We start from the raw sequence: 144,179 nt of genomic DNA, 5'->3' as shown, positions 1-144,179 counted from the left end.
CAAAAGTAATAAGGCGATTATTTTGAACATTTCGTGTAAAAAACATACATATAATGGCGGTACGTTCTGTTTATGTGTTTTTCCCAGTATTAGTGTGACTTTTAAGGGAAGTAAAAAATAAGCTCTAACATGGAAATACTTTATTTCGGGACACAAATCCATGTAACGTGTTTTATTCCTCTACGTGTGAAGAATGTTTCCTGAAGGATTGGCCATACCTTTTTATTAAACCATGAATACTTTCGGGAACAATACGGTTTGATTCAAAAAGAAGGAAAAGATTTCAGTTGTTTACTACAAACAATGAAAGATAGAAACATTGCGCATGTCACTGGATAGAGGAAGATTCAAAGTTTTATGTTCTCGTAGACACTTTACCATGCACTCAACATAAGGACTACGCGTTGCTCCAGAGAAGTCGGTAGGCTATGTCAATTGACATTCATCGACAGATCCCTGCTTGTTAAATTATCAACTTCAGCAATTAAGATTTTCCTTTCATGAAGGCCGACGGCTATAGATGAAACTAAGAGTCTGCGTCATATGAATCCCCACAGAAGTAAATCGTAAGACCTGAAGGCTGGTGGGCTGGGATGCCAAAGACAATGTACCAAACCGTTGTCCCCCCCCCCCCCCCGCAACCAATCCCCGTGCGGGGCCCGGAGGGGGAGGGGGAATCGAGGAAACAACCAGCCCTGCAGCATGGCATTCCATGTGCAGGGGATTGAGAAACCAAAAGTATTGTAGCATATCTAAGCATGGAATTCCTTGTGCAGGGGATTGAGGAAACAAATAGTTTTGCAGCATGTCCAAACATGGCATTGCTTGTGCAGAGGCAGCTTCTTGCTGATTCGATGGTTATTTTTGCACGTTGAGCTTGAAAAATGGTTTGATTTTGCACAAATTCCAACACACAAAATCAGTTCTCTTTTGGTGTAGTCGCCACTTTGCTACAAACATAGTACAGGACATCTGTGCCAGCACCTTCAACCCTCCTGTGTCGCGTGACATTCCCAATATTTTTCTGTCATTTATAAATTGTCTGTAATAAAAAACTTGAAACCTTCTTCCTCAATCACCTGGTATTTAAATTCACAAAATGATGTTCCTCTAATTTCCTTACTACGAATTTTTGCATCCAAGAAAAGGCACAGGTCGTGTGTAGGAGTACAGACTTATGGATCTGGGGAGTAAGGTTAATTAATTTCACCTCCGAATCCCAACGTAGAATTAATCATTGTTAACCAACAAATTTAAGTTCACTTAGAGGAACGTAGTGAATTTATATCACCACTTCATTGCACAGCCATTCCGCTACTTAAATTCGGGTCAACGATCCTGTTGCGTCACAATACATTTTGATGGTCCTACCAAGCCAGCGTTAGTCCGTTGGTCTCAATTCAAAATGAGTGATATTTAAGTAAGAACTCTCCGTTTAAGGACTAATACTAAACAAAATATCAGTAGAAGAAAAAACTGTTGTTACATATTAAACTGAACGCGCTGCGGATTTAAATCTTCTCTTTCGATGTAGGCAGTCTGTGAAGAAACATTCTCACTGGACACAAAAAGAGTGCTGGTCACTATTAATTATAAAAAGAATGCGGGAAGGTATTAGGTGACCAACATATCAATATATCTACCATATTTTAATTGCAGGATCCTAGCGAATATTCTAAGCCATAACAATGTACTCTTCCTCGATGAAAAGCACTTCCAATAAAATAGTGCAGGTTCATACAAACGTAAGGTAATTACATTAATTATGGAGAAAGTTGTGTAATAGAATGTTACAATAGTTATGATACGTTTATGTACTCTGTAAAGTGTTTTAAACATCTAGTCGCGTTATGAAATAGGAGGAACACGCAAGATCAGTAGTATGGTAGCAATGCGACGCGTCTAATCAATGTATGATTTCCCACACTGGCACGCGATTTAATATATCCAGGATCTAGGCTGTCTTTAACACAACCCAGAATCGTTTGTGCTCGAGCTGAAGGGCGGAACACACTTTCTATTTGATGTTTCTTGAACAGCCTGCCGATCAAAAGGACATGTCACCAACGTAGGGTAGAAAAACTATCCTCCTGGAGTTCTCCGTTTATTCGGGCTGTTCTTGAGGTTTAGAGCGTGCAGGTTTAAACGAATTTTGAATTTGCTTACAAGAATATTCGTTCTGTACAACCACAGACTGAAAATAGTTAAGCTCTGCTGATAAGCTCCCTGAATCTGAGATAACTCTAGCCTTATGAACGAGAGTCCGTAATACACCACTGCATTGAGATGAGGGATAGCCGCGGTTTTCCCGCGTTATGCCTGCGAATTACGTGGCTGGATTCTCGGGCAGGAGACTATGGACATCTACGTCCTCTATAATTCATCTAAGATGACCTTATTGCCTGCTCTTTTCAAGCGAACCAGGACATATATTGGCGAGTCACTTTCAGCAACATATCAGTAAGCATCTGAATATGACAAGCAGCTGTCTCGTTGAAGTAGTGTGCAACTTGCACAACAGAACCCTAATCGATACCCGTGAACCACTGAAGCCGTTGTCACATCGTAAAAGTCTCAAAAAAGTACAATTTTTCCATTGTACAGCGCAGAAGACTGCATACTGGATAGTAAACATTACCAGATAATATTAAACTTGGCAAAGAAAGAAGGAAGTAAGATGTTGAAAAAGGAGGAAATGTTACGAGCTGTGGAAGAAGGCGGGCGACTACCCTGTGTAACTAAGACCAGAGATAATAGAGAGTTTGGCACATCTCGAAGAATAGAAAGAGAGGAAGAGACTGGCAGGAAGGCAACGGATTCAGCTCCTCGATAAAAATGCAGCTAGATGAAGAAGGAAGAACCTCATCGGCAGAAACTGATACTGCAGAGTAAGATAACCGTGAATCAATGAATTCGAAGGAAACTGAGTGACAGTTCTGTTTCCTCGATAGTACAGTATACTGCACGCCGGAAACATGATGACTGGGTTAATACCGAGGCATCTTGTAAGCAATATCTACCTTACTTCTCACGCGAATGGAACGGAAAAGGAAGTCAGTAATATTAGAACGATGCGCTGTGGATTTAAAAAAATAAAAAATAAAAAATAAAACACTGGATTTAACCCTCAAAAATCAATTTTAATCTAACTTGAGCTAATATCACTGACGGGGATGCTTCAATGAACGAGACATTTGAACAGATGTCGGGGTAAGAATCCCTACTCGCTTATGTGTTAAGTAGTTTCCGTTTATCAGTTAAAACGAACACGCAGATTAATCATTTTTAATGCAGCTACAAATTCGTTACTGCATCTTCGGTCTGTTATACTTAGCTCATGTCTCTGCCGACCAAGTCGTCAAAGGGATGTAAAAAGAGAATTTTTGCTGCGTATTTCACCTGTTGCCTTTCCTTCGCCCTCAGACGAGCACGGCTCCGAAAAATATCAAGTTAGATTTACTGTGTCATAATATGCATATGTACCATTAGGCTGGGTCCCTACAAACAACTTTCAGCAGAAGAAGTGTTTGATTACTGAGACTGAAGGCTTTGTCGGCCATTTCACTCATTAATTATTCTCCGGAAATCCGTTGAGTAATTCGCTTTGGAGCGATGTTTCGACAACATTATCTTCCATGTTCTGATAATGTTATAAGAAAGTTATGATACCGTGTTAGATACAAGATTCGTAAATACAGTCTTTTAATAAATAAAGGTCATGCTATCAGCTCCATCTTAGAAATATGATAGTTTTAAAGAAAATTGTATGTTGTAATCGGGTAACGTTACGTACGGGGTGAGCGTAATGTCTTTCATTCAAAGGGCCTGTGGTAGAGATCTGCCGTGTGTGAGTAGCATCAAAGAATTTTATGAAAAATTTAAAGAGACTGCATGGAGAAGTACACAGCGTTGATACCGTAATTACAGCATTTCAAGGTAGTCCAGGGAAATCGACAGGCGTTGTTTAATAAGAAGCAGGCATACCTCAGAGCACTAGGGTGCATATTTTACACAAACGGCTGCACTTTCACGCATACAAAGTGCAATTCGTGCAAGATTTGCAGCCAGATGACTGATTCGATCGTACTTTTTTCTAGAAATATACTGGAACAAGTCGATGCAGAGAATATTTAAATAAAGTTTGTTTTTCCGATAAAATTATCTTTCACATCTCCAGGAAAGTAAGCAGATCTCCGGATCGACATCGAAACAAGTGTCCAAGGAATAGAAAAGCAACTGGAATCACTCAACAGAGGAAAGTCCACTGGACCTGACGGGATACCAAATCGTTTCTACACAGAGTACGCGAAAGAACTTGCCCCCCTTCTAACAGCCGTGTACCGCAAGTCTCTAGAGGAACGGAAGGTTCTAAATGATTGGAAAAGAGCACAGGTAATCCCAGTCTTCAAGAAGGGTCATCGAGCAGATGCGCAAAACTATAGACCTATATCTCTGACGTCGGTCTGTTGTAGAATTTTAAAACATGTTTTTTGCTCGAGTATAATGTCGTTTTAGGAAACACAGAATCTACTCTGTAGGAATCATCATGGATTCCGAAAACAGCGATCGTGTGAGACCCAACTCGCTTTATTTGTTCATGAGACCCAGAAAATATTAGATAAAGGCTCCCAGGTAGATGCTGTTTTCCTTGACTTCCGGAAGGCGTTCGATACAGTTCCGCACTGTCGCCTGATAAACAAAGTAAGAGCCTACGGAATATCAGACCAGCTGTGTGGCTGGATTGGAGTTTTTAGCAAACAGAACACAGCATGTTGTTATCAATGGAGAGACGTCTACAGACGTTAAAGTAACCTCTGGCGTGCCACAGGGGAGTGTTATGGGACCATTGCTTTTCACAATATATATAAATGACCTAGTAGATAGTGTCGGAAGTTCCATGCGGCTTTTCGCGGATGATGCTGTCGTATACAGAGAAGTTGCAGCATTAGAAAATTGTAGTGAAATGCAGGAAGATCTGCAGCGGATAGGCACTTGGTGCAGGGAGTGGCAACTGATCCTTAACGTAGACAAATGTAATGTATTGCGAATACATAGAAAGAAGGATCCTATATTGTATGATTATATGATAGCGGAACAAACACTGGTAGCAGTTACTTCTGTAAAATATCTGGGAATATGCGTGCGGAACGATTTGAAGTGGAATGATCATATAAAATTAATTGTTGGTAAGGCGGGTACCAGGTTGAGATTCATTGGGAGAGTCCTTAGAAAATGTAGTCCATCAACAAAGGAGGTGGCTTACGAAACACACGTTCGACCTATACTTGAGTATTGCTCATCAGTGTGGGATCCGTACCAGATCGGGTTGACGGAGGAGACAGAGAAGATCCAAAGAAGAGCGGCGCATTTCGTCTCAGGGTTTTTGGTAACCGTGATAGCGTTACGGAGATGTTTAGCAAACTCAAGTGGCAGACTCTGCAAGAGAGGCGCTCTGCATCGCGGTGTAGCTTGCTGTCCAGGTTTCGAGAGGGTGCGTTTCTGGATGAGGTATCGAATATATTGCTTCCCCCTACTTATACCTCCCGAGGAGGTCACGAATGTAAAATTAGAGAGATTCGAGCGCACACGGAGGCTTTCAGACAGTCGTTCTTCCCGCGAACCATACGCGACTGGAACAGGAAAGGGAGGTAATGACAGTGGCACGTAAAGTGCCCTCCGCCACACGCTGTTGGGTGGCTTGCGGAGTATAAATGTAGATGTAGATGTAGATCTCGGGATCGAAGAACCCACATATCGTGATACAGCAGATAAGGGACAATCAGAGAAAGAATGTGTTATATGGTTCAATCATTGGTTGTGTTTCAACAAGTTGTTGCCCCTTCACATTGGAATTTATTTGCAAGACAATTCGTGGCTGACATATTTACGGACACGTGGATAGGAGACCAACACCATGGCCACGATGTTCTCGATATGTAATTCCTCTTGATATTTTTTTAGGCGGTAATATGGACCAAAACAAAAAAACGTCGTGCTAACTTGTGGTCTAAAATACATGTGTTGAGAGATATGAGCACTCGTTCATCTTCCTTGCTGTGAGACGTATCTCTTCCTCTGACGAAGTGCTCACAGGTGTTAAAATATGCATTTTAGAGCCCATTTGTATTTGACATTCTTATTGCTTTGGGGTGAGGAACCTGTCCCCAAGATTTGCAGTAGTATTTTTGGAACACACTGCATAGACGAGGACTGGAACTTAAATAGCGGCAACTACTTATTCACAACCGATACAAAAGAATTACATATTTGTACCTGTTACTGTCCTTCAAAGTAGTCAGCAGCGTTGTGTAGAGCCCGTTGTCAGCGATGTGGAAGGCGTAGTAGACCGTTAGCACAGCCTGTTCTGCGAATGGAGCGATCTACTGCCTGTCAAATCTTTCAAACAGTTCTGAAACGAATGCCACGAAGCCAAAACTGAAACGCCAGTCCAACGAATGGCGTCATTTTGGGTCGCCGCGAAAGTCGAAAGTGCGTCAGAGCCCCAATATGGTGACAGCTATGGTGATTCTCGTGTACGATTGTGATGGTATTATCCTAACGCATTACGCTCCCCCACGGCAGACCATCAGTGGACAGTATTACTGTTCGGTTTTGGAGCATCACCTACGACCAGCTTTGTGAAAGAAGCGGAAAGACTTTCTGCGAAACACACCCATCATTTTGGACGACAATGCGCGGGCGCATACCGCGCTAGCTGTGGCTGCTTTGTTCGGTCGATGGGAGTGGGAAGTACTGTAACGTCCACCATACTTCCCGGACTTAAGTCCTTCTGACTTTGATTTGATTCCGAAGATGAAGGAACCACTTCGTGACGTTCGCTTCAAAACTGTTCCAGAGATTCGACAGGCAGTAGACCACTCTATTCGCACCATTAACAGAACAGGCTTTGCTAACGGTATACTACGCCTTCCACATCGCTGGCAACGGGTTCTACAAAACGCTGGTGCCTACTTTGAAGGACAGTAACAGATGAAAACAGGTAACTCTTTTGTGTCGGTTGTAAATAAAGATTTGCCACTATTTAAGTTCCTACCCTCGTATACAAGATGTAACTAAATTCTCTTTGCGGACGCTGAGAACGTATGCTGGCGACCAAGAGTATTACGTTTAGCGTAGGAACTCAGATACGGATACCTACCATTTTCCCGCTACACACAAATTACCGCAATGCACTTTCAAGTCTCTCACCAGTGGATTGCTAAGGGTGGCTCGACTGCTTGGTCTGCACCTTCTTCCGACTAATACCCGTTACAATGTTATTTGTGGGATAACACTAAATCCTTATTTTACGAGACTCCTGCGGCATGTGAGGAAGATCTGTGGCACGGGCCGGCCGGTGTGGCCGAGAGGCTCTAGGTGCTTAAGTCTGGATCGCGCGACCGATACGGTCGCAGGTTCGAATCCTGCTTAGGGCATTGATGTGAGTGATGTCCATAGGTTAGTTAGGTTTAAGTAGATCTAAGTTCTAGGGGACTGTTGACCTCAGATGTTAAGTCTTATACTGCTCAGAGCCATTTGAACCACTTGCTGGCACGGATTATGGTTGTGGCGGATGATGAACGACTAGGGATTGGTGATCGTGTATACCGGCATATGGTACGCAGGCACGATATCGGTGTTCACTTCGGTGGTCGTCACATCGAGCCCTAATTGTAAGTCCACGTGGACGACAAGTAGCAGTAGTCCGTGAGCAACGCGTTTTGTTGTATTTTGCGTGCAGCGGGAACATGGTACATTTCCGGACTGAGTTCTTATGCTAAAATTAATTTTCCTGGTCCCAAATAAAAGTCCTCAGAGTTTGTAAAGGGAATTTAGTTACAACTTCAAAAAATGGATGTAAAGATTGGCTACAATTAAACTTCTGCTACTTGAGCCAGTATAGATAGAAAACTGTTTACCGTATGGGAATCTAGCTTCATGGGCCTGAAGTTCAGACTGTGCGCTCCGTGGTTTGTGTTGTTAGTAATGTTAACATTATGAATGGCCGTTAGGCGCCGGTATGTGCATGGCGGCGCAGAACTGAACCACAAGCGTCAGTGTGATTTACAGGTGCAGAAGGTCGACATGGGTCTAGACACGGTGACCAGGGCTTTACACGTAAAGCAATAGTGCTGCTGCTCTTGTGAACATGCATCAAAGGCATATGGATATTTACTCTTTCCACACCGCGGTTCAAGTACATGATTGGGAAGGTCGACTTAATTGGCGGTCTGGGAACTGCTCCTTGGAGACGCTGACGGCCAGCTGCACCATTAATTGTTGAAGAAGTTACTTTTCCCATTGCATAGAAAGCTGGATACAATATGCGAACTGCAAAGGTGCACGACCTGTGTCATGAGAATTGAACATTCCTTGGCCAACGTTCTTAGAGGGTTCCGAACAATTGTGAAATGGTAGACGTACAAACTTCCAGAAAAACATGGATGCAGATGGTCTTCACATTTAGCAACATTTGTAAACTGGACCGTAAACATGGTATACAGTTAGCAAACACTACCCTCTTACGTGGACATTACATTGTGTTTTTTTCAGTGGTTTATTCCTTAATTGTTTTCCGCATGTCCTTACAACTGTTTGCATAAATAATCGTTTTATGCTATGACCATTCGTTTTCCATGGGTACCCTCCAAAATAGCGAAAGTTTAATTACAACCACCTCGTATGTGTTTGTGTATGTACGTTCCACAACTCTTCCTACACGTATCGCTATTAACAGCACTAAAATTAAAACCCACTAATACACAAGGGCCGTCAAGAATGGAGGTATAAGCAACTCCTTTGAGTTTATTGTTTCCGACACCTAATCCAGTGATACTCTGTTTTTCCTTGTTTCTAACTGACTTGAAGACAGCAGCGAGATGACGCACTAGGGTGTAAAATTTGCGAATAGCTGCGGTAAAAGCTGTGTGTATCTTTTATACAGCTTGAGAACGCCTCTATTAACTCAAATGTCACTTCACGATAACTTATCTCTTCTTGATATACTGTTTTATTACTTCGTTCTGGTGGGCCGGATCCTCCCTGCAACCGCCGTGCTCGAACATCCATCTCTTCCGGACTTCTAGCCTGTAAATGCCACTTGTTCACCACCAACGTATCTCGCCCATTCCGTGGCATCTGTGACAAAATAAAGCGTCGTAGATAATCTCCAATTTCGCGATACACACTGATGCTACCCGTTTGCTCTATCGTGATCATATTTTACAGGAACCATTCTTTACAGTGGACCAGGATATTTGCTAAAACATCCTCTCTGTCTGGGAAGAAGTACCAGGGGGTTAAGGTATAACTCGCACTGAAGTGGTGGAATTTATGACTGGGATATGCTCGATGGTTCGGATCATGTCTTTGCAGGAGGTCCTATGGTCGCCAGGCAAATGCCACAATTGGTAACCATAGCCCATATGGGACCCTCTAAGATCCACTGGCAGCCTACTGGGTAATATTTGGCTGAGAAGAACACTATTTTGTTTTATAAGGTAACCTTTTGGTAGGAGTATGCATTATTAATGTTGAACTTGTCTTTAAGCAATTTTTGTTTAGATAGCTATCACTTGAGACTGATAATAAACGGAAATAGTGATCGTGAATTAATGCAGACGAAATGCACGGCCATTTTTAAAATCTTGCACGACATTGGAAGAAGTCAACAGAAAATAATGTAAACATGTGTGAGGCATTTCAGGAGCAACCAGAACACCTACAAATTTGTAATAGGAAATCTCTTCAGTTATTAATCGACTGTATGAATGGCGTACCGTGTAAACAGTTTAGCCGTACTGAAATTGCGATGGTCATCGACCTCGTCTGGATGGTCCATGAATGGCGTATCGTGTAAACAGTTTAGTCGAACTGAAATTGCGATGGTCATCGACCTCGTCTGGATGGTCCAGCAACAATGTACCGTACACGACGGGCCTGAAGCGACGTAGCCGAACATTAGTCAACTGTGTTGCAGGCTGTCTGAGAAGCTCCCGGAATTATGCGGAAAGTGACAACAATGGTTAAGACGGCTGACGTGAGGGGCGCCGGCAGACAGCTGCTACTGGGTTAGCGCGGGCAAGAACAATAGGCGCGGGTGACGGCGTGACGGGCCGTAATGCGGTTAGCGGCGAGGCGCGCCGCGGTGCGGCCGCCCCCAGAATGACGCGCCCGGATTAGGGGGCTCAGCCGCGGCGCGGATTTCAGCGCCGGACACCGAGGCGGGCGCGCCGCTGAAGGGGCGGCAGGTGCGGAGCCGCGGGGAGGAGATTACTGCGCGTCGCCCGGCGGCGGCGTGAGGAGACTCGCGGTGACGAGGTTTTGTACGTGCAACTCTGTACGCTGCTGGACTCCACGGTGTCTGGCGGAGCGTACTTCATGCAGCTGCGTCGTCTCTTCTACTACCCTTCCTCCTTTGGCGACTTGTCAGCGGGAAGAATGGTTGCAGTAAGCTTCTGCCTGAGATTACTTCCAATTCAGCGCCTGTTGTATCCACCAAACTTCGTGGCAGGAAGAGAACCCCTAAAGAAAAGTAGTTTCTTTTAGGAGATAGGATTCTTGTACGTATCAATTACACAGATTTCTACAATGACGAATAGGTTTGGGCAACAAGTACGGCCAAAAAAAGAAATATGTCACAGATTAGCATCAGTTTACAACGATTTACGAGGGTCACTCCAAAAGAAATGCACACTATTTTTTTAAAAATCCATCTTTTACTCTACATGTTTGAAAGTTTTACAGTGTGTAGATACATCTTTTACGAACAATATTTTCATTTCTCCACATAATTTCCATCGCTCTCAACTGCCTTATGCCATCTTGGAACCAGCGCCTGTATACCCGCACGGTAAAATTCTGGACTAACCTGTTGGAGCCACTGTTTGGCAGTGTGCACAAGGGAGTCATCATCTTCAGACCTTGTTCCACGAAGAGAGTCTTGCATTTTCCCAAAGAGATGATAGTGACATGGAGCCAGGTCACGACTGTAAGGCGGGTGTTTCAGTGTTGTCCGTCCGAGTTTTGTGACCGCCTCCATGGTTTTTTGACTGACACGTAGCCGTGCATTGTCGTGCAACTGCAAAACATCCTGCTTTTGCCGATGTCGTCGAACACGACTCAGTCGAGCTTGACGTTTTTTCAGTGTCGTCACATATGCATCAGAATTTATGGTGGTTCCACTTGGCATGATGTCCACAAGCAAGAGTCTTTCGGAATCGAAAAACACTGTAGTCATAACTTTTCCAGCAGAAGGTGTGGTTTTGAATTTTTTTTTTCTTGGGTGAATTTGCATGATGTCACTCCATTGATTGCCTCTTCGTCTCTGGTGAAAAATGATGGAGCCATGTTTCATCACCTGTCACAATTCTTCCAAGAAATTCATGTGCACCATTCTCGTACTGTTCCAAAAGTTCGCTGCATACCGTTTTTCTTGTTTCTTTGTGAGCCACTGTCAACATCCTGGGAACCCACCTGGCACAAACCCTTTTTTAACGACAACACTTTCAGTATTCTGCAAACACTTCTTTCCCCTATACCAACGTAGCGTGACAATTCGTTCACTATGATGCGTCTGTCAGCAGTCACCAATTCGTTAACTCTCTGCACATTGTATGGAGTGTGAGCAGTACGAGGCCTGCCGCTGCGACGACAATCCTCAATACTGCAGTGCCCGCTTTCATCACGTAACCTGTTTGCCCACCGACTAAATGTACTACCATCGACAGCAGCATCTCCATACACCTTTTTCAACCTCTTGTGGATGTTTTCCACGCTCTCGTTTTCACAGCACAGGAATTCTATGACAGCACGTTGCTTCTGACGAACGTCAAGTGTAGCACCCATCTTGAAGACGTGCTGTGATGGTGCCACTCACGGGACCAGGTTGAACTAAGACTGAAAACAACCGGGAAGGATGTATCTACACAAGGTAAAACTTTCACACATGCACAATGAAAACTGTATTTTTACAAAAATAGTGTGCATTTCTTTTGGAGTGACCCTCGTAATTATAGAAGTTGTACAACACTTGGCTAGAGTATGAAGACTGAGAGTGACTAAAAAGAAGCCAGTGTTCACTTACACTGGCCCATATAGATACAGAAAAGGATGAGTGACGGAACATTTTCACTTTTATCGCATTCACTTTCGCAACTATAGATTACTTATAGAGGCAATCAGCGCCAGACGATCACGCTGGCACTATTATGAGATACTCTTTTTTTTATGAGTCATCAGTCACCTGACTTGTTTGATGCGGCCCGCCACGAACTCTTCTAGTATGCCTGGTTCTTCATCTTAGAGTAACATTTGCAACCTACGATTGCAATTATTTGCTGAATGTATTCCAGTCTCTGTCTTCCTCTACAGCTTTCGTCCTCTACAGACCCCTCCAATACCATGGAAGTTATTCCCTGATACGTTGAGAGATTTCCTATTATCCTGTCCGTTCTTCTTGTCACTGTTTCTCATATATTCCTTTCCTAGCCGATTATTAGGAGAACCTTCTCATACCTTGCCTTATTAGTCCACATAGTTTTCAACGTTATGTTGTAGAACCACATCTCAAACATTACGATTACCTTCCTGTCCCACTGTCATGTTTCATTACCATACAATGCAGTGCACCAAACGTACATTCTCAGAATTTTTATTCCTCAAATTAAGGCCTATGTTTTGTATTAGCAGACTTCTCTTGGTCATGAATGGCCTTTTTTCCAGTGCTAGTCTGCTTTTGATGTCCTCCCTGCTCCGTGCCTCATGAGTTATTTTGCTGCCTAGGTAGCAGAATCCCGTAACTTCATTATTTTGCTGCCTAGGCAGCAGAATCCCGTAACTTCATTATTTTGCTGCCTAGGCAGCAGAATCCCGTAACTTCATCGACTTCGTTATCACCAATCATTATGTTAAGTTTCTCGCTGTTCTCATCACTGCTGATTCTCATTACATTCGTCTTTCTTCGATTTATTCTCAATCACCATTCTGTACTCATAAAACTTTTCATTCCATTTAACATATACTCCCATTTTCTTCACTTTCATAGAGGATAGCGCATCATTGATACCCTTTTACCTTGAAATTCAATTACACTCGTGATCTTTCATTTCCGTCATTGCTTCTTTGATGTACACATTGAACAGTAGGAGCAAAAGACTTCATCCCTGTCCAAAACACATTTTCTTATCCGCAAACGTTTTCTTGGTTTTCTAGTCTCATTGATCCTCTTGACTGTTGAACATTTTGTACAAGTGTTCGGCAGAAAGTAATGAAACGCATTTTTTTTCAACATTTCCTTATTGAACATAATGAGAATTACACACACGGAAAAATGGTGTTTTATCTACATACTCTACTTTTCCACGTAATCTCCATCCCGTTCTCTGACCTTCCTCCATTGCGAAACAAGGGCGTGTAAGCCCTGTCGGTACCAATACTTCTCCTGGTGGCGGAGCCAGTGGTTCACTGTGTGAATCGCCTCCTCATCGTTCTCAAAATGCTTTCCACGAATGGCATACTTTAATGGCCCAAGTAAGTGGAAGTCCGAGGGGGCTACGTCACGGTTGTAGGGTGGATGGGGGAACGCTGTCCAACTCTGCGATGTGTTCAGCAGTCCTTAGACTTGTGTAGGGACGAATGATATCGTGTTGCAGTAAAACACCTTCTGGGTTGTTGTGGCACTTAAGTCGCCGGAAGCGCGTCTTGAGTTTTGTTAATGTGTTAACATATGCTTCTGAATTAATGGTACCGCCGCTTGGCATTACATCAATGAGAATCACACCTTCACAGTCCCACAACACGGTGATCATGACCTTACTGACGGAAGCTGTTGCTTTGAATTTTTTCTTCTGTGAGGAGTGAGAATGACGCCATTCCATCGACTGTCGTTTTGTTTTGGGCTCAAAATGGTGAACCCAGGTTTCATCACCTGTCATAACTCGGTACGAGAATGCCACCCATCAGCTTCGAAACGTTGCTCTTTGCTCGGAACACACTTGAGTTACAGAAGCCATCTCGAAGGCAACGTATAGCGGTGCCTCCTATCAGAACTTAATGAAACTATGGGGGCTGAAGCGCGAATATTCCCCCTACAAATTCCGCATTTTTTCAACCGATGTTTCCCTAGAAAGAAAATGTGTTGGATTGATTATTGATGGCCGTCCTACAATACAACTGTTGTCATTCGACCCGGAGGAAGATAAGGGGAGCGTCATCACCCATAATGAATAAAACTGATAAACACACGTATGAAATATTTACCATGGCAAGCAGCAATAAGTGAATGTTCAGTGTCTGTTTCCCGGTGCGATTTGCAGAAACAATTTTAGCATAAAGCTTTCATCAAATAAATTTTATCTCTCTGGCCGTCCTGGAGTTACGATTACATAGCCTTCAATGTGTTGTGCCTAAAATTGATCGACTTACAAGGGGAGGCCGCCAATTGTGAAATTCAGATTCGATTCATACTGCGCATAATAAAAGCTCATGGCCAGAGGTGTGATGTGGCAAAGCACCAAGTTGCACTTCTCAGCCGTTGTCGAGAAAATCGAGTTAAAAGTAACCGTTGCGGGGAGAAATACTCTCTACGATGAGTGATTTACCTACAGCGTCGTGGCTCAGCGGTAAACGCGCGAGTTCGTAATCCGAAGGTCGCCGGATCGAATCCCGCGCCATGCAATTTTTTTTTATTATTAGTTTTTTGTAATTCAAACATTAATGAATTGCTTATGCATGTTGGTGAAGGCGGATCGCTCTCCAATTGTACAGCCTCCATTTTTCAGTTTAACAGGGGGTACCAAAGCTCTCACGTATGCACTGATTTTCGACGATGTTATAAGTTGCGCTAGGGACCGCATCTACATTCTTTCGAAGTTAGCAGGCAACTACTCGGCGGCTCGTTTCGGCCCACTCAACATCTGTCCTTCAAGTGTAACGAGCGAGTAACGGAGTTTATATTTCATACCTTCCACAGCAAATTTGTGTTCGTGGGGTCTCTATTCTAATTCGAACGTTTGACTTACGCTATACGTATTCGTTTCGAATTATCGTTTCTACAACTTTGTTTGCGGAAAACATAATGATGTTCGAAGTCGCCAGTTTTTTCACGACAAACGACTTTCAACAACTTATTATATGCATAATTGTTGCAACTGATTGCCGGGAATTATACAGGGTGATTCAAAAAGAATACCACAACTTTAAAAATGTGTATTTAATGACAGAAACATAATATAACCTTCTGTTATACATCATTACAAAGAGTATTTCAAAAATTTTTTTTCACTCAAAAACAAGTTCACAGATGTTCAATATGGCCCCCTCCGGACACACGAGCAATATCAACCCGATACTCCAACTCGTTCCACACTCTCTGTAGCATATCAGGCGTAACAGTTTGGATAGCTGCTGTTATTTCTCGTTTCAAATCATCAATGGTGGCTGGGAGAGGTGGCCGAAACACCATATCCTTAACATACCCCCATAAGAAAAAATCGCAGGGGGTAAGATCAGGGCTTCTTGGAGGCCAGTGATGAAGTGCTCTGTCACGGGCTGCCTGGCGGCCGATCCATCGCCTCGGGTAGTTGACGTTCAGGTTTTTACCAACGTTTAATACACCACCTATCAGGAGGTTTAACACCATACCTCGTTCGAAATGCACGCTGAACAACTGTCGTCGATTCACTTCTGCCGTACTCAATAACACAAAAAGCTTTCTGTTGAGCGGTCGCCATCTTAGCATCAACTGACGCTGACGCCTAGTCAACAGCTCCTCAAGCGAACAAATGTACAACTAAATGAAACTTTATAGCTCCCTTAATTCGCCGACACATAGTGCTTAGCTCTGCCTTTTGTCGTTGGTCGTTGCAGAGTTTTAAATTCCTAAAGTTGTGGTATTCTTTTTGAATCACCCTGTATATATATATATATATATATATATATATATATATATATATATATATATATATATATATATACAGCGACGTGGCGCAGCGGTAAGCACGCGGGTTCGTAAACCGAAGGTCGCCGGATATATATATATATATATATATATATATATATATATATATATATATATATAAAACTAATAATAAAGAATTGCATGGCGCGAGATTCGATCCGGCGACCTCCGGTTTACGAACCCGCGTGCTTACCGCTGCGCCACGTCGCTGTAGAAAGTTATTCATCGTTGAGAGAATTTCACCGCAACGGCTGAGAAGTGCATCTTGGTGCCTTGCCACATTACACCTCTGGCCATGAGCTTTTATTATGCGCAGTATGAATCGAATCTGAATTTCACAATTGGCGGCCTCCCCTTGTTAGACTGATGGCTCTTTTAGGAATGAACCGACTGGTCTCTACTGCAGGAGCGCTCTGGAAGTAAAAGCCGCCAGGCAGAACTTTCCCACTCGGCCAGAATATGGTGTTATGTGGTAGAGTAGCGCCTTTAGACCATGTGTAATGTCCGCACTAACTCCAGCAATGATGGAACTCGTGAACGTGACTGACCCACTTAATTCGGCGAGGTGCCGGCTTCGCGGTAGGTTAACACGTTCCGACGAATTAGGCAAAATAGTGTCAGAGACTATGGATCCCACGCCTTGCAAGGGTCAGTATTTACTCGTTAAGTTTTTACACATAACAAGTGCAACTGACGCAGCTGAGAAGTGTGTTATGTTTGGTACGCTAATATAAAATTATATGAAATTTTGTGAATTTCAGTACCTCTTTTCCTGATGGAAAGTGAAATCTTAAATGAAGAACGAGAAGTTGTGTATCTCAGTTCTTTCCACTCAATTTCTATCACTATCACATTTTTGTTGTAGATAGTAAAATACAATTGCCATAAGGTTTCTTCTTTCACTTAAAGCTTTTATAGAACTCAGGAACTACCTTAAATAGACGTGAGCTGCTTTTTCTTTTGGCACGTGGTGTTGGGAGCAGGTGAAACTACTTTCGTCTGGCAGCAAGTGGGGGTTTGTATTAAACTGGAATACATTAAATAGTAGCTCAGTTTATTACATAAATGAATAAAAGATTTACTTAACGTCGACATACTTCTTTGCCATGGGAGTGATTGGGGAGGGGGGGGGGGGGTTGTTTTGGGGAAGGAGACCAGACAGCGAAGTCGTCGGTCTCATAGGATTATGGAAGGACGGGGAATGGAAGTCGGCCGTGGCCTCTCAAAGGAACCATCCCGGCGTTTCCATGGATCGATGTAGGGAAATCATAGGAAACCTAAATCAGGATGGCCGGACGCGGGATTGAACCGTCACCCTCCCGAATGCGAGTCCAGTATGTTAGCCACTGTGCCACCTCGCTCAGTTTTATGGATAATTTACAACTATCATGGACTAGCAAAGCATCACTAATGCTCTAATTAACAACTGTTGTCTTCAGGTACAATGTTCAACATTATGAAGCACATTTCATCGGATTCTTTAAGTGTCCTTGTCCTATTTGATGATGTCTGTTGTGTATGAATTCACACACAACGGTAAAGACAAGACGGCTACAGAGTGGTGTTGAAACTGTCATCATAGGAAAGCTAGACAGAAGCAGAAACAATTAGCGAGAAAGTTAACACAAGCAAACAGGATATTCACTTAACTTTTAATTCTGTAAGGGTATGTAGACTCATTACAAGTAATGCAACAAGAAATACAGTCCAGTTATAACAAAGTCAAAAGGGATGAGAATCTCCAAACTAATATGTGAACAATGGAGATGGGTGGACCTGCAACTAGGCAGCATCTGCTAAGAACCACATAGTGAATTGGCTCCAAGTGTGAGTGGGGCGAGGCAGCAGAGGGCGGGCGTGTCTAAGGCCAATGGAGGTGTGGCACAGTGGGTGTGCACCGTTGGATCCGGCGGATCCTGTGCGACCGCTTTCGGCGTCAGACGGAAAATTGCAATAATTATCGAATTATTCCTTTGTAATTGTATGGCGCCTATTGGGTGCTATCGATACACGATCCACAGTGTTGACTGCTGTGACTGTGGTCTTGCACTGTGCAGAGCTCTTGCTACCTCGACGCTACCGGGTGATCAAAAAGTCAGTATAAATTTGAAAACTTAATAAACCACGGAATAATGTAGATAGAGAGGTAAAAATTGACACACATGCTTGGAATGACATGGGGTTTTATTAGAACAAAAAAAAACAAAGTTCACAAAATGACCGACAGATGGCGCTGGACAGCAGAATGTCAGTGACTGCGCATGACAATCCTGTATAAATGGTTCAAATGGCTCTGAGCACTGTGGGACTTAACAGGTATGGTCATCAGTCCCCTAGAACTTAGAATTACTTAAACCTAACTAACCTAAGGGCAGCACACAACACCCAGTCATCACGAGGCAGAGAAAATCTCTGACCCCGCCGGGCATCGAACCCAGGAACCCGGGCGCGGGAAGCGAGAAAGCTACCGCACGACCACGAGCTGCGGACACAATCCCGTATCAAAGGAGCTGTAATGAGAGAGAGAATCAGATGCGCCAGCAGTCGCAGCATGTTGACGTTACCTGAAAAGGCGCTTTTAGTGAAACTGTATTACAAAATTGGGGAATGTGCTAGTTCAGCGTTCCGATCCTATAGCCATAGGAAGGGGATTTGAACGGGTACAGGTCCGTTGACAAATGCAGCTGTGGCGAGAACGATTTCGAAGTTCGAAGCCACGTCTTTTTGACGATAGACCCCATAATGGCCGACCGAGCACAAGGCGTAATGCTGCTGAGACAGTTCAAGAAGAAATGGAGACTGCAGCGGGTTCGTCTACGCACGGGGTAGTCAGCGCTCGTGCAGTCGCACGTCGCACCGGCATTCCATACACTACTGTTTGGTTGGCACTGAGGCGTATCCTCCGATGCTATCCGTACAAAATCCATCGGCAACATGAGCTGTTACCTGGCGATTTAGTGAAGCGGAGGGCATTGGCGGTGTGGGCGTTTCAAAAGATGGCGGGAGATGACGATTGGTTGAGTATCGTGTTGTGGACCGACGAAGCACATTTCACGCTACGAGGGTCTGTCAACGCCCACAACTGCAGAATTTGGGCTACCGAAAATCCTAGAACTGTCGTGGAAACTCCACTGCACGACGAGAAAGCCTCGGTATGAGTTGGATTTACCACATCTACCGTTATCGGGCCTTCTTTCTTCGAGGAAATGCGTGATTCTGGTTTTGTAACTGCTACCGTGACGGGTGAGAGGTACGCCGATATGTTACAGAATCGCATCATCCCTAGCCTGGCTGATAAACACCTGCTGGAACGTACGATGTTTATGCAGGATGGCGCTCCACCCCATATTGCTAGACGCGTGAAAGATCTCTTGCGCGCGTCGTTTGGTGATGATCGTGTGCTCAGCCGCCACTTTCGTCAAGCTTGGCGTCCCAGGTCCCCAGACCTCAGTCCGTGCGATTATTGGCTTTGGGGTTACCTGAAGTCGCAAGTGTATCGTGATCGACCGATATCTCTAGGGATGCTGAAAGACAACATCCGACGCCAATGCCTCACCATAATTCCGGGCGTGCTTTACAGTACTGTTCACAACATTATTCCTCGACTACAGTTATTGTTGAGGAATGATGGTGAACATATTGAGCATTTCCTGTAAAGAACATCTCTTTGCTTTGTCTTACTTTCTTATGCTTTCTTATGCTAATCAGATAAAGCGCCATCTGTTGGACATTTTTTGAACTTTCGTATTTCTTTGGTTTTAATAAAACCCCATGTCATTCCAAGCATGTGTGTGAATTTTTTACCTGACGTCAGTGGGAGGGTGCTGATATGCTGAGAGGTGTGGTTTTCAGGAGCGCTCCCCAAATAATGCTACCGACTGGAGTGAGCCCCCACTAATATCTGTGGTAATGCAGTCTCTGTATGACACCACAGGTAGAAATGGAATGCGATTCAGAATTTATTTATGTTACACAGGAATACGTATGTAGTACTTACTTAGGAGGAAAATACAACCCATTAAACAATCGCAGTACATAAATTTATTTTTATATACCTAGAGCCCATGGAAAGACAAGTAATCTTTGGGAGACAGTATACTGAAGTTGAAGCTGTTGTGTCAGTGTTTTCTTACAAATAGATATGCTTTTGGAGAGTGTCTGCCTTGAACAAAACACCACTTTTATCTTTTCTTTCATTTCGCAGACATGCTTTGCTGAAGTTTTCACATCATCAGTGGGCTTTTATTATCTTTCCATAGCACAGGAGGAACGCTTTTCACAACTAGTACGCATATGTATTTCAGTTTCTAAATTAAAATGGCTCTGAGAACTATGGGACTTAACTTCTGAGGTCATCAGTCCCGTAGAACTTAGAACTACCTAAACCTAACTAACCTAAGGACACCACACACATCCATGCCTGAGGCAGGAGTCGAACCTGCGACCGTGGCAATCGCGCGGTTCCAGACTGCACCGCCTAGAACCGCTCGGCTCAGTTTTTAAGACAGTATTTAAAAATATGAGGAACAGACGAAGTTTTGTATACGTAACTGGTTCCCACATTGTGTGGTTTTCCGGCATTCCTGTTTTTTATTGCATTTTTTTTTCTTTCACATTTTCATCAGCCACCATATAGAACATGACGTACAACAGTTACATACTTGGAAATTTTACGAGTGGGTATGATACGCTAATACCTAACATTAACTAATTGTATATGGAAGATTGCGCACATGCACACATTCGTGTGTGTGTGTGTGTGTGTATGTATGTATGTGTGCGCGCGTGTGCGTGCGTTTCCAATACGTTTCACTTTTGCTGGTTTCTTCATCATTTTCACTGAGAACACCTGCGCTAAGTAACTTTCACTCTCACTGTTTGGAAACTAAAAAAATCTAGATGCTTCACAGTGCTGAACAGTTGAATGTTTTCTGAGCGGAAGTTTTTAATCTTTGTAAGGTGTGCCTCTCACACAAAAACTAAAACATGCACACATTCAAATACTCAACAATCCGCCATCTTGTTTATGTTGTTCGTAAACAGTGACAGAGAAAGTTAACCAGTGTAGGTCTTCACAGTAAAGATAACGAGGAAACCAGAAAAAGTACGTGAAATATATTGCAAAAACACACACACAATCTTCCATATATAGTTAGTTACTGGTAGGCATACCCTCAGACTTCAACAATAATATAATAATTTCAATCCCAAAGAAAGCAGGTGCTAACAGATGTGAAAATTACCGAACAATCAGTTTAGTAAGTCACAGCTGCAAAATACTAACGCGAATTCTTTACAGACGAATGGAAAAACTGGTAGAGGCCGACCTCGGGGAAGATCAGTTTGGATTCCGCAGAAATATTGGAACACGTGAGGCAATACTGACCTTACGACTTATCTTAGAAGCTAGATTAAGGAAAGGCAAACCTACGTTTGTAGCATTGGTAGACTTAGAGAAAGCTTTTGACAATGTTGACTGGAATACCCTCTTTCAAATTCTGAAGGTGGCAGGGGTAAAATACAGGGAACTAAAGGCTATTTACAATTTGTTCAGAAACCAGATGGCAATTATAAGAGTCGAGGGGCATGAAAGGGAAGCGCTGGTTGGGAAGGGAGTGAGACAGGGTTGCAGCCTATGCTCGATGTTATTCAATCTGTATATTGAGCAAGCAGTGAAAGAAACAAAGGAAAAATTCGGAGTAGGTATTAAAATCCATGGAGAAGAAATAAAAACTTTGATGTTCGCCGATGACATTGTAATTCTGTCAGAGACAGCAAAGGACTCGGAAGAGCAGTTGAACGGAATGGACAGTGTCTTAAAAGGAGGTTATAAGACGAACATAAACAAAAGCAAAACGAGGATAATGGAATGTAGTCGAATTAAGTCGGGTGATGCTGAGGGAATTAGATTAGGAAATGAGGCGCTTAAAGTAGTAAAGGAGTTTTGCTATTTGGGGATCAAAGTAACTGATGATGGTCGAAGTAGAGAGGATATAAAATGTAGACTGGCAATGGCAAGGAAAGCGTTTCTGAAGAAGAGAAATTTGTTAATATCGAGTATAGATTTAAGTGTCAGGAAGTCGTTTCTGAAAGTGTTTGTATGGAGCGTAGGCATGTATGGAAGTGAAACATGAACGATAACCAGTTTGGAGAAGAGGAGAATAGAAGCTTTCGAAATGTGGTGCTACAGAAGAATGCTGAAGTTTCGATGGGTAGACCACATAACTAATGAGGAGGTACTCAATAGCATTGGGGAGAAGAGGAGTTTGTGGCACAACTTGACAAGAAGAAGGGATCGGTTGGTAGGACATGTTCTGAGGCATCAAGGGATCACCAATTTAGTATTGGAGGGCAGCGTGGAGGGCAAAAATGAAGAGGGAGACAAAGAGATGAATACACTAAACAGATTCAGAAGGCTGTAGGTTGCAGTAGGTACTGGGAGATGAAGAAGCTTGCACAGGATAGGGTAGCATGGAGAGCTGCATCAAACCAGTCCAAGGACTGAAGACCACAACAACAACAACAACAACAACAACACAACAATGGTAGGCATTACCATAACATCCCACTCGCAACATCTCGAAGTAAATAACTGCTCTACATTATTGTCTATATGGTAGCAGATGACGAAGTGAAAGAAAAAAATTACAATAAAAAACATAGGAATCGAGGAAAACCACAGCATGTGGCAACCAGGTATATATACAAAACTTCGTCTGTTTCTCAGATTTGTAAATACTGTATTAAAACTTAATTTTTGATGTGTAAAAGTAGTGAAGAGCATTTTTCGTGTTTTATGAAAAATTAATAAAAGCCCATAGACGATGCTGAAACTTGAGTGAAACATGTCTGGAAAATATAAGAATAGATGAAAATTGTGTTTTGTTCAAGGAGGACCCTCTACAAAAAAAGTAATCTTGGTGATTGGGGTAAGTGGATGGGTCGATTACGTTGAACAATATTCAGGCCAGCTCTGCCTGTGAGTAATCGCAGATGTTCATATGGACCTTCTAAAGTACGGTGTGTGGCTGAGCAGATCGGAAGTCAGTTACGATATCAACATAATTTGGTAACAGGTTACGTGGTTTAGTGTTTAGGAAATTCAACGACAGCTTTATCAGAATATATGAAACGTTGGGAATGTACACTTATGAAGGCACAATGACGTGGTACATTGAAATGAACTGAATTATGTAACTTATCTGCTTCTCATATTAATTCAAGTCGGATATTTGTAAAATGTATCTGTAAAGGAACGTTGTAGTACACCACAGTATACAAATAGTATTTTCGTCTGCCGTTGTCGTACTTTCTCCCACTTAATGCAATAATGTAAAAACTTTATATGTTGCAGGACATTTTGAGGCCGCCTCGAAATGAGTGGTATCGTAGTGCAAGCATCGGCCGCGTTAAGTGCGACATTTGGTGGTATGAGCGGGACCCTGGGGAAATTAGCGCGGCGTCAGGTGACTCACCTCTGCCCCTCCGTCCTATTTAGGGTTTCTCGCAGCGCTCTCGCCTTACAGTGTTTATGATTAGGTGTAGCGTCTCTAAGTACCGCACTTTACTTCCTCACTTGTCTCGCGTGAACGAATGGGCAAACGTTCCCAATGCGAAACAGCGTAGAAAGTAAGGTTTGTCCGACACATTCAGCTGCTTGTTAACCTATTGATATTCATATCGTTGGCCCATTTATCGGGAAGAAATGAGGTAGAGAAAACAGTTATGTCTGCAATACATATTTTCACAACCACGTTGAAACTGTAGCTAGCATCAATTACAAAAGTATTTACTTTTTCATTTATAAAACACTGAGCAGCTTTTCAGATTAGGAAACCGTTACATTACCGGAAAACAAGTTCCTGTAAATAGCCCACACTATTTATTAACTTTTTCTTTAGTACTTGCGTACTGATGCTGGCTACGTCAGGTTACACTGAGGTGACATTTCGGATGTTAGAAAATTTTTGTAACTCATACACTTAGTTTTGTGGCGTTACTTCCAAGAAGATTTTGAAAGCCTCCTATTATGAATACCTGTCAGACTTTAAGCTGAGCACATAGCAACTATATTATTGAACCTCTTAAATATTTTCTAGGTAAAATCTTTCTGTCTCCAAGATCTTATACAAATTTCTTTATTTACAGATAACCGGTTTCAATGGACTTTGTGTCATCTTCGGATCTTCAAACATATCTACATGAAGTATATTAATTTTGAGTCGAACCTCACAACAATGTGCTGCATTTTATCTAAATGACACTTGCCGATACGTCCAATTCAAAACGAACACATTTTATAGAAAGAAAGATGACAGCATTGCCTGTCGACCGATTTCTATAAACAAAAAAATGGTACAAACGGCTCTGAGCGCTATGGGACTTTACTTCTGAGGTCATCAGTCCCCTAGAACTACTTAAACCTAACTAAGGACATCACACACACCCATGCCCGAGGCAGGATTCGAACCTGCGACCGTAGCGGTCGCGCGGTTCCAGACTGTAGCGCCTAGAACCGCTCGGCCTCCGAAGCCGGCTCTTTATAAACAAAAAATTTTTATGCGACCTTGTCGTTAGAACGGCTTTACCAAGTAAAACAGATTGTTGCTTGGAAAATATGACCAGTGAATAAACAACAGCGCAGTAGGACTACTGTTAATCAAATATTAGGTATTAAGCACGGTTTTACAGGGCAACGCAATATCACAAGAAGCCTTTAACGTGAATGAAAGGAAACCGATCCACAACGTAGATTTTCAAGCGTTCCAAGGGCACCCAAAAGTACAGATCCATTTCTTTTTGTAAAATGAAAAAGTAATGCAAATGTCAGAGCACGTTGTATTCCGTAATACATAACGACAAGAAGTATAAATCAGAAAACAACTAAATCTCGATGTATTTAGGACTGCAACACGTTTCTTGAAGTTCTCTTCAAGAGAAACCATCCTTATTTGTGTACAAAATTTCATACAAAAAGGAAAATATCTTGTCTGCTGGAGGCTGTTTATAGTAGTTTTAATTCTGCTGAAGACAGAATATTTGAAATAATATGCTCGCTGGGGTTCTAAACGTGAACAAGAACTAATCAAGCACGTGTAGACTGAGCGTCAAAGTCATAAACCTGAAAGATGATTTTAGGAAGAAAATAAGTCATAAGAGATCTGAAATTAATTTCGTTCGTTATTTAACGAATAGGCATGAAAGTTAGCGTAAATTAAGTAAAAATGTCTTCCAATCGACCACTTGGATGTACAGTACCACATACAGAAAAACAGATAATTTACCCCACATACTTGCATGTCCTTGTAATTATTTATTTTTATTGTTAATTCCTTTAACTGCTTATGTGGAGCATATGGCTGCAACAAAAGATCGCCATCTTGTTCCGTCTTCTAATAGTATCTTCATTTCTTCTCATCCTATTCCTTGCTGGTGGCCTTCTGCTTCAACTGGCCGTCTCCATGTCATTTTGGGCCTGTCTCGTCTCCGTCGTCCTTGCTGGATCCAGTGAAGTGCTTCTCTCGCAATATGTCCATTTGGTCTTCTAAGAGTATGTCGTAACCATCTCCAATCCTTGCTTCTGATTTGCAGCTCAATTGGCGTCTGGTTTGTTCTTTCCCAAAGAGTTTCGTTAGAGGTGACATTTGGCCACCGTGTCCCCAGGCTGTTCCTTAGGCATCTGTTGTTGAATGTCTGCAGCTCATGGATTAACCGTTTTGTTACTTTCCATGTTTGACACCCATAAAGGAGCACAGATTTTACATTACTTTCAAATATCTGCAATTTGGTCCTCAGTGATAATTCCTTCGATCTCCAGATAGCTCCTCTTGCTTTGTTGATGCGGCTGCTAATGTCCTCCGTTGCACCGCCATCTGGCGTAATCATGCTTCCAAGGTAGCAAAACTTATCCACGTTTTCAATTATCCGGCTCCCAAGTTTAAACTCTGCGGTGCTGTTATCATTTCCTCGCATGTCTTTAGTTTTTTGGGCGTTAATTTTCAAGCCAACATCCTTCTCTGCAGATTTCAGATCTTCTAGCTTCTCTTTCATGTCATTGAGACAAAGGGCATCTGCAAAATCTAGGTCTTCTAGATGTGTCCCATTGCTCCATTTTATTCCTCTCAGTTTATCTATTGCTTGCACCATTACAAGATTAAGTACTACGTTAAAAAATATCGGTGAGAGCATGCAGCCTTGCTGAACTCCTGTTTTCACTGCTATTGGATCTGAAAGCAAACCTTGATGTTGAATCTGGCATGTGTAGTTTTCATACATGCACTTAATGAGAGCTATTATTTTCTTGGAGATTCCAAAAGTTTGCAGTGAACTCTAAATGTTTGATCTAGTTATATTGTCAAAGTGGTGACTGGTATTCATATGAATGTTCTGCTATTAATCTCAAGGTAACTATCTAGTCAATGCGAGAGTGACCTTCCGTGAATCCTGCTTGTTCCCTTCCTATTTTCTTGTCCACGTGTGCTTTTATTCTATTTAGGATTATTCGTGAAAGGATCTTACTTGGGATTGACAGCAGGGTGATGCCTCTCCAATGACCACAAACGGATAGGTCTCCTTTCTTGGGAAACTTGATGAGCTAGCCTCTGTTCCAGTCATTTAGTACTTGTTCAGGCCGCCCCCGGTAGCTGAGTGGTCAGCGCGACAGACTGTCAATCCAAAGGGCCCGGGTTCGATTCTCGGCTGGGTCGGAGATTTTCTCCGTTCAAGGACTGGGTGTTGTGTTGTCCTAATCATCATCATTTCATCCCCATCGACGCGCAAGTCGCCGAAGTGGCGTCAAATCGAAAGACTTGCACCAGGTGAACGGTCTACCCGACGGGAGGCACTCGTCACACGACATTTCATTTCATTTCAGTACTTGTTCATTCATTCATATGGCTGTCAGGAGTGGATGTAAAATTCCTGCTGTTATAGGGAGATCCGTTGTAAGTAATTCTGGGTTGATGTTGCCCAGGCCTGGAGCTTTTCCATTTTTGATTTGTAGGACAGCTTTGGCGATTTCTTCTCTGGATGGCGCCTTTCTCATCCACATTCAGCTGAGTTACACTGTCATCTGTAGTTTCGCGGTTCAGAACGTTCTCAAAATGTTCTCTCCATTCTGCACTTAGTCTTCTCGATTGGTGAGTAGTTTTCCTTGATTGGCATATCACCCCCGAATTGCTTATTTGACAGTTTCTTGTGATGTTGTATAGTGTCTTGTTATCGCCTCTGTTAGCTGTTGCCTCTGCCTTAGCTGCGAGATTATTGATAAAGGTTCTCTTATCTTTTCTGAAACTCCTTTTCACCATCCCATTTAATATTCCGAGTTTCTGTTGGATTTATTCTTTTGCTTCCCCTGTCTGTGCGCAGTTTAGCTGAAGTTTTGCCTTTCTCCTCTGCTGTATTGCATCCCAAGTACGGTCAGAGATCCTGTCATGTCTGCTGTGATCCTTTGTTCCAAGAATTTCTTCAGCAGTCTTTTCATAGGGCATTTTCACTGCATCCCATTGCCCCTCGATGTTATTCCCTCCTATTCCTCGGCTAAGCACTTCAAAACGATTTCTCAATTGGCTCAAGAACTCTTTTCGGGCCGCGCAGGATTAGCCGCGCGGTCTGGGCCGCTGCAGTCATGGACTGTGCGGCTGTTCCCTGCGGAGGTTCGAGTACTCCCTCGGGCATGGGTGTGTGGGTTTGTCCTTAGGATAATTTAGGTTAAGTAGTGTGTAAGCTTAGGCACTGATGAACTTAGCAGTTAAGTCCCATAAGATTTCACACACATTTGAACAACTCTTTTCGGACATTTGTATTGTCCAACTTTCTACAATTAAACTTATTCCTCTTTTGTCCACAACGTCCTTGTAATACAATGTAGTAACTGAGAAGGTAAAACGAAAATTTACTGATATACGAAAATCGCTCAAGCAAAACAAGATAATAATATTAAACCTGGTAAAGGCGCAAGCCGAAGAATGGGTCTACCTCGCTCTCGTTGATACACATCTGTAAAAAAAAAATTCCTGCAATAGTGAGCAACGTCAATCTACCGCCATTAAGCAACGCTCTTACCCCAAATCTTGAATATAGGGCTTTAGAAATGCCTAACTCAGTTACACACAGGGCAAAAATGCTTGAATTTAACAAATTTAAGGCAAGCAGAAAGATGTTAACTGCTCCAGACGGCGACCAAGGCAAAAATGCAAGTTTCCCCACATGGCCTTATTCGAACTTGAAACACGTTGCTCGGATACGGTTTTGTGGTGCTGTTATCTTATTACTATTCCATCGAGTTCCATATATGTTAAGTCGTTGAAGTCATCTTCGAAAGCTCTTTCCCATGCGACAGAAAAAAGTATGAAGTTCAATTTCAGAAAAACGAAGTATATATCATAACTCGGCAGCTATAAAAGTTAAAATTACAAAATTCTGAATTCTCCCTCCTTTAATTTACCGAAACAAGCATTTTGAAACCTTAACTCGTTCAGGATGTATTTTAGGGCTTTCTGTTTTAACTGTCTCATCTTGTATTGACGCTTATACCTCTTCATCCTGGTGAATATGACATAACTGGTATAGTTCTTCATTATAGACCTACACAGTGCTGCTATCATGATTACCGCTTTTACTTTTGTTTCATTAATATTTTCTTAGGTATAGCACTGACGGTATACTTATCTGTAAGGCCAGCTATCAGAATATCACAAAGTCATCAAACAGATGATGCTTGTAGATTTTTTCAGCAACTGCCACTGAACTTGATATTCCTTTGTAATATCTGAAATCGTTGTTGCGATCGTGTATGTGCTTTAAAGACAGTCCATGACTGACTTAATACCAGTGGATGATATCTACACTCCTGGAAATGGAAAAAAGAACACATTGACACCGGTGTGTCAGACCCACCATACTTGCTCCGGACACTGCGAGAGGGCTGTACAAGCAATGATCACACGCACGGCACAGCGGACACACCAGGAACCGCGGTGTTGGCCGTCGAATGGCGCTAGCTGCGCAGCATTTGTGCACCGCCGCCGTCAGTGTCAGCCAGTTTGCCGTGGCATACGGAGCTCCATCGCAGTCTTTAACACTGGTAGCATGCCGCGACAGCGTGGACGTGAACCGTATGTGCAGTTGACGGACTTTGAGCGAGGGCGTATAGTGGGCATGCGGGAGGCCGGGTGGACGTACCGCCGAATTGCTCAACACGTGGGGCGTGAGGTCTCCACAGTACATCGATGTTGTCGCCAGTGGTCGGCTTAAGGTGCACGTGCCCGTCGACCTGGGACCGGACCGCAGCGACGCACGGATGCACGCCAAGACCGTAGGATCCTACGCAGTGCCGTAGGGGACCGCACCGCCACTTCCCAGCAAATTAGGGACACTGTTGCTCCTGGGGTATCGGCGAGGACCATTCGCAACCGTCTCCATGAAGCTGGGCTACGGTCCCGCACACCGTTAGGCCGTCTTCCGCTCACGCCCCAACATCGTGCAGCCCGCCTCCAGTGGTGTCGCGACAGGCGTGAATGGAGGGACGAATGGAGACGTGTCGTCTTCAGCGATGGGAGTCGCTTCTGCCTTGGCGCCAATGATGGTCGTATGCGTGTTTGGCGCCGTGCAGGACTGCATACGACCGAGGCACACAGGCCAACACCCGGCATCATGGTGTGGGGAGCGATCTCCTACACTGGCCGTACACCACTGGTGATCGTCGAGGGGACACTGAATAGTGCACGGTACATCCAAACCGTCATCGAACCCATCGTTCTACCATTCCCAGACCGGCAAGGGAACTTGCTGTTCCAACAGGACAATGCACGTCCGCATGTATCCCGTGCCACCCAACGTGCTCTAGAAGGTGTAAGTCAACTACCCTGGCCAGCAAGATCTCCGGATCTGTCCCCCATTGAGCATGTTTGGGACTGGATGAAGCGTCGTCTCACGCGGTCTGCACGTCCAGCACGAACGCTGGTCCAACTGAGGCGCCAGGTGGAAATGGCATGGCAAGCCGTTCCACAGGACTACATCCAGCATCTCTACGATCGTCTCCATGGGAGAATAGCAGCCTGCATTGCTGCGAAAGTTGGATATACACTGTACTAGTACCGACATTGTGCATGCTCTGTTGCCTGTGTCTATGTGCCTGTGGTTCTGTCAGTGTGATCATGTGATGTATCTGACCCCAGGAATGTGTCAATAAAGTTTCCCCTTCCTGGGACAATGAATTAACGGTGTTCTTATTTCAATTTCCAGGAGTGTATTTTCCACTGCAGATCTTGAGAGTCAGTCTTGAAGATTGAATAACATAGTAAAGCACTTTGCTCTGCAACAGCTGATTCGAACTGTCAGTAATTAAGTAGACAAGCACAATATAAATCTGGTTACACTATAGAAGGAAGAACGTCAAATGATACATTATGTGATCAAAAGTATCCGGACACCTGGCTGAAAATGACTTACAAGTTCGTGGTGCCCTCCATCGGTAACGCTGGAATTCAATATGGTTTTGGCCCACCCTTAGCCTTGATGACAGCCTCCACTCTCGCAGGCTTGTTCAATCAGGTGCTGGAAGGTTTCTTGGGGAATGGCAGCCCATTCTTCACGGAGTGCTGCACTGAGGAATGGTATCGATGCCGGTCGGTGAGGCCTGGCACGAAGTCGGCGTTCCTAAACACCCCAAAGGTTCTCTATAGTATTCAGGTCAGGACTCTGTGCAGGTCAGCCCATTACAAGGATGTTATTGTCGTGTAACCACTCTGCCAGGCCTTGCATTATGAACAGGTGTTCAAAAATGTTCAAATGTGTGTGAAATGTTATGGGACTTAACTGCTAAGGTCATTAGTCCCTAAGCTTACACACTACATAACCTAAATCATCCTAAGGAGAAACACACACCCCCATTCCCGAGGGAGAACTCGAATCTCCTCCGGGATAAGCTGCACAGTCCATGGCTGAAGCGCCGCAGACCGCTCGGCTAATCCCGCGCGGCAACAGGTGTTAGATCGTTTTGAAAGATGCAGTCGCCATCCCAAAATTGTTGTACAACAGTGGGAAGCAAGAAAATGCTTAAAACATCAATGTAGGCCTGTGCTGTGATAGTGTCACGCATAACAACAAGGGGTGCAAGCGTTCTCCATGAGAAACATGACCACACCATAACACCACCGCCTCTGAATGTTACTGTTGGCACTACACGCGCTGGCAGATGACGTTCACCGGGCATTCGCCATACTCACACTCTGGCATCGAATCGCCACATTGCGTACCGTGATTCGTCACTCCACACAACGTTTTTCCACTGTTCAATCGTCCAATGTTTACGCTCCTTACACCAAGCTAGAAGTCGTTTGCCATTTACTGGCGTGATTTGTGGCTTATGAGCAGCCGCTCGACCATGAAATCCATGTTTTATCACCTCCCGTCTAACTGTCATAGTACCTACAGTGGATCCTGATGCAGTTTGGAACTACTGTGTGATGGTCTGGATAGATGTCTGCCTATCACAAAGTACGACCCTCTTCAACTGTCGGCGGTCTCTGTCAGTCAACAGATGAGGTAGGCCTGTAAGCTTTTGTGCTGTACGTGTCCCTTCATGTTTACACTTCACTATCATATCTGAAACAGTGGATCTAAGGATGTTTAGGAGTGTGTAAATCTAGCGTACAGAAGTGTGTCACAAGTGATACCCAGTCACCTGACCATATTCGAAGTCCGCGAGTTCCGCGGTGGGCCCTATTCTGCTCTCTCGCGATGTCTAATGTCTACTGAAGTCGCTGACATGGAGTACCTGGCAGCAGGTGGCAGCGCAATCCACCTAATATCAAAAATGTGTGTTTTGGGGGTGTCCGGATACTTTTGATCACATAGTGTACATGAAAGAAATATTCTCCTGTTCCAAATGATACGCCAAAGAAATATCTTGCTCTTCGGTGTTAGAAGCTACAAAAAATACTGGACTGCGCAATCTCAGTTGCCGCTGTTATGTACCGGCAAGTCGGCAGTGAACATGTAAACTTCTGAAGTACGTGCCATCGCCACTGGCAACGCACCGCTGCAGTTAATTAGCCAAAGAAGCTTCATTATAATCCATGAGATTAGCAATGCTAAAACGGACGTGACAGGAAGTCCCGTCAAGTGAGCCTGTCAGGCGATAAGAACTTGGAGCGGCAGTCTGGTTAGACATCAGAATGTAAGTCCGGGAAGCTAAGGTAAAGGGTGGTGGTGGGGGGGAGGGGGGTAGGGAACAGGCAGACGGAGGATGGCTGTTGCGATAGCTCGGTAAAGACCTGGAGAGAGTACGTATAAAGTGTCAAATTACTCTCTGTCTTTCCAGGTTTATTAACAAGAAGATGTAAAATTTACTTTACTTAAATGTGTAGTTCTGATGCGAATTGTCATTGATTAATTAGACTGTGTAACTGTATTTTTAATTAATTTGTCGAAAATAATTAGAAAATGAAAACTATAAATTAATAAGCTATCCCGTGAAACGGGAATTGTGTCGTACAAAGAGCAGTACAGGACGTCACAATACTTGACTTGCAATTCCAACACAAAAAGCTAACAGAATAAAAAATGCTATATAAATTTACCACATGAATTTTCGAAAAATAAATCACCAAAATATTTCGGTAAAAATGCCCGTTGATTTTTAGATGCGCAATCTGGCTGGCAAATTTCCAAACACTAGACAATAAACATGGAAATGTAACACTGCGCTGTGAGAATAAGATCGTCGGCAAATGAAACGTAATCTGACGAAACCTTCACCTAACCTCAACTGATATAAATTTCGAAAAGCAACACCTAACTATAAATTATCTTACTATTTCAAGTGCACTATAACTGGCCTTAAGAACTTTTCTTGTGGCTTACCGGTGGCAACAGAAGCTTGGTGCGGCTGGAAGTGATGAACATAGAATACAGAGCTTAGTAACAAGCAAGTTAAATAGGAAAGAAAACCTTGCACAGTGAAGCTAAAGGGCATGTAACTATTCGGAGTAGATTAAGTGTTAGCATTAGCCACTGTGTACCGCAGGGTACAATGCGGCAACACACATAAGAAAATAATACTTTCGTCCGGAGACAGTGATGAAACTTGAACTTGCTAAATGATTCAGAGAAAATGACGATTTAAAAATTGTTTCAAAAAGTCTGAAACTCACTGTCTGTGTATTACAACCATCATTACAAAAATTTATATTTTATGAGAAATTTTACTGTGCCTGTTGTCCACTTTCCACGCGCTGTGAATCCAAAATAAAACTGAATAGCCCGAAATAAAGAAAAGTTCCACGACATCCTTTCGTTATACGAACACATTACAAGTACTCGCAAGCAAACAGTGCAGTAGCAACATTGGCTCATAATCTTCACTTGTCCAATTACTGTTTACCAAATCATAATTCACAATTCATCATTGTTTGTACATTTATCTGTGTTCTCTGCTTTTTCCATTCCCGCTCAGTAGCATTGTCAATAGCCAACTCTCTCACTAGCTCCGCTTTGAATGCCTACCGAAACGACAGTGATACTGACAGCAAAGATATCTGTGCTTCAGTCTGAATCTCTGTGGCGTAACATTCAACTATCTAAAACTGCTGTCTGAAAAATCCATTATACGCATACGAAATACGGCACATTGAATTAATGTAGAGTTTACATCACTTTTCTTGAATACCAAAAAGAACCTATAAACCTTACAAGTTGAGAAAAATACTGTCATTATCTCTACCAGTGATGGTCTGTTGTAACGCTGGAACAGAGCTGTACATATACGGATAAGGGGAAACGTCATGACCACCTGTTTAATAGCCAGTTACTTTCTCAAAGTAAAGCTGCACGGCAGTGATTCCGCGTGGCATGGATCCGACAGTTCAGCGCTAGGTTTCGGTAGGTACGTGGTACCCGGTGTGTACGCAGAGCTCTAGGAACTTCAACACATTATGGTCATTGGTTTGTCAGTGCACATCTGACACCCGATTGCGCCCCAGATGATGTGTTTCATCGGGTTCACATCTGGCGAATCTGGTGGCCAAGAAGTCAAACTGGGACTACTAGCAGACTTCTCAAACCAATGTAGTACGGTTCTCGCCTCGTGTCATGCAGTTATGTTGCTGGAAATTGCTTTCGCCATAGCCCCCCATGAACCATGGACCTTGCCGTTGGTGGGGAGGCTTGCGTGCCTCAGCGATACAGATAGCCGTACCGTAGGTACAACCACAACAGAGGGGTATCTGTTGAGAGGCCAGACAAACGTGTGGTTCCTGAAGAGGGGCACCAGCCTTTTCAGTAGTTGCAAGGGCAACAGTCTGGATGATTGACTGATCTGGCTTTGTAACAATAACCAAAACGGCCTTGCTGTGCTGGTGCTGCGAACGGCTGAAAGCAACTGGAAACTACGGCCGTAATTTTTCCCGAGGGCATGCAGCTTTACTGTATGGTTAAATGATGATGGCGTCCTCTTGGGTAAAATATTCCGGAGGTAAAATAGTCCCCCATTCGGATCTCCGGGCGGGGACTACTCAAGAGGACGTCGTTATCAGGAGAAAGAAAACTGGCGTTCTACGGATCGGAGCGTGGAATGTCAGGTCCCTTAATCGGGCAGGTAGGTTAGAAAATTTAAAAAGGGAAATGGATAGGTTAAAGTTAGATATAGTGGGAATTAGTGAAGTTCGTGGCAGGAGGAATAAGACTTCTGGTCAGGTGACTACAGGGTTATAAACACAAAATCAAATAGGGGTAATGCAGGAGTAGGTTTAATAATGAATAGGAAAATAGGAATGCGGGTAAGCTACTACAAAAAACTTAGTGAACGCATTATTGTGGCCAAGATAGATACGAAGCCCACACCTACTACAGTAGTACAAGTTTATATGCCAACTAGCTCTGCAGATGATGAAGAAATTGAAGAAATATATGATGAAATAAAAGAAATTATTCAGATAGTGAAGGGAGACGAAAATTTGATAGTCATGGGTGACTGGAATTCGAGTGTAGGAAAAGGGAGAGAAGGAAACGTAGTAGGTGAATATGGATTTGGGCTAAGAAATGAAAGAGGAAGCCGCCTGGTAGAATTTTGCACAGAGCACAACTTAATCATAGGTAACACTTGGTTTAAGAATCATGAAAGAAGGTTGTATACATGGAAGAAGCCTGGAGATACTAAAAGGTATCAGATAGATTATATAATGGTAAGACAGAGATTTAGGAACCAGGTTTTAAATTGTAAGGCATTTCCAGGGGCAGATGTGGACTCTGACCACAATCTATTAGTTATGAACTGTAGATTAAAACTGAAGAAAGTACAAAAAGGTGGGAATTTAAGGAGATGGGACCTGGATAAACTGAAAGAACCAGATGTTGTACAGAATTTCAGCGAGAGCATAAGGGAACAATTGACAGGAATGGGGGAAAGAAATACAGTAGAAGAAGAATGGGTAGCTTTGAGGGATGAAGTAGTGAAGGCAGCAGAGGATCAAGTAGGTAAAAAGACGAGGGCTAGTATAAATCCTTGGGTAACAGAAGAAATATTGAATTTAATTGATGAAAGGAGAAAATATAAAAATGCAGTAAATGAAGCAGGCAAAAAGGAATACAAACGTCTCAAAAATGAGATCGACAGGAAGTGCAAAATGTTTAAGCAGGCATGGCTAGAGGACAAATGTAAGGATGTAGAGGCTTATCTCACTAGGGGTAAGATAGATACTGCCTACTGGAAAATTAAAGGGACCTTTGGAGAGAAGAGAACCACTTGTATGAACATCAAGAGCTGAGATGGAAACCCAGTTCTAAGCAAAGAAGGGAAAGCAGAATGGGGGAAGGAGTATATAGAGGGTCTATACAAGGGCGATGTACTTGAGGACAATATGATCGAAATGGAAGAGGATGTAGATGAGGATGAAATGGGAGATACCATACTGCGTGAGGAGTTTGACAGAGCACTGAAAGACCTGAGTCGAAACAAGGCCCCCGGAGTAGACAACATTCCATTGGAACTACTGACGGCCTTGGGAGAGCAAGTCCTGACAAAACTCTACTATCTGGTGAGCAAGATGTATGAAACAGGCGAAATACCCTCATACTTCAAGAAGAATATACCAATTCCAATCGCAAAGAAATCAGGTGTTGACAGATGTGAAAATTACCGAACAATCAGTTTAATAAGCCACAGCTGCAAAATACTGACACTAATTCTTTACAGACGAATGGAAAAACTAGTAGAAGCCGACCTCGGGGAAGATCAGTTTGGATTCCGTAGAAATACTGGAACACGTGAGGCAATACTGACCTTACGACTTATCTTAGAAGAAAGATTAAGGAATGGCAAACATACGTTCCTAGCATATGTAGACTTAGAGAAAGCTTTTGACAATGTTGACTGGAATACTCTCTTTCAAATTCTAAAGGAGGCAGGAGTAAAATACAGGGAGCGAAAGGCTATTTACAATTTGTACAGAAACCAGATGGCAGTTATAAGAGTCGAGGGACATGGTCGTAAAAAAGTGTGTTTTAGGCACCTAAAATAGGCTCCCTCAGTAGTTCATTTAGTCTATATAAAACCTAAAATAGGCTCTAGTAAAAATGATACAGAAAAAATAAAAATAGATTTAAATACACAGTGTTGACAGTATGAACATCCTATTAGTCATTAAAACAAGGAGAATGAATATTTACACAGTTACAGAGCACAGCAATCTACAACATTAATGTTGAACATAACTCCAAATATTTCTGAGTTCCTGCAAGGTAAAGATGTGGCAATGGTTTAATTAATACATTCGTAGTTTCACATATTCTGACCGTAGTTGGCTTCACAATAAATAACCAAAATCTTTTCTAGGTTTTCTAGTGAAAAACTGTGGCGCTTGTCAGTCAGAATCAATTTATACGCTGAAAAAGAACGTTTTACATCAACAGATTTGACAGGGGCGTACTTCATTTTAGGCACATGTTGGACAGGAATGCTGCATTCAGGAGTGCTGGATTTTCCGCTAAGTATGTCGGCAGCTGCACACAACTCCGTCAGGCCAGTGTTCTTCTGCAAAACCGTTTGCATTTTTGTCCGTACCTTTTCCCCTACTTCACCTGGCACTTCATTAATTTTCATTTTGACTTCTACAAGCAATGAAATATTGTCGTAGATAGGTCTCCCTGAACCTTCTACTTGTGAAATTATTCTTGCCATAAATGTGTAGTGGGCCCTAATGTAAGATTAGTCCCGTTTTAAAGAAGACTCTTTGAGTAACTCTATTGCTGCAGTTACGGATGCAGCTTCCTCCGGTATATTTTCAACCACCTTCTGGACAGCTGAGAGATGCGTACTATAGTATTCTGCTGCTATCAGCTACGTGCTCCAGCGGGTGACAGCAGACTCTGGCGGCAATGGGACATCTGGAAGCTGTTCTTTGAATGTCTGTATTCCTGATGGTGCCTTAATAAAAATTTTCTTCACCATAGATATTACTTTATTTACTTTAGGAAATTGTAGTCTTACTTGCTCTGCAATGCGGTTGATCCCATGCACTACACAAGTTACGTGCAGCATCAATGGGCAGAATACTTTTAATAGTTGAAACGCTGCTGTCATATATCCAGCAGCATCAGTGACGGCCAGAAGCACCTTATTCTCATCCACTCCATCTGGGTATAGCACCTCAAGCCCATTGTTCACAAACTCTGCTATTGTTTGTTGGTTAGTTTTTGCAATCTGTTTTGAGTAAATCAAATGAGCCCTGGATGGAGCATCTGGATCTAGCTTGCCAATAATCAGGTTTGCAATGTAACGGCCAAGACTGTCAGTAGTTTTATCCACAGAAATCCATATACAAGTTTCTCCAACATCTTCTCGGATTCTGTGCAAGAAAACCTCTGAAAATAGGGTTTTCTAGTTTCCGAAAGGGGATGTTTGCTGCCACAAGTGCATGACACAAATCACTGCAGAACTTGTTTTTTTTCGGAGGATTCACCAGATTTATGGGGTAAAAGAGTTTGCTTCAATTTTGACTATCGTTCGACATTAGCTTTATGTGCGATTCAATCTGCATGCTGAGTTAAGTAAGATTTCTTAACACTCGATACCTAATACGAGAGAAAAGGGAAATGCAGTTTAGAATCGCATATAAAGAGTATTTCGTATTACTAAAGGATAGGGATAAAAAAGTATCCTAAGTGACAGGAAAATAAGAAGTCTAAGAAAAACATCAACTAACCTCCTTGTTGCATGCTTGGCAGAAAATAATTTTCCCATCTGTTGTATAATGCGGAAAATCTTGCAGCCACTGCCTTGTATGAATAGACTTTGAACTAGCTGTTTTCGGCATGGCGTAGTATTCTCACACAGAAACTAGAATTTATTTTGCACTTAGAACGTCAGTAACACTTAACTCGTCGGTCGCTACACAATGTACTGATTTGTTTTCGCTGGGAAGAAGTGAACGATGATCTGTCTTTTTTTTCCCCTTTTACTGCGGTGCGTGGGAGCGGTAGGGGAAGTACCGTATTCTTTGCTGGGCATATGGCACCTGACAGATGCTAGCCCCTTCTTAACATGCGAATGGAATCTACCGGTGCTTCAGATGAAAACATCTCACTACTGGCAAATAATTTTTCGAACCGGAAAATTCACGTATAATACCTTTCACGAAACAGAGTAGTTTCATAGGACTGCCTGTAGACAGCAGCGAGAAAATGCGCGAAGGGCAGTAATTTAGCTATAGAGGGCGTCTACGATTAACACTGTGATTTTTTAATCCGTGCTCAGCTTAAGGCCTATGAAACCGTTTCTTTGCGAAAGTACACAGCTGGCCAGAATCCTACGAACGAAATATTTTCAAATATAACATTTAGTACTCCCACGTTCGATTCTAATGTGTAAGTCAAATCTTTGACCAGTTCCCATTCGCTCACCGAAGTTAAGTACTGTCACGCTCGGCGCGTACTTGGATGGATACCATTCAACCGTGCCAAGTGCTGTTGGCAGTAAGGCAAGCAAAGGTATTGTAAACAGTCTCTACCGACCTTCGCCTTCGACGAGACGTAGAGCCCTAAGTTTACTTCCTTTTTCTAATCTTTGAAAACACAAGAACTCTATGTCAGATTAACGAAATAGGTACTTTTTAGGATTTTGATGCCGAAATAGGCAAAATTAGGCGTCAACGTCGAAATACGCAATTTTAGGTCCTATAGAACTAACGCTATTCAGTTTAGATAGTCATGAAACGCATAAGTACCAACTTATAAGGAAATTGTAGCTTAGGAATCAAAATGGGTTTTAACGTAAAGGTCCATTATCTATTTTTTACATATGAATAATAACACACCTAAAGAGTATTTGGTATTAACAGGGATAGCGATATAAAAAATAAAAAAAACCGAAGTGTTAGGCAAATACGAAGCATGAGCGCGTATCAACCAGCCACCTTGCTGCACGCTGGGCAGAAAATATTTTTTTCCATCTGTCGTATAGTGTGGAAAAACTTGGAGCCACGGTCTTATTAGATGAAATAGGGACTTTTTAGGATATTAAAGCCGAAATAGGCAAAAATAGGCACTAACATCGAAATAGGCTTTTTTAGGTCCTGTAGAATTAACGCTATTAATTGTAAATAGTCATCAAACGCATAAGTACAAATTTTTATGCAGATAGGAACTCAGAAACAAAATAAGTTCTTACCTAAAATCCGCGGTCTAGTCATCACGAACCCATTGGAGGAGATGCACTGGGATATGGGATGTGAGGAGGCATGCCATTGTTTGAAGGTTTGGTGACAAACCGAGACACGCTGTCCCTGTGAAACTAGCTGTTTGCAACTTCGTCAGCAGCACAACCAGTGAGGAATCGATAGCAATTCATCTGTTGAGAAGCCTCTTCATACACACTTTTTCAGCTGTCTGGTGGTCTACAGTGGCTGACTTGTGTGTTGCGTGAGAAGTAACATTTCTAAGCTTCATCTGGTGTTTCACTATTGTGGCAGTGCAGTTTAACTTTAGTTGTGCTCCCACTGTAATTTGTAAAGTTTAAGACCACTGCCCCAGAAGTTCATATATGTATGCCGATTGTGGGTTACGTATTATTTATAATTATACTCAGTAATCTCATTAATCGCGTGTCCTATGGTTTTTAAATGCTGATAATTCTTTTCTTTGATATTACCAGATTTTCTTACGTTAATATTCATAACAACGAAATTTTGGGGTTTACATATCCAATGTGTGGTTTACCACGCGGAGTAGCCGCGCGGTCTCAGGTGCCTTGTCACCGTCCTTGCGGCTCCCCCTCATCGAAGGTTGGAATCCTCCCTCGGGCATCGACTGTGTGTTGTCCATACCGTAGGTTAGTTTAAGTTAGATTCAGTAGTGTGTACGGTTAGGGACCGGTGACCTTAGCAGATTGGTCCCATAAAACACTACCACAAATTTCCAAAATCTTGTTTGTTTACATATGTTTATTTTTACGTGTGTTTTATCAGTTCATACTTCACGAAGCATTTTTATATGTAGTTTACTGCATAAATTGTCTTGCCAGGCAAGGTGTGCGTCCAATCTTGATATAAATTCTGTTAAGTGTCACATTTTCACATAATTAATTCTTTGTATTTAATTTTAAGAATTATAACTATAAACGCCGGCCGCGGTGGCCGTGCGGTTCTAGGCGCTGCAGTCTGGAACCGCGGGACTGCTACCGTCGCAGGTTCGAATCCTGCCTAGGGCATGGATGTGTGTGATGTCATTAGGTTAGTTAGGTCTAAGTAGTTCTAAGTTCTAGGGGACTGATGACCAAAGATGTTAAGTCCCATAGTGCTCAGAGCCATTTGAACCATTTTAGCCGTAACTATAAACTTGTGAAGTTTCTTTATTGTCTCTGCGCAGTACCGGCTTAAGTTAAATATGCATATTCCGCCAACTTCCACTCCCATCTGGTCGCCCTCAGATTCGTAATAAGTTAATAAATTGCTTGCTGTGCATGTTAAGAAAAACGATTTACTTGTTCTTGGCTTTCTTATATGTGATGCGTACATTCGAGTTTTTGTTATAGCTACCTTTGTCACTAATTATGTCCCCAACAGACATACTGGGGTTTTATGTCTTAAAAGTAACAAATCTGAATGATCCGTTGCCTCCCTGCGAAAGGTACTGTAGCTGAACTGTGTGCGGGGCTCCTTGCGCCTTAGGCTGCCTGCTGCAAGTCAGAGGGGACGTGACTGGCGAAACGGGTGCCGCTGTGTGTGTGTGTTTGCTCGCCGTTACTCTCTAGTGTGCAGGAATACATCTCGTTGTTGGAATGGCAAGGTATGCCGTTTGATAGTAAAGAAGAATCTTTCCTGGGTGAGATCGAAAGCCAAGGAATAGCTGATCGGTTGTTGAATTGTGGAGATTCACAAATGTCTAGACAATGTATTTAAGACATTACCATACCCCATTTTCCTCATGATTCAGTAGGCACACTGGTAATTTATCTACTGTAGTAGGCCAAGATGCGTTGAACTCCTGAAGCTCTCCATGCGATTAGAACAAGATACCATTGTATTTAAAATTTCACATTCAGTCATTTTTCAAGTAATGTATCCGTTAACTCACGTTAGTCTGAGTGGAGATGTTGCCGAGGTTGGGAATAATGGTGACACAATAAAGACTTAATCAGAAGACATTACTCAAAAGGGTTAGAAAGTAGCCGACGAACCAGCATTTTTTCTGGGTACAGACCCCCAGTGAGACACTCGTCCAAATATGGAACAAATTAAAACCGCTACTTCGCCAGAGTCTTTAAGAGTCACCGAAGCAAAAGATGTCACTAATATTTTAAAAGATCGTTTCTGTATATCGTTTGCTGATACAACTAGTCAACTTGCTGAGTCGGCAGAGTTGTCGCAAGTATAGAGAGCATTCACTTCAATGATGAAAAAAAGGAGGCTACTGAAGAAGATCTTTTAAGAATAATTTCGTTCATTAATAGGAGCGAAATACGATTCGACGTAATAGAAGCTGAAGGTAAAATCTTCTACGTTGTTCGGCCACCTCGTATTTCTCCTATACGATCAACCTTCCTACCCCTCTGCTGAGATCTTCTTCCGGGTCTGCTGGTACACATGGTTGGCAGAACACTGTCGAGGACCAAAGGCATTTTTCGCGTGATTATGCTGAAAAATTATTTGTTGAAATTGTTTCTGCTGCTATTAGTGGGCCATCGTCATTGCATTAAAGTGAAACGGGCAGAGCAAATAAGATGAACGTTTATCGAGCGTATTATTGTACGATGAGATTGCTTCCCAGCCGTCGTTCGTGTTGATGTGCATGAAGGTAGTGTATTCACTTCCTTGATGGCAGGCAGCTATGAAGCCGGAAGCCTGAAGCTGTCCTCTCTACTGACGTTACATTCGTTTTTAGAAATTTCAGTAGCATGTTAAACTTATTTCCACAAATGTGCGTTTTCCTAATCAGTACACACATATTATTGAAATCAATGCCAAGGCCTTCGTTCTCCGTACGTTCTTCAACACTCACGGACACAGAGTGTATAGAAATCCTACTAATGCAAATAGGTATTTAGATGCTACTTCGCACCATAACCCAGCCCAGAAGCAAACTGTATTCAACACTCTTCAGATGTCCTCCGAATTAGCGATAACAGCAGCTTGTAATCGGAGTTGGATTTCTTAAAGATAATAACGAAAGTTAGTGGCTACAATGGCTTCTCCATAGGCAGCGCCTTTGAGGAGCAAAGTGTTAATTATTATGCGACGAATGACGAGGAGTCACCTTCTCACTCTATCATGTTACTATTTGTTTCTAGGGTCTCTGACCACATCAACAGATTTCTACGGAAAAATGGTGTACACACCACTTTCTTCAGTCAAATCAAAATGAAAGACTTCACTGATGCAAAACGGATGCATCTTATGAAGTGTGACGGATGCAAATCGATATAGACTAAATGGAAACGACTGTTAAACAACAAATTACGAAACTCGAAGCCAACAAACGTCTAAATCAACATGCCAAATATGCGGAAGCGGAACATCATGAGAAATAGGGCCTTGACATAGAGCTGAGTGACGAACGTGTGCTGGATATGGAAACGCACATTTACGATTTATGGAAGGAAAGTTTGAGAAGCGACTAAAATTTCTAAGAACGAATGTTGCTTCAATAGATAGGACGGGTATCGCCTTTCGGCTTCATGTCCTCCCCACCCACCATGAAAGAAGCGAATTCGCGACATGGTGCGCGACCAATAGAAGCAACGTCCAGGAAGTCACCCCTGCGGACAATGATCTTTTCGATAATCATCCCCCAGTACTTGCCTGCCCGTTGCGTTTGTATCAAACGACGATGGCTCACCAATATCACGTGACAGAATTTTAACCTGTATCTCTTTTTCAGCATAAGAACGGGAACAATTCGTTTCTATCCAATAAAGTTGGCCTACCGACAGAAGCCACAGGAATTTTACGAGCTAGTAGCTAATAACCATACCTCTTCAACATCAAAACGTGAAAGCCCACTTACTATCGAATGATTTTGGCCCACCAATGGCAACCACAGGAATTTTACCCTAAAATCCTACTTCTACACCATAACGTGGGGAACGGCTCGTTACACTTGCCTTGACAGTGTTCAATTAAGCGTGGGCACCACAAGATCCTGAAGAGCATCCTAGCAGAGGGGTCGAAACGTCTATCGTATTGCAGAAATATGATACGGCCTAGCAACGCAGAGTTTCGCCTTCACTGACAGGGGCCACGTAAGACTGGAAAGTTAGGTTTATTGCAAGACAAAATAAATAAGAGGCAACACGAAGGAATTTTCCAAATAGAACGGAAGTAGGTAGAAGTGACGTGCATATTCAGACAAACAAGTGTTAAAAATTTCATAAAAACTGTTTTATTCAGAGGGAAGAGCTTCACAAACTGAGCAAGTCAGTAACGCAATGGTCCACCTGCAGTGGACAAACAGTTATTAGGCATGGTATTGATTGCTAATGTCGATGGATTTCGTCCCGAGGGATATCGTGCCAAATTATGTACAACTGACGCTTTACAGTTTCAAAATACCGAGATGGTTGGAGGTCCCTGCGCATAATGCTCCAAACTTTCTCAACTGGGTAGAGATCCGGTGACCTTGCCGGCCAAGGTAGGCTTTCGCAAGCTCAAAGACAAGCAGCAGAAACTCTCGCCGTGTACGGGAGGGTATAATCTTGCTGAAATTGAAGCCCAGGATAGCTTCCCATGAAGGGCAAAAAAGGGGTGTAGAGTGTCGTCGACGCACAGTTGTGGTGTGAGGGTGCCGCAGATGATAACCAGAGTTGTCCACTACGAAAAGAAATGGCACCCCAGAACATCACTCCTGGTACTCAGGCTGTATAGCGAGCGACAGTCAGACTGATATCCCACCGTTATACTGGGCGTCTCGTCTTCAGACACGTCTTCCCTGGTCATTGGTGCTCAGGTCGAAGTGGAATGTTCAAGTGTTTGTGAATTCCTAAGGCACCAAACTGCTGAGGTTCCTAGGCTTACACACTACTCAAACTAACTTATTCTAAAAACAACACTCACACCCATGTCCAAGGGAGGACTCGAACCTCTGGCGGGAGCAGCCGCGAAAACCGTGACATGACACCGCAAACCACACGGCCACTCGGCGCGCATTTCGAAGCCGAGATTATAACTGAAGGCAGTCTGCTCGATTCATTGAGACGTGTCTGGGGGCGTCCCGGATAGCGGTGGGATAGCACAGATACAGACATAGATATATACACCGCAATAAGAGACGAAGAACAATGGGCACAATTAAACGCACTGAGAAACAGTATTTCAAAAGCAACACATGAAGAGTATATGCGGACACGACATCACAGACATGCCTATGTGCAGCGTAACAACAAGCTCCAGAGGGTGGACAGCGATACCTACAGTGACAGCGAAAATAGTGACAATGAGGAGGAACAAGAGGAGGAAGCTGAGATGTGATAGTAAATAAGCAAATTGATGGCAATCTAGCCAAGAAAACACCAAATGCTGTACATGGATGCACACCTAATGTAGTTAATACATAGGATTAGTAACAAATAGGATAAGAAACGTTATTTCTCTACTAATAACCATTTGTGTGTGTGTGTGTGTGTGTGTGTGTGTGTGTGTGTGTGTGTGTGTGACTGGCGGTCAACGGCTCGATGAAACCATTCCGAGGTATTCACCGTCAGTCACACTCGGTGATGGTACTAACATATCTCTCATCAATCCTATCTTCTTTTTATATTCTTCTTAAAAACAACAAAATTTTATTTATATTTCAACCTCAAATTATTGTTATTTTGAACCATTCTTTGTAAATGTTGTAGATAAAAAAAGGAAAGAAAACTGTAAAAAGATGAAAAACGAAAATTGTAAGATATACGACCTGTTTTAAACATCAGGTAACAGGTCTATAATTTGGCAATAAATAAATAAATAAATAAATAAATAGCAACCTGACAAGGCGACTTGCATTAGTAAGGTTTCTGCCCTCCACCAACTGCTTGGGACGACACCTGACGCTTGGGCCTCCACCATCAAGGTACTGTGTGTAAGGCATCAAGTAATGAGGAATACTCCTTGTGATAGGCACCGGTGACCTTGCACCCTCCTCGGCACTGGAGAACTCAAACAGCAGCTCACTGTAGACACAATTTAGCGCCAGAGCCAGCATGTCTGTGTCTGTAGACGTTGGAAACGTCGTAACTTTGAGGTTGTATGTTTCTGCTGTAAACAGGAACATGGATATCAAATGAGGCAAATAAATGCCTTTTAACAAAGAAAGCAGTTCAGACGACAGTAAATTAACTATTTTCAGTAACCGGTTTCACTTTATACGACCGTCTTCGGAACAGAGGCACGAAATGTTTACAGGAGCCTGTTAATGGAGCTTCTGTGATTACCAGCTGCCACTTGTCACTAAACACGCCTGTAGTTGGTGACAAGTACTAGATGGTACTCATAGTAAGTCCACGAACCAGCTCCTCACGTCATCTGGGTCCTCTTGTCTGAAGACAGTCGTTTAGACGAAACCAGTCACTGGAATTAAAAACTAATAATTTATTGTGATCTGGAATGCATTTTTCATACAATATTAAGTGAGACTGCTGTGCTCCCTCAATAACATCAAAATTACCAAATTAATTCCTGCGCGCAATGTAGAACAAAAAGAATTTGAAATGAAAGCAGGGAGTGACTGTTGGAAAAAAAGGGGAAAGGAAAGGGTGTGATGATTGACGACAATCTTATTACAGAAACTGCAAGGGGAAACATTGGCCGCTGAACAATTCGCACCGTCTGACATACCAACACAGGCGCCCACGCACTTCTACTGTAACAGATGCTGTAAAACAAGTGACTGTCGCCGCAAAGCTCCGACCTGCGGAGGACTGCGCTGCTGAAGCCATTCGGCACAGATGTCGGCCTGGCACGACGAATCGCTCCACATTTCCAGGTTTGTGCAGAAAAAGAGTCGTGGGGTGTGTGTGCCGTGTGTCAGGAGCCACGCGTGTGCGTGGGCTGGCTGGTCTCGCACGCAGTGTAAGGCGGCGCTATTTATGTGCGACATTAGCCTCCGGCTGCAGCCCCCTGGGGTTGGGCGCGGGTGTGGGACCATCATTACTCAGCCAGCTAGTAGGACTGGGGCGATGAGAAACGGGGGGAGTGGGGGGGGGGGGAGAGGTGAGAAGGTGACAGTAGGCTCCACGAATCGTCGACGTCTCTAGTCCCCTCTGAGGCTTCATTGTTTCGTCGCCCGCCACTACCTCGAAGGACGACAGAACAATCCTGATGAAGACTACAGTGTCGAAGGAGAAGACTGATATTACACCCTAACAACCATTATCTTAAACAGAATATTCAAAAATTCCGCGAACTCTGAGAATTTTTGGCTTTGGTATACATACTACATCCTCTCTAAAAGGAACCTTTTTTCCAGACACTTATGCAGGATGAGTCAGGAGGAAATGTGCATGCTTTTAGACGCGATTGTATTAGTGATTCTGAACAAAAAACTTCGTAATGATATATGCCCTAATGCGAATGGTTTCAGCGACAGAACACGCCTAATATAACTTTTGTACGTTTCTCTTTAATAGTTCGAAAACCGTACACTCCAACGAAAACGTGTCTCAGAGCACAGTTAAACTAAATTAAATTACCTCCAAAGAAGGTCCTATTTATTTTTTGTCTAGGACTAACAGTCTGCCCGGAGATATCGCGAAAATATTGAAAATCTCGCGCGATGCGCGTGAGTTGTAGCTTAGGTACGTCTTGCATGCCAGTTTGAGGTAGTTTTCCGACTTGATAGACCACAAACGTCTCAACCTCCTCTATATTATTGCGGCACGTTGTAAACACTGACCGTGAATAATACAGAAAATAAATAAAAATGTACATTAAAAGTGCTCTCCTGACTCATCCATAGAAAAGTAGGGCAGAGTTGTTTTACTGTGAACAGATTAGTGATAGGATTGTTCTGATCACAATCGGCAGGAAACCAACACCGACAATGATGCTTCAGGCATACATGCTGACATTACAAGCTCAAGATGAAGAGATAGAGAATGTATATGAGGATATTGAAAGGGTAATACAGAACGGAAAGGGAGATGAAAATCTAATAGTCACGGAGGACTGGAATGCAGTTGCAGGGGAAGGAGTAGAAGAAAAGGTTACAGGTGAATATAGGCTTGGGATAAAAAATGCGAGAGGGGAAAGACTAATCGAATTCTGTTACAAGTTTCAGCTAGTAATAGCGAATACTCTGTTCGAGAATCACAAGAGTAGGAAGTATACTTGGACAGACAGACATTCAGAAATCAGATACTGGATTGTAATGCATACCCTGGAGCAGATATAGTCAGATCAGAATGTAGTAATAACGAAGACTAGGCTAAAGTTTAAAAGATTATTCAGGAAAAATCAAATTGCTGTTTCTTCCGCCATTAGGGTTAGTTTTCCACCTAAAGGACAAGAGAATGCCCCGTGTCTCGGTCCTCTCCTCCGCCATCTTTGACAAAGTAGTTGGCAGAATGACGGAGACCTCTTATGTCGGAAGTCTTCTGCCACCAATGCTGATTATTAATAAAAATTTAAACGGTGACGGCTTTCGTACCTGAGACCAAGACGCTACCCCTTGACCACGGATGCAGAATATAAACAACGTAAAATCGGCAGGCTCTTCTGATGATGGTGCTTCATTCTGCAACGGTAACTATGCAGCTTGATTACTTCCTTTATCTAGGGCCTTATTTTGTCGAGGAGTGTGTGCTGTTGGTCCACTTACCTGTACCGTCACTCGCAATCGCTACATGAGTCTCGCGCACCAACGTTTTTACAATCCCTTCGACAGGGTGGATGTATGTGTAGGATCAATTCTGTGCAAAGTGGTGCTCCACCGTACAATGCACGGCCAGCGAAGCAGCTGCTGCAGAGGCTTTTTGGAAAAACTTCATTGTCAGCCGTCATTGTTCTACAGCCTGACAGTCCAAGCAGGTCTCATGTACTTAGTCCGCGAGACCTCTGCCTCTGTGATTATTTACAAGATGCTTTGATCAGTAGTCAGATCACTATCCTAGCTGAACTGAAGGCAAACATTTCACAACACGTTCTGAACGTGACCCCTGAAATCCTCAAATCTGTTGTGGATCACGCAAAGTCACAAACCAATATCACGAACATAAATTTTGCCGCCGAATTCTAGAATATACTCCGAGTCCGAAATAACAAATTTCATAGGGACCAAGAAGCTTTTGTCCATACATCAACATGTTTTTAGGAACCATAGCTCGTGTGAAACTCAGCTTGCCCTTCTCTCACACGATATACAGCCAACAACGGATAATGGGCAACCGGCAGATTCGATATTCCTATATTTCAGAAAAGCATTTGACACGCTACCACATTGTAGACTGTTAAAAATGGTACGAATACACAGAATATGATACTAGATAAGTCTGTGGCTAGATGGCCCCTTACGTTATAGAACTCAATAAGTCCTTGAAGGCGAGTCTTCATTAGAGATGTGAATATCGTCAGGAGTCTGCCAGAGAGGTGTGATAGGCCGCTGTTATTTTCTGTATCCACAGATCTGGCAGTCAGGGTATGCCGCAATCTCTCGTTCTTTGTTGACGATGCTGTGATGTAACTTAATCTACATACACGTCGATACTCTGCAAACCGCATTTAAGTTCATCGAACCACCGTCACAATTCTCTATTATTCCAATCTCGTATAGCGTGCGGAAAGAACGCAAACCTTTATCTTTCCGTACGATCTCTGATATCTATTGTTTTAACGTGGTGATGGTTTCTCCCTATGTAGGTCGGTGTCAACAAAATAGTTTCACATTCGGAGGAGAAAGCTGGTGATTGGAATTTCGTGAAAAAATTGCGTCGCAACGAAAAACGTCTTTCTTTTAATGATATCCAGCCCAAATCGTGGCCCGCATCTCGTGGTCGTGCGGTAGCGTTCTCGCTTCCCACGCCCGGGTTCCCGGGTTCGATTCCCGGCGGGGTCAGGGATTTTCTCTGCCTCGTGATGGCTGGTTGTTGTGTGCTGTCCTTAGGTTAGTTAGGTTTAAGTAGTTCTAAGTTCTAGGGGACTTATGACCACAGCAGTTGAGTCCCATAGTGCTCAGAGCCATTTGAACCATTTTTGAACCCAAATCGTGTATCATTTCAGTGACACTCTCTCCCATATTTCGCGATAATACAAAACGTTCTGCCCTTCTTTGAACTTTTTCGATGTACTCCGTCAGTATTATATGGTAAGGATCCCACACCGCAAAGTAATATTCTAAAAGACGACGGACAGCCGTAGTGTAGGCAGTATCCTTAGTAGATCTGTCACGTTTCTGACTGTCCTGCCAATAAAACGCAGTCTTTGGTTAGCCTTCCCCAGAAGATTTTCTGTTTGTTCCTTCCAATTTAAGTTGTTCGTAACTGTAATACCTAGGTATTTAGTTGAATTTTATGGCTTTTAGATTAGACTGATGTGTCGTGTAATCGAAGTTTAACGAGTTCCTTTTAGCACTCATGTGGATGACTTCACACTTTTCGTTAAGTAGTCCGCAGCTCGTGGTCGTGCGGTAGCGTTCTCGCTTCCCACGCCCGGGGTTCGGGGTTCGATTCCCGGCGGGGTCAGGGATTTTCACTGCCTCGTGATGACTGGGTGTTGTGTGATGTGCTTAGGTTAGTTAGGCTTAAGTAGTTCTAAGTTCTAGGGGACTGATGATCATAGCTGTTAAGTCCCATAGAGCTCAGAGCCATTCGAACCATTTTTTTCGTTATGTAGGGTCAACTGCCAATCTTCGCACCATTCACGTACCTTTTTTAAATCGTTTTGCAATTTGTTTTCCTCTTCTGATGACTTTATTAGTCGATAAACGACAGCGTCATCAGAAAACAACCTAAGACGGCTGCTCAAATTGTCTTCCAAATCGTTTATATAGATAAAGAACAGCAAAGGGCCTATATCACCACCTTGGGGAACGCCAGAAATCATTTCTGTTTTACTAGATGACTTTCCATCAATTACTAAGAAACTGTGAACTCCTCTGACAGGCAGTCACAAATCTAGTCACGTCATTGAGACGACATTCCATAAGCACACAATTTCACTACAAGCCTCTTGTGTGGCACAATGTCAAAATTCTTCCGGAAACCCAGAACAACGGAATCGATCTGAATTTCCTTGTCAATGGCACTAAACACTTCATGCGAGTAAAGAACTAGTTCTGTTTCACAAGAACGATATTTTCTAAACCCATGTCTACTGTGTGTCAATAGACCGTTTTCTTCGAGGTAATTCATAATGTTCGAACATAATGTATGTTCCAGAATACTCCTGCATATCGACATTAATTATATGGGCCTGTAATTTAGTGGATTACTCCTACTACCCTTCTTGAATTTTGGTGTGACCTGTGCAACTTTCCAGTCTTTGGGTACGGACCTTTGTCGAGTAGACGGTTGCATATGATTGTTAAGCATGAAGCTAATTAATCTGCATACTCCGAAAGGTACCTAATTAATATACAGTCTCGACAAGAATACTTGCTTTTATTAAGTGATTTAAGTTGCTTCACTACTCCGAGGATATTTAAGTCTACGTTACTTATGTTGGCCGCTGTTCTTGATTCAAATTCTGGAATATTTACTTCGTCTTCATTTGTGAAGGCATTTCGGAAGGCTGTGTTTAGTAACTCTGCTTTCGCAGCATTGTCTTCGATAGTATGTCCATTGCTATCACGCAGAGTAGGCATTCATTGTTTCTTGCCGCTAACATACTTCACATATGACCTGAATCTCTTTGGATTTTCTGCCAGGTTTCGATACAAAGTTACGTTGTGGGAACTGTTATAAGCATCTCGCATTGAAGTCCGCCCTAAATTTTGAGCATCTGTACAAGATCGCCAGTCTTGGGGATTTTGCGTCTGTTTAAGTTTGGAATAGTTGTTTCGTTGTTTCTACAACAGTGTTCTGATCTGTTGTGAGTACCAAGGAGGATCAGCTCCGTCGTTTGTTAATTTATTTGGTATAAATCTCTCAATTGCTGCCAATACTATTTCTTTGAGGGTAAGCCACATCAGGTCTACACTTTAGTTATTAACTGGGAAGGAATGGTGATCGTCTCTCCTGAAGGCGTCAAGTCAATGTGTATCTGCTTTTTTGAATAGGTAAATTTTTCGTCTTGAAGATTTGTGGGTTACAATATTCAATCTCGCTAAGACAACCCTGTGTTCATTAATCCTTGTATCAGTTTTGATGCTTGTTATTAACTAAGGATTATTTGTTGCTAAGAGGTCAACTGTGCTTTCACAACCGTTTACTATTCGCATGGGCTCATGAACTAACTGCTCTAAATAATTTACAGAGAATGCGTTTAGCACAGTTTCGCTAGATGTTTTATGCGTACTTCCGCAATGCAACACGTATTTTCGCCAACTTATCTAGGGCAAATTAAAATCACCACCAACCATACTCGTTTGAGTCGGAGCGGTTTGAAATCGAACTCAAGTTTTATTTGAACCTTTCAGCAACTGTCTCATCTGAATTAAGAGGTCGGTAAAAGGATTCAATTATTATTTTATTCCGGTTGCGAACAATGACCTCTGCCCATACTAAATCACAGAACCATCTACAACAATTTCGCGGCAAGATAAAATACTTCTAAGAGCAACAAAACACGCCATCCATCGCCCACTGTGTTTAGCCTATCCTTTCGGAACACCGTTAGGTTCTTCGCAAAAATTTCGGCAGAGCTTATCTCCGGCTTTAGGGAGCTTTCAGTGCCTATAACGATTTGAGCATCAGTGCTTTCTATTAGCGGTTGAAGCTCTGGTACTTCCCTAACACAGCTACGACAATTTACAACTGTTATACCGATGGTTCCTGTATCTACGTTCTTCCTGTGTTCTACCTACACTCTTTGTGACTGAAGCCCCTTCTTCTGTTTCCCTGAGACCCTCTAACCTAAAAAACCATCCAGTCCACGCCACACAGCCCCTACTATCCGTGTAGCCGCTTCTTGCGTACAGTGGACACCAGAGCTATTCACAGGAACCCGAAACCAAACCAACCTTTGGCGCAAATCGTGGAAACGGCAGCCCACACGGTCGCAGAACCGTCTGAGCCTCTGATTCAGACCCTCCACTCGGCTCTGTACAAGAGGTCCGCAATCAGTCCTGTCGTCTGTGCTGCAAATAGTCAGCTCTACTTTCATCTTGCAAGCAAGACTGGCAGCCTTTACTACTTCTATTAGCCGCTCGAAACCAGATAGAATCTCGTCTGATCCAAAGTGACACACATCATTGGTACCAACGTGATCAACCACTTGCGGTGCTCTTCTTGGCATCTGGGAGGACTCGTTCCACATCTGGAATAACTCCACCTGGTATGAACCAGGAGTGCACATTGATTTTCTTTCCATTCTTGGCAGCCATGTCCCTAAGGGACCCCATAACGTGCCTAACGTTGGAGCTCCCAACTATCAATAATCCCACCCTCTGTGATTGTCCGAAACTTGCAGGCTGAGAGGTTTCCTGTGAATCAGGACAGGCAACAGCATCTGGCTAAGCGACAGTGTTAGTCACAGACAGCACCTGGAACCAATAATGGTTCAAATGGCTCTGAGCACTATGGGACTTAACTGCTGTGGTCATCAGTCCTCTAGAACTTAGAACTACTTAAACCTAACTAACCTAAGGGCATCACACACATCCATGCCCGAGGCAGGATTCGAACCTGCGACCGTAGCGGTCACGCGGCTCCAGACTGTAGCGTCTAGAACCGCACGGCCACTCCGGCCGGCTGCACGTTGAACCAGTCAGACAAACCGGGGAGGCCTTACATGTAGCCGCCTGGGAAATCTTCCTCTGCCTGCTACGCCCTGGGGCAACCTCCCACTCGACCACAGGTGATGGGTCAACCTCAGTGTGAGCAGTAACTGGGCTGGCCACCGGTGAGGACCGATCGGAGGGCTCTTACGTGCTGGACGTCCGTTGGATCCCCACTGCCAGGCCACAACAGTGGTACCTATCCACTGCAGCCTCAAGCTGCGTAACCGAAGCCATCACAGCCTGGAGATGAGAGCAAAGTGTCACCAACTCGGCTCGCATCTGCACACATCAATTGCAGCTCCTGTCCAGACTAAAGACTGTGGGAAACTAAACTATGCAGACAAATGGACTATCAGTACATCCTACACAACTCTGCTGTAGACCCTGATGAAAACGCTGTAACTGTGAGTAATAATTACATTAAGAAACATAACTAACGAAGCACTCAGGTGAAACTAAATAATTCGCCCCTGATTAGAAACTCGTAATATGCCACCAAATCGGTTTACTTTCCGACGCAAGTGAAAGCGCGAGAACTGTGGCTATTAGATGTTAAATAAACACGCAGAAACTCAGGAAACTAAACTATTAAAGCACACAGATGATATTATAAAATTCGCTTCTGGTTAGGAACTCGGAAAAGTCACAAAATTGGTTACATCCCTGTTGCTGCGTCTGTCTCTGCTGGCTGCTACTACCTGACTGACTGACTGGCTGACTAACCCCAACAAGTGGTCAAATGGTTGGCAGCGCTGGCGCAGGTCGCACAGGCTTGAATATTAAGCTCGTGAAGATAAGTAATTAATTCTACAATTACTGTCAATTAAGTTAATATTGCACTGTAACGTAGTTAGTTAGTCTGTTTTATATTACCTATTGAAGGTTTCACTCGTTTCAAAGTATTTCTCGAAAAAAAGAAACATAACCTAAAGGCCGTTTTCCGCGTACTTTAGACGTACGTTTACATACAAATTTAAGACATTTCTTTAAGTAGTAAGTGAAGAATTTAGGTTATTTTCATTATACATATATTTAATAGCGCCGTATCTACTCAGGGAATTAAATGTTTTAGGTTCTATCTTTTAGTTCCTTTCAAAACGCGTAAGGTAAACATCGCGCATCCACGTTCTTAGGCATATTTACCGGGTACACAAGTTTTAATGTCTAACGTTAGTTTAACTGCATTACATTGCAGTATTAATAGTATAAACGTATATTAGTGTTCCACGTAACTTTAGTGACAATTGTGATCAGTAGTTAATAGAATATAACTGTTATTGCCTAGATAAATTTTGTAAGACTATTGTAAACAACCATGAGCGAGAAGCGTTTGAGCTGCCGTAGGGAAGTCAGTTCTGGGATTCTGTACAGCTGTTGTGGCAGATGGTTACTTTGGGGTGAATTTAGTGGCATTGGAATCGGGGAAGAAAATGGGTCTCTTCCATGGTATTACAGATTATATTCAAGTTATAGGAGAATAGTTGAACAGGAAGGTAGGATTAGAGCCCTTCTGGCTGAATTGGATAGTGCTAGGGAGGAACTGATGAGGTTGAGGGGGGAGAAGGGTGAAGAGAGGTGGAAACTGGTTGCAAGGAACAGGGGCCACAGAAAAAGAACGGTATCTGACAGTTTCATCATTGGCACAAACAGTATATTTGCCCTGCTAGCTCAGTCAACTAAGGAAGAAGCTCAAGTAGATGTAAGTGTAGTCAGCACTCAACAGACTTTCACTAGGAAACCAACTGTTGCCAAAAAGTAGAAAGTAGGAGGAATGTTCTGTTAGGTAGTAACCATGGAAAAGGTGTGGGTCAGATCTTGCAGGAAAAGTTAGGTGACAAGTACCAGGTCACAAGTATTTTCAAGCCCAGTGCATGTCTTAGCCAAGTGATAAGGGAATGTAGGATCATGTTATGTTAGTGAGTGGAGCTGGAAACAGCATGATAGGGATCAGTGCTACAGTATTGAGTGTGAACTGCATCTGCAACGAACTGTATAAACGTAGGCTTGGTTCCTGCTTTCATGTGGTATGATGGGCACCAATTGAACAGGTCTGTCAGGACAGTTTATGTGGAGCTAGATCAGATGCTTTGGGAGGTTACTTTGTCAGGCATAGGTCTGATTCCCGTTGATGGTATTGGTGTTTGGGACTCCACAAGACATGGGCTGCATGTCAGTAGGAGAGGGAAGGGTAAACTGGCTGGGATGACAGCGATAGTCTTCGTCAGGCACCTATGCTGCCAATCATGTTTTATGTTGGAGTTTACACAGGAAATGGACAGAAATATAGAAACAGGTCGAGAAGGAAATGCTTGAACATAAATGCTGATGCCAGCCAAGTCAGTAGGTTGTACTGTTTTATTTGACCAGGAGCGGCATATGTGCAATGTCGTCTGCATGTTGCAAGTGTCATTCGCGAACAAAGCATTGTTCTCTACAGTTGAGCGTGCATTGTATCGAAGTTAGGTGAACTGGAGCGTGGGAAGATTTTCAAATTCTTAGTGGATGCTTCCGTAACCAACGTAGCCGAAACGTTTGATTTCTCGAAAGGTACCGTATAGAAGATTAGACTTACTCCGCATACAGTGAACGAAAATTTGAGTTGAGTGTTCGTGACAGACGAAAAATAAGAGGACGACAGATACAAAAGTCACTGTAGAACAGAATTTCTCAGTCAGGACCCCCGTCTACTACAAGAAGGGGAATCCATAACCAGACAGGTATAAGGCGAATTGGAATTACAAAACCATTGAGAAGCGAAGCAAATAGCCAAAAAAGGGAGATGTGGAAGAAATTCGTTGGGTCCTACGAATCAGGTTTCACACTATTTCCAACTTGTGGCCGAGTTTACATCAGAAGAGCGAAACACAGCAGAGGTTCGGTGATAAAAATAGTTCAAATGGCCCTCAGCACTATGGGACTTAACATGGGAGGTCATCAGTCCCCTAGAACTTAGAACTACTTAAACATAACCAACCAAAGGTCATCACACACATCCACGCCAGAGGCAGGATTCCACCTCCGACCGTATCAGCCGACTGAAGCGCCTTAGAACCGCTCGGCCAATGAGGCCGACGTTCGGTGATCATTCAATTAGCCATGTAGTGGTATTCCAAGTGTCCCATGGTTACTGTGGAGTGTTGCACGTCTGCCAAGGGTTATGGAACTATTTTGGCTCTTCAGGTTCATCCAACGGTACACGTTTGCTCCCCCAATGCTGATGCTGTGTTCCTAGATGGTAGGATCCCTCTTCACAAAGATCGCATCGTTTTGTGAGCACCACCGTGAACTGTCGCATCTCCCCTGCCCACCACGTTCACCAGATCTCAGTGTTGTTGAGATTTTGCGGTCTACTATGGAGAGACCGCAGTTATCTAAACTTGCCACTATTTTGATGGAAGACTGGTAGAAGATTCCCTTGAAAGCCGTACAGAACCTATATGTGCCCATTCCGAGACGAAAAGTAGTAGTTTTGTATGCCAACAGATTTCCTACGTTGTATTACATATGACGATGTGTTGTGATATTGGTGTTTCCGTATTTTTGTCCACCGTCCATCTCTCAAGTGATGTTGTCGATATCGCCTTTCGTTAGTTCGTCGCGGTTTCTCACTATGTGCATTGATGTCGCCTTTTGGCTTTCTCTATTCGTACCTGTTATTGGCTTTCAGTAACAATATCGGTCTATCACGCCGAGCTATGTAAGTCAAGTGATGTTTTATATACCAGTTACAGTTCGTTTGCGCTAATTTGGTGGTTTTCGATATTTTGAAACTAAAATGATATTATGTTGCCTGGTTGTTTAGTTTCGTATGCTTCATTATTATTGTGTTATTGTTGTTGTTATTTTAAACTTGAGAAATCCGCAATTTCGTGGGGTCGTTTCCCAAGCTGTCAATATTTACTATTAAACGCTGGTACAATTCCGTGTTTGAGGTTTACATCTTCGCTCCATGGCAACGTGTAACGTTGAGCTATGTACGTCAAGTAAAGTTTTATATACAAGGCATAGCTGATTTGTGATAATTCTAGGTTAGTTGGATTTTTAATGCTAACATCATATAGTCAATCCCCAGTTCTTTTGTCTTTTTATTATGATTGAGATGTTACTGTTGTTGCTTTAGATTTTAGAGACCAATAGTTTCTAGGAGTTATCTTGTAAGCTTTCAATATATTCTATTAAGAGTTGAAACACATTTGTATGTGATGTTTTTGAGTTTGCCTCATGGCAATGTGTAGCAACTGGCGGATTAATATGACGTCTTTGGTCAAAGCCGATGGGTGGTATGGAACCCTCTCGTTCATCCGAAGAACGATGGCGGAAAGATGAAGAAACGGCATTAAAATTAAGGAAGAAAGGATGTAAATGATTAGATTCGCAGGTGATACTGTCGTCCCCAGTGAACGTGTGAAACAGTTACAGGATCTGTTGAAAAGACGAACCGGCTAATGAATTCAGCATGTAATACACTGTGAGTACACCAAACAAAGACGACAGAAATGACGAAGGTCAGAAATGAAATCAGTGACAAACTCAACTTCAAAAGTAGTGATTTGTTACCTTAGAAACAAAATGACGCATGACGGAATCAGCAAGGAACACAGAGACCGGGTAAAATGCATCCAACTCAAAGATCATATTTCACTGAAAAGGGAGAAGCTCAGGGACAGGAAACTGCTGAAGTATGTCTGTATGAAAGGCTAGTGTTACCGTTTGCTCGATGAGGAAGAATTGCGCAACTCTGACATGTTCCTTCAGCGAACCTCACTCATTCACATCTTCACTATCTCCCACTTGTTCCCGAAAATCCCAAACGCGAATGTTGCGCCTATTCACTTTCCCAAATGTGTGGAAAGTTGCTGCGTAAGAGAAAACGACGTTTCTCAGGCAGTTGGAATTTCGCTCTATCCGGCCCAACACCTCAAGAACAACTTCGTGGTGAAACTGCAAGTCATTTCGCTGCATTGCTTCCACAACTTGAATCTTATGGCGTGGAAGGGAAACAGATCATGCAGCACATTGTCAACGGTTGAGCGAGGGTTGTTTAGTTCACGTGGTACTCGACAACTGAATTAAATGGGCTTATTAGAGAGTCTCTCTCTAGTCTCCTCAAACACACCAACGAATGTGCGTTTTCTGCCAGAACCAGACTATATGTTTATACCCTTACACAGTATGAACCTACCATGCAATACGTTAGCTGTGTTCACCTCTGGTGGTGCTCTTTGAAATCCACTTTGGTAACATTTTTTGGACAGCAATGAGCAATGGGTCATTTTATTCTCGCCTACCACACCGTATACTGGGAACTCTCTTACTGTGTAGTAATGTTTCGAAATCATGTAGCTCGTGAGTCAAAGGAAAGTGTATCGGTAAGAAAAAATTTACGCAAAACGTTTTGGGTAACTTGAAAATATGCTGCAAATCAAATGTGGTTTTCGCTTTTTTGTATTTTCGCCATGTATTTCCATGCCTGTGAGATACGTCTGTTTAAATTTCAACTGTGAGCAGATTATTTTCAGTACAGACGACATTTCTACAGGACTATGGAGTCAACGTGGTTTGTTTCGATAGTTGATACTAAGAAGAACGCTGCTAGGTTACGGAGGAGCAGGTATAGCACCACGAAACTTTAACGATTTTTTAAAATCATGTCGTCTCTTCTCAGACGATGGGGGTGCATTATGAGATGTTTCCATCACCCCATGCAGCCCACCCTTCCTTATTCTATTTATTTATTTGTTTTGGTTCATCAGTCATGTAACTGGTTTGATGCAGCGCCCCACCAATTTCTTTTCCTGTGGTCGCCAGCAACCCACACCCTCAGTTATTTGCTGGATGTACCCCAGTCTCTTCCTCTACTGTGTTTGCTCTCTTTAGCTCCCACTAGTAACACGGAAATTTATGCCCTGACGTCTCACCAGTCGTTCTACGATCCTGTCCCGTCTTCTTTTCAATATTTTACATATATTCCCTTCCTTCCCCCATGCTCCGGAGAACCTCCCTATTCCATATATTATCAATTCATTTAATTTTCAACATTCTTCTGTACCACCATATGTCAAATGTTTTTTCTTCTTTTTCGGTTTTGTCTGTAATACCCTTTGTGTCATCGATATTCTTCTTCTTATGTCCTTCCTGCTCCTTAAATCGTAGGTTACTTTCTTGCCTTGGCAGCAGAATTCCGGAACTTTGTCTACCTTGTGGTCATCAGTTCTGATTTCGAGTATGTCTTAATTCTCATTACTTTGGTCTTTCTTCGATTTACCCTAGTCCATATACTGTACTACTAAACTGTTCATTCCATTCAACAGATCCTGCAATTCCTTTCGATTTCTTTCTTTTTAGCAATTTCATGAGCGAATCTCGTCGGTGATTCCTACTCACGCTCAATTTTAATCCAACTCCAGAAATTTTCCTTTATTTTCCCCATTGTATGTGCTGCGTAAAGATTGAACAGTAGGTGCGAAAAACTACGTCTTTGTTTTATACCCATTTCAATCCTTTCACTTCGTTCTTCGGCTTCAAGTCCCATTGTTCCCTCAGGGTTTTTGTACATATTATATGTTACCCGTTTTCTCTATAGTTTACCTATCTTTGCCTCAGGATTCCTAACGTGTTGCCCCATTTGAGGCTGTCGATCGCTTTTTCGAAATCGACAAATCATATGAACGTGTCTTAATTTTTCTTCAGTCTTGCTCAAATTATCAAACGCAATGTCTGTCTCCCTCTCTGGTGGGTATCCCTTTCTTAACGCCAAACTGATCATTTTCTAACACATCCTCAATTTTCTTTGTCAATCATTGGATCTATGAGCTGTTAAGCTGATTGTGCTTTAATTCTCGAACTTGTCAGCTCTGAGTACTTGTCAGCTCTGGCGGTATTCAGAATTGTGTGGATGATGTTTTTCTCCAAGTTAGATGGTAAATCGTTGGCCTCATACATTCTAAACACCAGCGTGAATTTTTCGCCCATGATTTTAGGAATTCCGATGGTATATTACTTATCCCTTCTGCCTTTCGCGATCTTTCAAATCTCTTTTAAATTCTGGTTCTAAGAATGGAGTCGCTACTTCTTCTACATCGGCTCTTGTTTCTTCTTATATCACGTTATAGAACGAGCCCCCCCCCCCCCCCCCCTGAAGAGGCTTTCAATGTATTCCTTCCACCCATCCGCTCTACTCTCTCTCCTCTACCTTTTACATTACCGCCCTTGTTTTAAAGTCATCGACATTTGGTTTGACTTTCCTATATGCTGAGTCAGTCTTTCCAACGTTCATTCCTTTTTCAATTTCTTCATATTTTCCATGCAAACATTTATCATTTAGATTTCCTGCGTGTCCTATTATTTCACTCCTAAATGACCTGTGCTTCTGTATTCGCGAATTTTTCCTAAAATTCTTGTGCTTCTTCTTCCATCAGCCAACTGAAGTGTTTCTTCAGTTATCTGTGGTTTCTTCCCAGTTACCTGCTTAGTACCAATGTCTTTTTTCCCATCTTCGGTGGTCGCCCTTTTAAGACATCTCCATTACTCTTCTACTGAATTACCTACTGAGCTACCCCTTACCGCAGTATCTATTGACTCAGAGGACTTCAAGCCTATGTCTTCAGTCCTTTTGGCCGATTTTCTGCTGTGTTGCCTCATTTCACTTAGTGAATACTGCTAAAACATCATACAGTTATAAACCGAGCAGCTAAACGCCACGGTACTTTCATTGCAAGATGTGCCGTACGTTACTCCCGGAGATTATAAGCGGACTGGTGGTTCCCACGTCCGCAGAGTCTACAGTGCATCTTCGAAATGACGAAGACAGTTTACCACACACCTACACCACTGTGCAAGGCGACCACAACGGGAATGACATCAGAGGGAGTGCAAATATATGTCAAGAAAACTGTCTATAGGGAAATGTGAAGATATGGAAGAGAAAATGGTCGCAAAAGCCAGCTTCATTCAAAATCAAACTGTCGGTCCTATTAAAAGCAAAGCCTTCCACAAACAGATTTCAGAGGGGATTCCGGTGTTAAAATTTGAGGGGCCTGGCTGTTAGATGGAAAGAATACTTTGAGAGCCTCAACGAGCGTGTGGAACTGACTACAGACGTGATAGGAAAGAAATGGATCTGTATTTGGGAGATCCTGTGGGTGCAATACAAGAGTCAGAGTCCCCAGAGCTTTAGAAGAAGGAAACGAAGAATAGACGACCGAGAGAGAAGTGGTCTGATGAAAAACAGTGTTGGACATGGATTCAGTCTTTCTCTCCCATAGCGTTAGAGCTGTATACTGAATAAGCAGGTAACCCTCAACGTTCTCCTCCACCCAGTGGGTTTGAGCAGTGGCGTGATAAGTGACGTTGTTGGTTTCAAAGTGTTCACAGGTTACACTTATCTGTGATTGTCCTAGTAACGGTCGAAAACACTGATTGCACTTGCCCCGAAAGTCGATATATTCCTCAAATTGAATTAGTACATAGGGGAAAAATTTTGGTTTCGATAATATATGTATACAGTAATTCGTATTAGAGATCGACTCACATTTTGTGATTTTGTGTTAAAGTGGAAAAAAGGTGTCCAGTGTAATGAGTCCTAGTAGTAGCGTATTTCAGCTGCTGCTTGTGCTTGGTACGTTTCGCCGTCGCTGATGTTCCACTCACCTTGATACTATTTTTGTTTATGTACGATCGCCTTTACGAACTGTTGTGGTAGTCGAGCTGCTCTGTCCCACCACCGTGAACGAACCCTTACAGCTTATGTACTTCGATCCTATGTAGGGTGATGGTGAAATACGAAATCACGATGACCGCTTTGAGCAACGAAATAAACTTCGGACTCGAAAGTTCCACATTTCTAAATTTTTATTGTTTCTCTCTTATAAAGGCGGATCCCCTTAATTTCAACTCGCAGTCGACTAAAGCTACAACAAACAATCACGAATGTGATCCGCAGGTACAACTCCTAAACAATCTTATATACTTCCCCAACGGCAACTCAGATTTCATTTCAGACGAGCCGGCTGACTTGTGACATATCGGATGTGGAGGTCTACATCGAAATTTTGTTTCGTTCCGACGGCACTTCCGTCTTTGCTATTCATCATATCCGGTCGAAAAAATTTCAGTTTGTAGAGGAAATATGAATACACATTTTGACCAAATTTGACATTGACATCTATAACACATACCGAGAAAAAAAAATCAAGGAACGTGCTTTTTTCGGGCCAAAAATAGTAAACCTTCCCTTAAGAGAAATACTTTCTGTAACTTCCCTTCTTATCCCCAGTACGCCTCTAACTACGACGCACATCCACAGACGATAATGCCTGAATTAAAAACTTCATCCCTTGTGACGGAGAAGCATCACCATCTTTGCTACTCAACATCTGCGACGAGCGAAGCTTTCGACAATAAGCAGTGGCTGGAGGCTCCAATAACCGTTGTGTAGCAACAGTCTGAGACAGCTCGTGAACGCTTACGGATCGTTTGCTGTACCGAAGTAATCGCTGACGAAGACTATCGCAGTAAGTGTTTCGTTTCGTAGTTCACCTATGCTGCCAAACATGTTTTATGTTGGAGTTTACACAGGAGGTGGACAAAAATATAGAAACAGGTCGAGAAGGAAATGCTTGAACATAAATGCTGATGCCAGCCAAGTCAGTAGGTTGTACTGTTTTATTTGACCAGGAGCGGCATATGTGCAATGTCGTCTGCATGTTGCACGTGTCAGTCTCGAGCAGAGCATTGTTCTCTACAGTTGAGCGTGCATTGTATCGAAGTTAGGTGAACTGGAGCGTGGGAAGATTTTCAAATTTTTAGTGGGTGCTTCCGTAACCAACGCAGCCCAAACGTTTGATTTCTCAAAAGGCACCGGATAGAAGATCAGACTTACTCCGCATACAGGGAACGAAAATGTGAGTTGAGTGATCGTGACGAAAAATAAGAGGACGACAGCTACAAAAGACCCTGTATAACAGAATTTCTCAGTCAGGACCCCCGTCAACAACAAGAAGGGGAATCTATATCCAGACAAGTATAGGACGAGTTGGAATTACAAAACCATTTAGAAGCGAAGCAAATGGTCACAAAAGGGAAACGTGGAAGAAATTCGTTTGGTCCTACGAATCAGGTTTCACACTATTTCCAACTTGTGGCCGAGTTTACATCAGAAGAGCGAGACACAGCAGAGTTTCAGTGATCAAAATAGTTCAAATGGCCCTCAGCACTATGGGACGTAACATGGGAGGTCATCAGTCCCCTAGAACTCAGAACTACTTAAACCTAACCAACCAAAGGTCATCACACACATCCACGCCAGAGGCAGGATTCCACCTCCGACCGTATCAGTCGACTGAAGCGCCTTAGAACCGCTCGGCCAATGAGGCCGGCGTTCGGTGATCATTCAATTAGCCATGTAGTGGTATTCCAAGTGTCCCATGGTTACTGTGGGGTGTTGCACGTCTGCCAAGGGTTATGGAACTACTTCGGCTCTTCAGATTCATCCAACGGTACACGTTTGCCCCCCAATGCTGATGCTGTGTTCCTAGATGGTAGGATCCCTCTTCACAAAGAGCGCATCGTTTTGTGAGCACCGCTGCGAACTGTCGCATCTCTCCTGCCCACCACGTTCACCAGATCTCAGTGTTGTTAAGATTTTGTGGTCTACCATGGAGAGACCGCAGTTATCTAAACTTGCCACTATTTTGATGGAAGACTGGTATAAGATTCCCTTGAAAGCCGTACAGAACCTATATGTGTCCATTCCTAGACGAACAGAAGTAGTTTTGTATGCCAACAGGTTTCCTACGTTGTATTAAATATGACGATGTGTTGTGATATTGGTGTTTCCGTATTTTTGTCCACCGTCCATCTCTCAAGTGATGTTGTCGATATCGCCTTTCGTTAGTTCGTCGCGGTTTCTCACTATGTGCATTGATGTCGCCTTTTGGCTTTCTCTGTTCGTACCTGTTATTGGCTTTCAGTTACAATATCGCTCTATCACGCCGAGCTATGTAAGTCAAGTGATGTTTTATATACCAGTTAGAGTTGGTTTGCGCTAATTTGGTGGTTTTCGATATTTTGGAACTAACATGAAACTATGTTGCCTGGTTGTTTAGTTTCGTATGTTTCATTATTATTGTGTTATTGTTGTTGTTATTTTAGACTTGCGAAATCCGCAATTTATTGGGGTTTTTCACAAGCTGTAAATATTAAACGGCAGTACAATTCCGTGTTTGAGGTTTACATCTTCGCGCCATGGCAACGTGTAACGTTGAGCTATGTAAGTCGAGTAATGTTTTATATACAAGGCATAGCTGATTTGTGATAATTCTAGGTTAGTTGGATTTTTAATGCTAACATCATATCGTCAATCCCCAGTTCTTTTGTCTTTTTATTATGATTGAGATGTTACTGTTGTTGCTTTAGATTTTAGAGACCAATAGTTTCTAGGAGTTATCTTGTAAGCTTTCAATATATTCTATTAAGAGTTGAAACACATTTGTATGTGATGTTTTTGAGTTTGCCTCATGGCAATGTGTAGCATCTGGCGGATTAATATGACGTCGTTGGTCAAAGCCGACAGGTGGTATCGAACCCTCTCGTTCATCCGAAGAACGATGGCGGAAAGATGAAGGAACGGCATTAAAATTATGGAAGAAAGGATGTAAATGATTAGATCCGCAGGTGATACTGTCGTCCCCAGTGAACGTGTGAAACAGTTACAGGATCTGTTGAAAAGACGAACCGGCTAATGAATTCAGCATGTAATACACTGAGAGTACACCAAACAAAGATGACAGAAATGACGAAGGTCAGAAATGAAATCAGTGACATACAGAATTTCAAAAGTAGTGATTTGTTACCCTAGCAACAAAATGACGCATGACGGAATCAGCAAGGAACACAGAGACCGGACAAAATGCATCCAACGCTAAGATCACATTTCACTGAAAAGGAAGAAGCTCAGGGACAGAAAACTGCTGAAGTGTGCCTGTATGAATGGCTTGTGTTACCGTTTGCTCGATGAAAAAGAATGTCGCAACTGTGACGTGTTCCTTCAGCGAACCTCACTCATTCACATTTTCACTATCTCCCACTTGTTCGCGAAAAACACAATTGCAAATGTTGCGCCTATTCACTTTCCCAAATGTATGGAAAGTTGCTGCGTAAGAGAAAACGACGTTTCTCAGGCAGTTGGAATTTCGCTCTATCCGGCCCAACACCTCAAGAACAACTTCGTCGTGAAACTGCAAGTCATTTCGCTGCATTGCTTCCACAACTTGAATCTTACAAGCGAGCAAGGGAAACAGATCATGCAGCACATTGTCAACGGTTGAGCGAGGGTTGTTTAGTTCTCGTGGTACTCGACAACTAACTTAAATAGGCTTGTGTGGGAGTCTGTCTAATCTCCTCAAACACACCAACGAATGTGCGTTTTCTGCCGGAACCAGACTATCTGTTTATAGCCTTACACAGTATGAACCTACCATACAATACGTTAGCTGTGTTCACCTCTGGTGGTGCTCTTAGAAATCAACTTTGGTAACATTTTTTGGACAGCAATGAGCAATGGGTCATTTTGTTTTCGCATACCGCATCGTATACTGGGAACTCTCTTGCTGTGTAGTCATGTTTCGAAATCATGTAGCTCGTGAGTCAAAGGAAAGTGTATCGGTAAGAAAAAATTTACGCAGAACGTTTTGGGTAACTTCAAAATATGCTGCAAATTTTTGTATTTTCGCCATGTATTTCCATGCCTGTGAGATACGTCTGTTTAAATTTCAACTGTGAGCAGATTATTTTCAGTACAGACGACATTTCTACAGGACTATGGAGTCAACGTGGTTTGTTTCGATAGTTGATACTAAGAAGAACGCTGCTAGGTTACGGAGGAGCAGGTATAGCACCACGAAACTTTAACGATTTTTGAAAATCATGTCGTCTCTTCTCAGACGATGGGGGTGCATTATGAGATGTTTCCATCACCCCATGCAGCCCACCCTTCCTTATTCTATTTATTTATTTGTTTTGGTTCATCAGTCATGTAACTGGTTTGATGCAGCGCCCCACCAATTTCTTTTCCTGTGGTCGCCAGCAACCCACACCCTCAGTTATTTGCTGGATGTACCCCAGTCTCTTCCTCTACTGTGTTTGCTCTCTTTAGCTCCCACTAGTAACACGGAAATTTATGCCCTGACGTCTCACCAGTCGTTCTACGATCCTGTCCCGTCTTCTTTTCAATATTTTACATATATTCCCTTCCTTCCCCCATGCTCCGGAGAACCTCCCTATTCCATATATTATCAATTCATTTAATTTTCAACATTCTTCTGTACCACCATATGTCAAATGTTTTTTCTTCTTTTTCGGTTTTGTCTGTAATACCCTTTGTGTCATCGATATTCTTCTTCTTATGTCCTTCTTGCTCCTTAAATCGTAGGTTACTTTCTTGCCTTGGCAGCAGAATTCCGGAACTTTGTCTACCTTGTGGTCATCAGTTCTGATTTCGAGTATGTCTTAATTCTCATTACTTTGGTCTTTCTTCGATTTACCCTAGTCCATATACTGTACTACTAAACTGTTCATTCCATTCAACAGATCCTGCAATTCCTTTCGATTTCTTTCTTTTTAGCAATTTCATGAGCGAATCTCGTCGGTGATTCCTACTCACACTCAATTTTAATCCAACTCCAGAAATTTTCCTTTATTTTCCCCATTGTATGTGCTGCGTAAAGATTGAACAGTAGGTGCGAAAAACTACGTCTTTGTTTTATACCCATTTCAATCCTTTCACTTCGTTCTTCGGCTTCAAGTCCCATTGTTCCCTCAGGGTTTTTGTACATATTATATGTTACCCGTTTTCTCTATAGTTTACCTATCTTTGCCTCAGGATTCCTAACGTGTTGCCCCATTTGAGGCTGTCGATCGCTTTTTCGAAATCGACAAATCATATGAACGTGTCTTAATTTTTCTTCAGTCTTGCTCAAATTATCAAACGCAATGTCTGTCTCCCTCTCTGGTGGGTATCCCTTTCTTAACGCCAAACTGATCATTTTCTAACACATCCTCAATTTTCTTTGTCAATCATTGGATCTATGAGCTGTTAAGCTGATTGTGCTTTAATTCTCGAACTTGTCAGCTCTGAGTACTTGTCAGCTCTGGCGGTATTCAGAATTGTGTGGATGATGTTTTTCTCCAAGTTAGATGGTAAATCGTTGGCCTCATACATTCTAAACACCAGCGTGAATTTTTCGCCCATGATTTTAGGAATTCCGATGGTATATTACTTATCCCTTCTGCCTTTCGCGATCTTTCAAATCTCTTTTAAATTCTGGTTCTAAGAATGGAGTCGCTACTTCTTCTACATCGGCTCTTGTTTCTTCTTATATCACGTTATAGAACGAGCCCCCCCCCCCCCCCCCTGAAGAGGCTTTCAATGTATTCCTTCCACCCATCCGCTCTACTCTCTCTCCTCTACCTTTTACATTACCGCCCTTGTTTTAAAGTCATCGACATTTGGTTTGACTTTTCTATATGCTGAGTCAGTCTTTCCAACGTTCATTCCTTTTTCAATTTCTTCATATTTTCCATGCAAACATTTATCATTTAGATTTCCTGCGTGTCCTATTATTTCACTCCTAAATGACCTGTGCTTCTGTATTCGCGAATTTTTCCTAAAATTCTTGTGCTTCTCCTTCCATCAGCCAACTGAAGTGTTTCTTCAGTTATCTGTGGTTTCTTCCCAGTTACCTGCTTAGTACCAATGTCTTTTTTCCCATCTTCGGTGGTCGCCCTTTTAAGACATCTCCATTACTCTTCTACTGAACTACCTACTGAGCTACCCCTTACCGCAGTATCTATTGACTCAGAGGACTTCAAGCCTATGTCTTCAGTCCTTTTGGCCGATTTTCTGCTGTGTTGCCTCATTTCACTTAGTGAATACTGCTAAAACATCATACAGTTATAAACCGAGCAGCTAAACGCCACGGTACTTTCATTGCAAGATGTGCCGTACGTTACTCCCGGAGATTATAAGCGGACTGGTGGTTCCCACGTCCGCAGAGTCTACAGTGCATCTTCGAAATGACGAAGACAGTTTACCACACACCTACACCACTGTGCAAGGCGACCACAACGGGAATGACATCAGAGGGAGTGCAAATATATGTCAAGAAAACTGTCTATAGGGAAATGTGAAGATATGGAAGAGAAAATGGTCGCAAAAGCCAGCTTCATTCAAAATCAAACTGTCGGTCCTATTAAAAGCAAAGCCTTCCACAAACAGATTTCAGAGGGGATTCCGGTGTTAAAATTTGAGGGGCCTGGCTGTTAGATGGAAAGAATACTTTGAGAGCCTCAACGAGCGTGTGGAACTGACTACAGACGTGATAGGAAAGAAATGGATCTGTATTTGGGAGATCCTGTGGGTGCAATACAAGAGTCAGAGTCCCCAGAGCTTTAGAAGAAGGAAACGAAGAATAGACGACCGAGAGAGAAGTGGTCTGATGAAAAACAGTGTTGGACATGGATTCAGTCTTTCTCTCCCATAGCGTTAGAGCTGTATACTGAATAAGCAGGTAACCCTCAACGTTCTCCTCCACCCAGTGGGTTTGAGCAGTGGCGTGATAAGTGACGTTGTTGGTTTCAAAGTGTTCACAGGTTACACTTATCTGTGATTGTCCTAGTAACGGTCGAAAACACTGATTGCACTTGCCCCGAAAGTCGATATATTCCTCAAATTGAATTAGTACATAGGGGAAAAATTTTGGTTTCGATAATATATGTATACAGTAATTCGTATTAGAGATCGACTCACATTTTGTGATTTTGTGTTAAAGTGGAAAAAAGGTGTCCAGTGTAATGAGTCCTAGTAGTAGCGTATTTCAGCTGCTGCTTGTGCTTGGTACGTTTCGCCGTCGCTGATGTTCCACTCACCTTGATACTATTTTTGTTTATGTACGATCGCCTTTACGAACTGTTGTGGTAGTCGAGCTGCTCTGTCCCACCACCGTGAACGAACCCTTACAGCTTATGTACTTCGATCCTATGTAGGGTGATGGTGAAATACGAAATCACGATGACCGCTTTGAGCAACGAAATAAACTTCGGACTCGAAAGTTCCACATTTCTAAATTTTTAATTGTTTCTCTCTTATAAAGGCGGATCCCCTTAATTTCAACTCGCAGTCGACTAAAGCTACAACAAACAATCACGAATGTGATCCGCAGGTACAACTCCTAAACAATCTTATATACTTCCCCAACGGCAACTCAGATTTGATTTCAGACGAGCCGGCTGACTTGTGACATATCGGAAGTGGAGGTCTACATCGAAATTTTGTTTCGTTCCGACGACACTTCCGTCTTTGCTATTCATCATATCCGGTCGAAAAAATTTCAGTTTGTAGAGGAAATATGAATACACATTTTGACCAAATTTGACATTGACATCTATAACACATACCGAGAAAAAAAATCAAGGAACGTGCTTTTTTCGGGCCAAAAATAGTAAACTTCCCTTAAGAGAAATACTTTCTGTAACTTCCCTTCTTATCCCCAGTACGCCTCTAACTACGACGCACATCCACAGACGATAATGCCTGAATTAAAAACTTCATCCCTTGTGACGGAGAAGCATCACCATCTTTGCTACTCAACATCTGCGACGAGCGAAGCTTTCGACAATAAGCAGTGGCTGGAGGCTCCAATAACCGTTGTGTAGCAACAGTCTGAGACAGCTCGTGAACGCTTACGGATCGTTTGCTGTACCGAAGTAATCGCTGACGAAGACTATCGCAGTAAGTGTTTCGTTTCGTAGTTCACCTATGCTGCCAAACATGTTTTATGTTGGAGTTTACACAGGAGGTGGACAAAAATATAGAAACAGGTCGAGAAGGAAATGCTTGAACATAAATGCTGATGCCAGCCAAGTCAGTAGGTTGTACTGTTTTATTTGACCAGGAGCGGCATATGTGCAATGTCGTCTGCATGTTGCACGTGTCAGTCTCGAGCAGAGCATTGTTCTCTACAGTTGAGCGTGCATTGTATCGAAGTTAGGTGAACTGGAGCGTGGGAAGATTTTCAAATTTTTAGTGGGTGCTTCCGTAACCAACGCAGCCCAAACGTTTGATTTCTCAAAAGGCACCGTATAGAAGATCAGACTTACTCCGCATACAGGGAACGAAAATGTGAGTTGAGTGATCGTGACGAAAAATAAGAGGACGACAGCTACAAAAGACCCTGTATAACACAATTTCTCAGTCAGGACCCCCGTCAACAACAAGAAGGGGAATCTATATCCAGACAGGTATAGGACGAGTTGGAATTACAAAACCATTTAGAAGCGAAGCAAATGGTCACAAAAGGGAAACGTGGAAGAAATTCGTTTGGTCCTACGAATCAGGTTTCACACTATTTCCAACTTGTGGCCGAGTTTACATCAGAAGAGCGAGACACAGCAGAGTTTCAGTGATCAAAATAGTTCAAATGGCCCTCAGCACTATGGGACGTAACATGGGAGGTCATCAGTCCCCTAGAACTCAGAACTACTTAAACCTAACCAACCAAAGGTCATCACACACATCCACGCCAGAGGCAGGATTCCACCTCCGACCGTATCAGTCGACTGAAGCGCCTTAGAACCGCTCGGCCAATGAGGCCGGCGTTCGGTGATCATTCAATTAGCCATGTAGTGGTATTCCAAGTGTCCCATGGTTACTGTGGGGTGTTGCACGTCTGCCAAGGGTTATGGAACTACTTCGGCTCTTCAGATTCATCCAACGGTACACGTTTGCCCCCCAATGCTGATGCTGTGTTCCTAGATGGTAGGATCCCTCTTCACAAAGAGCGCATCGTTTTGTGAGCACCGCTGCGAACTGTCGCATCTCCCCTGCCCACCACGTTCACCAGATCTCAGTGTTGTTAAGATTTTGTGGTCTACCATGGAGAGACCGCAGTTATCTAAACTTGCCACTATTTTGATGGAAGACTGGTATAAGATTCCCTTGAAAGCCGTACAGAACCTATATGTGTCCATTCCTAGACGAACAGAAGTAGTTTTGTATGCCAACAGGTTTCCTACGTTGTATTAAATATGACGATGTGTTGTGATATTGGTGTTTCCGTATTTTTGTCCACCGTCCATCTCTCAAGTGATGTTGTCGATATCGCCTTTCGTTAGTTCGTCGCGGTTTCTCACTATGTGCATTGATGTCGCCTTTTGGCTTTCTCTGTTCGTACCTGTTATTGGCTTTCAGTTACAATATCGCTCTATCACGCCGAGCTATGTAAGTCAAGTGATGTTTTATATACCAGTTAGAGTTGGTTTGCGCTAATTTGGTGGTTTTCGATATTTTGGAACTAACATGAAACTATGTTGCCTGGTTGTTTAGTTTCGTATGTTTCATTATTATTGTGTTATTGTTGTTGTTATTTTAGACTTGCGAAATCCGCAATTTATTGGGGTTTTTCACAAGCTGTAAATATTAAACGGCAGTACAATTCCGTGTTTGAGGTTTACATCTTCGCGCCATGGCAACGTGTAACGTTGAGCTATGTAAGTCGAGTAATGTTTTATATACAAGGCATAGCTGATTTGTGATAATTCTAGGTTAGTTGGATTTTTAATGCTAACATCATATCGTCAATCCCCAGTTCTTTTGTCTTTTTATTGTGATTGAGATGTTACTGTTGTTGCTTTAGATTTTAGAGACCAATAGTTTCTAGGAGTTATCTTGTAAGCTTTCAATATATTCTATTAAGAGTTGAAACACATTTGTATGTGATGTTTTTGAGTTTGCCTCATGGCAATGTGTAGCATCTGGCGGATTAATATGACGTCGTTGGTCAAAGCCGACAGGTGGTATCGAACCCTCTCGTTCATCCGAAGAACGATGGCGGAAAGATGAAGGAACGGCATTAAAATTATGGAAGAAAGGATGTAAATGATTAGATTCGCAGGTGATACTGTCGTCCCCAGTGAACGTGTGAAACAGTTACAGGATCTGTTGAAAAGACGAACCGGCTAATGAATTCAGCATGTAATACACTGAGAGTACACCAAACAAAGATGACAGAAATGACGAAGGTCAGAAATGAAATCAGTGACATACAGAATTTCAAAAGTAGTGATTTGTTACCCTAGCAACAAAATGACGCATGACGGAATCAGCAAGGAACACAGAGACCGGACAAAATGCATCCAACGCTAAGATCATATTTCACTGAAAAGGAAGAAGCTCAGGGACAGAAAACTGCTGAAGTGTGCCTGTATGAATGGCTTGTGTTACCGTTTGCTCGATGAAAAAGAATGGCGCAACTGTGACGTGTTCCTTCAGCGAACCTCACTCATTCACATTTTCACTATCTCCCACTTGTTCGCGAAAAACACAATTGCAAATGTTGCGCCTATTCACTTTCCCAAATGTATGGAAAGTTGCTGCGTAAGAGAAAACGACGTTTCTCAGGCAGTTGGAATTTCGCTCTATCCGGCCCAACACCTCAAGAACAACTTCGTGGTGAAACTGCAAGTCATTTCGCTGCATTGCTTCCACAACTTGAATCTTACAAGCGTGCAAGGGAAACAGATCATGCAGCACATTGTCAACGGTTGAGCGAGGGTTGTTTAGTTCTCGTGGTACTCGACAACTAACTTAAATAGGCTTGTGTGGGAGTCTGTCTAATCTCCTCAAACACACCAACGAATGTGCGTTTTCTGCCGGAACTAGACTATCTGTTTATAGCCTTACACAGTATGAACCTACCATACAATACGTTAGCTGTGTTCACCTCTGGTGGTGCTCTTAGAAATCAACTTTGGTAACATTTTTTGGACAGCAATGAGCAATGGGTCATTTTGTTTTCGCATACCGCATCGTATACTGGGAACTCTCTTGCTGTGTAGTCATGTTTCGAAATCATGTAGCTCGTGAGTCAAAGGAAAGTGTATCGGTAAGAAAAAGTTTACGCAGAACGTTTTGGGTAACTTCAAAATATGCTGCAAATTTTTGTATTTTCGCCATGTATTTCCATGCCTGTGAGATACGTCTGTTTAAATTTCAACTGTGAGCAGATTATTTTCAGTACAGACGACATTTCTACAGGACTAAGGAGTCAACGTGGTTTGTTTCGATAGTTGATACTAAGAAGAACGCTGCTAGGTTACGGAGGAGCAGGTATAGCACCACGAAACTTTAACGATTTTTGAAAATCATGTCGTCTCTTCTCAGACGATGGGGGTGCATTATGAGATGTTTCCATCACCCCATGCAGCCCACCCTTCCATATTCTATTTATTTATTTGTTTTGGTTCATCAGTCATGTAACTGGTTTGATGCAGCGCCCCACCAATTTCTTTTACTGTGCTCGCCAGCAACCCACACCCTCAGTTATTTGCTGGATGTACCCCAGTCTCTTCCTCTACTGTGTTTGCTCTCTTTAGCTCCCACTAGTAACACTGAAATTTATGCCCTGACGTCTCACCAGTCGTTCTACGATCCTGTCCCGTCTTCTTTTCAATATTTTACATATATTCCCTTCCTTCCCCCATGCTCCGGAGAACCTCCCTATTCCATATATTATCAATTCATTTAATTTTCAACATTCTTCTGTACCACCATATGTCAAATGTTTTTTCTTCTTTTTCGGTTTTGTCTGTAATACCCTTTGTGTCATCGATATTCTTCTTCTTATGTCCTTCTTGCTCCTTAAATCGTAGGTTACTTTCTTGCCTTGGCAGCAGAATTCCGGAACTTTGTCTACCTTGTGGTCATCAGTTCTGATTTCGAGTATGTCTTAATTCTCATTACTTTGGTCTTTCTTCGATTTACCCTAGTCCATATACTGTACTACTAAACTGTTCATTCCATTCAACAGATCCTGCAATTCCTTTCGATTTCTTTCTTTTTAGCAATTTCATGAGCGAATCTCGTCGGTGATTCCTACTCACGCTCAATTTTAATCCAACTCTAGAAATTTTCCTTTATTTTCCCCATTGTATGTGCTGCGTAAAGATTGAACAGTAGGTGCGAAAAACTACGTCTTTGTTTTATACCCATTTCAATCCTTTCACTTCGTTCTTCGGCTTCAAGTCCCATTGTTCCCTCAGGGTTTTTGTACATATTATATGTTACCCGTTTTCTCTATAGTTTACCTATCTTTGCCTCAGGATTCCTAACGTCTTGCCCCATTTGACGCTGTCGATCGCTTTTTCTAAGTCGACAAATCATATGAACGTGTCTTAATTTTTCTTCAGTCTTGCTCAAATTATCAAACGCAATGTCTGTCTCCCTCTCTGGTGGGTATCCCTTTCTTAACGCCAAACTGATCATTTTCTAACACATCCTCAATTTTCTTTGTCAATCATTGGATCTATGAGCTGTTAAGCTGATTGTGCTTTAATTCTCGAACTTGTCAGCTCTGAGTACTTGTCAGCTCTGGCGGTATTCAGAATTGTGTGGATGATGTTTTTCTCCAAGTTAGATGGTAAATCGTTGGCCTCATACATTCTAAACACCAGCGTGAATTTTTCGCCCATGATTTTAGGAATTCCGATGGTATATTACTTATCCCTTCTGCCTTTCGCGATCTTTCAAATCTCTTTTAAATTCTGGTTCTAAGAATGGAGTCGCTACTTCTTCTACATCGGCTCTTGTTTCTTCTTATATCACGTTATAGAACGAGCCCCCCCCCCCCATGAAGAGGCTTTCAATGTATTCCTTCCACCCATCCGCTCTACTCTCTCTCCTCTACCTTTTACATTACCGCCCTTGTTTTAAAGTCATCGACATTTGGTTTGACTCTCCTATATGCTGAGTCAGTCTTTCCAACGTTCATTCCTTTTTCAATTTCTTCATATTTTCCATGCAAACATTTGTCATTTAGATTTCCTGCGTGTCCTATTATTTCACTCCTAAATGACCTGTGCTTCTGTATTCGCGAATTTTTCCTAAAATTCTTGTGCTTCTTCTTCCATCAGCCAACTGAAGTGTTTCTTCAGTTATCTGTGGTTTCTTCCCAGTTACCTGCTTAGTACCAATGTCTTTTTTCCCATCTTCGGTGGTCGCCCTTTTAAGACATCTCCATTACTCTTCTACTGAACTACCTACTGAGCTACCCCTTACCGCAGTATCTATTGACTCAGAGGACTTCAAGCCTATGTCTTCAGTCCTTTTGGCCGATTTTCTGCTGTGTTGCCTCATTTCACTTAGTGAATACTGCTAAAACATCATACAGTTATAAACCGAGCAGCTAAACGCCACGGTACTTTCATTGCAAGATGTGCCGTACGTTACTCCCGGAGATTATAAGCGGACTGGTGGTTCCCACGTCCGCAGAGTCTACAGTGCATCTTCGAAATGACGAAGACAGTTTACCACACACCTACACCACTGTGCAAGGCGACCACAACGGGAATGACATCAGAGGGAGTGCAGATATATGTCAAGAAAACTGTCTATAGGGAAATGTGAAGATATGGAAGAGAAAATGGTCGCAAAAGCCAGCTTCATTCAAAATCAAACTGTCGGTCCTATTAAAAGCAAAGCCTTCCACAAACAGATTTCAGAGGGGATTCCGGTGTTAAAATTTGAGGGGCCTGGCTGTTAGATGGAAAGAATACTTTGAGAGCCTCAACGAGCGTGTGGAACTGACTACAGACGTGATAGGAAAGAAATGGATCTGTATTTGGGAGATCCTGTGGGTGCAATACAAGAGTCAGAGTCCCCAGAGCTTTAGAAGAAGGAAACGAAGAATAGACGACCGAGAGAGAAGTGGTCTGATGAAAAACAGTGTTGGACATGGATTCAGTCTTTCTCTCCCATAGCGTTAGAGCTGTATACTGAATAAGCAGGTAACCCTCAACGTTCTCCTCCACCCAGTGGGTTTGAGCAGTGGCGTGATAAGTGACGTTGTTGGTTTCAAAGTGTTCACAGGTTACACTTATCTGTGATTGTCCTAGTAACGGTCGAAAACACTGATTGCACTTGCCCCGAAAGTCGATATATTCCTCAAATTGAATTAGTACATAGGGGAAAAATTTTGGTTTCGATAATATATGTATACAGTAATTCGTATTAGAGATCGACTCACATTTTGTGATTTTGTGTTAAAGTGGAAAAAAGGTGTCCAGTGTAATGAGTCCTAGTAGTAGCGTATTTCAGCTGCTGCTTGTGCTTGGTACGTTTCGCCGTCGCTGATGTTCCACTCACCTTGATACTATTTTTGTTTATGTACGATCGCCTTTACGAACTGTTGTGGTAGTCGAGCTGCTCTGTCCCACCACCGTGAACGAACCCTTACAGCTTATGTACTTCGATCCTATGTAGGGTGATGGTGAAATACGAAATCACGATGACCGCTTTGAGCAACGAAATAAACTTCGGACTCGAAAGTTCCACATTTCTAAATTTTTAATTGTTTCTCTCTTATATAGGCGGATCCCCTTAATTTCAACTCGCAGTCGATTAAAGCTACAATAAACAATCACGAATGTGATCCGCAGGTACAACTCCTAAACAATCTTATATACTTCCCCAACGGCAACTCAGATTTGATTTCAGACGAGCCGGCTGACTTGTGACATATCGGATGTGGAGGTCTACATCGAAACTTTGTTTCGTTCCGACGGCACTTTCGTCTTTGCTATTCATCATATCCGGTCGAAAAAATTTCAGTTTGTAGAGGAAATATGAATACACATTTTGACCAAATTTGACATTGACATCTATAACACATACCGAGAAAAAAAATCAAGGAACGTGCTTTTTTCGGGCCAAAAATAGTAAACTTCCCTTAAGAGAAATACTTTCTGTAACTTCCCTTCTTATCCCCAGTACGCCTCTAACTACGACGCACATCCACAGACGATAATGCCTGAATTAAAAACTTCATCCCTTGTGACGGAGAAGCATCACCATCTTTGCTACTCAACATCTGCGACGAGCGAAGCTTTCGACAATAAGCAGTGGCTGGAGGCTCCAATAACCGTTGTGTAGCAACAGTCTGAGACAGCTCGTGAACGCTTACGGATCGTTTGCTGTACCGAAGTAATCGCTGACGAAGACTATCGCAGTAAGTGTTTCGTTTCGTAGTTCACCTATGCTGCCAAACATGTTTTATGTTGGAGTTTACACAGGAGGTGGACAAAAATATAGAAACAGGTCGAGAAGGAAATGCTTGAACATAAATGCTGATGCCAGCCAAGTCAGTAGGTTGTACTGTTTTATTTGACCAGGAGCGGCATATGTGCAATGTCGTCTGCATGTTGCACGTGTCAGTCTCGAGCAGAGCATTGTTCTCTACAGTTGAGCGTGCATTGTATCGAAGTTAGGTGAACTGGAGCGTGGGAAGATTTTCAAATTTTTAGTGGGTGCTTCCGTAACCAACGCAGCCCAAACGTTTGATTTCTCAAAAGGCACCGTATAGAAGATCAGACTTACTCCGCATACAGGGAACGAAAATGTGAGTTGAGTGATCGTGACGAAAAATAAGAGGACGACAGCTACAAAAGACCCTGTATAACACAATTTCTCAGTCAGAACCCCCGTCAACAACAAGAAGGGGAATCTATATCCAGACAGGTATAGGACGAGTTGGAATTACAAAACCATTTAGAAGCGAAGCAAATGGTCACAAAAGGGAAACGTGGAAGAAATTCGTTTGGTCCTACGAATCAGGTTTCACACTATTTCCAACTTGTGGCCGAGTTTACATCAGAAGAGCGAGACACAGCAGAGTTTCAGTGATCAAAATAGTTCAAATGGCCCTCAGCACTATGGGACGTAACATGGGAGGTCATCAGTCCCCTAGAACTCAGAACTACTTAAACCTAACCAACCAAAGGTCATCACACACATCCACGCCAGAGGCAGGATTCCACCTCCGACCGTATCAGTCGACTGAAGCGCCTTAGAACCGCTCGGCCAATGAGGCCGGCGTTCGGTGATCATTCAATTAGCCATGTAGTGGTATTCCAAGTGTCCCATGGTTACTGTGGGGTGTTGCACGTCTGCCAAGGGTTATGGAACTACTTCGGCTCTTCAGATTCATCCAACGGTACACGTTTGCCCCCCAATGCTGATGCTGTGTTCCTAGATGGTAGGATCCCTCTTCACAAAGAGCGCATCGTTTTGTGAGCACCGCTGCGAACTGTCGCATCTCCCCTGCCCACCACGTTCACCAGATCTCAGTGTTGTTAAGATTTTGTGGTCTACCATGGAGAGACCGCAGTTATCTAAACTTGCCACTATTTTGATGGAAGACTGGTATAAGATTCCCTTGAAAGCCGTACAGAACCTATATGTGTCCATTCCTAGACGAACAGAAGTAGTTTTGTATGCCAACAGGTTTCCTACGTTGTATTAAATATGACGATGTGTTGTGATATTGGTGTTTCCGTATTTTTGTCCACCGTCCATCTCTCAAGTGATGTTGTCGATATCGCCTTTCGTTAGTTCGTCGCGGTTTCTCACTATGTGCATTGATGTCGCCTTTTGGCTTTCTCTGTTCGTACCTGTTATTGGCTTTCAGTTACAATATCGCTCTATCACGCCGAGCTATGTAAGTCAAGTGATGTTTTATATACCAGTTAGAGTTGGTTTGCGCTAATTTGGTGGTTTTCGATATTTTGGAACTAACATGAAACTATGTTGCCTGGTTGTTTAGTTTCGTATGTTTCATTATTATTGTGTTATTGTTGTTGTTATTTTAGACTTGCGAAATCCGCAATTTATTGGGGTTTTTCACAAGCTGTAAATATTAAACGGCAGTACAATTCCGTGTTTGAGGTTTACATATTCGCGCTATGGCAACGTGTAACGTTGAGCTATGTAAGTCGAGTAATGTTTTATATACAAGGCATAGCTGATCTGTGATAATTCTAGGTTAGTTGGATTTTTAATGCTAACATCATATCGTCAATCCCCAGTTCTTTTGTCTTTTTATTATGATTGAGATGTTACTGTTGTTGCTTTAGATTTTAGAGACCAATAGCTTCTAGGAGTTATCTTGTAAGCTTTCAATATATTCTATTAAGAGTTGAAACACATTTGTATGTGATGTTTTTGAGTTTGCCTCATGGCAATGTGTAGCATCTGGCGGATTAATATGACGTCGTTGGTCAAAGCCGACAGGTGGTATCGAACCCTCTCGTTCATCCGAAGAACGATGGCGGAAAGATGAAGGAACGGCATTAAAATTATGGAAGAAAGGATGTAAATGATTAGATTCGCAGGTGATACTGTCTTCCCCAGTGAACGTGTGAAACAGTTACAGGATCTGTTGAAAAGACGAACCGGCTAATGAATTCAGCATGTAATACACTGAGAGTACACCAAACAAAGATGACAGAAATGACGAAGGTCAGAAATGAAATCAGTGACATACAGAATTTCAAAAGTAGTGATTTGTTACCCTAGCAACAAAATGACGCATGACGGAATCAGCAAGGAACACAGAGACCGGACAAAATGCATCCAACGCTAAGATCACATTTCACTGAAAAGGAAGAAGCTCAGGGACAGAAAACTGCTGAAGTGTGCCTGTATGAATGGCTTGTGTTACCGTTTGCTCGATGAAAAAGAATGGCACAACTGTGACGTGTTCCTTCAGCGAACCTCACTCATTCACATTTTCACTATCTCCCACTTGTTCGCGAAAAACACAATTGCAAATGTTGCGCCTATTCACTTTCCCAAATGTATGGAAAGTTGCTGCGTAAGAGAAAACGACGTTTCTCAGGCAGTTGGAATTTCGCTCTATCCGGCCCAACACCTCAAGAGCAACTTCGTGGTGAAACTGCAAGTCATTTCGCTGCATTGCTTCCACAACTTGAATCTTACAAGCGTGCAAGGGAAACAGATCATGCAGCACATTGTCAACGGTTGAGCGAGGGTTGTTTAGTTCTCGTGGTACTCGACAACTAACTTAAATAGGCTTGTGTGGGAGTCTGTCTAATCTCCTCAAACACACCAACGAATGTGCGTTTTCTGCCAGAACCAGACTATCTGTTTATAGCCTTACACAGTATGAACCTACCATACAATACGTTAGCTGTGTTCACCTCTGGTGGTGCTCTTAGAAATCAACTTTGGTAACATTTTTTGGACAGCAATGAGCAATGGGTCATTTTGTTTTCGCATACCGCATCGTATACTGGGAACTCTCTTGCTGTGTAGTCATGTTTCGAAATCATGTAGCTCGTGAGTCAATGGAAAGTGTATCGGTAAGAAAAAATTTACGCAGAACGTTTTGGGTAACTTCAAAATATGCTGCAAATTTTTGTATTTTCGCCATGTATTTCCATGCCTGTGAGATACGTCTGTTTAAATTTCAACTGTGAGCAGATTATTTTCAGTACAGACGACATTTCTACAGGACTATGGAGTCAACGTGGTTTGTTTCGATAGTTGATACTAAGAAGAACGCTGCTAGGTTACGGAGGAGCAGGTATAGCACCACGAAACTTTAACGATTTTTGAAAATCATGTCGTCTCTTCTCAGTCGATGGGGGTGCATTATGAGATGTTTCCATCACCCCATGCAGCCCACCCTTCCTTTTTCAATTAAATTATTTGTTTTCATTCATCAGTCATGTAACTGGTTTGATGCAGCGCCCCACCAATTTCTTTTCCTGTGCTCGCCTTCAACGCACGCCCTCAGTTATTTGCTGGATGTACCCCAGTCTCTTCCTCTACAGTGTTTGCTCTCTTTAGCTCCCACTAGTAACACGGAAATTATTCCCTGATGTCTCACCAGTCGTTCTACGATCCTGTCCTGTTTTCGTTTCTCTATTTTACATATATTCCCGTCCTCCCCCATGCTCCGGAGAACCTTCCTTTTCCTTATATTATCATTTCATTTAATTTTCAACATTCTTCTGTACCACCATTTGTCAAATGTTTTGATTTTCTTCTTCTCCGGATTGGTCTGGAATGCCCTTTGTGTCATCGATATTCTTCTTCTTATGTCCTTCTTGCTCCTTAAATCGGAGGTTACTTTCTTGCCTTGGCAGCAGAGTTCCGGAACTTTGTCTACCTTGTGGTCATCAGTTCTGATTTCGAGTTTGTCTTAATTCTCATTACTTTGGTCTTTCTTCGATTTACCCTAGTCCATATACTGTACTACTAAACTGTTCATTCCATTCAACAGATCCTGCAATTCCTTTCGATTTCTTTCTGTTTAGCAATTTCATGAGCGAATCTCGTCGGTGATTCCTACTCACGCTCAATTTTAATCCAACTCTAGAAATTTTCCTTTATTTTCCCCATTGTATGTGCTGCGTAAAGATTGAACAGTAGGTGCGAAAAACTACGTCTTTGTTTTATACCCATTTCAATCCTTTCACTTCGTTCTTCGGCTTCAAGTCCCATTGTTCCCTCAGGGTTTTTGTACATATTATATGTTACCCGTTGTCTCTATAGTTTACCTTTCTTTTCATCAGGATTCCTAACTTCTTGCACCATTTGACGCTGTCGATCGCTTTTTCTAAGTCGACAAATCATATGAACGTGTCTTAATTTTTCTTCAGTCTTGCTCACATTATCAAACGCAATGTCTGTCTGCCTCTATGGTGGGTTTCCCTTTCTTAATGCCAAACTGATCATCGTCGAAAACTTCCTCAATTTTCTTTGCCAATCATCTGTGTATTAGTGTTGTCAGCAACTTGGATCTATGAGCTGTTAAGCTGATTGTGCTTTAATTCTCGAACTTGTCAGCTATGAGTACTTGTCAGCTCTGGCGATATTCAGAATTGTGTGGATGATGTTTTTCTCCAAGTTAGATGGTAAATAGTTGGCCTCATATATTCTAAACACCAGCGTGAATTTTTCGCCCAAAATTTTAGGAATTCCGATGGTATATTACTTATCCCTTCTGCCTTTCGCGATCTTTCAAATCTCTTTTAAATTCTGGTTCTAAGAGTGGAGTCGCTACTTCTTCTACATCGGCTCTTGTTTCTTCTTATATCACGTTATAGAACGAGCCCCCCCCCCAGAAGAGGCTTTCAATGTATTCCTTCCACCCATCCGCTCTACTCTCTCTCCTCTACCTTTTACATTACCGCCCTTGTTTTAAAGTCATCGACATTTGGTTTGACTTTTCTATATGCTGAGTCAGTCTTTCCAACGTTCATTCCTTTTTCAATTTCTTCATATTTTCCATGCAAACATTTATCATTTAGATTTCCTGCGTGTCCTATTATTTCACTCCTAAATGACCTGTGCTTCTGTATTCGCGAATTTTTCCTAAAATTCTTGTGCTTCTTCTTCCATTAGCCAACTGAAGTGTTTCTTCAGTTATCTATGGTTTCTTCCCAGTTACCTGCTTAGTACCAATGTCTTTCTTCCCAACTTCGGTGATCGCCCTTTTAAGACATCTCCATTACTCTTCTACTGAACTACCTACTGAGCTACTCCTTACCGCAAATTCTTTTGACTCAGAGGACTTCAAACTTATGTCTTCAGTCCTTATGATCGATTTTCTGCTGTGTTGCTTCATTTCACTGAATGAATACTACTAAAACATCATACAGTTATAAACCGAACAGCTAAACGCCACGGTTCTTTCATTGAAAGATGTGCCATACGTTATTCCTGGAGATTAGAAGCGGCCTGGTGTTTCCCACGTCCGCAGTGTATACAGTGCATCTTCAAAATGACGAAGACAGTTTACCACACACCTACACCACTGTGCAAGGCGACCACAACGGGAATGAAATCAGAGGGAGTGCACATATCTCAAGAAACTGTCTATAATACAAATCTGAAGATATGGAAGAGAAAATGGTCGCAAAAGCCAGCTTCATTCAAAATCAAACTGTCGGTCCTATTAAAAGCAAAGCCTTCCACAAACAGAGTTCCGAGGGGATTCCAGAGATAAAATTTTAGGGGCCTGGCTGTTAGATGGAAAGAATACTTTGAGAGCCTCAACGAGCGTGTGGAACTGACTACAGACGTGATAGGAAAGAAATGGATGTGTATTCGGGAGATCCTGTGGGTGCAACACTAGAGTCAGAGTCCCCAGAGCTTTAGAAGAAGGAAACGAGGAATAGACGACCGAGAGAGAAGTGGTCTGATGAAAAACAGTGTTGGACATGGATTCAGTCTTTCTCTCCCATAGCGTTGGAGCTGTATACTGAATAAGCAGGTAACCCTCAACGTTCTCCTCCACCCAATGGGTTTGAGCAGTGACGTCATAAGTGACGTTGTTGGTTTCAAAGTGTTCACAGGTTACACTTATCTTTAATTGTCCTAGTAGCGGTCGGAAACACTGATTGCACTAGCCCCGAAGGTCTATATATTCCTCAAATTGAATTAGTACATAGGGGAAAATTTTCGGTTTCGATAATATATGTATACAGTAATTCGTAACAGAGATCGACTCACATTTTGTGATTTTGTGTTAAAGTGGAAAAAACGTTGTCCAGTGTAATGAGTCCAAGTAGTAGCGTATTTCAGCTGCTGCTTGTGCTTGGTACGTTTCGCCGTGTCTGATGTTCCACTCACCTTGATACTATTTTTGTTTATGTACGATCGCCTTTACGAACTGTTGTGGTAGTCGAGCTGCTGTGTCCCACCACCGTGAAGGAAACCTTACAGCATATGTACTTCGATTCTATGTAGGGTGATGGTGAAATACGAAATCACGATGACCGCTTTGAGCAACGAAATAAAATTCGGACTCGAATGTTCCACATTTCTAAATTTTAGATTATTTCTCTCTTATAAAGGCGGATCCCCTTAATTTCAACTCGCAGTAGACTAAAACTTCAACAAACTATCACTCGTGTGATCCGCAGGTACAATCCCTAAACAATCTTATATACTTCCCCAACGTCAACTCAGTTTTGATTTCAGACGAGCCGGCTGACTTGTGACATATCGGACGTGGAGGTCTACCTCGAAATAATGTTTCGTTCCAACGGCACTTCCGTCTTTGTTGTTCGTCATATCCGGTCGAAAAAAATTCTGTTTGTAGAGGAAATATGAATACACATTTTGACCACATTTGACATTGATATCTATAACACACACCGAGATAAAAAATCTCAAATAACATGCTTTTTTGTGGTCAAAGGTAGTAAACCTTCCCTTAAGAAAAATACTTTCTATAATTTCCCTTCTTATCTCCAATACGCCTCTAACTGCGACGCACATCCACGGACGATTAATGCCTGAATTAAAAACTTCATTCCTTGTGACGGAGAAGCATCACCATCTTCGCTACTCAACATCTGCGACGAGCGAAGCTTTCGACAATAAGCAGTGGCTGGAGGCTCCAATAACCGTTGTGTAGCAACAGTCTGAGACAGCTCGTGAACGCTTACGGATCGTTTGCTGTACCGAAGTAATCGCTGACGAAGACTATCGCAGTAAGTGTTTCGTTTCGTAGTTCACCTATGCTGCCAAACATGTTTTATGTTGGAGTTTACACAGGAGGTGGACAAAAATATAGAAACAGGTCGAGAAGGAAATGCTTGAACATAAATGCTGATGCCAGCCAAGTCAGTAGGTTGTACTGTTTTATTTGACCAGGAGCGGCATATGTGCAATGTCGTCTGCATGTTGCACGTGTCAGTCTCGAGCAGAGCATTGTTCTCTACAGTTGAGCGTGCATTGTATCGAAGTTAGGTGAACTGGAGCGTGGGAAGATTTTCAAATTTTTAGTGGGTGCTTCCGTAACCAACGCAGCCCAAACGTTTGATTTCTCAAAAGGCACCGTATAGAAGATTAGATTTACTCCGCATACAGGGAACGAAAATGTGAGTTGAGTGATCATGACGAAAAATAAGAGCACGACAGCTACAAAAGTCACTGTATAAGAGAATTTCTCAGTCAGGACCCCCGTCAACAACAAGAAGGGGAATCTATAACCAGACAGGTATAGGGCGAGTTGGAGTTACAAAACCATTGAGAAACGATGCAAATGGTCACAAAAGGGAAACGTGGAAGAAATTCATTTGGCCCTACGAATCAGGTTTCACACTATTTCCAACTATAGGATATTCCGCTACAATTTGAGGTGAGTGTTCGTGACAGACGATCACTGAAGGGGATGGTGACCAAAAGTAAAAGGACAACAACCACAAAAGTCAGTGTAGAACAGAATTTCTCAGTCAGGACCCCCGTCACAACACGAAGGGGAATCCATAACCAGACAGTTACAGGGCGAGCAGAAATACCAAAACAATTCATCAGCGAAGCAAATGGCCACAAAAGGACAACATGGTGCTGAAGTCCAAAACTTGGACTAAGGAGCAATGGAAGAAATTCTTCTGGTCCTACGAATTAGGTTTAACACTATTACCAACTTGTGGCCGAGTTAACGTCAGAAGAGTGTAACACAGCGGAGGTTCGGTGATCATTCAAGCTGCCATGTCGTGTTATTCCAAGTGTCCCATGGTTACTCTGGAGTGTGCACGTCTGCCAAGGGTTATGGAACTATTTTGGCTCTTCCGGTTCATCCAACGGTACACGTTTGCTCCCTCAATGCTGATGCTGTGTTCCTAGACGGCAGGATCCCTCCTCACAGAGATCGCATCGTTTTGTGAGCACCAGAGTGAACTGACGCATCTGCCCTGCCCACCACGTTCACCAGATCTCAGTGTTGTTGATATTTTGTGGTATACCATGGAGGGACCGCAGTTATCTGAACTTGTCACTATTTTGATGGAAGACTGGTATAAGATTCCCTTGAAAGCCGTACAGAACCTATATGTGTCCATTCCGAGACGAACAGAAGTAGTTTTGTATGCCAACACGTTTCCTACGTTGTATCACATATGACGAAGTGATGTGATATTGGTGTTTCCGTATTTTTGGCCACCGTCCATATCTCAAGTCATATTGTCGATACCGCCTTTCGTTAGTTCCTCGCGGTTTTTCGCTATGTGCATGTGCATGTGCATTGACATTGGTGTTTCCGTATTTTTGTCCACCGTCCATATCTCAAGTGATGTCGATACCGCCTGTCGTTAGTTCCTCGCGGTTTTTTACTATGTGCACTGATATCTCCTTTTGGATTTCTCTGTTCGTATACGTTTTTGCCTTTCAGTAAGTATATTGGCCTTCCACACCGAGCTATGTAAGCCAAGTGATGTTTTATATACCAGTTACAGTTTATTTGCGCTAATTTCACGGTTTTCGATATTTCGAAACTAACGTGTTGCCTGGTTGTTTTGTTTCGTATGTTTTATTATTATTGTGTTATTGTTGTTGTCATTTTAGACTTGAGAATCCGCTACTTCTTGGAGTTTTTTCCAAGCTGTCAATATTTAATGTTAAACGCTGGTACAATTCTGTCTTTTATGATTATACACTACTGGCCATTAAAATTGCTACACTAAGAAGATGACGTACTACAGAAGTGAAATTTAACCGACAGGAAGAAGATGCTTTGATATGCTAATGATTAGTTTTTCAGAGCATTCACAGAAGGTTTGCGCCGGTGGCGACACCTACAACGTGCTGACATGATGAAAGTTTCCAACCGATTTCTGATACACAAACAGCAGTTGACGGCATTACCTGGTGAAACGATGTTGTGATGCTTCGCGTAAGGAGGAGAAATGCGTTCCATCACGTTTCCGACTTTGATAAAGGTCGGATTGTAGCCTATCGCGATTGCGGTTTATCGTATCGCGACATTGCTGTTCGCGTTGGTCGAGATCCAATGACTGTTAGCAGTATATGGAATCGGTGGGTTCTGGAGGGTAATACGGAACGCCGTGCTGGATCCCAACGGCCTCGTATCACTAGCAATCGAGATGACAGGCATCTTATCCATGTGGCTGTGACGGATCGTGCAGCCACATCTCGATTCCTGAGTCAACAGATGGGTACGTTTGCAAGACAACAACCATCTGCACGAACAGTTCAACGACGTTTGCAGCATCATGGACTATCAGTGCGGAGATCACAGACAGGAGCATCACAGACAGGGGCGCCTGCGATGCTGTGCTCAACGACGATCCTGGGTGCACGAATGGCAAAACGTCATTATTTCGGAAGAATGTAGGCTCTGTTTACAGCATCATAATGGTCGCATCCATGTTTGGCGACGTCGCGGTGAATGCACATTGGAAGTTTGTATACGTCATCGCCATACTGGCGTATCACCCGGCATGATGGTATGGGGTGCCATTGGTTACACGTCTTCGTCACCTCTTGTTCTCATTGACGGCACTTTGAACAGCGGACGTTACATTTCAGATGTGTTACGACCCGTGGCTCTACACTTCATTCGATCCCTGCGATACCCTACATTTCAGCCATACCCTACATGCACGACGGCATGTTGCAGGTCCTGTACGGCCTTTCTGGACACAGAAAATGTTCGACAGCTGCCCTGGCCAGCACATTCTCCAGATCTCTCACCAATTGAAAACGTCTAGTCAATGGTGGCCGAGCAACTGGCTCCTCACAATACGCCAGTCACTGCTCTTGTTGAACTGTGGTATCGTGCTGAAGCTGCATGGGCAGCTGTAACTGTACACAACATGCAAACTCTGTTTGACTCAATGCCTAGGCGTATCAAGGTCGATATTACGGTCAGAGGTGCTTGTTCCCGGTACTGATTTCTTAGTATCTATGCACTCAAACTGCGTGAAAAGGTAATCACATGTCAGTTCTAGCATAATATATTTGTCCAATGAATACCCATTTATCATCTGCATTTCTTCTTAGTGTAGCAATTTTAATGGCTAGTAGTGTATCTTCGCGCCATGGCAACGTGTAACGTTGAGCTATGTAAGTCAAGTAATGTTTTATATACAAGGCTTAACTCATTTGTGCTAAATCTACGTTTTTTGTTTCTTAAGACTAACGTCAAATCGTCATACCCCAGTTGTTTATTTTTTATATTATCATTGTGATGTTACTGTTGTTGCTTTACACTTTGGAGATTTATAGTTTCTAGGAGTTGTCTCGTAAGCTTGCAATATTTTCTATTAGGAGTTGGTACTCTACTGTATGTGATGTTTTTATGTTTGCGTCATGGGAATGTGTAGCATCTGGCGGATTAATATGACGTTGTTGGTCAAAGCCGAAAGGTGATATCCAACCCTCTCGTTGATCTGAAGAACGATAGCGGAATGGTGAAGAAGCGGTATTAACATTATGGAAGAAAGGATGTAAATCATTAGATTCGCAGGCGATACTGTCGTCCCCAGTGAACGTGTGAAGCAATTACAGGATCTGTTGAAAAGTGGAAACGGCTAATGAATTCAGCATGTAATACACTGAGAGTACACCAAACAAAGACGACAGAAATGACGAAGGTCATAATTGAAATCAGTGACAAACTCAACTTCAAAAGTAGTGATTTGTTACCTTCGAAGCAAAATGGCACAAGACGGAAGGAGCAGGGAACACAGAGACCGGACAAAATGCATCTAACTCTAAAATTACTGAAAAGGAAGAAGCTAAGGGACAGAAGACTGCTGAAGTATGTCTGTATGAATGGCTAGTGTTACTTTTTGCGCGATGAAGAGGAATGGCGCAGCAGTCCCGTGTTCCTTCAGCGAACCTCACTCATTCACATTTGCACTATCTCCCACTTGGTCACGATAATCCCAAACGCAAATGTTGCCTCTCTTCACTTTGACAAATATGTGGAAAAGTTGCTGCGTAAGAGAGAACGACGATTCTCAGGTAGTTGGTATTTCTTCCGATCCGGTCCAGTATCTCAGCAGCAACTTCGTGGCGAAACTGCAAGTCATTTCGCTGCATTTGTTCGACAACATGAATCGTGTAAGCGTGCAAGGGAAACATTATGCAGCACATTGTCAACGGTTCTGTGAGGGTTCATTAGTTCTCGAGATACTCGGCAACTGACTTAGATGGACTTGTTTGGGAGTCTCTCTAATCTCCTCAACCACACCAACGAATGTGCGTTTTCTGTCAGAACCAGACCATCTGTTTGTACCCTTACTCAGTATGAACTTACCATACAATACCTTAGCTGTGTTAACCTCTGGTGGAGCTCTTAGAAATTCACGATGGTAACATTATTTGGAAGGTGATGAGCAATGGTTCATTTTGTTTCCGCATGCCACATTATATACTGGGAACTCTCTTGATGTGTAGTCATGTCTCGAAATCATGTAGCACGTGAGTCAAACGAAACTGTATCGCTTAGAAAAAATTGACGCAAAACATTTTTGGGTTGCCTCAAATGATGCTGCAGACCAAAGGAGGGTTTTCCTTTTTTTTATTTTCGCCATGCATATCCATGCCTGTGAAATAAGTGTCTTTAAATTTCAACTGTGAGCAGATTATTTTCAGTACAGACGACTTTTCTACATGACTTGGGAGCAACGTGGTTGGTTTCGTTAGTTGATACTAAGAAGAACGCTGCTGGTTAATCAACACCAGTTATAGGACCACGAAACATCAACGATTTTTGAAAATCATCTCGTCTCCTCAGACGATGGGGGTGCACCATGAAATGTTGCCAGCACCACATGCAGCCCAACTTTTCTTTTTCTATTTATTTATTTATTTTGATTCATCAGTCATCTAAGTGGTTTAATGCAGCGCCCCACGAATTTCTCTCCTGTGCCCGCATTCTCATCTCATAGTAGTACTTGCAACCCTCACCCTCAGTTATTTGCTGGATGTAACCCAATCTCTTACTCTACAGCGTTTGCCCTATGTAGGTCCCACTACTACAACGGAAATTATTCCCTGATGTCTTACCAGACGTTCTGCCATCCTGTCCCGTCTTCTTTTCACTATTTTACGTATATTCCCTTCCTTGCCGATGCTCGGGAGAACGTCTCCATTAATTACCGTATTAATTCATTAAATTTTTAACATTCTTCTGTACCAACACATGTCAAATGTTTCGATTTTCTTCTTTTCCGGTTTTGTCTGGAATGCCCTTTGTGTCATCGATAGACTTCTTCTAATGTCCTTCTTCCTCCTTAAATCGTGTGTTCCTTTCTTGCCTTGGCAGCAGAATTCCGGAACTTCGTCTACCTCGTGGTCACCAGTTCTGATTTGAAGTTTCTCTTAATTCTCGTTACTTCCGTCTTTCTTCGATTTACTCCAGTCCACATACTATACTACTAAACTTTTCGTTCCATTCCACAGATCCTGCAATTCTTCTTCACTTTCTTTCAGGCTGGCAATTTCATCTGCGAATCTCGTCGCTGATACCTCCTCACCCTCAATTTTAATCCAACTCTGGAAATTTTCATTTTATTTTCGTCATTGTATCTTCGACGTATAGATTGAACAGTAGGTGCGAAAAACTACGTCTTTGTCTTATACCCATTTCAATCCTTTCACTTCGTTCTTCGTCTTCAACTCCCATTTTTCCCTCAGAGTTTTTGTACATATTATATGTTACCCGTTTTCTCTATAGTTTACCTTTTTTTCTTCAGGATTCCCAACGTCTTGCATCGTCTGACGCTGTCGATCGCCTTTTCTAAATTTTTTTTCAGTCTTACTCACTTTATGAAACGCAATATCAAACGGCCTGTCTGGTGGGTTTACTTTCGTAATGCCAAACTGATCTTCATCTAACACATCCTCATTTTTCTTTATCATTCATCTGTGTATTAGTCTTGTCAGCAACTTGGATCTATGAGCTGGTAAGCTGATTGTGCTATAATTCTCGCTCTTGTCAGCTCTGGCGGTCTTCGGCATTGTGTGGATGATATTTTTCTCCAAGTCAGATGGTAAATCGCCAGCCCCATATATTCTAAACACCAGCCTGAACATTTCGCCCATGTTTTTAGGAATTCCGATGGTATATTACTTATCCCTTCTGCCTTACGCGATCTTCCAAAGCTCTTTTAAATTCTGGTACTAAGACTGGAGTCGCTACTTATTCTACTACATCGGTTCTTGTTGCCTCTTATATCACGTCATAGAACGAGCCGACCCAGCCCCCCCCCCCCCCCCCGACCCCACAGAAGAGGCTTTAAATGAATTCTTTGCACCCATCCGCTCTCGTCTCTCTCTTCTTCCTTTTAGAGTACCGCCCTTGCATTTAATTTCACCGAAGATTGTTTTGACTTTTCTATATGCTGAGTCAGTCCTTCCAACATTCATTCCTTTTTCAATTGCTTCATATTTTCCATGCAAACATATATCATTTAGATTTCCTGCATTTCCTATTATTTCACTCCTAAATAACCTGTGCTTTTGTATTCCCGAATTTTTCAGAAAATTCTTGTACTTCTCCTTCCATCAGCTAACTGAAGTGTTTCTTCAGTTATCCATGGTTTCTTCGCAGTTACCTTCTTTGTACGAATGTTTTTCTTCCCAACTTCGGTGATTGCCCTTTTAAGACATCTCCGTTAATCTTCTGCCAAACTACCTACTGAGCTGCTCCATACAGCAGTATCTACAGACTCAGAGGACTTCAAGCTTATGTCTTCAGTCCTTATGATCGATTCTCTGCGGTGTTGCTTCATTTCACTGTGTGAATACTGCTAAAACATCATACAGTTGTAAACCGAGTGGCTAAACGCCACAGTTCGTTCATTGAAAGATGTGCATTCCGTTTCTCCCGGAGATTACAGGCGGACTGGTCTTTCCCACGTCCGCAGTGTCTACAGTGCATCTTCGAAGTGAGAAGACAGTTTACCACACACCTACACTACTGTGTAAGGTGACTACAACGGGAATAAAATCAGAGGGAGTGCACAAATCTCAAGAAAACTGTCTGTAGGATAAATTTGAATATATGGAAGAGAAAATGGTCGTCAAAACCTAGTTTCATTCAAAATCAAACTGTCGGTCCTATTAAAAACAAAGCCGTCCACAAATAGAGTTCAGAGGGGATTCCGCTTTTAAACTCTGAGTTCCCAAATGTTAGATGGGAAGAATACTTTGAGAGCCTCGACGAGCGAGTGGAACTGACTACAGAAGTGATAGGAAAGAAATGGATGTGTATTTGGGAGCCCCTGTGGGTGCAACACTAGAGTCAGAGTCCCCAGAGCTTTAGAAGAAGGAAACGAAGAATAGACGACCGAGAGAGAAGTGGTCTGATGATAAACGGTGTTGCACATGGATTCAGTCTTTCTCTCCCATAACGTCAGAGCTGTATACTGAATAAGCAGGTAACCCTCAACGTTCTCCTCCACCCAGTGGTTTTGAGCAGTGACGTGATAAGTGACGTTGTTGGTTTCAAAGTGTTCACAGGTTACACTTATCTTTGATTGTCCTAGTAACGGTCGGGAATACGGATACACATTCCGCGAAAGGCGATGTGTACAACAAATGGAATTAGCACATAGGGGAAAAGGTCGGGAACACGGAACACATTCCGCGAAGTCGATGTGTAGAACAAATTGAATTAGCACATAGGGGAAAAATTTGGTTTTGAAAATACACATATATGCTAATTCGTGTTAGAGATCGACTCTCATTTTGTAATTTTGTGTTAATGTGGAAAAAAGGTTTCTAGTGTAATGACTCTAAGTAGTAGAGTATTTCAGCTGCTGCTTGCGCTTGGTACGTTTCGCTGTGCCTGATGCTCCACTCACCTTTATACTATTTTTGTTTATGTTGGTTCAAATGGGTCTGAGCACTATGCAACGAAAGTTCTGAGGCCATCAGTCGCCTAGAACGTAGAACTAATTAAACCTAACTAACCTAAGGACAACACACACGTCCACGGCCGAGGCAGGATTCGAACAAGCGACCGTAGCGGTCGCTCGGTTCCAGACTGCAACACCTAGAACCGCACGGCCACAACGGACGGCTTTTGTTTATGTACGATTGCCTTTACGAACTGTTGTGGTTGTCGAGCTGCTCTGTCCCACCACCGTGAACGAACCCTTCGAGCTTCTGTACTTCGATCCCATGCAGGGTGATGGTGAAATATGAAATCACGTCGACCACTTTGAGCAACGAAAGAAACTTCGGACTCTAAAGTTTCACATCTCTAGAATTTAAAATACCGGGTGATCAAAAAGTCAGAATAATTTTGAAAACTTAATAAACCAAGGAATAATGTAGATAGAGAGGTAAAAATTGACACACATGCTTTTAATGACATGGGGTTTTATTAGAACCAGGCGCTCCACCCCATATTGCTAGACACGTGAAAGATCTCTTGCGCGCGTCGTTTGGTGATGTTCGTGTGATCAGCCGCCACTTTCGTCATGCTTGGCCTTCCAGGTCCCCAGACCTCAGTCCGTGCGACTATTGGCTTTGGGCTTACCTGAAGTCGCAAGTGTATCGTGATAGACCGACATCTCTAGGGATGCTGAAAGTCAACATCCGACGCCAACGCCTCACCATAACCCCTGACATGCTTTACAGTGCTGTTCACAACATTATTCCTCGACTACAGCTATTGTTGAGGAATGATGGTGGACATATTGAGCATTTCCTCTAAAGAACATAATCTTTGTTTTGTCTTCCTTCGTTGTGCTAATTATTTGCTATTCTGACCAGATGAAGCACCATCTGTCGGACATTTTTTGAACCTTTGTATTTATTTTTTTTTTTGGTTTTAATAAAACCCCATGTCATTCCAAGCATGCGTGTCAATTCGTACCTCTCTATCTAGATTATCCCGTGATTTATCCGGTTTTCAAATTAATACTGACTTTTTGATCACCCGGAATTTCTCTCTTATAAAGTCGGATGCCCTTAATTTCAGCTCGCAATACATTAAAACTTCAACAAACTATCACACGTGTGATACGCAGGTAACTCTCCTAAAGAATCTTATATCTTTCGCCAACATCAACTCAGTTTTGATTTCAGACAAGCCGGCTGACCTGTGACATATCGCGCGTGGAGTTCTAAATCGAAATTTTGTTTCGTTCCTACGGCACTTCCAGCTGTGTCCTTCGACGTTCCAGGTCCAAAAAATTCAGTTCGTAGAGGAAATATCAATACACATTTTGACCAAATTTTAAACTGACATCCTTAACACATACAGAGAAAAAAAAACTCCAAGGAAATGCTTTTTTCGGCCCAAAGACAGTAAGCCTCCCCATAAGAGAAATACTTTCTATATCTTCAATTTTTAACCCAATAGTACCTGTAACAGCAACTCACAGCCACAGACGATAATGGCTGAATCAAAAAGTTCATTACTTGCGACAGAGAAGCATCACCATCTTTGCTACTTAACATCTGCGACGAGCGAAAGCTCTCGACAATAAGCAGAGGCTGGAGGCTCCAGTAACCGTTGTATAGCAACAGTCTGAGACAGCTCGTGAACGCTTACGGATCGTTTGCTGTACCGAAGTAATTGCTGACGAAGACTATCGCTGTAAGTGTGAATTATGTTTCGTTTCGTAGTTCACCTGTGCTGCCAGTCATGTTTTATGTTGGAGTTTACACAGGGGGTGGACAGAAATATAGAAACGGGTCGAGAAGGAAATGCTTGAACATATATGTTGATGCCGGCCAAGTCAGTAGGTTGCACAGTTTTGTTTGACCAGGAGCGGAATCTGTGCAATGTCGTCTGCAAGTTGCAAGTGTCAGTCGCGAGGAGGACAACGTTCTCTACGGTTGAGCGTCCACTGTATCGAAGTTAGGTGAAGTGGAGCGTGGGAAGATTTTCAGATTCTTAGTGGGTGCTTCCGTACCCAACGTAGCCGAAATGTTTGATGTCTCAAAAGGCACCGTGCAGAAGATTAGACTTATTCCTCATACAGGGAACGAAAGTTTGAGTTCAGTGTTCGTGACAGACGGTCACTGAAGAGGATCGTGACGATAAATAAAAGAGGACGACTGCTACAAAAGTCACTGTAGAACAGAAAATCTCCGTAAGGCCCCCTGTCAACAACACGAAAGGGAATCCATAACCAGACAGGTATAGGGCGAGCTGCAATTCCAAAACCATTCATCAGCGAAGCAAATGGTCACAAAAGGACGACGTGGAAGAAATTCGTTTGGTCCTACGAATCAGGTTTCACACTATTTCCAGCTTGAGGCCGAGTTTACGTCAGAAGAGCGAAACACAGCGGAAGTTCGCTGATTATTCAAGCAGCCATGTCGTGGTATTCCAAGTGTCCCATGGTTACTCTGGAGTGTTGCATGTCTGCCAAGGGTTATGGAACTATTTTGGCTGCTCAGATTCATCCAACGGTACACGTTTGCCCCCAAATGCTGATGCTGTGTTCCTAGACGGCAGGATCCCTCTTCACAAAGATCGCACCCTTTTGTGAACACCAGAGTGAACTGTCGCATTTCCCCTGGCCACCAAGTTCACCAGATCTCAGTGTTGTTGATATTTTGTGGTATACCATGGAGGGACCGCAGTTATCTGAACTTGTCACTATTTTGATGGAAGGCTGGTACAAGATTCCCTTGAAAGTTGTACAGAACCTATATGTGTCCATTCCGAGACGAACAGAAGTAGTTTTGTATGCCAACAGGTTTCCTACGTTGCATTACATATGACGAAGTGATGTGATATTGGTGTTTCCATATTTCTGTACACCGTCCATATCTCAAGTGATGTTGTCGATACCGCCTTCCGTTAGTTCGTCTCGGTTTCTCACTATGTGCATTGATATGGCCTTTTGGCTTTCTCTGTTCGTATACGGTTTTGGCTTTCAGTAAGAATATCGGTCTTTCACGCAGAGCTATGCAAGTCAAGTGATGTTTTATATACCAGTTACAGTTGGTTTGAGCTAATTTTGCGGTTTTCGATATTTTGAAACTAACGTGATACTGTGTTGCTTGGTTGTTTAGTTTCGTATGCTTTATTATTATTGTTATTGTTGTTATTGTTGAACGGATCGTGCAGCTACGTCTCGATCCTTGAGTCAACAGACGGGGGCGTTTGCAAGACAACAACCATCTGCACGAACAGTTCGACGACGTTTGCAGCAGCATGGACTGTCAGTTCGGAGACCATTGCTGCGGTTACCCTTCACGCTGCATCACAGACAGGAGCGCCTGCGATGGTGTACTCAACGACGAACCTGGGTGCACGAATGGAGAACCGTCATTTTTTCGGATGAATCCAGGTTCTGTTTACCGCATCATGATGGTCGCATCCGTGTTCGGCGACATCGCGGTGAACGCACATTGGAAGCGAGTTTTCGTCATCGCCATACTGCAGTATCACCCGGCGTGATGGTATGGGGTGCCATTGGTTACACGTCTCGGTCACCTCTTGTTCGCATTGACGGCACTTTGAACATTTCAGATGCGTTACACGCCCTGGCTCTACCCTTCATTCGATCCCTGCGAAACCCTACATTTCAGCGGAATAAAAATTCGACCGCATGTTGCAGGTTTTGTACGGGCATTTCTGGACACAGAGAATGTTCGACTGCTGCTCTGAGCAGCACATTCTCCAGATCTCTCATCAATTCAAAACGTCTAGTCAATGGTGGCAGAGTAACTGGCTGCTCACAATACGCCAGTCCTACTCTTGATGAACTGTGTTATCGTGTTGAAGCTGCATGGGCAGCTGTACCTGTTCACGCCATCCAAGCTCTGTTTGACTCAATGCCCAGGCGTATCAAGGCCGGTATTGCGGCTAGAGGTGGTTGCTCTAGGTACTGATTTCTCAGGATCTATGCACCCAAATTGCGTGAAAATGTAATCACATGTCACTTCTAGTGTAATATATTTGCCCAATGAAACCCGTCTATCATCTGCATTTCTTCTTGATGTAGCAATTTTAATGGCAAGTAGTGTATCTTCGCGCCATGGCAACGTGTAACGTTGAGCTATGTAAGTCATGTAATGTTTTTATATACAAGGCACAGCTGATTTGTGCTAGTTCTAGGTTTTTTGGATTTTTAAGACTAACGGCATACCGTCATGCACCAGTTGTTTAGTTTTGTTATTAATATTCAGAAGTTACTGTTGTTGCTTTAGATTTTAAAGATCAATAGCTTCTAGGAGTTGTCTCGTAAGCTTTCAATATTTTCTATTAAGAGTTAGCACACTCTTGTACGTGATGTTTTTATGTTTGCGTCATGGCAATGTGTAGCATCAGGCGGAGTAATATGACGTTGTTCGTCAAAGCCGGCAGGTTGTATCGAACCCTATCGTTGATCTGAAGAACGATTGCGAAAAGGTGAAGACGCGGTATTAACATTATGGAAGAAAGGATGTAAATGATTAGATTCGCTGGCGACACTCTCGTCCCCAGTGCACGTGTGAAGCAATTACAGGATCTGTTGAAAACGCGAACCGGCTAATGAATTCAGCATGTAATACACCGTGAGTACACCAAACAAAGACGACAGAAATGACGAAGGTCAGAAATGATATGAGTGACAAACTCAACTTCAAAAGAAGTGATTTGTTACCTTCGATGCAAAGTGACGCATGACGGTAGGAGCATGGAACACAGAGACCGGACAAAATGCACCTAACTCTAAGATCATATTTCGATTTAAAGGAAGAAGCTAAGGGACAGAAAACTGCTGAAGTATGTCTGTGTAAATGGCTAGTGTTATTGTTTCCTCGATGAAGAAGAATGGCGCAACTGTGCCGTGTTCCTTCGGCGAACCTCACTCATTCACATTTTCACTATCTCCCACTTGCTCCCGAAAATCCCAAACGCAAATTTTTCGCCTATTCACTTTCCTAAATGTGTGGAAAGTCGTTGCGTAAAACGAAACGACGTTTCTCAGGTAGTTGGAATCTCGCTCGATCCGGTTCAACACCTCAACAGCAACTTCGTGGCGAAACTGCAAGCCATTTCGCTGCATTGCTTCCACAACTTGAATCTTGTATGCGTGCAAGGGAAACAGATTATGCAGCACATTGTCAACGGTTGAACGAGGGTTGTTTAGTTCTGGAGATACTCGACAACTGACTTAGATGGGCTTACAGAATGAGATTTTCACTCTGCAGCGGAGTGTGCGCTGATATGAAACTTCCTGGCAGATTAAAACTGTGTGCCCGACCGAGACTCGAACTCGGGACCTTTGCCTTTCGCGGGCAAGTGCTCTACCAACTGAGCTACCGAAGCACGACTCACGCCCGGTACTCACAGCTTTACTTCTGCCAGTACCTCGTCTCCTACCTTCCAAACTTTACAGAAGCTCTCCTGCGAACCATGCAGAACTAGCACTCCTGAAAGAAAGGATATTGCGGAGACATGGCTTAGCCACAGCCTGGGGGATGTTTCCAGAATGAGATTTTCACTCTGCAGCGGAGTGTGCGCTGATATGAAACTTCCTGGCAGATTAAAACTGTGTGCCCGACCGAGACTCGAACTCGGGACCTTTGCCTTTCGCGGGCAAGTGCTCTACCAACTGAGCTACCGAAGCACGACTCACGCCCGGTACTCACAGCTTTACTTCTGCCAGTACCTCGTCTCCTACCCTCCAAGCTTTACAGAAGGTACTGGCAGAAGTAAAGCTGTGAGTACCGGGCGTGAGTCGTGCTTCGGTAGCTCAGTTGGTAGAGCACTTGCCCGCGAAAGGCAAAGGTCCCGAGTTCGAGTCTCGGTCGGGCACACAGTTTTAATCTGCCAGGAAGTTTCTTAGATGGGCTTGTTTGGGAGTCTCTCTAATCTCCTCAACCACACCAACGAATGTGCGTTTTCTGTCAGAACCAGACCATCCGTTTGAACCCTTACTCAGTATGAACTTACCATACAATACCGTAGCTGTGTTAACCGCTGGTGAAGCTCTTTGAATTTCACGTTGGTAACAATTTTTGGACATCAATGAGCAATGGGTAATTTTGTTTCTACATACCACACCATATACTGGGAACTCCCTTGATGTGTTGTCATGTCTCGAAATCGTGTAGCACGTGAGTTAAAGGAAACTGAATCGCTTGGAAAAAATTTACGCAAAACTTTTTGGGTTGCCTCAAATGATGCCGCAAATCAAATGTGGTTTTTCCTTTTTTTCTTTTCGCCTTGCATTTCCATGCCTGTGAGATACGTCTGTTTAAATTTCAACTGTAAGCATATTAATTTGAGTACAGACGACTTTTTTACAAGACTTTGGGGTCAACCGTGTTTGGTTTCGTTACTTGCTATTAAGAAGAACGCTGCTGGGTAAGCAGCAGGTATAGCACCACGAAACATCAACGATTTTTGAAAATCATCTCGTCTCTTCTCGGACGATGGGAGTGCAACATTAGATGTTGCCAGCAGCACATGAAGCACAACCTTTCTTTTTCTATGTACTTATTTATTTTGATTCATCAGTCTTGTAACTGGCTTAAGGCAGCGACCCACGAATTCCTTTCCTGTCGTCGCGTTTACATCTTACAGTAGTATTTGCAACCCACTCCCTCAGTTATTTGCTGGATGTACGCCAGGCTCTTCCTCTACAGTGTTTGCTCTCTGTAGCTCCCACTAGTAACACGGAAATTATTCCCTGATGTCTTACCAGACGCTTTACCATCCTGTCCCGTCTTCTTTTCACTATTTTACATATATTCCCTTCCTCGCCGATCCTCCGGGAAACTTCCCCATTCTTTAACTTGTCAATTCATTTAATATTCAACATTCTTCTGTAGCACCACATGTCAAATGTTTCAATTTTCTTCTTTTCCGGTTTTGTCTGGAATACCCCTTGTGTCATCGACAGCCTTGTTCTTATGTCCTTCTTGCTCCTTAAACTTTCTTGCCTTGCCGGAACTTCGTCTACCTCGTGGTCACCAGTTCTGATTTGAAGTTTCTCTTAATTCTCGTTACTTTCGTCTTCCTTAGATTTACCCTAGTCCATATACTGTACTAGTAAACTGTTCATTCCATTCCACAGATCCTGCAATTCCTCTTCGCTTTCTTTCAGGGTAGCAATTTCATCGGCGAATCTTGTCGCTGAACCTTCTCACCCTCAATTTGAACCCAATTCTGAATATTTTCCTTTATTTTCATCATTGTATCTTCGATGTATAGATTGAACAGTAGGTGCGGAAAACCACGTCTTGGCTTATACCCATTTCAATCCTGTCACTTCGTTCTTCCTCTTCAACTCCCATTTTTTCCCTCAGGCTTTTTGTACATATTATATGTTACCCGCTTTCTCTATAGTTTACCTCTTTTTTTTCTCTCAGGATTCCTAACGTCTTGCACCATCTGACGCTGTCGCTCGCTTTTTCTAAATCGACAAATCCTATGAACGTGTCTTGATTTTTCTTCAGTCTTGCTCACATTAGTCCGCAGCTCCTGGTCGTGCGGTAGCGTTCTCGCTTCCCACGCCCGGGTTCCCGGGTTCGATTCCCGGCGGGGTCAGGGATTCTCTCTGCCTCGTGATGACTGGGTGTTGTGTGCTGTCCTTAGGTTAGGTAGGTTTAAATAGTTCTAAGTTCTAGGGGACTAATGACCATAGATGTTAAGTCCCACAGTGCTCAGAGCCGAGCCTTGCTCACATTATCAAACGCAATCGAACTGCCTGTCTGGTGGGTTTACCTTTATTATCGCCAAACTGATCGTCGTCTAACACATCCTCAATTTTCTTTACTATTTATCTGTGGAGTAGTCTTGTCAGCAACGTATATATATACGATATTACTTATCCCTTCTGCCTTACGCGATCTTCCAAAGCTCTTTTAAATTCTGGTTCTAAGACTGGAGTCGCTACTTCTCCATACTGCATCGGTTCTTGTTTCTTCTTAAATCATGTCATAAGACGAGCCGTCCCAGCCCCAGCCCCCCAGAAAAGGCTTTCAATGAATTCCTTCCACCCATCCACTCTCCTCTCTCTCCTTTGCCTTTTACAGTACCGCCCTTGGTTCTAGTTTCACCGAAGATTGCTTTGACTTTTCTATATGCTGAGTCAGTCCTTCCAACATTCATTCCTTTTTAATTTCTTCATATTTTCCATGCAAACGTCTATCATTTAGATTTCCTGCACTTCTGATTATTTCACTCCTAAATGACCTGTGCTTCTCTATTCACGATTTTTCTAAAAATTCTTGTGCTTCTTTTTCCATCATCCAACTGAAGTGTTTCTTCAGTTATCCATGGTTTCTTCGCAGTTACCTTCTTTGTACCAATGTTTTTCTTCCCAACTTCCGTGATCGCCCTTTTAAGACATCTCCGTGACTCTTTTGCCGAACTGCCTACTGAGCTACTCCTTACCGCAGTAACTATAGACTCAGAGGACTTCAAGCCTATGTCTTCAGTCCTTGCCAATTCCGTATCCCACTTCTTGGCGCATTGATTCTTCCTGACTAGTTTCTTAAACTTAAGACAATCTTCACCACTGGTAAATTATGATCCGAATCTACATTTGTTCCTTGATACGCCTTACAACCCAGTATCTGATTTCAGAATCTCTGCCTGACCAGAATATTCGCTATTACTAGCTGATGATTATTGCTGAACTCAATTGGTCTTTTTCCTCCCTCATTCCTACTGCCCTGGACATCTGCCCGCCCTCCTCTCTCTTTGATAAATCCGTTGGCATAACGAGGGTGACATTTCTTCCTGGAAGTCTTGGTTGCTTACTTCAGCTCCAATAAGCGGCTATCGTACGCCAACAGTTAAACGCTGTACCCCATTTACTTTCTAAATCACCATCTTCGTGGAAATAAACCTGCTCGAATGAAAATGTTCTTTGTTAAGGCTCTCGTCTGTATAGTAATGCGCAATGCTGCAGGCAAAGAGATTGGCCACTATGGCCATCAGTCCGTGCGTCAAATGCTGAACGCTGAACGCGGAAGAGAATTTGAATATGTCAGACGGAAGGTCTTCAACAATTGACTTTGGTCACGGTTTCCTGCCCGCTTTATATGTACCTGATTTCTCACTCATGTGTAGAAATTAGGTCTCAGAGTCACGTATGACACACATAGATGAATGAAGGGGACATACAGGGTGCAAAAAGTGCAACCTTATGTCAACAGCATGATGTAGCCCCCCCCCCCCTCCCGTTTAATTTTTTAAATCACCATCTCCATGCTCAGTCGTCGTGCTTGTGGACATGGTAATGATTTTCTGATATTCCATCATTTATTTCATTCTCCTATTTATCTACTCTTCTAACTTCTATCTAGAGATTAACTAGCTCGGTCTGACAGTGCAGTATATTAAAGTAATGTGACTGTTTTCTTGCTCTTTAAAATGTCTGTCTGCAATTGATACTCAATTTACTAACTACAGAAAGCGTAAAACAGATGGGAGATTGGATATAATGACCCGTCGACATCTAGGTCGTTAGAGACGGAGCACAAGTTCGGATTGTGTCGAGGATGGCGCAAGAAAATCGGCCGTGGTCTTTCACAGGACCCATCGTTGCATTTGCAGGAGTGATTTAGGGAAATCAAGGAAAACCTACATCTGCTTGGCCGGACGCGGGTTTGGACTTTCGTCCTCCAGAATGTGAGTTTCAGATGAAGTTTGACGAACCCTTTCTTCAATTTATTACCTCTGTTAACAGTGTCAAACACGTAGATATCGTAAGTCTGTTTCCATATACTACGCATAATTTTCGGTATCTGACATTTCTTCGAATTGTCTAATAGTGGTAGACTAGTTTTCGGCAATATTTTGTTGTATTGTCCTTCAAAAATGTCGAAGTAACTTCTTTGGTATCGAAAGGCAGTGCTCTCAACTCTAACACCATTAGCAGTATCATCGCATACACGATATTCAGCTCACTTACCGTAACTAGATCCAGTGCCAGATTTAAAATATAAAGGTTGAGGGAAATACTGTATATGTCTTCCTGTTTTATCTACATCACAACCACTACCGGCGATGCTTAGTCACAGACGATAATGTCTGGATTAAAAAGTTCATTTCGTGCGATGGAGAAGTACCGCCTTCACTGCAAACAAGTGATGAGTGATGCCCTCAACATTAAGCAGTGGCTGGAGACACTCATAACCGTTGTGTAGCAACAGTCTGAGACAGCCCGTGAACGCTTACGGATCGTTTTCGGTGTCAAAGTAGCTGGCTGACGAAGACTATCGCTGTAAGTATGATCCATAGTTCGTTTCGTTGTATAACTATGCCGTCAATCACCCTCCGACGCCCTGAGAATTAATATATGATGTTATGATCGCATGTCTGTGGTGTTAGATGGAAAGAATACTTTGAGAGCCTCGACGAGCTAATGGAACTGACTACAGACGTGATGGGAAAGAAATGGATGTGTATTTGGGAGATCCTGTGGGTGCAATACTAGAGTCAGAGTCCATAGAGCTTTAGAAGAAGGAAAATAAGAATAGACGACCGAAAGAGAAGCGGTCTGATGAGAAACGGTGTTGGACATGGATCCGGTCTTTCTCCCATAGCATTAGAACTGTATACTGAATTAGCAGGACAATCACAGCAATCTCTTCGACCCAGTGGGTTTGAGCAATGACGCAATAAGTGGAATTGTTACTTCCAAAGCGTTCCCAGGCTACACTTATCTTTGATTGTCCTCGTAAAGGTCAGAAACACTGATTATACTTACCGCGAAAGTCGATGTATATACCAAAATGAATTAGCACATAGGGGAAAATTTTGTTTTCGAAAACATATACAGGGTGGTCCATTGATAGTGACGAGGCCAAATACCTCAAAAAAATAAGCATCAAACGAAAAAACTACAATGAACGAAATTCGTCTAGCTTGAAGGGGGAAACCAGATGGCGCTATAGTTGGCTCGCTAGATGGCGTTGCCATAGGTCAAACGGATATCAACTGCATTTTTTTTAATAGGAACCCCTAGTTTTTATTACATATTCGTGCAGTACGTAAAGAAATATGAATGTTTTAGTTGGACCACTTTTTTCACTTTGTGATAGATGGTGCTGTAATAGTCACAAACGTATAAGTACGTGGTATCACGTAACATTCCGCCAGTGCGGACGGTATTTGTTTTGTGATACATTACCCCTGTTAAAATGGACCGTTTACCAATTGCGGAAAAGGTCGATATCGTGTTGATGTATGGCTATTGTGATCAAAATGGCACACGGGCGTTTGCTATGTATGCTGCTCGGTATCCTGGACGACAATATCGAAGTTGTCGGACTGTTCAACGGACAGTTACGTTATTTAAGGAAACAGGAAGTGTTCAGCCCCATGTGAAACGTCAACCAAATGATGATTCCCAAGCAGGTGTTTTAGCTGCTGTCGTGGATAATCCGCACATCAGCAGCAGACAAGCGAGAATCGGGAATCTCAAAAACGTCGGTGTTGAGAATGCTACATCAACATCGATTGCACCCGTACCATATTTCTATGCACCAGGAATTGCATGGCGACGACTTTGAACGTCGTGTACAGTTCTGCAACTGGGCACCAGAAATTACGGTACGATGACAAATTTCTTGCACGCGTTCTATTTAGCAACGAAGCGTCATTCACCAACAGCGATAACGTAAACCGGAATAATATGCACTATTGGGCAACGGAATATACACGATGGCTGCGACAAGTCGAAAATCAGTGACCTTGGAGAGTTAATGTATGGCGCGGAATTATGGGAGGAAAGATAATTGCCCCCATTTTTTCGATGGAAATCTAAATGGTGCAATGTATGCTGACTTCCTTCGTAATGTTCTACCGATGTTACTTCAAGATGTTTCACTGCATGACAGAATGGCGATGTACTTCCATCATGATGGATGTCCGGCACATAGCTCGCGTGCGGTTGAAGCGGTATTGAATGGCATATTTCATGAGGGGTGGATTGGTCGTCGAAGCTCCATACCATGGCCCGCACGTTCACCGGATGTGACGTCCCCGGATTTCTTTTTGTGGGGAAAGTTGAAGGATATTTGCTATCGTGATCCACCGACAACGCCTGACAACATGCGTCAGCGCATAGTAGTCAGTGCATGTGCGAACATTACGGAAGGCGAATTACTCGCTGTTGAGAGGAATGTCGTTACACGTATTGACAAATGCACTGAGGTTGGCGGAGATCACTTTGAGTATTTATTGCATTAATGTGGTATTTACAGGTAATCGCGCTGTAACAGCATGCGTTCTCAGAAATGATAAGTTCTCAAAGGTACATGTATCACATTGGAACAACCGAAATATCCGTATTTTAATTTAAAAAAACCTACTTCTTACCAGCTGTTCGTCTAAAATTGTGAGCCATGTGTTTGTGACTATTACAGCGTCATCTATCACAAAGCGAAAAAAGTGGCCCAACTAAAACATTCACATTACTTTACGTACTGCACGAATATATAATAAAAACGCAGTTGACAACCGTTTGACCTATGGCAGCAACATCTAGTGGGCCAACCATAGCGCCATCCGATTTCCCCCTTCAAGCTAGACAAGTTTCGTTCTTTGTAGTTTTTGCGTTTGACGCTTATTTCGTGAGATATTTGGCCCGGTCACGAACAATGTCCCACCCCGTATGTGTGCTAATTCGTATTAGAGAACGACTCTCATTTTGTGATTTTGTGATAAAGTGAAAAAAAGTGGTCTAGTGTAATGAGTCCAAGTAGTGGCGTATTTCAGCTGCTGCTTGCGGTTTGTACGTTTCACCGTGTCTGATGTTCTACTCACCTTTATATTATTTTTGTTTATGTACGATCGCCTTTACGAACTGTTGTGGTAATCGAGCTGCTCTGTCCCACCACCGTGAACGAACCCTTCCAGCTTCTGTGCTTCGATTCGTTGCTGGGTGATGGTGAAATATGAAATCACGACGACTACTTTGTGCAACGAAATAAACGTCGGACTCTAAAACTTTCACGTCGGTAAATTTTGAATTATTTCTCTCTTATTAAGACAGATCCCCTTAATTTCAACTCGCAATAGACTAAAACTTCAACAAAATATCACACGTGTGATCCGCAGGTATGTATCAAAGTTCCATTTCTTTACATCAGAAAATGATTCATTTGCTTCGCGTCCCCGTTGACATTGTCGGTGGCCCTCTTACTCCAAGCCTTTCGTGACGCTGTCAACTCGTAGTATCAAAGCAAATCCTCGTGCAACAAATGAGTGACGCTCATCCCATGACACTCTCCGCTGCTCTCACTCTTACTGTTCACGTACCGTCTGTACAAACACAGACCGTGGCGCACGGCATCTGCTTCTCTTTTTCGAGACTGCTTTTCACACATCAACTACTGCCGTCACCTTTAGCTGGTACACTATTGATACCGGAGAAGCGTATTTTTGAAACGCCCTGTTACGCTACATATATCCACACTCAGAATAAAGAAGTCGTGCCAAATTAACTATTGTACGCACGGAAGGTTATCAGCAGGTATGCAATGATGCCATTTAAAGTTTTGAGTGACAACTGAGGGTGCTAAAAAGGAGTTTCCTAGCTAGTTAAAAATTTACTATTTTGTTTACTCAACATGTGTTTTATTTATACGTCTCACTATTGACTTACTCTATCGCATAATAAACTTTATCCGAAACAATATTCGAAAGAAACATACATTCTTCATTATAAATATCACACGTCATATATGAGTCTTACACCGTGTCATGCTCAGTTTTTCTTGTACACTGAGTATAAAAGTTACTTAACTTCTCTCGGTAATTGGGTACAATTTGTTATCGTAATACTTCATCGATTTGCTGTAACTTAAGTGACTCTTACTTTGTATATACTCTTATACTTTCTTTCATTACAATTTCCTGTTTCAGAGAAGTCATAGATTCACTAGACCTCCTGTGTTCCGAGTACACATTCAAATTTCAAATATTTCTGCGTTAATATGCATGCAGATGTAGATGGTTTCCATACACTGTATCTTAACTGGCTAGAAAACCTCTTCTTTGGCATCATCAGTCGTCATTCCAAATCATTTCATCGCGTAACTGCTGATCGCTTTCCGTAGGTGGATAATGTACAACCTTACTATTAATCATATGAAAGTGTCTCACACAAAATCCCTACCGATCTATGGTGCAGACCATTTTTACCCAAATGTACCTGATGAACGGCGTAGTTTTTTTTTTCATAGATCTGTCTATCCGACCGTTTATTTGTAGTTTGTGCTAACGCGAGTACACTTCCCATTTTATTTTAAACCAATTACATAACGCCTCCACAGTTTTTTTCCTATTTGTCCAATGTCAGCTTATACTGTTCCTCATTAAATACCTTACACTTCCTTATGCTCTAAGTAACTCATTTGATTCAGAACAAATCCACATACTTATAATATTTTATACAACAGTTCAACGTCCTACCTATTTCATTGTCAGTAGAAGCCTTAAACTTACCTTCGTATTACCTACCATGGCTCACATATTTCATTTTTTATCTTCATTTACAACATAATTTTTTAGTACATGTCAGACAAAGTTACTTTATTTTCATAACTAACATATGTTCTTGGGCCCGTGCATCTGCTATTCAAACAAAGGACGCATCAGTCACCATGTATTTAGCGCGGTACCTTCGTTGCACATTCTGCTTCGCACCTGCCTACTACTCCGAAAATTTTTGAAGCGCGTAAACCTCTTGGCACTTAAATTATTTGTCGTAGCTGTCAACTTCTTATGTCACACGCGAGCTGAGTTCTCACACAAATCCTTTGAAAACAGGTTGAAGGGTTCCACAATGGTATTGCTTGTAAAAAGAGGCAAAGTAAAGTGTACCTTCTAACGTAGAAGAAACGAAAACAAAGCGTGGAATTGTTGAAATATAAGAAGAACAGTAGACAGACTCCAAAGACACATTCCAATTCCACCCCTCAATTCTAAAAAAGGACTCCTCCTAGAGAGCTAACATTCCTTATAGAAACTCTTGTTTCAGCTTCGCCGCACGGGCTCCGAAAACTGACTTCGACAAATGCCTTTTGTATACCATAAAAGGATGATCTGACACAATGTGTTAAAAGAGAAACCAAAAACGCTTCCTAAACCGTAATTCTCAACTTCTTGTCTCAAGTCTCGTCTACCATGCTCTTTCTTCCACCATATGCGTACATTTACTTCCAAAATAATCTCTGTCTCGTAATTTGTCTACAATGTATTTGATGCATGTATTAAATATTATTTATTAATATGGAAACTAATCGTTAGATTAAGTGTACCCCTATGATTTGTTAAAGATGACGTAGCCCAACATTAGCGATTTTATACTTGACTTGGATTTAACAGCAGCTGCTGACAGTGTTTTATGGTGTGTTAATTATATTGCATAATAGAAATAACTTCTGATTGTGTTCTCTTTATTGTCTCCACTTTTAAAATAGCAGTGGTTTATAAATATTTTGCATATCTACGTTGTTTATATCTTTTTCTTGACAACTTTTGGGATCCACCAAGAAAACAGCTTTTGGATGTGGTATGCTTAGTATTTTGTATGGTCCACTGTAATGAGGAAAAAATTTAAGTTAGAACTGTCGTGTGTATCTATCACTAATACTAAGTCATTGTTATTAAATGTTGATGGTTTTGCATTCTCATTATATTTGTTATACAGTCCTTCAACTGTTTGCTGTATATGATTCCTTACTACGTTCTTTAAATTTTCTCCCACCATCGTACTGTTGTTTTGCCATTTAAATAATTTAAGCAAGGTTTCACCACTAAATTTACACTTCATTACTTCTGCTGGGGATAAACCTGTAGACAGATGCGACAAATCATTCAATATTACCTTACATTCCTGTATCATTTGTGCCCAAGTGATATGTTTGGTCGAGCAATACCTTCTATTCAATCTTCCAATTTCCTTCATAATACGTTCACATGGGCTCTATTTCGAGTTATACTTCGATGCAGTTATTTGCCGTACGCCTTCCAAAGCTATCAAGTCCTTAAAATTGCGCTTGTAAAGCGTGTCCTTCGTCAGTTAAGAGTCCTTTCGGTTTCCCTACGTCTGCGAAGCAACGGCGCATATAATTAATCACTGCATCCATGTTTGCATACTTAATGGGATATAGTGTGACGTATTTTGACAACGTTCTATAAGTACCTAAATAGATTTTATGCCTCCTCTACCCATTGGTAAAGGGCTGTGAAACTCCGATGCGGTGTAGTCATGTAAACCCTTCGACAAAATACGATGCATTGCATAATTAATGCCACTGTTACCCTCCTAAGCTTCTCGACAAATTTGGCATGTCAAAACCCCATAAAACAGTAAAATATTTTCATATATTTTATACACTTACGAATATCAAAGTGACCATAGCTTTTATGTACGAATCATTCCAACTTGGTCTCCGCACAATGCGGAATACGTAGCTTCCAATATTGTGTGTGTGCATTTTCTCTCCAAAATAACATTTTTTTTCCACAAGTGTTATAGACATTGTTTTAATGACGGTAATAATTCACTTTTAAAGTAGTCATCATCGTTCCATCCTCATCTTAACTGTCTCTTAAAGTTTCTTACTTCATTATTTGTACAATCAAAACTTAAGAAATTAATTCAGAAACCTACTGCAGACCCTTTGTTTCTTTCTGTTTCTTTTCATATAGTTCTTACCATACCTCTGATAAAATCCTGCTGGTGCCAAGAATGAACGTAGCTGTTTCACATTATGTGGTTCTGGACAATTCTTTGACTTTGCCTATTTAACAGTTATTCCTTTTTCATGGAGGTTTTGTAACGCCTTAAGTAATAAAGCAAAAAGTTCGTGCAAAGTGTCGGATACTTATAAAATATCGTCTACATAATTTAAAAGTTTTTGTAAGAGTTCTCCTTCCAGAGCTTGAACAAGCGCTCTAATAAATACTGAAACGGAAATGTCTAATCTAAAAGTAACACTTTAAATTTTTAAGATTTTCCATCGTATAAAAATGCTGTATACAGCTTAGAATCTTCATTTAATCTTACCTACCACCGAACAGCCTTTAAATCCATCGAAATAAATTATTTTCCTTGTTCATCGATACTTATAGGTCTATCACGTTGTGTTTCTGTGTGTGTTAAATTTCGTGTGTCCATCACGATTAGATCCGCGCCTTTAGCTTTCTTAACCATTAGTAACTGGTTATTACAAACACTTAAACTAAGTTGTGTTACTTATTTGTCTAACATTTTGTTGATTTATTCTTATACCCCTGCTTACAATCCTATTGGTATTAGTAAGATTTACAAAAGAATAGTTCTTTGCTTTCGATATTAAATCTACACATGCAGTCAACTACAACGCCTGGTTTGATCGAAATAACTCCTTCATAAGTACATAGACTCCGCTGTAAATATTTCTACTGTATATCTATCAAATATCAAATTCATATGCATTTTTGGTGTGTATTAGCACGATACAGTTGAATTAAAGCTTTTGTACTACCTTAGTGTAACGTTTCGGCGCTAGCCACTAAACATACCTCAATTAATAACTGGTCGTCAGTTTTTTTCTGTTTTCCGTCTTTCTTTAGTTGCTATAGTTCGTGTCGGTGTGTTCCGTCTGTGCAACTAATTAAGGGCAGTTTGTTTATTGGTAATAACTGGTTTCATCGCTTACTGGCGGACTAGTTTTAAAGGTACTGCATTACTATAATTATCTAATTTAGACTTTACGAATGTTTTACGGATGATCTACAAAATCCCTAAATCACTTTTTACTTATGTAACCAGGTTACACCCAATAGTATTTGCATATTTATATTAGCCATTACGAGAAACGCCTCTAAAGAAGAGAATATTCCTACTTTTATAGTTGTTCTGTTTTCCTGTTTAATTTACCTCTAGTACTAGTAAGTCCTTCTATACATACACCTGTGGTAATCTAGAAACAATTCCATCTTTTTTACAGGCAGTCACTAATTCTTCTGAGATCAGGGCAATGTCGCTAGCTGAGTCGATACGAATTTCTACTTTTCTGTATCTTATTTCCCCACTCACTGTAGGCTTTAATGTAACTTCCTGTATTTCCTTATCTTCTTCTCGCTACAACTCTCTCGTTGAGAAAATTTTGTACGCTATAAATGAAACGCACACAACATGTGTAATATTCTACAACATTGTAGAGTATTATACCGGCGTTGCGTCTCTTTCATTCGTAACTCTCTCGTTGGTGTTGTGTGATTACAAGCAACAAATGTTCTTCTATATGGACCGAATACTGTTTAGTTACACCCAAGGTATTGGCTCGTGATCCACAACGACTCCATTTTCCGTGACTGCAATAGCGTAATTATGCTGAACTGTACCCTTACTAGTATTAGTTAAGTCCCCTTTCTTACAATTAGTCTTTGTGTTGGATGTATTATGAGGCACGAAAGCATGTGAATGAACATAGTTTTCGTCATGGCTTCTTGTGTAATTTCTATTGTTACGTACGCTATACTAATTAGCTTCTCTTTTCTCTACAAATGGGATCGAGAAAGATCTGATATTTTTATTCTCGTTCCCTCGTTCACTGTCACGAAAACTTTCATTTCCTTCTGTGTTTAGCGTACGTAATTTTTCTATGAAGACGAGTAAATCACTAACATTAGTCCTCGCTCTATACCATATCTCTTTTCGTAGAAAATATGATAGCCGTTGTATTAATACCTGCCCTTCGTCTTATGGATCATCTAAATATTTAGCCTTTGTGAGATGCCACTCGATGTAGTTCTTAAACGTACACCAAGAACTACTGCAAACAGTACAAGTGCTAAATTTTCTTGTGTGCTTGAAGATAAGTACCTTCCCTTAACACTGCCTTGGAAACCATGTCAGGCTTTGAAATGTTTGAGTGGACATTACTCCATGCAGCTGCATCTCGGTTGGATAACCTAATGCGAAATAGATTTTCTTGTGTTCATCCCACCTGCTCGGTAACAATCTTGAAACTTCTCTTAAAAAGTATATCGAACGAACCTCCCTCAAGCTGACGCCTGGGAAACCGTTCTGTCAAATTTAAACCACTTCCAATTAGCAACTCTTCTATAATACCTTTCGAGACTCCTATACTGGTAATTACTTGTTTACTACCTTATGCCTTCTGAATCTCGCCTTACATGTCCCATATCGATTGAAATTTCTGTTGATAATAAACAACATCATCGAAAGAAGTTGCTTTACTATTACTTGATTCAGTTTTATCCTGTAAATGTTGTTCAATAGGAGCTTGAAATGTTCCCCCAGATTCCGGGATTAACACTATATCTTGTCCCGATGACCCTACTGTTCACTTCGTGTTTGAAATTTCGATGTGTAGTTACTTAAAGTTCTGATTTATATCCTCAAAACATTCTTTTAAATCATAAGAAACTACTGAATGTCCTTCATATGACAGAACTTTCGTTAATACATTAACTTTGCATTCTAATTCTGTTACTTTAGTTTCTTGTAGTCTGGACTTTAACATGAATTCAGTTCTAACGCTTTCCTCCAACAATGTCTTATTCTCACCTAACTTCATATTAATCTAGTTATTAATATCTTCGTATAATATTTTATTACCTTCTACAATGATTAATATTATTATTATTATTATTATTACCCTCCAAAGTCTCTTATTCTTGTCCATTAATTTTCTGTCATTATCCTCTAATAATTTCTCACTTTCTTCTACAGGTTTAGAAATTAGTCTTGTTAAATCTACTTTTTCCGCCACTGCTTTAATTTTGCATGTAAAATCAGGCAAAATCTCACATCTCTATACAACAGTTGAATAGCTGATATGTAACAATATACCTAATGCCCAATATACTGCTACTATGTACATTCAGTTACATAAAAAAATTATTTCACGGAACACTAACAAAATTTTATTCTTCTGACCGATCTCTGCTATATCGAAGGTAAACTGAAGTTGGTGTAAATTGCCACTGCGTTGCCGGAGTGATGTCATAGTCTCGTAGTCGATGACGGCGTGACTTTCGCCGATGCGTTGTCCACTGATTGCAATAACGTTCGGTATCTTCTTCGTGAACTCTCTCGTAATGTTGTATTTGTGGCAAATCATTGAGAGTTATTTACAATGTAAGTACGAAATAGCAATTTATTGCTGAGTGTTTTGTATACGACAACAGGTTATACCTTTTTTACGTGGGAAATGATTTTCATACAGCAAAATAACGTCTTTCGACTGAAACAGGGCAATAATACTGTCGAAAATGCGAAGCAGTTTGTTCATGCAGTTCTTGATTGTCTGTCGATGATGTACAGCTGCCAAGGGCAAATAATACAATCCTCTTGTCATTATGTCGTAATCGTTGAAAGTTATGTAAGAAATTGCGATGTTCTCAGAATCACTGCTACGATCCACTGATTACTTGCCACATACGGAGAGATAAAAATGTTGGTTATTAGTATAATGTTGTTGTTGTTGTTGTGGTCTTCAGTCCAGAGACTGGTTTTTTGTAGCTCTGCATGCTACTCTATCCTGTGCAAGCATCTTCATCTCCCAGTACATACTGCAACCTACATTCTTCTGAATCTGTTTAGTGTATTCATCTCTTCGTCACCCTCTACGATTTTTACCTTCCACGCTGCCCTCCAATACTAAATTGGTGATCCCTTGATGCCTCATTATATGTCCTACCATCCGATCCCTTCTAGTCAAGTTGCGCCACAAATTGCTCTTCTCCCGAATTCTATTCAATACCTCTTCATTAGTTATGTGATCTACCCACATAATCTTCAGCATTCTTCTGTGGACCACATTTCGAAAGCTTCTATTCTCTTTTTGTCTAAACTACTTATCCTCCGCGGTTTACTTGCATACATGGACACACTGCATACAAATACTTTCGGAAATGACTTCCTGACACTTAAATCTATACTAGATGTTAACCAATTTGTCTTCTTTAGAAACGCTTTCCTTTCCATTTCCAGTCTACATTTTACATCCTCTCTACTTCGACCAATATCAGTTACTTTACTCCCCAGATAACAAAACTCATTTACTACTTTAAGTGTCTCATTTCCTAATCTAATACCCTCAGCATCACCTGATTTAATTCGACTGCATTCCATTATCCTCGTTTTACTTTTGTTGATGTTCATCTTATATGCTCCTTAGTATAATTTATAAGCCCAAAAATTGGCGTACTTCAGCTGCTGCTTGCGCTTGGTACGTTTCACCGCGCACAATCTGACACTCACCACTAAATTATTTTCGGTTACGAACGACCGCGTATACGAATTGCCCTGGTGGTCCAGCTACTCCGTCCAACCGCCGTCAACGATCTTTTTCTTCTTTAGAACTACTTCCTATGCAGGAGGTGGTGAAACATAAGATCACGACGACTACTTTGAGCTACGAAATAAACTTAAGTTTCACTTCTCTATATTTTAAATTCTGTCTCTCTCACACAACGACAGATCTTCTTAATTACAACTCGAAATATTCTAAACCTTCATCACAGTATTATTCGTGTGATCCTCAGGGCGTACGTTCAAGTTCTGTCTCCATACGTCCAAAAGTGATTCATTCGTTTCTGGTCCCCGCTGACATTGTCGGTGGCCCTCTTACTTCACGCCGTCTGTTACACCGCCAACTGGGAATATTCAAGGCACATCCGTATCCTTGTACAGTAAGTGCGTGACGCTCATCCCATGGCGAATCGCCGCTGCTCTCGTTGTTACCGCTTGAACGCCCTCTGTACAAAGACAGACCGGGGCTCACACTACCTGCTCATTTATTTCTACACTACACAACATGTAGCCACGATCGTCTTAAGCTGGCACGAGTATTAATAGCGGGCCAGGGTATATGAAGAAAACGCACTGTTACATTACGTATCACCACACACATGCTAAACATAATGTCGTGATTACCTATTCATACGTATCTATTTTGTTTACTCAACATGCAATTTATTTATGCGTCTGAATAGCTGGTGTGTCCAGCTTCGCTCATAGAGCTGATATGATATTGGAACTATAGGATAATCTTTAAAGTATAAGAGGTAAAAAAATTCTAGAAAACACATTCTAACTATTTACAATACTAGTTGAAGCATAAGAGGAAAAAATCTGTATTGGATACATATCCTCAATATTTACTGTACCTGTTCGTAAACAACATTTTTCATTTTGTTATCCGGGGTATATCTGTAAAAATTTTTCGAATTTCCTACTTGAGGGCAAGATACGTAAAGTTGACCGTGAGAGAAGCAGGAGTCGTCGTTGCTGATGCCGCATTGTTTTAAAGTTTGTCCATGCCCTTTGATAATTGCAAATCGGTAGGCTAGTTTGATTGGAAATTGCTTGTGTTTGAAATTGGAATGGTAGTTCAGTAGAGATCAGTGGTATTCTGGAGATAAATAGTGTGTGTCCTTTGTACGTTCCTGTCGTAAGTTCGGTTTCTGTGATATTGTTCGATAGCTGTTTGACGATCATCCTTGTTCCATTAACACAGTTTTGGCGTGTTGAGATTTCTGAGTAGTATGATCGGAGATCAAATTTTAAGTCGAACGCAGTGTAACGGGATTCCTGGTACTTGCAAAAAGTTTGGAAATCCTGTAGGGAAGTTCACACTTCCTTCAACGTTTACCATCGTGTCGATCCAATTGTATATTCTCCGTTTACCAGAAATTTTCATATGAATATTTAAGTTGATGTAGTCCATCAAATTATTTTCAATTGCCAAAATTGCCCTTTCAAAGTCGAATAAATTTGGTTGATGAGTTCGTTTTCAGCAGTGGCTTTGTAGCAGAATGAGGCCGGTCGTATGGTCAGTAGGATGTGTGCCTCGGCCTGTTTCTAAAAGTTGAGAAAAAGCTGTTGTTTCGTCTTTCGATGGTTCAGCTCTCATATTTTCCGTTAGTATCAGTGTTTTTGTTTCCCTTGAGATATTTTTTTTTTAATGTCTGCTGCTGCTGGCATGGTGATAACTGGAAGTAATTGCCGAAAATCTCCTCAGGATATAAATTTAACTCCTCCCATCACTTCAGAGTTTTCTCGCGAGTCTTGTAATGTTCTGTCCATGGCTTGGAATGATTTCTTATTTGCCATTGTGCATTCGTCACCGAGGATAATAATTTTAGCTTGCTTCACCCCGTCCAGAGGCTCTAGAGATTTTGCATCCTGGGAATTGTACTTCGGCTGTATTCAGCGGTACTTGTTTGGCGGAAAGGGCAGTTCTTCCTCCTTTCATAAGTGTGACTGCATACACACTAGGGAGGAGTTAGATACACTTTAGACAGGAGTTACATACCTGTTTTGAATTCGTTGATTACATGTTACAATTACGGCGAATAAGTCTCATTTGTTCAGCTGAGGTTGTAAGTGAGGCGTCTTGTAGTGTTGATTCCAAGTGGTTGTCATTTTCCAGTAGTCCTAAGAATTGGCAAACTTCTCCTTACGTCTGTGATAGGTAAACGTCAACAGTCTTGAGGTGTGTGAAACCAGTTCATGTAGCAACATCCGGAGATGGAAACATTCGGCGTTGTTCGGGTGGACTATTTGTACTCGGCATAGTGCGCAAGTTTTTATGATTCCTGGATGATCTACTGGCATTCCTAGTTTTCGTCGTCAACATATTTTTCTTGTTTAGCTCAATGTATAATAGATAAGGACGTCGACATACAGTAATGTTTCCGCGAATGGGTTCTTTTGGCACAGTTGGTAAAATGCTGTTAATGTTGTCTTATGAGATGGTTCGCTTGCAGTTTTTCTGGTGGTATCTTTTGCGAAGTAAGCCGTCTGTCCAGCCTCCGAATGTGCTGCTACATGTTGCCCCAGCAGTTGGTTCGCGTTCGTGTGCCGGAAAACCGATAAACCGCCACCCTGCTTCGTTACTGTTGATGTACCTTCCCATTTGGTACAAAGGATTTCTACGTTTCTGTTTTGTTGTTCGCTGTCTTTGGCTATTCGAAATACTTCCATGTCAATGCGTTTGTTCACATAGAGACATATTTGACACATTTAACTGAATTGCAGAATTCTATGTTTATGCGTGCTTGGCACATTTTGGAAAGTAGTATGTTGTATGGTACTACTCATTGATTATATATTCGCAACTGGTCACTGCCTCGTATTCATATTGTTTGGTGATTGTCTTCTGTATTTATAGACATTAACTTCTGTTTGTGCGTCTTCCCAGTATGGTTTTGGGTATTTCTTTGTACAACCCGGGCTGCTATGTCGTGTCGATGCATGGGAGCTTGTCCGTATATTGTATTGTACTGTATTGTATGGAACTGGCGACCTAGAAACGACGGAGAGGCTTCGTCCCCGCCGTAGCCCACAGTGGTACACAACCCCACAACAGGCCACAGCAGTCCACTCACCCCACCGCCGCCCCACACCGTTTTAAACGTAGTCACTGCCCCGCTGACAAACGGAAATTATGCGAAATGAAAGCAGCTGTCAGAAGGACAATGAGAGACTCTTTTAACGAATTTGAAAGCAATATTTTATCTGCAGATTCTAAAAATAACCCCAAAAAAATTTTGTTCGTACGCAAAATCTATGAACGCTACAAATAATTCAATACGTTCTCTTGCCGACAGTACGCGTAATGTAACTGATGATGATAAACAGAAGGCCGAAATTCTAATCCTAACTTTCAAAAGCTCGTTTACGGTAGAGGACTGCAGCACCATTCCACCTTTCAGTTATCGAACAAACGAATGAATGGCTGACATAGTGTTTAGTGTATCTGAGACTGTAAAACAGTTAAGATCCTTAGACGCCAGAAAGGCATCTGGCCCAGACGGTATCCCCGTAAGATTTTACGTTGACTATGCTACAAATATAGCTCCATTCTTATTCGTCATCTAACAGAGATCATTGGAACGACGTTATGATCCTTAGACGCCAGAAAGGCATCTGGCCCAGACGGTATCCCTGTAAGATTTTACGTTGACTATGCTACAAATATAACTCCATTCTTATTCGTCATCTATCAGAGATCATTGGAACGACGGCAAGTTCCAAGGGACTGGAAGAAGGCCCAGGTCATAGCAATCTATAAAAAGGATAGAAAATCGGATGCACATAATTACCGGCCAATTTCACTGACATCGATTTGTTTTAGAATCATGGAACAATTTTGTTTTCAGACATAATGACCTTTCTAGACTCTGAGAAGCTCATCTGCAGAAACCAGCACGGTTTTAGGAAACAGTGGTCATGCGAGACACAGCTGGCCCTCTTTGTGCATGATATACAACAGGCTCTAGATACCGGCTCCCAGGTTGATGCCATATTTCTCGACTTTCGAAAGGCGTTCGATTCAGTTCCGCACTGTCGCTTGCTACAAAAAGTGCGCGCTTACGGCCTATTCGATGACATATTGTGGTTGGATAGCAAGTTTTTTAACAGACAGGGAGCAGTATGTTGTCCTGAACGGGGTGACTTCAAAAGAAACAACCGTAACTTCAGGTGTGCCCCAGGGTAGCGTAATAAGTCCTCTGCTTTTTACTATTTACATAAACAGTCTGGTTGATGTTACTGACTGCGGCCTTAGACTGTTTGCCGATGATGCTGTAGTCTATAGGAAAGTAGTATCACACGAAAGATGTGAACAAATCAATGAGGATTTGCAGAAAATAAATGCGTGGTGTAATGACTGGAAGTTATCTCTCAATATTGGTAAGTGTAACCTACTGCGTATAACAAGGCGAAAATCCCCATTAATGTAAGAGTACAAAATAAATGATCAGTCTTTGGAAGCCTTAACATCCGTCAAGTATCTGGGTGTGACTATTCGAAATGATCTCAAATGGAATGATCAGGTGGCACAAGTAACGGGTAAGGCGAACACTAGATTGCGGTTTATTGGTAGAATCCTGAAGCGATGCAGTCCTTCGACAAAGGAAATAGCTTACAATACATTAGTTCGTCCAGTCTTAGAGTAGTGTTCGTTTGTATGGGACCCTCACCAGTTGGGTCTGATTCAAGAGATTGAGAAGGTCCAAAGAACAGCGGCAAGATTCGTGACTGGTACATTTAGCCATCGCGAGAGCGTTACAAATCTCATAGAAAGTTTGAAGTGGGACACACTTGCAGATAGACGACGCGCTAAGCCGAAGGGGCTGCTCACTAAATACCGAAATCCAATCTTCACAGAGGATGTAGAACACATATTATTACCACCAACTTTCATATCGCGTAATGATCATCATTCAAAGATAAGGGAAATAAGAGCTCGTACTGAGGCGTTCAGACAGTCGTTTTTGCCTCGCGCGATCCGCGAGGGGAACAGGAGGGGGGGGGGGGAGGGGGGGGAATTGTGACTTAGGCGCGAATTGTGCCCTCCGCCACGCACCGCTTGGTGGCTAGCGGAGTATACATGTAGATGTAGATGTAGAACCCAGTGTTACTGTGCGGTTCGGCCCCCAATGGAACACCCGGATCCCCACCCCTCTCCACCCCCCGCCAGGGAACGTCTCACACCAGACGAGTGTAGCCCCAATGTTTTGCGTGGTAGAGTAATTAAGGTGTACGCGTACGCGGAGAAAGTGTTGGTGTAGCAATCGCCGACATAGTGTAACTGAGGCAGAATAAGTGGAACCAGCTCGCATTCGCCGAGGCAGGTGGAAAACCACCTTAAAAACCATCCACAGACTGGCCGGCACACCGGACCTCGACACTAATCCACCGGGCGGATTCGTGCCGGGGACCGGCAAGCCTTCCCGCCCAGAAAGCAGTGAGTTAGACTGCATGACTAACCGGGTGGGCGTGTCCGTATATTAGTTTTCTTTGATTTCTGGCCTCGGCGAGTTGCATGTGAATGTTGTGAAGAGGTCAGGTCGTCCATATTTTCTTATGTAGGTCATGGAATCTTGAGCGTATTCGTGCATGTGCATGTGTCTCGCACTCCCTATCTATGATGAGGTAAGGTATCCGTTCCGCTTCTATTTTTGGCTGGCCACTGTGACCGAGCGGTTCTAGGCGCTTCAGTCCGGAACCGCGCTGCTGCTACGGTTGCCGGCTCAAATCCTGCTTTGAGCATGGATGTATGTGAGGTCCTTAGGTTAGTCAGGTTTAAGTAGTTCTAAGTCTAGGGGACTGATGACAAAATGGTTCAAATGGCTCTGAGCACTATGGGACTTAACACATGTGGTCATCAGTCCCCTAGAACTTAGAACTGCTTAAACCTAACTAACCTAAGGACATCACACACATCCATGCCCGAGGCAGGATTCGAATCTGCGACCGTAGCGGTCGCGCGGTTCCAGACTGAATCGCCTAGAACCGCACGACCACACCGGCCGGCGGACTGATGACCTCAGATGTTAAGTCCCATAGTGCTTAGAGCCATTTGAACCATTTGAACCATTTGAAGCTTCAATTTTTCATTGTTGGAATAAAAGACGAGTGTTGAGAATGTTATTGTATGTTTCATTGTCTCTTGTGATTAAGCGGTAAGCATAGAACTTCTCGGAAGTGATTTTTTTGTTTGATCCTACAACTGTTTCAGGTTGGATTTGTTTCACATTAGAATGATATCCGTGCTCCCCGAGCAGAAACATTATTGGATGTTGGAGGGCATTGTATGAACGGTGTGTCTCTTTCCCTTATTCGTTCTTTAGATATGTCGCGACTTGTGTTTTCATTGTCCACTGTTACGATGGTGACTTCGTCTACTTGAGATGCATTAAAACGACCGTCGTGTTCTCCATCTGGTATTTTGTCGGCTCGAATTATAACTTTATAGTCATCACAAATCATTCCGTCTAGTGCTGTTTTCAATATGTGAATCAGTTGATTGTATTCAGACAAGAGTTCTCTGTACATCTCGGACTCCTTCTCAGCTCAATCAACTGATATTTGTGCATCATTGATAATTTTGTCTTTCTTCACTCCTGATGAAATATACTTACAGAAATTTATGGCATTAGTTGCGTAGTGGTATTAATGATTCCATGTTGTGATAGATTTGGCCTTGGATGGAAAAATCAAAGTCGATTTCATCTCTGTTAATGCTGATCGAAGTGACAACTAAAGAAAAGGCAGGCGCTGTACGCTTTGATATTTTGAAGAATGTGTTTTGATCCTTGAGTTTCGCCGGTCATGAAATTTAACAATTCCTGCGGAAGTGGTTCTTGTGGTGGTAATGGAATTTTTCCGTTCATGCCTGGTGTTCCTCTGCTGAATTTTTTTGCCGTTACAAAATTGGCAGATGTTATCCATTTTTTCGATGACGACCTGTTTGTGTTTGTCGCAGTGGAATGCTTTATTTGTTAGGTTGTACTGTTTACTTGTCCTCGTCCGCGCTGCTCAGTGGGTAACATTTTAGTGGCTGGCTTGAATTCGCAGTCATTTACTATAAGATTGTGTCACAATTCTTCATCCTTCAGTTCGTCCATTTCATTATTGTTCTGTTTCTCTGCTTCTCACGGTTCTCTTCCTCATACGCTGGGAACTTAAACGCACTTCGCGCTGTTCGTCGGCTTCGTTTTCTCGCTGTTCTGTTTGTATTCGCTGGTTTACTTGAGAGCTGGCAAGATCTACTGTTTTAGTTCCTCCCTTCGTCATTAGTAAGAAATTTACGTTCGAACCCACGAAGTATCCTGCTTTATACGTCTACCAATGGGTAGCCCCAACAGTAGTGAATTCCGGAACATACCAAAACGGCCTCGAATGGTCCACAATGATCCAGAACATTCCACAACATTCGAGAGTGTTCTGTAATATTCCACAATGATCTGGGATGTTACGGGATGTTCCCAAACATTCTGGAATTTTCCAGAATAGTTCAGATTATTCCAGAACATTCCAGAACATTCCGCATCGTTGTGGAACATACCGAAACAGTCTGGAATGTTGTGGAATGCTCTCGAATACTCTAGAATATTATGGAATGTTCTAGAAATTTCTAGAGGACGAAACTTCGCAACACTTGTATGATCATAAAGATTCCCTTTGGGTACAAACGGGATCATTGTTCATGAATGGGGAATACAGGGCTACCACACCATATAACTTCCTTGTTCGTACCGGGACTGGTTTATGAATTTTAGCGTCACGCACATTGTACACTTACTTTTATAATATATATTGCTTATTGACTTTTACTGCAATTCGTAATCAAACATATCTAAAAAAATATTCGAAGAAAAACATACATTGTTCATTACAAGTACCACATGTCGTATTCCAGCCTTACGCCATGCCATGACGTTTTTCCTTGTACAATGTGTGTAGACTCGTTCTTTGAAACTGGTTATCTTCTCTCGGTAGGTATGTATAGCTTGTTTCCTAAGTACTTACCTCATTCAAGAGATCGATTTGCTTTAACTTAAGTGATCCTTACGCTGTATATTCTCTTATACATACTTTCATTACAATTTCCTGTTTCAGAGGAATCACAGATTGAGTTTGCCTCCTTTGCTCCGAGCACAAATTCCAAATTCAAATATTTCTGCGTTAATAGGTATGGAGATGTTAAAGGTCCCCATACGCTGTAATGAGGAAACTTACCTATGTAATCTAGCTAGGAAACCTCTTCTTTAGCATCAGCGATTGTCACTCCAAACCTTTAAATCGTTTCATTACATAACTGCTCATCCCCGTCTGTGGGTGGATGTTATACGACCTTACTCTTAATCATACGAAACAGCCTCATACAAATTCCCCACGAACATGTGGTATAGACCATTTCTTTCCCGAATGAACCTCACCTGGGGCAGGGCTCAATCTCTTGTACTAACGCGAGTACACTTCCCTTTTTATTGTAAATCAATTGCACAGCGCCTCCTTAGCTTCTCTCCCATTCTTTCCCTTACATCGGTTCGAAGAAGTTCCATCGCATGCCAGCACCCAGGTGTCACTCTACACTCTTCCTCATTTCACACCTTACACTTCCTTATACTCTGAGTACACCTACAGTGGCTCACACTTTTCATTATTTAACTTTCCTAAGGACATAATTCGTTACTGTATGTGAGACAATGTTAAACTGTAATCGTAACTAGTGTAGGTTGTTGGGTCCGCGCGTCTGCTATTCAAACGCTTCACCTCCCAAGTGTTTAGCGCGCCACCTTCTACTCGCATTCCGCCTCGCGCCTGCCTATTCCGCAGAAAATTTTTGAAGCGCCTTAATCTATTTGCATTCCAATCACTTTGTCATAGTTGTCAACGTCCTACGTCACACGGGAGTAGAGCAGTCTCGGCAATCGTGTGAAAACATTTTGAAGGTGAATGGAAATGACAAGGCGTCCACAATGGAGACTGTTGCTTACGCAAAGAGGCAAAGTAAGACCAGACTTACTCTAAGTAAGAGTAAGGAACAAGAAGAAGAATGGGTTTGTTGAAATCGAAGAAGGAAAGAAAGCAGAATCCAAAGATAGGTTCCCATCCCCTTCCCAATCCAAAACAGGAAATGAGTTTGCTGGACGTTTCGTCTCAGCGGTCATCCGGTGGCTAAATGTGGACGTGTCACCGCCCTATTTTGTTGTGGTGTACCGGGCGTATTACCTGCTTTGTGAGGTAGAGACTCAGCGTCTTTGTTATATTGATGTCAATGTTATTGTTACGAGTTTTCTGTGATATACCAGGGTTGCCCAAAAAGTAATGCACCTCATTTTTTTGTCAGCGGCAAACAATGCTACGAATGTGAAACGGTATGTATGTATTATTTGAAGTCTCTTGAGTGAGAGAGCGAAGTCTTCATTACTTCCGACAGATACGTAGCTTCAGGACAGTTTCAAAATGGCGCCTGTAGGTGATGTACGTCATAAACAACACGACGTCATTGAATTTCTCACTACAGAGAAAGAAAATGCGCGCAACATTCACAAACGCTTGTGCAAAGCCTTTGGAGCATCTGCTGTCGACAGAAATACAGTTAGTCGCTGGGTACGGAGGGTGAGGTGGTCAGAAAGAGGTTCGGCGGAGCTCCACTATTTTCAGCGGTCGGGGAGACCATCCACGGATGTCACACCTGACGTGTTGCAGCGAGGACAGACGCATTACGACTCGGCAGTTGACGCTGCATCTGTCAATCAGCAAATGAAATGTGGATGCAGTTATCCGCGCTCTTAGATATTCAAAAGTGTGCGCAAGATGGGTCCCGTGGTGACTAACGGTGGATAACAAATCGAAAAGAAAAAACATTTGTCTTGATTTGTTACAACGTTTTAAAGCTGAATGTGAGGCGTTCTTGTCCCGAATTTTGACAGGTGATGAAACCTGGGATAACCATTTTGAGCCCGAAACAAAGCGACAGTCGATAGAATGGCCCTATTCCCACAACATGCAGAAGAAAAAAATTCAGGACAACTGCTTCCGCCGGCAAGGTCATGATAACTCTGTTCTTGGACTGTGAAGGTGTGATTCTCATTGATGTGATGCCACGAGGCGGTACCATTAATTCAGAATCGTATGTCACCACATTAACAAAACTCAGGACGCGCCTCCGGCGACTTCGGGGCCACAGCAACCCAGGAGATATTTTGGTGCAACACGATAACTCTCGGCCCCACAAAAGTCTGAGGACTGCTGAACACATTGCAAAACAGGGTTGGACAATGTTACTCCATCCACCCTACAGCGCTGACCTAGTCCCCTCTCACTTCCACTTCTTTGGGCCTTTAAAGGATGCCATTCGTGGAAGATATTTTGCGGACGATGAGGAGGAGATTGACACAGTGAAACACTGGCTCCGCCACCAGGACAAGGATTAGTACCGACAGGGCATACATGCCCTTGTTTCGCGCTGGAGGAAGGCCGTAGAACGGGATGGATATTACGTGGAAAAATACGGCGTGTAGAAAAAACACCATTCTTTCGTGTGTGTAATTCTCAATATGTTCAATAAAGAATTGTTGAAGAAAAAAAGCGGTGCATAACTTCCTGGAAAACTCTCTCATGCTATGCATGAAACCAGTGTTTGTGAACGAACAGTAATAGTCTGCTTTTCTTTCTGTTGAGAGCTACGTGGTCAGTATATTGAATATAGTGAACCAATAAGTGGCCATGAGGTGATAGCGGAAACTGACGAATCATGTTTTGGTGAGGAGAAGGTGAGAGGATGTATGATGAGGTCGGTGGCTGTGGTGATTCCTTTGATGTATTTCCGGAGATTGAATATAGTACTAGTCGGGTTTAGTTTTTTTCTTATCGACGAAAACGTCGCAGAAGCAACTGCTATAGTGTAAGATGCGTGTGCTTTTTAACGGTGTTGGGCCGGAAGGGCTACGGCCACCTTATTGTGAACGACAACCGGGAATTTAAAGACTACGAGATTGGGGCCTATACAAATATTATTGAGGGATATCATTTGGCTGTGATATCTGTTACAGGGTCGTCAAAATGTGCTGGGTTTTTGTTTCGGTTTTTTCTCTTCTTTCACTTTCTTAAATTTTCTGTCAAACTGCATTACTTTAATAGGTATGCAGGCTTTTCTCTATCGCGTAACTTTATTTCTGTTCATGAGCCTAGGTCTCGGTTAAATGGCAAAATTAGTGCATTTTGTTTTTGTTACAAAATATTTTATGTCTTACTTACGATTCTTAAATTACGTAATTGGAGGTCTTTGTCACGGTCATTATTTTAATACTGTGGTTCAAGTTTCTATGTTTTTTTACCTCTGTGTTACATTGCTACCAAAGAAATATCAGGTATAATTAATTTCTTTGATTTTAGTTTCCTACATTGGAACCAGAATTTTCACTTGAGCTGTATAGTTGAAGTGAAATTTTTGATACCGCGTTTCCGTAGCCACACCGATTTATGGTTTTACGTATTCATATAGCCTTTTGGGTTTCTGTGATTATATCGGAATACTAGAACGAGCTATATAGCTGAACTGTTGCTTTCGATACCACCTCTCGGCAGTTTTCTCGATTTTTCCCTTTGTTTATTGGTATCGACTTTTGGCATTATGTATCTGTATCAGCTTCTAGTATTAAGATCTATCTTCTAAGTTGAGATATATAGGGTGGTCCATTGATAGTGACCGGGCCAAATATCTCACGAGATAAGCGTCAAACGCAAGAACTACAAAGAACGAAACTTGTCTAGCTTGAAGGGGGAAACCAAAGGGCTCTATGGTTGGCCCGCTAGATGGCGCTGCCATAGGTCAAACGGATATCAACTGCGTTTTTTAAATAGGATCCCCCATTATTATTACATATTCGTGTAGTACGTAAAGAAATATAAATGTTTTAGTTGGACCACTTTTTTCGCTTTGTGATAGATGGCGCAGTAATAGTCACAAACGTATAAGTACGTGGTAACACGTAACATTCCGCCAGTGCGGACGGTATTTGTTTCGTGATACATTACCCCTGTTAAAATGGAGCGTTTACCAATTGCGGAAAAGGTCGATATCGTGTTGATGTACGGCTATTGTGATCAAAATGGCAAACGGGCGTTTGCTATGTATGCTGCTAGGTATCCTAGACGACAATATCGAAGTTGTCGGACTGTTCAACGAATAGTTACGTAATTTAAGGAAACAGGAAGTGTTCAGCCACATGTGAAACGTCAACCAAATGATGATTCCCAAGCAGGTGTTTTAGCCGCTGTCGCGGGTAATACGCTCATCAGGTGCAGGCAAGTTTTGCGAGAATCGGTAATCTCAAAAACGTCGGTTGCACCCGTACCATATTTCTATGCACCAGGGATTGCATGGCGACGGCTTTGAACGTCGTGTACAGTTCTGCCACTGGGCACAAGAGAAATTACGGGACGATGACAGATTTTTTGCAAGCGTTCTATTTAGCGACGAAGCGTCATTCACCAACAGCGATAACGTAAACTGCGTAAAATCCACGATGGCTGCGACAAGTGGAACATCAGCGACCTTGGCGGGTTCATGTATATTGTGGCATTATGGGAGGAAGGATAATTGGCCCCCATTTTATCGATGGCAATCTAAATGGTGCTATGTATGCTGATTTCCTACGTAATGTTCTAACGATGTTACTACAAGATGTTTCACTGCATGACAGAATGGCGGTGTACTTCCAAACATGATGGATGTCCGGCACAGAACTCGGTTGCGGTTGAAGCGGTACTGAATAGCATATTTCATGACAGGTGGATTAGTCGTCGAAGCACCATACCATGGCCCGCACGTTCTCCGGATCTGACGTCCCCGGGTTTCTTTCAGTGGGGAAGGTTGAAGGATATTTGCTATCGTGATCCATCGACAACGCATGACAACATGCGTCAGTGCATTTTCAATGCATGTGCGAACGTTACGGAAGGCGAACTATCCGCTGATGAGAGGAATTTCGTTACACGTATTGCCAAATGCATTGAGGTTGACGGACATCATTTTGAGCATTGATTGCATTAATGTGATATTTACAGGTAATCACGCTGTAACAACATGCGTTCTCAGAAATGATAAGTTCACAAAGGTACATGTATCACATTGGAACAACCGAAATGAAATGTTCAAACGTACTTACGTTCTGTATTTTAATTTAAAAAAGCTACGTGTTACCAACTGTTCGTCTAAAATTGTGAGCCATACGTTTGTGAGAATTACAGCGCCATCTATCACAAAGCGAAAAAAGTGGTGCAACTTAAACATTCATATTTCTTCATGTGCTACACAAATTATGTAATAAACATGGGGGTATCTATTAAAAAAAAACGTAGTTGACAACCGTTTGACCTATGGCAGCACCATCTATCGGGCCAACCATAGCGCCATCCGGTTTCCCCCTTCAAGCTAGACGAGTTTCGTTCTTTGTAGTTTTTTCGTTTGATGCTTTGTTCGTGAGAAATTTGTCCCGGTGACTATCAGTGGACCACCCTGTATACTGACGGAAAAAAATCACAGTACTATGAAGGTGTTGACCGACATGAACGAAAGTTGGCAGGCGTGTTGCTACATCTGAAAGAAGATGTCTCTTCAGATTTCGCACCAGTCGCATAAGAATGTCGCTGGTAGCGCCGCTATGAGGATGCAATTCAGGTTTGCTCTGTATTCACTCTGTAATGGGAGTGGGTGTTAGTTAACCTTTGAGAAAGGACGTGGTGGGCTGTCGTTAGTCAAGAATGCGTTGAAGGTGACAATCTACATCTACATCCGTACTCCGCAACCCACCTGACGGTGTGTGGCGGAGGGTTTAGTGCCAGACACACGGGACCTACACCAGGAGTTACAGGCTGGGATACAATTCCGTATGACAGCAGGAGCACTCGTGTGGTTATCCCATTACACCCTTATTGCAAATTTGTGCGTCAATCTGTCATTTCGACGTGTTGTGTTGTCATTCGTGAACAGCGTCCTAGGGATAGTTTTCCAACATGATACTGCTCCCTCACATACGGCTGTTGTACCCCAACTTGCTATACAGTGTCGACTCACTCTCTCGGCCTACTGTGTCTCCCCTTGAGTACGCAATGATGCCATTATCGACAACTTACTAAGTTTGAACGAAGTCGCGGGAGAGGGCTACGAGAAACTGGATGTCCCTTCTGCGGTATTGCAGACAGACTTGGTAGCAATGCACTGGCAGCGGTGGTCGCGAGAATGTACGGTCAGAAGCAGACCGGGCTCCAGACGGCCACGTGCCACTACCGAGTTGGAAAGTCATCGTGGCTGTGGCGCATCGGACTGCATCTGCAGCAGCAAACTGAGCTCCTGTTGGCACCACAGCGACACAGTGAACTGTTAAAAATCGGTTACTTCAAGAACAGCTCCGAGCCAGACTCCCTGTTACGGACATTCCACTAAACCCTGCGAGCGTGTGGATGCTAGTCTGTAATCTGCGCAACAGAATAATCTGAGGTGTACCCTTTACCCTGTGGCTCCTGCAAGATGCAATTTCCACCCCCACACTGCTACAGAAGTCAGACAGTCGCTCCTAACGTTCTAAAGAGAAATGCCTGAAAAACGTTCAGCGATAAATATCTTCTGGAGTCGTCCGCTGTAAGGAAATGACACAAAAATTCACAAAATTTCTTATGTAACTAGTGGGATACTTGGGTACTGGAGTAGTGCTAGTTAGTGTAAGAAAAACATGAAACTAACGAACATTACTATTTATTTTGCAAAAATTCTGAGAAATCACAGTGGCACTTTTAGTTATGAACTGAACAAGTTATTTCTGGGTTCTTTTCGGAATGTGAAGTTACCTCTTAAGGACAGGATTCGCTAATGAAATTTCTATAGAAAGTTTAAGATTGTTATTGACTTGGCAGAATGGGTGAGAGCCGCGCCCACTCAGCTTGAATAATTATCCGTTAGAATGTTGCTAGATATGATCGAGGCTGTCACGTGTGAAATGCTGTGAGGAGTACTGTTGTGGAGGAAATGTAGGGCTCGCAAGAGCTGTAGCGCACAATACCGTAAGCTGCGGTGACTGCTGTCTGCACCGCTCGCTGCTGACAAATAAGATAACTCTCGCTCTATCTGGATTGATCTTCGCCAATCAAACTCTCCCTACGCCTTGATAAAGTCAAGGACTCCTATCCGCCCTTACTCTAACCACTGGCGTGGTACACCGGACAGATAACCAGTCCACCGTGATGCCACTCAAAAATTCGCTCACAGGCGTTTAACTATATCTCTGTCCGTTCACACCGCACAATAAGTGTGGCAGCCAACACAGTGAATAATGCTTAATCGCAAGGACTCGGTATAGAGTCGCACTCCGATTCGCTCTCGACAGAGGTGCTCTCCCAGTGAAGTACTGAGGAGAGACTTGTTCCTCGCTCTTTGAGTACACGTACGAGGGCGCACGCTCTCGTTTCGTTTGTTGTTGTTGTTGCGGTCTTCAGTCCTGAGACTGGTTTGATGCAGCTCTCCATGCTACTCTATCCTGTGCAAGCCTCTTCATCTCCCAGTACCTACTGCAACCTACATCCTTCTGAATCTGGTTAGTGTATTCATCTCTTGGTCTCCCTCTACGATTTTTACCCTCCACGCTGCCCTCCAGTACTAAATTGGTGATCCCTTGATGACTCAGAACATGTCATACCAACCGATCCCTTCTTCTGGTCAAGTTGTGCCACAAACTTCTCCCCAATCCTATTCAATACTTCCTCATTATTATGTGATCTACCCATCTAATCTTCAGCTTTCTTCTGTAGCACCACATTTCGAAAGCTTCTATTCTCTTCTTGTCCAAACTATTTATCGTCAATGTTTCACTTCCATACATGGCTACACTCCATACAAATACTTTCATAAATGACTTCCTGACACTTAAATCTATACTCGATGTTAACAAATTTCTCTTCTTCAGAAACGCTTTCCTTGCCATTGCCAGTCTACATTTTATATCCTCTCTACTTCGACCATCATCAGTTATTTTGCGCCCCAAATAGCAAAACTCCTTTACTACTTTAAGTGTCTCATTTCCTAATCTAATTCCCTCAGCATCACCCGTCTTAATTCGTCTACATTCCATTATCCTCGTTTTGCTTTTGTTGATGTTCATCTTATATTCTCCTTTCAAGACACTGTCCATTCCATTCAACTGCTCTTCCAAGTCCTTTGCTGTCTCTGACCGAATTACAATGTCATCGGCGAACCTCAAAGTTTTTATTTCTTCTCCATGGATTTTAATACCTCGTCCGAATTTTTCTTTGTTTCCTTTACTGCTTGCTCAATATACAGATTGAATAACATCGGGGAGAGGCTACAACCCTGTCTTACTCCCTTCCCAACTGCTGATTCCCTTTCTTGTCCCTCGACTCTTATAACTGCCATCTGGTTTCTGTACAAATTGTAAATAGCCTTTCGATCCCTGTATTTTACCCCTGCCACCTTCAGAATTTAAAAGAGAGTATTCCAATCAACATTGTCAAAAGCTTTCTCTAAGTCTACAAATGCTAGAAACGTAGGTTTATCTTTCCTTAATCTAGCTCCTAAGATAAGTCGTTGGGTCAGTATTGCCTGACGTGTTCCAGCACTTCTACGGAATCCAATCTGATCTTCCCCGAGGTCGGCTTCTACTAGTTTTTCTATTCGTCTGTAAAGAATTCGTGTTAGTATTTTGCAGCTGTGGCTTATTAAACTGATTGTTCGGTAATTTTCACATCTGTCAACACCTGCTTTCTTCGGGATTGGTATTATTATATTCTTCTTGAAGTCTGAGGGTATTTCGCCTGTCTCATACATCTTGCTCACCAGATGGTAGAGTTTTGTCAGGACTGGCTCTCCCAAGGCCGTTCGTTTAAGGTGACCAATCCAGATATCTGTAGCATCAGCGTTTGGCGTTTGCTGTCTCCCTGTGAAAACCTCTGAAACGGTGTGCTATATTTGTATATAATGCGTAGGCTGGGCGCTCCCAAACAATGTAGCGGAATTTGCTTTTAAACTGAACACGGCGTCATTCTCCCTTTCGCTCAGGCAAATGCAGTCCGCTCCACGGTCAGTCGCCGGCCGACGTAGACAGACTGACCCATCCTCCTAAGGGACCGGTCTCCCGGCGTGTGGTCCGCCTCTCCCGAACTAAAAGCTCTTGTGACCGTCGTGTCTTGAATGTGCGTGTGTACGCCAGCCTCGAGTGTTTCAACCACTGTGCACTTACTTGTTATTTGCATATCGTTTACAAGAATTCATACAACATTGACTTTATCTTATCGAGTTTGGGTTCGAATGAAGCGTCTTGATGTGCGGAATACGTAAGCAATGAAAGTCAGGGAACCACGACGTCATACACCCCTTACACCGGCATTTGGGACTTCAGTGGTGTAAAGAGAGTGTTCGTTGGGTTAGCCGGTTCTGATTCCGTGCCGGTGATGGCCGTGTGTTGTTGATTAGGGGGATGCCAGTTGAGGCCAGCAACCAATCACTCATCGTGCCAGACACACGGGACCTACACCTGGAGTTACAGTCTGGGATGCAATTTCGTATGACAGCATGAGCGCTCGTGTGGTTGTCCCATACACACTTACTGCAAATTTGTACGTCGATCTGTCGTTTCGACCTGTTTTGCTGCCATTCGTGAACAGCGTCCCAGGGGTAGTTTTCCAACATGATACTGCTCGCTCACATACGGCTGTTGTAACCGAACATGCTATACAGTGTCGACTCACTTTCTCGGTCTACTGTGTCACCACTTGAGTACACGTGCTGAGGCGTCGCAGCTAGGGCGCGATCGCCAATTTGTCTATTTAGGCTTACTTGTATGAATGTATGTGGGCTCCAGTGTAAGCAGTCAGAATCTTATACGATCTGCAACGTGCGAGCTATGTCCTGCAGACGTGTTTCGTGACGATAAGGCGTGACTGCAGCGTGTGAAAGTAGCGGAGAGGCACTTACAGAGTAGTTACATTCTCTGGAATTACAAAAATTAATAACTGATCTAGAAATAGCCCGATGAACACTCTGTCAAAATCTGAAGTCAATAACTGTCATAATCTGGAAGTTACAATTAAAAGTCAGTAAAAAACGTAACTATCCGGCACTTAAAAAACTAAATTGTGAGTAGGCTTTTAAGTTTTTATGTTGGTAACGCCACGTAGCGCTCTGTATGAAAATCACTAACTGTGCTCCGTGCAGTCTGTGGCTAGTTTGCAATGTTAAAATATTCGCTATTGTAGTGTTGGGCAGCTGGATGTGAACAGCGCGTAGCGTTGCACAGTTGGAGGTGAGCCGCCAGTAGTGGTGGATGTGGGGAGAGAGATGGCAGAATTTTGGGAGCAGACAATCTGGACGTATTTCCACCAGAAAGAGTAAATTTGTAATACTGTATATCATGAACTGATATATATATATATATATATATATATATATATATATATATATATATATGATGAATTTGAATATTATTAAGGTAAATACATTGTTTGTTCTCTATCAAAATCTTTCATTTGCTGACTATGCCTATCAGTAGTTAGTGCCTTCAGTAGTTAGAATCTTTTATTTAGCTGGCAGTATTGGCGCTCACTGTATTGCAGTAGTTCGAGTAACGAAGATTTTTGTGAGGTAAGTGATTCGTGAAAGGTATAGGTTCATGTTAGTCAGGGCCATTCTTTTGTAGGGATTATTGATAGTCAGATTGCGTTGCGCTAAAAATATTGTGTATCAAATAACGTAAGAGGTTTATCAGCACAGTAATTCACTAATTTTTCTAAGGGGATGTTTCAAAATCAATAATATTAATAGTTCACCAACTATGACTATTTGAAAAGATATGATAACACCTTCAGTGTTTAGATTCAAATTTGGAAAGTTCTCATTTTAGAATACCTTTCGTAATTTTGCTGTAGTAATAGCTTGAAGAATTTCAAGTAGATATTTCTCTTTTGTGTTAGGGTGAGTGTGAAAGAGAGTACTTGTGTGAGTGTATGTGGGACATTCGCCAGTATTAAATTTTCAGTTTGTAATTCTCTATAGGAACTTGCAAGTGTTCCAGCTTTGCATCGTGGTAACGAATCTACCAGTGGTTCCCTACTAGTGGATGACGGATGTCCAAGCATGTTTGACTTTGTAAGAGACAGCCAGAACGTTCGCGATTTTATAGTTAAATTCCAGACGTTAAGTACGCGAGCCGCGCCCTGAAAGTCAGTTCTGATTGGCCGTAATTCTGTACAGCCAATAAGAAGTGAGACGGTTTGCCACCTAACGCATAAGATAGAGGGGCTTGTAGAGGCAGAGAGAAGAAGGGAGTGGTGGACTAATTTTCGAAGGAGCTGGTCATGCTGAAAGTGTCCGAACGCATTATGTGTAAAATGAAGTGATATTGTGACTTCCGCGTTTCGATACAGTGATAAAGGTAGCTGGTGTTTACCATTAACTATTTGTGAAATTTTAAGAGTCGAGAGATAATTTGTTCTGGAGAAAAAAGCGTGTGTAAACTTTGAACTAAAAGCGTGGCGGTACTAAGTAAATTTTTTTTTACTGAGTATTTATGGCGAGCAAAAACTTTATTTAAAGACAACCACTGAATGCCGAGTGCAAAAGTAAATAGCAGTTTATTGACTGTGTTACTCTCGTAAATGATTGCGGAATTGGATAGGAAACGTTCTGGCTGTTTGAGTGTGACGAGGACTGTGAACAGGAACTTAAATGATTTGAAGACATATGGGCTGATGATCTCGCTTAATGGCAATAAAAAAAATCTTAATGCAAGTTTAAAAGGACCTTTGAACTTAGAAATTTGAACAGCAACCCATTTCCGATTTATTCTTTAGAGCTCACAAGACTATCTTCAGCTTTTTGTACTTATAGCGGCCTTCGACGTATAGTTATGAAATCTCAGTTTCTTCAACACTGCTTTTCTGAGATCTCTTAAGGCGGGTAGGACGTCAAACGGGCCGACTTGGAGCAGAAGAAGCAGGACATTTTAAATTCCACTGTCTATACTTTTACAAATAAATTCATAAAACTTTGTCAGCATGACCAGGAAGGATTCAAAAATCACACTCACAGAAGTGGAAGTTCATAAACATAACAAAATAAATTTTTTTTACATGTACAATTTCATCTTTTTTTTCACTTACGAATGGCAGCATTTGTTGCTATAGGTGCCCTTTTCTTCGTAAGTAAGAGAGATTCTTCGATGAATTTTGCACAGCATGCAAACCATACTCAAAGGTGTACGAAACTCTAGAATTTTACAAATCTATTGAAAACTGTGGTAAAAATTGAGGTAATTAACTAGAAAATTTGTGTTTTTTCTAAACACGAAGTTTAAAATATAACAGCTCATTCGTTTTTTCATAAATTAAATAAATTCTAGAGTTTCATACACCTGTAAGTATGGTTTGTATGCTGTGCAAAATTAATCGAAGAATCTCTCTAACTTATGAAGAAAAGTGTTCCTATAGCAACAAATGCAGCCATTAGTAAGTGAAAGAATGATGAAATTTCACACGTAAAAAGAATTATTTTGTTATGTTTTCGATCTTCCGCTGCAACGAGTGTGAATATTGAATCCTTCCTGGTGATGTTGACAAAGTTTTATGAATTTATTTGTAAAAGTATAGACAGTAGACATTAAAATGTCCTGTGATGCCTTTCCTGCTCCAAGTCGGCCCGTTTGACGTCCTACCCCCCTTAAGTAGCTGCAGTCAGGAGTTACGTGTGCAGACCTGCAGCAGTTTCGAGGTAGGTGGACAATTTATGTTGCAGAACCGCCTTCGATGTGCGAAAGAGCGCGTTACGTCGCAATGGGACGTCATCTGTATCCAGCATTAACTGTCCCTGTGTTGTGCGAACAAGTGCAATAGGCACTGAATTCTGTCAAACAAACAGCCATCCGGCACCTGTGGAGCACAGCGCACGCACCTTTGCATCCTTGCATTCAACATTCTGACGGTTACACCGATTATTATCAGAATTTCACATTTGCGATGGCCACCTTGCACTTAAATTTATCTTGAGATCTTGCAATACTGAGTACTTAAATATGTTACCTAAGTAAATGTATTCCCTAAATTTCAATATTCTACGTTAATTATTTTTTGGAGTTGCAATTTTTCTCCGTCAGTGTCGATATCTGTAATCTTCGTTCAGAAACAGTTCTGATCTGACTGCGAGCTGGTTTCAGTAATTAACGTGCTTTCAGGTCTAAATATAGTACTTCATTGACCAACCTAACTTCAGAACTTGACTGTGGTTTCTACGTGACAATACCAGAGCCGTTTAAAAACTGCTAAAACTGACTATTTCTCTATTTGAAAACTTTCCCTTCTTTTGCAACTACTCGATATTGCCACAATTATTTGCGGTGCTGAACACTCCATCTATTTCACAGTATGGTGACAACAGGAGAGATCCTACTGTGCAACACAATGCAGCAATTACTATACCGTAAACCATTCGGCAGCTTGTGGAACAGGCTCTTCTCTGCTGCAGATGGGTTGGAGGAGATACTGGACGGCGTGCTGTCCTTGTTTCGGCCGAAGGAAGACGATGCAGGGGCATCGACGGCTGGTCGAGTTGGAGCAGGTCACCAAAGCTCCGAAGGTGAGCACCACTTCGTTTCCTGACGACGTATACCACACCAGTAGCACACACATACACACACACACCATGTGCTCACTAACGGACGTCACTCACTTCAGAAAATTTAGATGAACATCAACAAAAGCAAAACGAGGATAATGGAATGTAGTCGAATTATGTCGGGTGATGCTGAGGGAATTAGATTAGGAAATGAGACACTTAAAGTAGTAAAGGAGTTTTGCTATTTGGGGAGCAAAATAACTGATGATGGTCGAAGTAGAGAGGATATAAAATGTAGACTGGCAATGGCAAGGAAAGCGTTTCTGAAGAAGAGAAATTTGTTAACATCGAGTATTGATTTAAGTGTCAGGAAGTCGTTTCTGAAAGTATTTGTATGGAGTGTAGCCATGTATGGAAGTGAAACATGGACGATAAATAGTTTGGACAAGAAGAGAAAAGAAGCTTTCGAAATGTGGTGCTACAGAAGAAAGCTGAAGATTAGATGGGTAGATCACATAACTAATGAGGAGGTATTGAATAGAATTGGGGAGAAGAGGAGTCTGTGGTACAACTTGACTAGAAGATGGGATCGGTTGGTAGGACATGTTCTGAGGCATCTAGCGATCACCAATTTAGTATTGGAGGGCAGCGTGCAGGGTAAAAATCGTAGACGGAGACCAAGAGATGAATACACTAATCAGATTCAGAAGGGTGTAGGCTGCAGTACGTACTGGGAGATGAAGAAGCTTGCACAGGATAGAGTAGCATGGAGACCTGCATCAAACCAGTCTCATGACTGAAGACCACAACAACATATTTATCTACAAGGCCGTCCATCCTTCGTTCTGAATGTGGTAATTTCCAAGCGTCGCTTTTCCTGTTTTCTTCGCTATTGATCTCGTCTCTACTTTTTCATTGCTATGTGGGAGATTGCGACACTGTACCCACTAACACCAAGATACTTGCATCGACTGAGTTTTGGATTATTGCTGATGGCCGCTTTCTTTAACTGTTCACAGCTCTCTATTTAACTGTGTGACATGACCGGTGAAGTAACCTTCATGTCAAGTATTTATTCCTACATCTGTATTTACTAGCCTTGAAGTACTCATAGTCAATAAGCTGTGTCCACTGGAAAAGTCAGTCATCAGACTAGGGTTTTCCTCACTTCTATTTTAATTGCTTCGACAACAGGATCGATTCTGTAGCACTTTCCACTCTACTTTATGTTGCTGTTAAATGTGTTTCAGCTATAGATCTAGTCTGTAGTGTTCCTGTGGGTACATACGTTAACTACAAGATTTTTTTTTCCTTTTTGTACAGATGCAGTGGGTCGAACATCTGCATTCCCAGGCGGCAGCTGGAGAGTGGACTGGGCTCCTACGTGATGATCTGGTGAGTGGCATACAGTACATATCTTAAACTGACTCCCGCAAATGTCTAATACTCTGCATCCCGAAGCAGTAATGAATCATGGGATATGTTTTGTCAGCTCATTTTTTACCTGCCTTACACAACTGGATAGATTCGATAATTGCTGAGGAGGTACTGAAACGAATTGGACAGAAAAGAGATTTATTGCAAAACTTACTAAAAGAGGTATGTTTTAACGGGACACTTCCTGAGGTATCAAGCAATCGTCTGATTCCGAAGCGTCACGACGGTGAGGTGGCTCAAATAGGTGTAGCTTGCAGTGGTTGTACACAAATGAAGAATCTAGCTGTTGAGTATTGACAACTGTGATCAGATGCATCAAAACGGTCTTCTGGCTGAAAAGACCAAATGAAAATCGTTCACTGGACCACATAAAAACATCACATTCACTGCTAAACGTGTTGCAGGCAAAAACATCACCTGTGTGATCCTTGAATACGCAGTACTGTTCAAAAACCCACCTCCCACAATAACAGGATCACAAATTGCTCTGATCTGACGATCACTGATCAATTATATCACCCAGTGCAGCGAAAAATACTTTCATTAACACACCCATAACACATCCATGGAAACTTCTCACAAAATGAAGTAAATAGAAGTAATCACACCACTCGAGGTTACCAATAGCTTAGAAACAAAAATATGGGCAGGCTGTGTGACTAGATTCTAAACAATGTTAAGAAATTTAGTTAATTTTTCAAATAGCTCTACCACTGGGCTCATCAAAAGAAGAAATTAAGCATGCCGCCATACTATATTCAGGAACCGTCTCTCGTAAAATTGCTACTTTGTGCAACACTGTTTCTGATTCAATGTAACAGCCTATTGTAACGTTGTGCATATCATCATAACATTTCCCTTCACTTTTACTGAGGACAGCAGTGCCACCACTGAATCTTATCACTGATATCCTTCCACCCGGAATTTAAACCCACACCTGATCCTTTCATTTACTTTCGTCATCATTTCGCTGATGGGCAGACTGAATAGTATGGGCGAAAGACTAGGTAGAGCCCTGAATTTTCCTGAGAAACTGAAATATATTCCACTATTTTACATCGTGGAAACCTTTTTGCAGTCTTGCTTCTACAATAATGAGCGACGTCAGAGGTGCCTCTCTGGTGCCTTTACCTACATCTACATCTACATCTACATCCATACTCCGCAAGCCACCTGACGGTGTGTGGCGGAGCGTACCTTGAGTACCTCTATCGGTTCTCCCTTCTATTCCAGTCTCGTATTGTTCGTGGAAAGAAGGATTGTCGGTATGCCTCTGTGTGGGCTCTAATCTCTGATTTTATCCTCATGGTCTCTTCACAATATATACGTAGGAGGGAGCAATATACTGCTTGACTCCTTGGTGAAGGTATGTTCTCGAAACTTCAACAAAAGCCCGTAACGAGCTACTGAGCGTCTCTCCTGCAGCATCTTCCACCGGTGTTTATCTATCATCTCCGTAACGGTTTCGCGATTACTAAATGATCCTGTAACGAAGCGCGCTGCTCTCCGTTGGGTCTTCTCTATCTCTTCCATCAACCCTATCTGGTACGGATCCCAAACTGCTGAGCAGTATTCAAGCAGTGGGCGAACAAGCGTACTGTAACCTACTTCCTTTGTTTTCGGATTGCATTTCCTTAGGATTCTTCCAATGAATCTCAGTCTAGCATCTGCTTTACCGACGATCAACTTTATATGATCATTCCATTTCAAATCACTCCTAGTGCGAACTCCCAGATAATTTATGGAATTATCTGCTTGCAGTTGCTGACCTGCTATATTGTAGCTAAATCATATGGGATCTTTCTTTCTATGTATTCGCAGCACCTTTCCTCAATCGAAGCTTTCTTTTCCATTATTCGGTGTGTTATACTTGTCAGTCGATTTTTCGGTAGTTCTCGCTCTTATAAGCCCTTGGAATTCTGTGTAGTTTGCAGACTAAAAAATCCTTCAATCGAACTTGAAAAGTCGTTTGGTTTTCACTTTCAGTCATGATTTTAGAAATGTAGATATGCTGTCGATGTCTGTAGATTTATTTGATCGTAAGTGCGTCGAAACTCTGATAAGTGCCATTACTGGATCCCTACGTCTTTCATCTCGACTTCCATTTCTACCCCTCGTAGAGGCCTTCAATGAACTCTTTCCACCCATTCGCTCACTCTGCCCAGCGTTCAATAGTGGAATTCCTGTTGCGCACTTAGTTGCTTATATAGCTGTTTTCCTCTGTTTCGGGGTAATGATTTAATCCTTTCTTAGGTAAAGATGTAGTAATTTGAGGTTTCCATGTTTCGGGTATCTCCTGCACAAATAATACGCAGTTAAATTTTAAGAGAACTAGTTAAGGAAGAGGGAGAGTAGTTTTAGATTATCGGTTAGTGTTTATTGGCTTTGCCTGATGGACTGTTAGTGACTGATATAACAGCATAATAATACCCTTACATTGTAAAAGGCTGCCGCAGCAAATCATTATCATCTTTACAGTCCTATGATTGTTACTCACAGCTGGTGGTGGAAGTAGTCTGAAGAAGACCAAGGCTTATTACTAACAGTTGGCGGTGGAAGTCTTTTCAGCGGATGGCTCCACTGATTCCAGTACAAACAATTTCCCTCTTCCGAGAACTTTTAACTTAATGCGGCGCTGACCAGTATGTCTGTTTTCAGGGAGTTACAAAACTCATTTCACGTGCAATTTTTCTCTGTCGTGTCTGTGTTCTATTTACTTCCGTGCATATCCGTTTACAAGTGAGAAACGCCCTTTGAGTTTGCCTTTTCCGGTATCCTGTCAATGCACATTGGATTCACGCTGTCTTCTTCGGAATATGTTCGGGTCCACCAAACAATTCGGCGGCCTCGTCACTGTATGTCACAAACCACTGTAGCTTCTTCTTTGTAATAGTTGGACTTCATTAGAACAGCGTACACTACTTTCAGAGGGCAAGTGCCTCCCAAGTTACTTCAGATGCTTCACGAGAATAACCACAATCGATACAAACAACGTTACCGCTGGTAGAATGGCTCCCAAGTATGGTGTCGGATGATATTTGTAAAGTCACAGTATTACCAAGTAGCCACTGAAGATTTAAGTGGTGTCCCAGAAGACGACGAGCGTTTCCCTCGTAAAAATGCCGAGCTGGTTATACCACAAAATCAGATGCAACGCCGGTGAACCATTCAAGCAGGTATCGCCCCATATCAAGTGCGAGCTGTGAGGGTCAATAGATTTAATATACTGAACCTGCCTACATAACCGTAACTTGTACGTATACATGACCGTTACATAAAAATGGACACATCTTTAACTCCTGGGATAAACGGTATTGAATATACACGTAATTCGGAATTATATTTTGCATCGCGTTTGCCGTCATCTCCACTCTCACCTGAACACACACGCAACTGAATAATTCGTACTGAAACATTAAACTCAAATAAGTACACACATAAAGGTCGCGCATATTACGGATGCACCAAACGAACATTAATAATCAGACATCAATTATTTTTAAAATTGTTCTCCATCTACCTAACAGTTAAAGGCAACAAAGTGATAGTTACAGAATTATTCTCGTGATATACATTGAATACACATATATGATTTTGTATTCCATGTCTCTTACCGAGCTTTCTGTATTCTGCCAACAGGAGTGGACTCGCCAACACCATTCCGCTGACAGAAGAAGACTTGTTGAGAAAACAAATCAGCTCGAGACAATTGCCGTGCCTCCAGCATCAGAAGCCGCGACTGCTGCAGAATCCCTATCTCAGCCCTCCAATATGCAGTTAGAGATAGATGCTAGACCACCAGCAGACTTAGTGGTATCTCTTGCAGAATGGGCTGATGAGACCTGTAATGAAAACTTTGATAGAGATGATGATGAGCCACCAGCAGACTCAGTGGTATCTCTTGCAGAAGGGGCTGATGAGACCTGTAATGAAAACTTTGATAGAGATGATGATGAGCCACCAGCAGACTCAGTGGTATCTCTTGCAGAAGGGGCTGATGAGACCTGTAATGAAAACTTTGATAGAGATGATGATGAGCCACCAGCAGACTCAGTGGTATCTCTTGCAGAAGGGGCTGATGAGACCTGTAATGAAAACTTTGATAGAGATGATGATGAGCCACCAGCAGACTCAGTGGTATCTCTTGCAGAAGGGGCTGATGAGACCTGTAATGAAAACTTTGATAGAGATGATGATGAGCCACCAGCAGACTCAGTGGTATCTCTTGCAGAAGGGGCTGATGAGACCTGTAATGAAAACTTTGATAGAGATGATGATGAGCCACCAGCAGACTCAGTGGTATCTCTTGCAGAAGGGGCTGATGAGACCTGTAATGAAAACTTTGATAGAGATGATGATGAGCCACCAGCAGACTCAGTGGTATCTCTTGCAGAAGGGGCTGATGAGACCTGTAATGAAAACTTTGATAGAGATGATGATGAGCCACCAGCAGACTCAGTGGTATCTCTTGCAGAAGGGGCTGATGAGACCTGTAATGAAAACTTTGATAGAGATGATGATGAGCCACCAGCAGACTCAGTGGTATCTCTTGCAGAAGGGGCTGATGAGACCTGTAATGAAAACTTTGATAGAGATGATGATGAGCCACCAGCAGACTCAGTGGTATCTCTTGCAGAAGGGGCTGATGAGACCTGTAATGAAAACTTTGATAGAGATGATGATGAGCCACCAGCAGACTCAGTGGTATCTCTTGCAGAAGGGGCTGATGAGACCTGTAATGAAAACTTTGATAGAGATGATGATGAGCCACCAGCAGACTCAGTGGTATCTCTTGCAGAAGGGGCTGATGAGACCTGTAATGAAAACTTTGATAGAGATGATGATGAGCCACCAGCAGACTCAGTGGTATCTCTTGCAGAAGGGGCTGATGAGACCTGTAATGAAAACTTTGATAGAGATGATGATGAGCCACCAGCAGACTCAGTGGTATCTCTTGCAGAAGGGGCTGATGAGACCTGTAATGAAAACTTTGATAGAGATGATGATGAGCCACCAGCAGACTCAGTGGTATCTCTTGCAGAAGGGGCTGATGAGACCTGTAATGAAAACTTTGATAGAGATGATGATGAGCCACCAGCAGACTCAGTGGTATCTCTTGCAGAAGGGGCTGATGAGACCTGTAATGAAAACTTTGATAGAGATGATGATGAGCCACCAGCAGACTCAGTGGTATCTCTTGCAGAAGGGGCTGATGAGACCTGTAATGAAAACTTTGATAGAGATGATGATGAGCCACCAGCAGACTCAGTGGTATCTCTTGCAGAAGGGGCTGATGAGACCTGTAATGAAAACTTTGATAGAGATGATGATGAGCCACCAGCAGACTCAGTGGTATCTCTTGCAGAAGGGGCTGATGAGACCTGTAATGAAAACTTTGATAGAGATGATGATGAGCCACCAGCAGACTCAGTGGTATCTCTTGCAGAAGGGGCTGATGAGACCTGTAATGAAAACTTTGATAGAGATGATGATGAGCCACCAGCAGACTCAGTGGTATCTCTTGCAGAAGGGGCTGATGAGACCTGTAATGAAAACTTTGATAGAGATGATGATGAGCCACCAGCAGACTCAGTGGTATCTCTTGCAGAAGGGGCTGATGAGACCTGTAATGAAAACTTTGATAGAGATGATGATGAGCCACCAGCAGACTCAGTGGTATCTCTTGCAGAAGGGGCTGATGAGACCTGTAATGAAAACTTTGATAGAGATGATGATGAGCCACCAGCAGACTCAGTGGTATCTCTTGCAGAAGGGGCTGATGAGACCTGTAATGAAAACTTTGATAGAGATGATGATGAGCCACCAGCAGACTCAGTGGTATCTCTTGCAGAAGGGGCTGATGAGACCTGTAATGAAAACTTTGATAGAGATGATGATGAGCCACCAGCAGACTCAGTGGTATCTCTTGCAGAAGGGGCTGATGAGACCTGTAATGAAAACTTTGATAGAGATGATGATGAGCCACCAGCAGACTCAGTGGTATCTCTTGCAGAAGGGGCTGATGAGACCTGTAATGAAAACTTTGATAGAGATGATGATGAGCCACCAGCAGACTCAGTGGTATCTCTTGCAGAAGGGGCTGATGAGACCTGTAATGAAAACTTTGATAGAGATGATGATGAGCCACCAGCAGACTCAGTGGTATCTCTTGCAGAAGGGGCTGATGAGACCTGTAATGAAAACTTTGATAGAGATGATGATGAGCCACCAGCAGACTCAGTGGTATCTCTTGCAGAAGGGGCTGATGAGACCTGTAATGAAAACTTTGATAGAGATGATGATGAGCCACCAGCAGACTCAGTGGTATCTCTTGCAGAAGGGGCTGATGAGACCTGTAATGAAAACTTTGATAGAGATGATGATGAGCCACCAGCAGACTCAGTGGTATCTCTTGCAGAAGGGGCTGATGAGACCTGTAATGAAAACTTTGATAGAGATGATGATGAGCCACCAGCAGACTCAGTGGTATCTCTTGGAGAAGGGGCTGATGAGACCTGTAATGAAAACTTTGATAGAGATGATGATGAGCCACCAGCAGACTCAGTGGTATCTCTTGGAGAAAGGGGTGATGAGCCCTCTAATGAGGAATGTTTGGAAGCCACCTCTACCTTTGCAGCTTATTGTCGTTTTAGAGCTTCTCTTAGTTGTGGCCTTATGACACTAACGCCCTTAAAAACAGGACCATTTCCGATCAAAACAGCCTTTATCGTTACAGGCCCACCGAAGAAGAGGGCCTTTACTCAACGGAAGGTGTGTCCTATTAAGGCGGCCTTCATAGTCACAGGCCCTCCAAAGATAAGAGCATTTAGTCCAAAGGTGGTCTGTCCCATTAAGACGTGTTACTGAACCACCGAAGAAGAAGGCGTTCTCTTGTAAATTTTTTGTACCAAGTAAAATCAAGTCTCTGGTTTTGATGTGACTGACAATGTGAAGTGCCCTTCAAAA

This window comes from Schistocerca nitens, chromosome 1 (genome assembly GCF_023898315.1).
Source record: "Schistocerca nitens isolate TAMUIC-IGC-003100 chromosome 1, iqSchNite1.1, whole genome shotgun sequence".
Classification (NCBI taxonomy): Eukaryota; Metazoa; Arthropoda; class Insecta; order Orthoptera; family Acrididae; genus Schistocerca; species Schistocerca nitens.
The sequence above is the reverse complement of the archived record's forward strand: the minus strand, read 5'-3'. Positions refer to the sequence as shown.